Below are 104390 nucleotides of genomic sequence, written 5' to 3'. Positions count from 1 at the left end.
TTTCCGACTTTTGGGATGGCTGTGTGGTAAATGTTCCTCAATTGTAAACGTGTGCCCGGGTGCCCCCTTCAGTACAGCTCCCACTTCTGTAACAGGCGGAGGGCAGACGGGAGTTAAGGGACTAGTTAACAACAACAACTTTAGTTTTGAATGGTTCTTCAGTGAATTTTTTTATCCAAACAAATAAGAGTCAGTAGGAAGATAATTAGATTAGAGATAATCATATTATGAGAGATTATAAAGATAAAAAATGATCAATCTTTCTTTTTTTTTTTTTGTCTGAGGTCAGTAAATTTTATCAAAAGTGACAGTAAAGAATTTACATTGTTACAAAAAATATATTTCAAATTGTAATAATATTTCACAATATTACTGTTTTTACTGCATTTTTTATCAAATAAATGCAACCTTGGTGAGACTTTAACATCTGACTGGCATCACAAAAAGAAAGTGTCATGTATGTCATTGAGCAATAAATAAAGAAATGCTACATATTTGAAATGCAAACATTTTGCAATATATGTATAAACTTTTTTACAATTGTATAATAAAAGCATTCAGTGAGGATTTTGGGAAGATCTGATTAAAGCCACATAAAGATAACTATAAAGATATTTGAGAAGCAGGTTGCTCTGAATAAGGTTGTAAAGTTTAAAGGTCCTCTGGTTATGTTCTTTTGAGATCTGTCTAAGAGAGATAGAGAAAGAGGGGAGAGAAGCAGTACACTACTGACTTTCACTAAATGTCTTTTGAGCTAAGGAGACCTTTTAAAAAAAATATACCTCAGCACAACTACAGTGACCAACTTCAAATACATGTGTGTCCTCTGTAGGAAACACACTGTAATTCCCTCCAAAACAAATGTTTCAAAATGTCCTTAGAACATGAGTGGTTGGGCGTTTCTGCGATTGATTAATGATCTACAACAAAATAGAGAGAGCGTTTGTGGTAACTAAGAGAATGTTTAATTACTTCAATAGTAATTTCTCACAAGAAATGACATAAAAAGTGGAAAATGTTCAAACAGTTGACGAACGATAGCCATTGACTTAGTAGGAAATAATACAATGGAAGTAAATTGCTACCATCAACTATCTGGTTACTGAGTGGGATTTGAACTGTGGTCTCCAGCGTGGGAGGCAGGCGGTCTAACGAGGGGGCTAACATCAGCTTCTAACATAAATTGCTAGAGCGCCTCTTGACATCAGGGGAGTGAGGTTTACACACACAGCTTATACTGGCCTACGACAGTTACACCAACATTCCTTAAAATATATTCTTTTGTGTTCAACAGATGAAAGAAACTCACACAGATTTGGATCAACATAAGGGTGAGTAAATGATGATCGAAATCAAAATAATTTTTTGTCAACTATTCCTTTAATAATTTTTTGCCATTAGCATCATGGGTCCAGCTCCAGGGCCTGATACAAACATTTGTTAACCCAACCCCAGCCCCTGTTCAGGGAGGGGCAAGAGAAGGAGGAGAGATGTAATTTCTCCTAATGATTCGAGATCGTTTAGACCACTTTCTCTGAATCACCTCCCCTTAGATCTAGTTTGACCCTCCTTGAGTCGCATTTCTCTGCAACCTACTCAGATGAGAAGGCGGATCACGAGTGGTGACGCTCTGGCTCCAGTCCTCGGACCTGGGCGGGCCAGGCCCATCAGAGGGTTTAGGAGCGGATCTGGACTCAACGGATTTGTTGGGAAGCTTGGAATGCGAAAATAGCACAAGGACAAACTTTTTCTCTTTCTCCCCGATGTCAGCCACATAGGTTCACCTATAGGTTCTCTCCGTGGCCACCATTGCCACCATCGATGGACCAATTGCAGCAGCAGTTTGCTTGGTAGCCCGAGTCAGATCTGTGGTCGAGCTCAGCTCTGCCACCGGTTCAGGGTTCAGCGGATCAGCCTGGTATGCCTGCAGCACAGCCATTGTGTACAGGGCACCCCCGGCCTGACCCACTGCCGCATATGCCCTGCCATTCAAACGAAATGTGGCATGCAGACATGGATGACAGGGTTGGAGACTTCAATATGATGCCTCCCCCACTGAGAGTTAGTTGGCTAGTGTCTCTTCAACGGAAGGCATCATCACATATACATGCTTGCGTAATTAGAATGATGAAAGAAATGAATGCGGGCCGAATATGGTTTCTTCCATGATCTCACAACCTCAGCATGGAGATCCAGGAGAAACGGAAGGCTCACAGGAGCTGAACTGTTATGTCTGGAAAGAAAACACTCGTCCAACCTGGTCTCTCTGTGGAACATGCCAAAAGCTCCTCATATGAAGGGCAGGCAGGCTGCCAGCTTCTTCGCCTTCAGCTACATCCTGTTCTTCCTGGCTGGAAGCAGCAGAGCGCTATCTGCTGGATCGGATGATGCAAGTGATAGCACGTTCTGATCCAGCAATTCGCTCGAGTCTCGGCTGAAGAGTGAGAAAGATCCATACCTTTCTCAAACTTTTCAGCCAGCTCGACCTGCGATCCCCACGATAACATTCTCCACTTCACCTCTGCGTTTACGGGTCCTGAGCCAAGTGCAGACGCTTGTCTCATTTCCCTCGAGAAAAATGTGACAAACGTGAAATGGGCTTCTTCATTGGAATGCTCCTCGCCCAAGTAGTGATGTTACGTCTGACACCGACGCTCCGAAGCTTGCTTCAAACGGTCCTTGCAATGAACCACTGCTTCGGAGCTTGTATCATTACGTCACTAGTCACGTGAAAATGACTTCTGAAGCAAACACACTGGTTCACTCCTGTAGTGAACCACCTGACTGCTTTGACAGCCCAATCCAGTGTTGACAGGTTTGAAACCTGGCGGCTGTATTTCTTATAAAAGTGAAGCCAAACCATGGCAACACCGTGGGTTGTAGTAGTCGGTGTTTGGATTGGCGTTATTGTTGAGGAGAGTGGATTGAGTTTATTTCAGTGTTGTGATGGAGCCAGCGAGAAAGAGAAGTTGTTCCCAAGTTTGGGAACACTTTAAACTTATTTCCCCGAATAAGGTTAGTTCTTTGACATTTCTGCATACAAATATTTTTACATATGTAGTGAATGATATGGACCACTACAGTACAATGGATTGCTTTTACGTCATATGTGCTAACATCTGCACACATCTGTTTAACTCTGCATTTACTGAATGAGCACTGTGCTGCTTCACACTGACTACAATTTTAACAATTTTAACTTAAGGCAGTTTTATTTCTGTGTGAATGTTTTTAAACACATACATTTTTTTTTTTTTAAAAAGCACAATTATTTTCTTTTAATTGTTATTTAAAATTCTCATTCATTTTTATGATTTGTGATTTTAAGGGCTTTTTTCTCTTAGATTGTTTTCTCATTTCTGTGAATTTCTGTGTATGAAATGTGATATAAATAAACTTGCCTTGCCTACATGTAATTGCATAGATCCTCACACAGATAAACATTGTTGTTACAGGTTCAGTGCTTGGTGTGTGATCAGCAGTTGGCGTATAATAATAATATGTCTTCCATGCTGAGGCATTATAGGGCTAAGCATGAGCAGTCTGGAGGGTCAATGGAAATCTTCAACTGTCAAGGTAACTCATTTATGGAAGTTTTCGACTGTTACAGTATGAATAAACTTTACTTAAAGTTTTACATGTATTTGCACATTTTCTGTCCGGTGAACCGCAAACAACAGCTTGATGAAGCTCTAGTGGACATGATTGTGGAGGATTCACAGCCTTTCTCTATTGTGGATGACAGTGGCTTTAAAGCATTTGTGGCTAAGCTTGACCCCACTTATGTACTACCATCCAGGCAGGCTCTGAAGATCATGGTGGACCACAAATATGAGGAGCAGAAGCAGAAGGCCATGGCTGAGCTACAGAAAACTGAGGGTGTGAGCCTAACTGCAGATATGTGGACCTCTATTAATATGGAAGCATATCTGGCCGTTACATGCCATTATGTAGACGACAAGGATAAGCTTGCCACAGTACTTCTGGGGGTACGGTCATTTCCAAAAGCTCACACTGCGGAGAACCTTGCAGAGGCCAAGAGGTTGCTCTTTGAAGAATGGGGTATCCAGAGCAAAATAAAATCCCTGGTGACTGATGCTGCTTCAAATATGATAGCCACTGCCAACAACTTAAAGATTAGGTATGTTATATGCATTGCGCATGCCTTGAATTTGGTGGTCAAGAAGTCCCTTGATGCAACTCCTGGTCTGGAAGATGTCAGAACAAGAGCACGAAGGATGGTGACTTACTTTAAGACCAGTACCACAGCAAAAGAGAGGCTTAGAGAGAAACAGGAACAAATGGGACGTCCTGTGAAGAAGCTGATTCTGGAGGTTGATACAGCGTATATATGAAGAGAGAGAACCAGTGGGTGCGGCACTGGCTACACTGAGAACTGATGTGGCTCCTCTGACATCAGAAGAATATCAGGCAATATCTGAGTGCATGAAAGTGCTAGCCCCATTCCAGGTGGCCACCGTTGAACTTTCTGAGGAGAAGAGAGTATCTGGCTCTAAGGTCATTCCCATGATGAAAATGTTGCGATACACAATTAATGAAACCCTCAAAAACATTACCAACGACATTGCAATCCAGCTGGGACAGAATCTGTCAAGAAGATTAGCAGATACATTTTCAGCTCTTGAATCGACAAGTGTTTTGACATTAGCTACACTACTAGATCCACGATTTAAAACATTTGGGTTTCATAATCATATACAGGCCCAGACGGCAATTGGACGACTAACATCTGAATGCACAGCGTTAATCAAAGATACAGCTCATCAAACACCCAGCCACTCAGCACAGCCAGATACAGCACAAAATCTTGAAACTACAGGTCAAGGTAAAGTAAAAATCCTAGAAGGTTACTTAAAACTATTCATTACTCATAACATGGTTTTGCTTATCATTTCCCTTGCAGAGGAGGTGAATCTTTGGGAGCTGCTGGACAACGATGCAAGTAATGCAAGGAGGAACAAAAGTGCAACATCAGATGCAACCATAGAGGTCCAGCGCTACATGACCGATCCCCCACTGCAGCGTTCTGCTGACCCTCTTGCCTACTGGTCCACCCACAAAGCAATATATCCTCATTTATACCAGCTTTCTAAACTGTTTTTTGTGTACTCCTGCATCATCTGTTCCATGCGAGAGGATATTCTCTAAAGCTGGTGAAATTGTTTCAATAAAAAGAAATCGCCTTTCACCAAAGACTGTGGAGAAAATAATATTTCTGAATAAAAACCATACCATTTAATGAACACTTTGTCTAAGCCTTCTGCATGTACCCAAAGCACACCCTCTGCCACATTTATTTTTATTTTTTATTATTAATTAGAGAACATATGAACATTGTTACATAAAAACATGCATCAAAGACAGAAACTTCAAAAACCCTCTGCTACATTATACAAGTACAACCAGTTACACAAGCACATCCTTTTCAACATACAAAAATATCAGTCCCACCAGTTAACAAGTTATAGAGTTCTGCTTCCCACAGCTAAACAAGATAAAGCTTTCACACATGATACTGCCCTGCTAAAAAAAACTATAGAAACCATTACAGAAATTATATTGGATTTAATGGTTTTCATGGGAATTGTATTGGTTGTTATGGGAATTATAGTGGCCTCTGTGGGTCTCTACTGATATGTGTTGGGTTCTATTGGTGGGGGCATTAAATCCTAATGGAATATGTCCCAAACACACTGCAAAAAATAATTCTGTAGTGGTTTAAATGGTAAAAGCCAATGGTTCCTATTGGTATTTTAATAGAAACCATTAGAATTTCTGTGATGGTTTCCAACTTTTTTTAAGCTGGTCTGATCTTCTGTCCTTGTCTAAAGAAATAATTACACACACACATCATGCTTAATGTTTTATTATCAAGGTGAACACATGAAATTCATCAGTATCTGTAAAATTCACCTACATAAATGAGTTTCACAGCACTAACACTGTTTCAGCTTTGATCGCCTCGGTAAACACGTAATAAACGGGGCATTAACATATAAGCCTACTTGCATTTTATGGTTGTCAGCTTTGTTGCATTACATTTACTTCACCAGGAGATGGTGCTGCAATTTCTATCTGAATGAAGCTTCGAGTAATGAACCATTTTCGACACAATTGTATCAGAAAGCAATAATGCTTCGAAACGCTTCATTTGGCCATCACTACGCCCAAGCACATAATGCAGAAGTCATGTGAATCCTCAGGTCAGATACCTCTTACACAGATACACACACTTCCTGAAACGTTTGGTAGTGGACATTTTGAAAAATACACCTAAACACACTGCAAACAAACGGAAGACGAAGAAGAGGATGACGTGTACCACTGTCACGATTCATGTCTGTGTTCCCCTGTCTCATTCTATGTTTAGCAGTTCCCCGTTATGTTGATTAGTTTTCCCAGGTGTTTTTCATTAGCCACGCCCCCTTGTTATCTTGTTTAGCTGGTCTGTCTGTGTATTTAAGCCCTGTGTCTTGTTTCAGTCTTTGTGAGTTCTTAATGTTGTATGTTGGTTGTTCCTGTGTTGCTGTCTGAGTTTATTATCTTTTGAGTTTGTGTAATAAAACCTGCTGCAATTGGATCCTGCATCTGCTTCAGCCGTCAGCGTAACAGAAGAACTCACCATTTATGGATCCAGCAGTACGCATCCTTCAAGATGTATTGGGATCGGCTCACAGCGATAGTGAGGGAAAGCCACGATCTGTTTGAGTTTACTGAGAAATTTTGTGAGCTAGCTACAAACTGTGATCTGAGTGATAACTTTAAAAACAGGTTATATAATCGGAGCCGGATGCGTCGATTTCTCGGGGCTGGACTGAAGAGAATCAGTTGCAATCTGCTGGGAGAGTTTTACTCCAAAGTACGCCCTACATTCACCCAGCCCAGCCAAACCTGCTCACACTGTCAGTCCAGGCAAACCCACATTACCACTCCCTGCTGAGCACCGTATCCGTTTCGGACCAGTGCCTGAGATCACATGGCCCAGAGCACGAACACTTTTTTCAGACAGTGCTGATCTGGCGTCTAAAGTGTTTGACCCCGCTTGGATATCCGTCCGGGGAGCTCGCAGGTCTGCTCCACGTTCCACCAAAACCACCGAACCAGTCATTTGCCCACTCGAGCCTGCACTTCACGCCAGTCCAACCGAGCCTGCACTTCACGTCAGCCCTGCTGAGTCTGAGCCGCTTCACGTCAGTCCTGCCGAGCCAGAGCTTCACGTCACGTCTGCCGATCCAGAGACTGTTCACGTCACGTCTGCCGATCCAGAGACTGTTCACGTCACGCCCACCGAGCCAGTGTCTCCGGACAAGATGGCCGCCACCGCCGAGCCAGTGTCTCCGGAAAAGATGGCCACCGAGACAATGTCTCCGGACAAGATGGCCGCCGCCGAGCCAGTGTCTCTGGACAAGATGGCTGCCGCCGAGCCAGAGTCTGTGATGGTCCTGTCCAGCTCAAAGCCCTCTTCGCCGCTGGTCCTGTCCAGCCCAGAGCTTCCTTCGCCGCTGGTCCCGTCCAGCCCAGAGCTTCCTTCGCCGCTGGTCCCGTCCAGCCCAGAGCTTCCTTCGCCGCTGGTCCCGTCCAGCCCAGAGCTTCCTTCGCCGCTGGTCCCATCCAGCCCAGAGCTTCCTTCGCCGCTGGTCCCGTCCAGCACAGAGACTTCCGCCGGTGTCTGTTCCTCTGCCTGAGCTGGTGTCTGTTCCTGTTCCTGTCCCTGTCCCTGAGCCGGTGTCTGTTCCTGTCCCTGAGCCGGTGTCTGTTCCTGTGCCCTGGCCGCCTGAAGGGTCGTCTCCTCCCTGGCCGCCTGAAGGGTCGTCTCCGCCCTGGTCGCCTGCACTGCCCGCTCCGCCTTGGTTGCCTGCACAGCCTGATCTGCCCTGGCCTCCCGTCCTGCCGCAGTCTCCAGGCCCTCTGCCGCTCCACGGGCCTGGCCCTCCATCCCGCCCCCGGGTCCGCCTCCTTTCCACCACCCTCCTGAACTATTATTTTGTTTTGAGGGGCGTCAGGAGCCGCCCATAGAGGGGGGGCTATGTCATGATTCATGTCTGTGTTCCCCTGTCTCATTCTATGTTTAGCAGTTCCCCGTTATGTTGATTAGTTTTCCCAGGTGTTTTTCATTAGCCACGCCCCCTTGTTATCTTGTTTAGCTGGTCTGTCTGTGTATTTAAGCCCTGTGTCTTGTTTCAGTCTTTGTGAATTCTTAATGTTGTATGTTGGTTGTTCCTGTTCAGTCTCTGTCTGAGTTTATTATCTTTTGAGTTTGTTTAATAAAACCTGCTGCAATTGGATCCTGCTTCTGCATCTGCTTCAGCCGTCAGCGTAACGACTACAAGGAAACAATATGCAATATAAATTTAATAAAAGTGTTTATTGTATTATACATTTTTCTAATAAAATTTGAATTCTCACTAAATTTATCTTAATTTTCTTATATAAATTATTATTTTCTTATAGAATTTGTTTCAAATATTCTTACAAATAAATTATACATTTTCTTATAAAGGTATTTTTAAAATAAAAATAAAAGTACTATGTAAAAACACGTATTTACACAATAAGTGCATTGTATCTAATGATTAATTTAAATGTTAGTACATAGTAGTTGACTCTCCAATTCACCTAGCCTGCGTGTCTGAATGAAACCGGAGTACCCGGAGGAAACCCACGCTGACACTAATAATCTGATAATGGTATTGTGTTGTGGGCTGGTAAGCCATAATATGTTTATAGACAGTAGAGCAAAGGGCTCAACACACAGCCTTGTGGAGCTCCTATGCTGAGTGACAGAGTGGAGGAGCGGTAGGTGCCCATCCTGACTGACTGTGTCCTGTATCAGGCAGATGTAATAAAAAAATTCCTTGGGATGGAAAGGCCACTCGTGTCAATCCGCCAGACGCAAAGCTGAAGACAGAAATAAAATGGTGGACGTTTGCACGTGTCCTTCATGTCGTTTTTATGCTTGTAGCTGCGTGTGTTTGTCAGGCTGCACTGAGCGCGTGCCGTTATGAGTGGGAAGAGCACCGCACATGAAGTCAATCAATTTGACTTCCAAAGTGTTTTGATTTATCAGCAGGTTCTCCAGTTTTATGTCTTGATGGAAGACGCCACGCTCACAGCAAATGTTAGCAGCGTGAACGAACCTGCTGCATAATCTGCCGTGCTGTCCCCTCATCGAGACTTCCTCCTTGGAGCTTCATGAACCGAAACATGTTCATGTAAGGCAAAGGGCGCTCCAAGACCATGGTGTAGTGGTCCGGGTCGTCCTGCCAGTCCAGCAGTATAATTATCTGCGGAACGCTGGGGCCTTTATTGGCCATGAATGTCAGGCCGATCTCCATGGGGAGGCGTTTGGGATGGCCAGGCTAATATAAAGAACATACGATGGTTAGATGGACGTGCTTTCCCAGATTAACATGAACATAAGATGTTATAAATAGAAAACAGTGACTGAGAAGCAATGATATAGAGAGTACAGCCTACTCACAACTCTGATATATGTTCTGACGTCAACCCAACTTTCATTTCCAACCAAAATCCAATGTCTATCCGACGTCAGATGTTGACGTCAGTCTGACGTTGGGTTTTGACATCAACCCAACTTTCGGCACTGATACCTAGAGTGCCCCTCCCCCCCAATAACCGCTGAGAATAAATAAATAAAATATGTTTCATGTGAAAATTTACATTCAGTTATTATTATTATTATTATTATTTTGCTATACTCAAAAGTAATTCATATTAATAAACTTATCTGACAACAGAAGGTTACATCAATGTTAGCTCAAGTAGAAATAATTCTTAGAAAATCAGGTTACCACTTTTAGCAATGTTCTCTATAAATGATAACTTGTGAACCCAAATGTTAAAGATAACCTGCTGCAAGTATGCAACATTAAACATTTTAGGACTAGTGAACCCAACTGTTACAGGCATAATATAATACACATCTGTTTCACTTTAAGGTATGATATAAACAAAGCATGCTGCAAAATATAAATAAAAAAATAAAAAAACTGAACTAAATCTAGACAGTTGAAAAATGAAATGCAAACATGCCAAGGTTTTAGACTGGTCTTGCAATAACATCTCTATAGCTACATGGTTTTGTGAGTTTTTTTTTTTTTTTTTTACTCACTCACTCACTCACTCACTCACTCACTCGATTTTTACGAAAGGTACCTACAAAGTACCACAAAAGAAAGGTACTTTGGTTACTCTCCAAAGTACCATTTCTGCTACTTTTTTGCAAAGTAGGGGAGTGCGGGGCACAACATAACACATTTGGGTTTTGGCTCAATAATTAAAATAATTAAGTTAGATTAATCTTTTTTTTTACACAAGCAACATACACATCTCTGCTACAAATGAACACTTAAAATTTTTTCTAGGACCTACCATTTTCGTACAGTTGCACTGAAAGTGACAGAAGTGCAAATGTTACAACTTACCCCATATGCAGGTTTAATTGTAACAGACAGAGGGGTTAGTTGTAACACTTGTGTGTAACACATAATTCAGTACTATTTTATCTGTATAGTTTTATATTGTTTGTACATAGATAGATATCCATACATCCCATCCTTCTATTATGGATCAATATCATGGATAGAGATATGAAAGGGCTGCACAGTTTTGCAATAAATAAATAAATAAATAAAGTCATCAAATATTGTAATTGCAATTGAATTATATTTGTGTGTGGCAGCTGCATGCAAAATTATTATTATTAATAATAACAGTAATAATAATAATAAAAATGAGCTCAAAATCACATTTTAAAGGGTTTATTGCATGAAAAACAGGCTTTTTAATATATAAACAAGTGATCAATGCATAGTTAACAAATGTGAAAAAATCATACTTTGACATTTAAATTTCAGCATTGTTTGTGAAAGTCCAACAAAGTTAAATGTGGCAAAATAAATAAATAAATACTCAAACCTGAAAAGTTGTGTGGTTTTCATTTTCTTATTGTTGTACACTTGGCGGCTTAGTTGTAACACTGTGCTACAAAAAAAAAAAAAAAGTTTAAGCCTAGCTAACAGTTGCTAGGAGTTGCTGATATGTTTCAAAATGGTGCTATGTTTTAGCCAACAAGACAGTGATTAAGGTAAAATAAAGTTAGATTTGGTGACACCCAACTCAGAATCCGAAAAAAACGTATGATGAAAAAAATTACTTGCATGGTGTCAAAACAGATCTTTGTCTAGAATCTTCACGAAATCTTATCAAAACTTTCCACAAATCCGCGGGAGACCGTCTTCTGGCAGCGAAAGAAAAAGAGCGGAAACACAACCTGCTTGACCCTGACTACTATGTTAAAGTCGTTTTTTTTTTTTTTACTCCCCCCAAAAATATACTCTCAACATGATAAATGTATGAAAGAGTTATGGCTATCAAGCGGTATTTCGTCCAATCTAACACTAGAGGGCATCCTGGGATTTGTATTTGGCTGTGCAATCTGACAAACAGCAAATAACCAGTGTAATGTGACAGCACTGGAAATATCTATTAAAAAAAGGAAAAAAATGTCCAGTTTGATTTTTAGTTTGTTTCCCTTGTTTAACCACCATTTCGCACCAGTCCAACAGTAAAGAGGAATTTTATCTCGATCTATATGTTATTGAAATGTGTTCTGCACTGATCAGGGTCAGAAAAGGATCAGAGATCACAGGAAAATGACAGAATGTGGTGAAATGCCTTAAAAATAACTATTTAAAATTATTACATATTTTAAAGCATTATTTATTGTTTTGTGGTACAATACTTACATATAGAATGTAAGTGTTGTGATTTATTTTTATTTCATTGTTCATTTTTCATTTCGTTTCAGTTAATTCAAATTAATTTCATTTCATTTCAATTAATTTCATTTCATTTCATTTCATATTGAAACAAAAGTTGATTTCTCTCAGAGCAAAGCTTGTTTTGGCTGCTTGCCTCATGCTCACTCTGATCGGCTATTACATCTTCTCAGTCCATGACTCCTGGGTCATTAAAGACCTCAAAATGGCCACACTGGCCCTCAGCCCATCTCATGCTGTTTATTTGTCTACGAAATGACTATATTTAACAATAGAAGAAGCTGCCAAATTCAACAGACATAATTCAAAAACTGTTTGAAATTGTTATTTACTGATGGTTTTATCTTTCTACCTTCATGTGAAATGCTTATTATTTCAAGGAAAGCGATCAGACTTAGTAAAGTGTTACAAAGAGAAACAGTGAACTGTTCGTCATCTGAAAAACATTTGAGAATAACTGGAGATTTCCACAATAACACTGATATACTTTGGAACAATGCATTGCATTGCACGCACGCACAAAATTCTTGTACAATCTAAAAAATGCTGGATTATTATGTTTTAACCCAAATGCTGGATTCAGCCTAGTTGGGTCATTTCATTCAAGAAGTTTCTCCTCAGGAAGTTATAATATATATATATATATAGAGAGAGAGAGAGAAATGCCACCATAGGCTGCCATTCAAATTCAATTGTTGATATCAACAATTGATTTCTTACTAGTTGAAATTCCAATTTCACATATCAGAAATACAATTCTTACTAGTAAATCCTTTATTTTCGATATCAAGAATTAAATTGTCACTAGTTGATGGTGGTGTCCGTTCCGGAGACATTGGTGTCCTTTCCGGAGACGGTGGTGTCTGTGTCGGAGACTTTGGTGTCCATGCCGGAGACGGTGGTGTCCATGCCGGTGTCCGTGCCGGACTCGTTGGTATCCATTCCGGAGTCGGTGGTGTCCGTTCCGGAGACGTTGCTGTCCGTTCCAGAGGTATCCGTGCCGGACTCGTTGGTGTCCGTTCTGGAGACGGTGGTGTCCGTGCCGGAGTGTCCTTTCCAGAGATCGTGGTGTCCGTGCCGGAGACGTTGGTGTCCGTTCCGGAGATGTTGCTGTCCATTCCGGAGATGATGGTGTCCGTGCCGGAGACGGTGGTGTACGTGCCGGAGACGTTGGTGTCCATTCCGGAGACTTTGGTGTCTGTGCCAGAGACGTTGGTGTTCGTGCACTTGTCCGTGCCGGAGACGTTGGTGTCCATTCCAGAGACATTGGTGTCCGTGCTTTGGTGTCCATGCCGGAGACAGTGGTGTCCTTTCCGGAGACGTTGGTGTCTATTCCGGAGACGGTGGTGTCTGTGCCGGAGATGGCGGAGACTTGCCGGAGATGGTGGTGTCCGTGCCGGAGTCGTCAGTGTCTGTTCCGGAGACTTTGGTGTCCGTGCCGGAGACGTTGGTGTCCGTGCTGGAGTCACTGGTGTCTGTTCATGAGATGGTGGTGTCCGTGCCATAGACGTTGGTGTCCGTGCCAGAGATGGTGGCTGGTGTCCGTGCCGGAGACGTTGGTGTCCATGCCGGAGACAGCGGAGACGTGCCAGAGACGTTGGTGTCCGTGCCGGAGTCATTGGTGTCTGTTCCAGAGATGTTGGTGTCCGTGCCGGAGAAGTTGGTTTCTGTGTCTGAGACTTTGGTGTCTGATCCGGAGATGGTGGTGTCTGTGTCAGAGACTTTGGTGTCCATGCCGGAGACGGTGCTGTCCGTGCCGTTGGTATCCATTCCAGAGACTTTGTTGTCCGTGCCGGAGGCGTTGGTGTCCGTTCCGGAGACGTTGCTGTCCGTTCCAGAGGTTTCCGTGCTGGACTCGTTGGTATCTGTTCCGGAATCGTTGACTCCTGGGTCATTAGACTTTGGTCTGTGTCAGAGACTTTGGTGTCCGTGCCGGAGACGGTGCTGTCCGTGCCGGTGGTGTCCGTGCCGGACTCGTTGGTATCCGTTCCGGAGTCGTTGGTGTCCGTTCCGGGGACGTTGCTGTCCATTCCGGAGATGGTGGTGTCCGTGCCGAAGACGGTGGTGTCCGTGCACTTGTCCGTGCCGGAGACGTTGGTGTCCATTCCAGAGACTTTGTTGTCCGTGCCGGAGACGTTGGTGTCCTTGCCGGAGACAGTGGTGTTCTTTCCGGAGACGGCGGAGATGTGCCAGAGACGTTGGTGTCCGTGCCGGAGACGGTGGGTGGTGTCTGTGCCAGAGACGTTGGTGTCCGTTCCAGAGACGGTGGTGTCCGTGCCGGTGGTGTATGTGCCGGAGACTTTGGTATCTTCCAAAGATTAGAATTTTGGCGCAATTTTTTCTCTATAGAGTGTTGATATGGCATCTAGTAAATACACCAAGATTCGTCATTCTAGCATGTGTGGAAGTATTTAAAACAAGGTTTTTTTTACAACTAGCCCTGCGTTAGGTTGTGCCCCGCTCTACAACAGTTCAGCAAACGAAAGTATTAATATTAATATTAATTGATGTTAACTTAGTTAGAACAAAGTATAAATATATACTGACACAGTATTGTCAGTATTTGTTTCAACAAAACAGTAGCTCCATGAAAGCCACAGCAGAACAGCAGCACACAGCAGTGTCTGTAAATGAATCTGCGGCTTTGAACAAATTGTGAGAGTCAATACTTCAATGATTCATTCATAATTACAGCCAATTGCTTTGTTAATGAATGAATCAATGACTTGATGACTTCGTTTTTTACCATCATTGCATATTTCTCTATTGAATTTTTATTTTATTTAAAGCGTTATTTATATTATAAAGAAATTTGTAAAGGTAAAATATGCACTGGAAAAATCGATTAAAGGGATAGTTCACTTTGAAATAAAATTTTGGTATGTTTTAGCTTACCTCAAGGGCATCCAAGATGTAGGTGTCTTTTTTTCCGCAGTAGTTTCAATTTTGATATTTTTAGGTCAAACCGTTCTTGTCTGTCAGTCATATAATGCAGGTCGATGGTCACTGTCTCAAAGAGCATGCACAGAATCCAAATTAAAACAATTCCCCGTCGTCCAAATTAAACAATTCCCCATCGTAAGTACACATTGATGGCCTAAGACACGAAACGAGCGGTTTGTGTGAGAAAACGAACAGTATATACATCGTTTTTACCTCTTGTACACAGCCACGTCCAAGTGATCTGAGAGCGCGGGCGGGTATAGATATATACACTAGATGTCGCCTTGGCTACGGTTCGTTCCAATGAACTGTGAAGTCTGATTTAAAAACTGACCACTGAGATGAACCTGTCTTGCAAAGTGCACAGTGCCTGAAAACATAACATTTCTAGACTTCTGGAAATAAAAGAAATACATAAATAAACAAATAATCTGGCACAGTCCCAGAAAACATAACATTTCTGGACTTCTGGAAATAACAGAAATACATAAATAAACAAATAATGAATGCGATAAATAAATAAATATATTTCAGTTCTTAACAAAGAAGTTCACTCTCTGCAGCAGCTCAGGCGACAACAGCACCTCTAAGGTCATCATGGCCAAATTCGTGCTCTTTTGTCCATTCCGGATTAAATGAGGTCTGATGTTTCGGCCAGCTCAGCCAAGGTGTGTCGACTCCTGTGTTCCACCTCAGACCTCCAGGCCCATAGCTCCAACTTACCCTGTTGAGCAGTCGACTCCGCCTTGGCTCCAACTGGGACCGTCGTCCCCTCGGCTTCACCATGCTTCCTCGTCCCACCGGCTCTGCCTTGGTTGGGCGTCGCCCTGCCTGCGCCGCAGACTTTCGAGCCCTCCGCTGCACTTCAACTCTCCACCCCTTCGGCTCCATCTGGCTTCCCTGTGGCTTCAGCAGGGTCCTCAGTCACTCCGCCTCAATCCTCCGGCGCCCAGGTTCCACCTCGGCAGCTCATCGCTGCGGCACCGCACTGCCCTCCAGGACCTCCGTTGTTGCCTGGGTCCCTTCAGTCTCTCTGCTCCACCAGGGTCTCTAGACCTCTCGGCCCACTGGTCGTCGTACCACTAACTGTGCCTTGGCTCCTCCCACCATCAATTCCGCCTAGGGCCCACGTATCACCTGTGCTCTGGGCGTCCACCTTTTCCATCCTGCCATTGCCTCCTCCTGGTTCCTTCCACCATCAGATCCTCCATGGCGGTGTCCATCATCAACTCCTCCAGGGGTCCTTCCGCCGTCTGTTCCACCCTGGTTTCTCCTGCCTAGTTCTGGTTTTTCGCCAGGCCCTAGTCCGCCTCCAGAGCCCCCACCCTCCCTATCCCTTTGTCGATCCGTTATGGCACGATCCGTTATCCGTTCAGTGGGTGGGATTATAGACTGATCGTTATAGTTGCACCGCCTCTACTGCCGTGATATAATCATAAACTCGCCATGAACAAATGCACGACACAAACAAATGCACAATACAGGAGCAATGAAGCATATGGATTGAATGGTGTTCTTGATTCTCGGCATGTGGATGTTTTTCACTGCAAGACGAAGAAGTTTGTTTATTCAGGTTTGGTGTCTCGTGTCGCAAATACAATGACGCTGGTAGTGACGATTCTCTCTGACCAATCAGTGATCTACAGTGTTTACACGTCACATTTTAGTATCGGTACGGCTCGCTTGGAACCTTAACTGAGGTGGTACTATTTATGTGAGTCGTACCATGCAGTGGAAAAGCGCTATATGTGGAGTTTACTTTGTTTTAATAAACACGCTTCAAGTTGAATCTTTTTCACCATCATTGGACTAAAATGTGAGACTTGCACATGCCTGAGGGGACAATTGGTTACACGTGGTTTGGCACTGCAAGGATGATCAGCTGTCCTTTTTCCCTGTAGCTCTGTCTTAGGCATCTTACATCAATGGAAATTACAGTTTATTGATATGTTCACATCTGCAGTCCTCATTCTTCCCTGCAGCAGGACTATGGCATGTTCTCACAGGGGATCAGGGACCCTGGGCATCTTTCGCCATGGTGTTTTTCAGAGTAAGTGGAAAGGTTATTGTAACCATGACATTAATTGTCTCCTGCATGTCAACTATTTGTGTCTTAAGGACTTTTCACATTGTGCATGTGCAATAATTGTTTATGGTTCACTGAAAAAGCATGTCATTTTTTTTTAAAACCCTTTCCGATAAAGATCTTTAAAACTTATTTGGATAAGGTTTTTTCCATTATGGTTTATTTGTAATTATATATTATTATCTCAAACAAATAAATAGCCTAAGCAATTTTAACAGTGGCTTTTAGTCAGTCATAACCTTTGTTAATTTTAATACAATAAAATATGAATATGCCACCAGGGACTGAAGCCTTTTTCTCTGATCTAGGCATTTCTCAGATTTTTAAACTTCTGTTGAATCACTTTTAAAAAGAAAGCCTAATTTCTTATGACCCCCACCCTTGTTTTTCAAAGATCTTTTCCTCTTTACTGGCTCTGGACAAGAGAATATTTCGCCCCCCAGAGATCCTGTTCAAACACTATACTTAAAAAAAATTAAAATAAAAAGGGTTTCCAAGATCTCAGCACACTAATGATCATACTCTCCCTCTTCAGGCTGTGGATTAAGTCCAGGGTGAACTGTGAGGAAAGAGTTGGCTGTGGAATGATGGATATCAGATGGACTAGGGTAATAGCCATCTGGAACTTTATAAGTGTGATATGATGATCAGAAAATGAAATGATCATTATAATTGACATTGAACAATGACATTAATATTAACATTGAAATGGTGACCCTTGTTATGAGATATCATCAGATTCAGGTACAATGACCTGATCATGGGCGTATCCATCATTTCAGAAGGGAGGGGGACAGAAATGTCAAGTGTTAGGGTTGGTTCAGAACGCGTTTTTGCTTTGAAAAACGATAGACACGGGCAAAAACCGCAAGGTCTCGCGGTGATTCTTTCAAAAACTTATTTTAACTTGAGGGCCATATTTTTAGAGCACTGTGCCTTGCGCATGATGCTGCAAAAGACACAAGGCGTGAATGCAATGGTCAAACACATCCGTCTAGCGCTTGTTTACATAGAATAAATTTGGGAAAAGTAGCGCAGTGGAATGGAAAAACGCGTTCTGTGTGAACAGCCCCTAATAGATTTTGTCTAATTGACAGATTGAATTTTTTCTTATCTCTTGCTGCTAAATGCCTAAGAATACACTGCTGACCAATAACCAATAATTTGTGTTCTATAAAATTATAATAATTATAATAATATTTCCTGTATTTTCCTAATGACAATTTTATGATTGATGTATGCAGGCTAAACTTATGTACAGGTTTATATGCAATATCCATATTTTATCACAGAATAAGGCAGAAAACAGGCTATATTGTATAGTTTCTATACTGTAATAAAGTCTGTCAATTAGCACTGCATTATTTGTATACTTTATTGTTATGAAAATACCCTTAGATGGGTTGAAAAACACACTTAAACCATAAATTGTCGCAATCATCTGTTTATTGCATTGCCTAGTTTTTTTTAATAAAAATAAAATGTAAATCCAGTGAAATTTTTACACATTAATCAAATCTTCAACTAGGCCCATCTCTGCACTAGTACAAAATACACTGTGGTGACAATAAACAATAGTTGTTTTGTTCTTTATTCAATTTGTTTTAGAACTGCTGTCTAAACTGTCTCAGGGTAATATATGATATCTATGAGACTACTCTGGGTTAATTTTGCTTCAGTTTTATATTTTACTTATTTATTAAATAGGCAACACTTTATTATTTTTTGTGTTGTGACTAAATTTGAGCTGTTTTGCTCCAACTGCAACAGCACAATCACATGTCCGACATTTTGCCTCGAAAACGAACAAAATCTTAACCCAAACAAATTGAATTCTGTTCTACAGGTGTGAGTAAATGTGATACTTACCTACAGAGTCTATTCTCAAAACATTACTACATTTGTTTCTCAGTCAAAGCATTAATGTTGTAAATGTATTCATATCGCAGGCTCTATTTGGTATCAAAGTAAGTTGTTTGCGCTCAAAAAAGAACACTAGTAGTTTTTCAGGTTATGAATTGTTTAATTTGATAGGTTTTGCCATTAAGAAATGCAATCTTTACATGGGAAATTCCCCTGGGAATCGTTGAGGGTCCTAGAGATAGGGATGAAGGTATCTGCATGAATACATTTATGACTCCATTTTGGATTCCTAGAGTAAACAAATTTTTGGTCTGAATATTTTTTTTTTTTTAAGTGTGCGGACAACTTCTGTTTAGCAAGTTTTACCTTTCTTAATCTTCAAGATATATTTAGCCTTTTCACTAAAGAGATGCTACACTGACATTATGACAAGTACAGAGTTGAATGGATGTTTATTAAATAAAAAGTACTTTTGTTAGCAGGCCTAAAATAGTCAACAGATCTCACTTTCCTAGTGCAGTGCTCGGTGCTTAAAGTCACAGATCAAAGTGAGGAGCTCTTATTGTTCAGCTCACACTACACACAATGTCACCATTCATGCATGGATGTCTTTTAAGCCAAAAGCCTCTCATAACCCAAAGCATTGCTGGGTAAGGAGAGGAGGGTGCACTTGCGCCCCAAACCCTGACCCGGTCAGACGTCTTTGATCCCGAAGCCTGTGTTCTTCGCGAGCGTCCTTTGATGGAAAGTATTATTAACCAACACAATGAAAGTACAGAGGACAGGCCGCAGTAAAGTGGATTAGTTTAATGTGATGACCTTCTCCTGAGGTCAAATTGAGACCATTTTTTAATGCACTGAAACAGCACTTGAAGCCTTTATGATGCAGGGATATATGATGAAATGATATATCATAAAAGCTGGTACAGGTGGCAAGTTATTCCTAGAATAAATATATGTTTTGCATATTTTGTCCGTCCCTGAAATACCTTTTCGTCTTGGCCTAAAAATGAAACCCCTTAACCGGGCAACTGACCTTTTCTCAGCAGTTCGATGTCTTCCTAAGATGGGACCACTGCACAATGTCCATGGGACTTTTCAAAAGTTTGAGGTCAGTAAGATTTAAAAAAAAGAAAATAAATGAATACTTCTATTCAGCAAGGGTGCATTAAATTGATTAAAAGTGACAGTTAAGATTTTTACAATATTAAAAAAGATTTTGATTGCAAATTAACACTAGCTGTTTTTTGTTTTTTTTCTATAAAGAATATCATGGTTTCCACAAAAATATTACAAATGCAGTTTTGGTGAGCATATAACATTACACGTGAGCGTTCCAAAAACATGAAAAAAAAACCTTACCAACCCCAAACTTTGGAAACATGTACCAATACAGTACTGTTGGACAAACTTTTCTGGAATCATCAGTGTGGTTCCTTATCATCAGTTGCTAGTCAACTCCACTTTCATGCTATCCTCCTGTTCTTCATGCTTCAGAGATTTACCCTGGGGCTATTTTTCCTCCATCATTTCTCTGAGAGAATAAAGAATTACAAGGCAAGAGAAATTATTTGGATGTGGATCAAATAAATCCTCAACAACATTTTTCTGTAAGGCTGGAATTATATAATTCGCTCCCTATGCATATCAGCGTACCAGTCTCCACGATTCGCAGCTATTCAACTAAAATCAATAATTCAAACTATAGGAAGTGCTCAGTATGCATTTAGTTTTTGTTCATTTTCAAACTAGGTTGTCATACAAATTTAGAAATAAATGCTGTTACACAATGCACACAACTACTTCCGCGTTCTAGTTAGTACATATCGGGGGTTTCCGGTTAGAGCGTTCAGTGAACCTACATACATGAGAATGCAGATTATCACTATGTTTTATGGCTGCCAATTGATTAAAACAATGAATAATGTTCTCTGTATTAATTATCTTGCCTGCTGAAATGTTCCTATAAATATATTTTCTTTCCAACTGTGCATTCTGAATAATAAATAGGCTAAATATATATTTATCCACTAAGCTGCAGCAGTCCTATGTTCGTCTTCTCATTAACAGTTTTTTTCTTCTCTTTCTGACATTTCATACCTGTTGGGTTTACATTTTTAAATGAAATTGACTATTAAAAGGATTGCTTGTGTGCGCTGGTGTTTATTCCAGTCTTTTAAAATAGTTGAATGAATGAATGCTCGCGAGGTGCCTGTAACAATGTTAAATAGGCTAGGCTATTTAATCAATAATGTAAGCTTAGAGGAGAATGACAGTCAACTACTTTGAATATTATAGCATTTTGGGCATAAACATGTAAATAGTGAAAAGATTGACATTGAAAAATGACACAGAATGATTCAAATATTTAATCCAAATAAATAAATGTTCATGGTTCGAACTGATGTTATTCATCTGTTCTCATCAGGGGGCCAATCCATCACCCGGAAAGTGTACCACCCCTGGGGGCCGCCATTGGCTAACAAGCCATCACCTGCTGTTAGCATTCCATTGACTCGCATTCATTTTGGCGTCACTTTGACAGTGAATAACTTTACATCTGAGGCGTTTAAAGACTCTATTTGTCCATTGTTTATTTCTAAAGAAACACGACAATGTATAAAAGGCTCCATTACCTTGTATCTTACGTTATGGCCCCGTAGATGCAGTTTTTGTAAAAATAGGCTAACGATTGCGTCATAACCACGTGACTCTCTGGAAATTACCGTATAGACAGGAAGAGAAGCTCGCAGTCAATCGGGGGACGTGGAGGCATAAAGTCCGATAAAGTCAAGGGAGAAGCCCATAGAGAGTCATAAAGTTGCTCCTGCTCCTAGCTCATGGACAGCTCTTACTCACGCTCTCCGTCTCTGCAAGATTCGGAAGGGAGTGATTCAGATTTCTCTTGGCACAGCTACTAGAAGACTTACAACTGCCAGATAGGTTGCTCACGTCACATCCACGTCGTCAAGCTCAGTTTGAGTCTGCGCAGTACGCTCAGCCATCAGGAAGTGAGTGCTTCTAATGGGCTTCACTTTTCTCCGTTGAAATCTATGGGGTCGCTGTGTCCATTTCTTTTACTGTCTATGGTTCTCATACACTTCAGTGTCGTGGTCACTATAGTTTAGACCAGTGGTTCTCAACCTTTTTTGGGCCAGCCCCCCCTATCCATTATCCAGGTCCCTGTAATTTATGATTACAACAAAAATGCCTGACCAGTAAATTACTTGGTGAACAAAGAAAACATTTTGGCATTAGGCATTGGCAATAGTTAAGTTAAATAAAGTTTTATCGTATAAATAGAATTTAGTTTAATTTTAAAATTCATCGCCGGAGTGAATGGGAACATGATTTATTGAAAATATTTGAAAATATATAAGTGGTTCTAAAGTCAATAATTTTTTAATGGCTTGTCAACTTTCCATTCTTCCGCGCGAAACATATTTTTGAGCACGTGAATGCTGATTCTTGTCAGCGCTGGATTCTAGTCAGTGCTTGAGCGCTGGTCTATGACTGGAAATATAATAAAGTCGTTGCAAAAGAAACAATACATAGCTTACATGTTGCATTAAACTGGCAGATTGTAGAATGTTGTAGGCAATTATTCTACAAGTAATTACATGTTTAATCTTGTCTTGCCTGGATCTTTGGTGTAAACTCGTGAACACCTGAACGCCCCCCTTTCAAAGATCTTGCTTCCCCGTTGTTCTCTGAACCGCCCCCATTGAGAACCACTAGTTTAGATGAACACTGACCCTGTGGTGAAATAATCACCTCACTGCAGTACACGAGATCCAGGGGGCGGAGTTGAATCCAGATCTAAGGGGTGGAGATTGGTAGGTTTAGGGGTGGGTTTAGGGATCAGGGGGTGGAGATGGGTAGGTTTAGGGATCAGCGGGTGGAGATGGGTAGGTTTAGGTATATGTAAGGTGGGAGGAGTTGGATCCAGATCCAACTCCTACCCCTGGATTTCGTGTTCTGCAGTGAGGACCATCTCGAAATAATGGTGCATTTTTAATACCCTAGAAAATTCTGCTCACAGTAAACATCAGAATATACCTTCTCCTGTCAATAAAAATTGCCACATTTTTAAATCTTATTGAGGACACTCATTTTAGGTGGAGTTTGTTCAACTCATTGACCACAGTATTGAAAGTAAACATAACCGGAAATAAGTGAGGTGTACTATTTCCAAACGGAAGTGCATCACAAAGCTCAGTGCATATGGTCCATTAAAGGAACACGCCAACTTTTTGGGACTTTAGCTTATTCACCGTATCCCCCAGAGTTAGATAAGTCCATATACCCTTTTCATCTGCGGAGTGATTTACTCCAACTCTGAGCGAACTCTCTGCTCCTCACCACGGGGCTTCTCAGGTGCTGCGAGCAAATCACTCCGCCCAAGTAGCAGTGCTTCGCCTTCTGAGAATATAGTTCCCAGTATATACGGTTAGAAGATGGCTGTCTCTCATGTGACCTTGTTATTTGTACACGCTGTGACTATACAAATCACAACATGTAAATAGGAAAATGTTGGCATTATTTTGTCACTTATGGGGAGCAGTATGCTAGCTGGAGCCGTTTACCTCCAGTCTTTGTGCTAAGCTAGGCTAGCGGTGGGTGCGTCAGACAGAGTTACGGCACGCACAGAGATGAAAAGGGTATGTATGGATTTGTCTAACTCTGAGGGATACGGTGAATAAGCTAAAGTCCCATAAAGTCGCCGTGTTCCTTTAAGGCAGTTAACAGAGTGCAATGCCCTCTTACAGTACACATCCACAAAATACCTAAACCTATACAAATGAACAGATATATATCTGTGCTATGACAAGCTCATGGTGATATTATTACCTTTTGCTACTGCATTTTAATGAACTTTAAAAAATTTAAAACACTTTGCACTTTTTCCACACTTATTTCTTAAATTCAAAAGAGTGCGATAGAGATCTTCTGAAACAATACCTGCTCCACAAGGAGCAGACAGAAGAAGATACTAAACAAACCCAGTAAACAGAAAAGTTAAGATGCTTTATTGAAAATGTACAAAAGCTATACATATGCTGAGTTCTGCAAATGGCATTACAAAATACCAACCAACGCCGATAGTTTAGACTTTCAGAATCGCTCTGTCCTTGGTGGGAATTTCTTGTAACGGTCCTAAATCAAAGGCAGAAGTCATTTTAGTATGTGCCTGTGGTTTATCACAAGCTCAAGAGGGTGATGGACCTGTTAATTGGGATGCGATGTCCGCTGAGAGCATACAGAGTACTTGCATATTCCTTTAAAGACATCTCAAATGGACACACGGGTTGCAGTCCATGGACGCAATGCTGCCCTTCAACATCACACAGCCAGATGAGAAGGAACTACAGAGATCTGAAACTCCTGGAGCATGCTTTGAGGGAATCTGTCAATACAGATGAAATTGACCTGCTCCAAGGAAATGTGCAGACATTTATGTCCATCAGTTTCTTATAATTCCCCTTAGGAGTGACAAGGGGGTATATCAGAGCATTGTGCACATTATGAAGAAGCATGTGCAGTTAATATGCAGTACACATAATTTAAAGCATGAAGGATATGGAATAACTATAAACAAAACAGCAAAATGCAATAAAAATATCCATAACTCTATTAGTTTAGCTACATACCAGATTACATAGCATTATATGAGTTTAAATCTTATTACTTCTTTTATGTGAGGCACTTAGTGAATTTCAGTGCACTGTTGAGAAAGGGAAAATCAGACTTATACAAGTCCAATAACCATTACCCTGATGTACACTAATAAGCATTAACAAACAAACTTACATAAAACATATATGGCTTTGTGAAACATCATCTTGAGGTTTTTGCCAGCCTGGTTGCATACAACAGTTGTGTTAGCAAATGTCTGATAATGTAATTGACAGTGTCCACCTGAATGCTGCAAGTTTAACTTTTGCAAGATACTGTACTTCAGTGCCTTTGCTCATGAAATAATGCATAAACATGTTTTTCTCCCCTTTAGAGAACAAATTAGAGTTCATTTTTATTCTTTGTCACTTTATTGTTCAATGTCTTTACATTTAAAGAACATTAAAAGCCACCCCTGATTTTTGAATAAATTCTTTAATTCTCAAGCCATCATGTTTAAGAATTTGCTTTCCTCTGCAAGGGCCGTTAACATTGAGCTCATGTCACCAATGGCCATGTTGCCAATACCTGCCGGTATCGAGGCTAAAGTAACAGAGTTGCGAGGGGTGGTGAGCCGTGAGGAATTCTGCGAAAGACTCTGCAGAATACCCGGACTTAATGTGCCAGACATTAGGCTTGAATGGTCTCCATCATCCAAAATGGCATCGAAGTCTATTTGAGTGTGCTCAAGGGTTTGAGTGGAGTCTACTGTGCTGGTGACCTGATTAACCCCAGGAGACGCCATCGTAGACACTGAAGCAACAGGGGCTTGGTTTGCGCACGGGGACATGGGTGAACCGTAATCCACACTGGGGTCCAACATATGGATCTCTCCTGAATAATACACAGTGCCGTTCCCATTGCTGTGTTGACCAAAGTCACCTGGTCTCTTTGGGATAGCTTCTGAGGAGTTGGCGTTAGACAGGGAGCAACCATTCTGCTGAACCATACCTGACCCTGAGTGTTGCCTATTCAAAGGTTTGGGCTCGGATGGAGGTCTGGGTTGTATCAGTCCTCTGCCTGCATTTTGACTGGCAGTCTGAGTAAGGGGAACATAACTTTGCTGGTTGGCGTTATTCATATGTGTAAAGTTTGATCTGAAATTCTGCATCTGTTGGTTTTGCACCGCTCTTCCATTGGGCGGACCCATGCTGTTGCATGTTAGGTGTTGACTGGAGTTGAAATTGAGGTCCTGCCGATATACCGGTTGAGGGTTTACTTGCTCGGCGAGATTCTGACATGGATTGGTAATAGACTGCCGACACAGCTGGACAGAGTTCATCCTCTGGATGGTCCTCTGTGGATAACCCTGTTGCATGCTAGCCAGATTCTGGCTCATTGATACAATCTGTTGATTAGAGCCAAAGCCCTGGTAAGGGCCAAAATTCTGCTTCTGCTGAACAACTGCCAAGTTCCCTCTGAGTTGTTGCTGCTTTGGAAGCCTTGCATTTGTTTCTACAGAACCAGAACTGACCTCGTTCCATTGCACAGGCATGTTGTTCTTGTTCATGTCTTGCGTATTGGCCATTTGCTCTGGATGTGAGCAAATAGGCTCTACATGGCTTCCATTGTTGCTTGTCATGCTAATTCGCCGTTGCCCGTAGAACTGTTGTTGTTGAGAGGTCATATTACCATGGAAGTCTAGTGCATGACCACCATTGAAAGAAATACCTGGGTCCTGATTTGAGCTACCATTCTGGGACCTGAGGTACTGTACCATGTCATCGGGAAGCACCAAATCATCCTCTTGCTGATCACCTCCATCACTGGCCATATTCTCCATTAAAACGTTCTCTGAAATACTAGGAGGCCTTTGGCTGAAGGAATGACGGTGCAAGCTGCCATCAGAACAAGCGTTGCCCTGCAAGTTGAAAGCACGTCGATCTAATGCAGGCAGACGAGAAAAGTTCATGTTGCTGATGCTGTTGAATCGCTGAACCCTTGGCAAGGAGAGCGGGTCGAAAGTTGTTCGACGAACAGGATCACTTGCTCGTCGCAGAAGATTAGCCTGAACTTCATGAGGCATCATGCCAGGGGCACTGTAGCCGGTGTCACTGCAGCGTCTTGAGTTGACTACACCCTGGGAATGGTGCAAATGTGTTGAACTTTCTTGCGAGTCGTTGTACAGGGCCATTCTAGTTCTAAGACTCATGCGATCCATGTTCGGTAGAGGTGTTGGTGGCGCACCCCCTGTGGCTGCAGCGTATTTTGCCTTGAGACGGTAGTGTTGTGCCGGCGTGAGATTTAGTAAACTTGGGAGTCCACCTGCACCACCGCAGTGGCTAGCTTCACTGGAGCGCCGTGACATATCTGTGGAGATGGGGTCATAGGAATCTGCTGAGCTGATGTTGTTGTTGCGGATTCCAAATTGCGAAGTATCGCTAGAGCGACGACTGGAGTAGCAGGGTGAAATACCAGAGGACCGACGACTTAGCGTGTATGCTGAGCTCATCGTGCTGGTGGAGCTGTCTCTGCGCTCATGCAGCTGATTTAGAATTGTCATCTCATACGAAGACAAATCTCCTGAACGTTGGGTTGGAGGTCCAGGCATCTGAGTGCCCATATTTGAAGTCTCCAGCAATGAGTCTAAAAAACATTAATGAGAGTAATGTTACTTTCTCACAAAGCATGAGAATGCAAACATGGAACTCAATTTCCAAAGTAATAAAATCACCCATTTTTTGGCTGCAGGACTCACCAATAGTGGGCATTGGAGGCAGCTTGGTATTTCGGACTTGAGGTGAAGCATTCGCCCAGGAGCAGGAGTCTCTTACAGTTTTTAGTTTTTCCTTCTTGATGTGATCAAGATGTAGTAGTCCTCCCCTGTTTTTACGCAGCAGAAGACCTACTCCTGCAGAAGAACCCGGAGAACCGGTAGAATCTACAACAGGCATGTCATCTAAAGCATTCAGGTCCCCCAAACTGCCTCCACTGTGCATGGCCATCTCTACTCCACTGTCATTGTTGGTGGCACTGCCAAGTGGCGATGGCTCACTGCTACATGATGACTGACCACCAGGGCTGGACTGGTACATCTACAGAAGGACAGTAATAAGCAAAGGTCAGTTCCACAGTTCCATTTAAATCACAGAATCAGTGACATTTGTGGAATTAAGGAAAAAATGGTCATGTGAAATGGAAACATTCAGATGTTTGCTGCCTCGTATTTATTATCTGGTTAATGAAATCTTGAAATAAAACTAATACTAAATATTTGTATTAGCATTAAGATTAGTTCTTCATTAATGTTAGATACAAACTTGTGTAAGGGCAAGTTCCTTTGGGTTTCTCCTTGTGAAATGTACAGCTTACTTGCATATAAGGGAAAATGTTTAAATATTCTTTTTTCTTTTTAAAATGTTTCTACTGATAGTCTACAATAAACTGAATTGATAGTTATTTAATAGTTCTACAGAGAATTAACTTTTTACACTAAAAGCAGGATGTGACAAGGGCAAAAGTGTTGGCCTCTATCATAGCACGCAATGAAGTTAACATCAAATCACTTCTTTTACAACTTTTATTTAGTTTCGGTTACAAAGATTTTCACAGTACAACTAAATCAAACATTATTGAAATTGTTTTTTTTTAAAGTATTGACTTTGCCATGCATTAAAAAGAGATTTCTCCAGTGCTCACCTTAGTACAGTCTGTCCATTATTTTCAAAGAGAAGCAAGTTAGTTAAGAAGAAAGGACAGTGTTAGTATATTAGTAGAGGAAATGGTTAGTACATTAGTTTGAATTCTGCATTAAGAGCATTCCACACAGTACACGATAAACAGCAAGCTCTGCACATGCTGCATTTCTGCATGAGGTGATTTCTGTAAATACTGCGTATCTTACATGCAAAAAACTAATATCTTAGTAAACAAAAATAAGTAGTTATAGCATTTATCCCTCCATAAAATAGATTAGACACAATTTTAAATTTTAACTAGCAGCATCATGGAGCAGCAACAATGGGCATTGTTTTCTCTTCCGTGTTATTTGACCAGATAAAAGTTAAATAATTAATTGATTGTACTGGTTGTGAATAACATCAACTTCGATTGTTCAATAACATACCACAGTAATTAATCTTTTACTGCCTCTCTCCCATTGGAAAATGATCTGGGACCTTGTGCTTACCATGCACCGTGTAAAACTGCTTTTAGTCAAAAACTTTGACAGAACCTCTCATCAGAGATGTAATCATTTGTTAAGAACGAAACTGACTATTCTTACCACTGTGTTTTCCGTCTTGATAGACTTGACATGTTGGCAATCCTCCACTCCTCGGGTGGTGCTGTTGGCCTCCCCTAACCCGTCTGCTCTTCCCCTTGCATGCTTTGTGTGGGCCTCATTTTCTCCATTGCCTTTAGGGGGATGAGGTTTAGGTGGTACATCACCACGTTGCTTCTTAGTGACATGTGCTTCTGGACCATGAACAGTCTTCACATGTTTCCTGAGAGAACTGGGGTCTGTATAGCGTTTTGTGCAACCTGGGATCTTACACACATATGGTTTCTGCAAAGGAATGACAGATAGCTTTCAGAGTGCAATCAAATCTGACTTAAATCAAATCTCTTGGTCTCAATGAGATGGGAAACAAGATGCACATAATGAAACCAATGTTGAATGCTCAAACCTCATTTGAGTGTGTGCGGTTCTGGTGCTTGGCTCGGTCTGAAGCATTGGAAAACGCCTTGTTGCAACCCTCATGCTCGCATACATAAGGTTTCTCCCCTGTGTGGGACCTCAAGTGAGTTTTGAGGTTTTCCAGTCGAGAATAAGCTTTCGAACAACCTTCAAACTAGACAGAGAAAGTAAGAGAAAGAGAAAAGCAAGTCATTACATCAGCCCTCTTCAGTCTGAACCCAAAATCAAACAGCTTTATGAGTGAATCTCATAAAACCTGTCAAGAACATGTCTGGGTTATATTGCACCCCTAAATCAAAAATCAAATAAGAAATTATATTTTTCTTAAAAGACATTGTAGTCTATTGGACAATGAAACATATTTGCTATACAATTATCATTACCATAATGAAACAATTTGTTTTTGTTAAAATGTGACCTGGATATGTTTTCACCCTCAAAGAAACATTTTTTATTGTGACATCTTTGATAATTTTGCTTGTTCAGACCATGCCATCCTCAGTTATTATGATAAATCTATTGGGCTTTATAACTTCAGTCAAATTTAATAAAGAACCATGGCACCTTCCTCTCCTCAGACTTTAATTATGTCTTCAACCTGTCAATCAGCACGCTCAGAAGTTCACTTTTTAATAGGATCTCAAGCCACTAAAATTGGCTGGAAACGCAAGACAGCAGAGCAGAGTGCCTTCATGATGTTTTAGGAAAATAAAAGTAGCCAAGATGAAAATGTGTCCTGTTTAAAATCATATGTTTTGCTGAAATAAGAAACAATACTATTTCTGTAAAGCAATAGCTTGCTCTACTTGTGAGTCCAGAAATAGATGTGTGTATTCTTGCAATTAAAGTTAAAGGCGGTATAGATTTTTAAATAGTGAGGGGGAGGTAGTAAGTGTGGTTACACTTTATTTCGATAGTCCACTTTAGACATTCTCCTAACTATAAGTAACTTCGCAACTATGTGTCAACTAAATCTCATTAATTTGCAATCTCATTAATTTGCAACTACATATCAACTAACTCTCTTTAGAGCAGTGATTGTTAAGTCTGACGTCACGCGTGACGTTTAGCCTTTTCCGGGTCCAAGCGCTCCTCTCGTCCAGAAATAACAATGGTGGAACCTGTAAATTTATTTACGATCACGTCCTTCTTAGTGAGGCACCCTTAGCGGTCAAAAAGGGTTTAAATTCCTTTAACACCAACAGAGTGGTTAGTGAAGCTCATCACTCAGGTGGCATAATTAAGGGTAGAGTCCAGGCATCAATGAAAAAGAAGATTTACGAGGTTGAAGTGAGTTAGCTCGGGACACGGGACACAGCACTGCGGCATTGTAAAAACACTCAATAATAACCAAAACACTAGCGAAAGACGGACGAGCTCAGCGCTGTCATAAATCACAACTATGCAGTGTTTTCAACCTAATAATGTTTATTTTAGGTTTCAGCCATTTAAATACACATAAGCACGAGTAAAACAATACATTTGGAGTTTGTCAAATACACACTGATGTCTGTAAGGAAATTAAGGATATCTGTCATACAGTGTTATTGTGGCTGCGGTGTGTCACGTGACAAATATGACGCGTCGCCATGGAAACATTAAGGGGGAACGTTCTAAAATAACAGTCGCCTTGAAAAAAAAACAATACAAAACATGGATAAATTTCTATTTTTGAAATTAGTAAAAAAAAATTGACAGCTGCACTTTTATTTTCTCTATTTTTTTATTTCATGCAAGTTATTACGACACAGCTGCACTTTTATTTTCTTTATTTTTTAACTTTCTGTTATTTGATGTATATAGTTTGTATTTTAGATACAACTTGTTACTCTGATACTACTTGTTAGTTCAATAAATTGGAACATGTTAAGCGTGTTGGGGCGATGGGGCTTGAAAATTCCTCCTTGTCTAAAGTGGGGAATGACCAAAAAAGTTTGAGAACCACTGCTTTAGAGTATTAATAGACTGTTAGTTTAGAATTAGGGTTAAGGTTAGTAGAAATAAGTTGACAAGTACTTGCAAAGATACTTATAATCAGTAGAGTGTCTGTAGGGGACCATCAATGAAATGAAGGCCCGATTAACAGGGCTGCATCACTTACTGTGCACTTATGGGGCTTCTCCCCAGTGTGTCGACGCATGTGAACCACAAGCATGTACTGGGCCTTAAAAGGCTTCTCTTCTCGCGAGCACTCCTCCCATCGGCACACAAACTCCTTCTTCTCTCCATGGATGTGGTCATTGTTGATATGCTGCAGGTAGAGAAAAGTGACAACATGAATGTCAACAATGGCCTTAATTCCTTAACTCTGCAATAAACGGCCGATGATATATATTTCTTTTCATGGTAATGGATATTACAACGTTAATATATTTGGTCTTGGCGGAACAGATCTGCTAAATGTGTTTTTGCTGAATAACATTAAGTGATAATAAAAAAATGAATACTGACCCCAAACTTTTGAACGGTGTGTATATGTACACATAAAAAAAACAAACAGCTACACTGTATTCTGTGTAGCTTGAACAGTACTTGCTTTGTATTCTTCTAACAGCACCTAACCTATCCTAACCCTGAATGAAGTTCTTAAGGGAAGGATTGCATGAAATAAAATCAAACCATGCCATTATTTTGTTTCTTGAGGTGTATAATTTAGATCGCAAGCAGAGAGCACAGACTTTAGCCTTAGGACTAAAAAGGGTGTGTAGGAAGGAAGTCCAGGCTCTCAGTTTTGCTCTGGTCTCTAAACATTCCTTTGTTTCCACTTCTGATTCCTCTTCCTTGTCTTCTCTGGCTGTAATTATACCTTACACTTGGTCTCGCTTTTCAAAACCATTTTATCGTATTTCTTTGAAATCCGAATAATGACGGACAGCAATCTTGTAATCCCCAACAACAATTCACTTGCAACTACTTAAGACCATATGTTTATTTGTGCCTTTATATTAGTCTAGTGTGGGTTTTAGAAAAAAAACAAAAAAAAACACACACACACTAGGCTCAGCTTAGACTGGTTTGGGCTTGTTCTGGAATTGGAGAATGGCAGGAACCTAATTCCACTGATCCAGAACCCCAGAGAATTCCAAAGCTCCAGGTCCAGGTCTCATGAGGAGCCAGACTGGCTCGGTGTGTTCCTGTCTAAGTAGTGAGTCTGACTCTGGGCCCAAGTGTATCTGTCACATCGTGGCTTTCAGATTGTTAATAACGCCCAGCAGAGGGGCTGAGGTGTCAGAGGTGGAAAGGGCCACTCCAGAGCTGCTGGCATGATGACGGATTTACTATATGGCCTCAGGGAAGTTTAAAGGTCAGAGGGTGCACAGAGACAGGAGCCATACATACGAGAGCATGTGTGTGTAAGTGAATGTGTTCTGCACCTCTGCGGGTATCAACATGCTCATTAACCTTACACGTGTCAGTGACAGGAAAGGATCAGTAACAGCTCTGGCTGTAGTGTTTCTAATTATTTACAGTTGTTTCTGCTTTAAAAAGGCAGATAAGATGTTTGCAATTTGTGTTTGTTTTGGTTAGTCACAATGACCATTATAAGAAAATAGCTCTGTTCCAAAACTTAATAAGCTGTCTAGCTTGACAGCATTTAAGACATCATATGCACACCCCTAACATGAAGGCTCTTTTTTATTTTTTATTAAGATGCTTTAGAAGATTATTCTTCTAACATAGATGCATTAAATTGCTCAACCGTGATAGTAAAGACATTATACAATTTTACAAAAGAGTTGTATTTAAATTAATTGCTGTTCTTTTGACTTTTCATTTCATCAAATAATCCTTTAAAAAATATCTATAAAAAAGCCCTGACACCAAGAATCAGGGTTCCAAAGGTCTTGAGAAACCTGGAAATTTCAATTTATAATATGTACTACTGTTTACAAGTTTGGGGTCAGTAAGTTTTTTTTGTTGTTGTTGAAAGAAATTAACACTTTTATTCTGCAATTATGCATTCAATTGATTAAAAGTGAGAGTAATCCTTAAAAAAATAAAATAAAATATTGCACACCTGCTCAACATTGATAATAATAAGAAAAGTTTTTTGAGCAGCAAATCAGCATATTAGAATGATTTCTGATGGATCATGTTACACTGAAGACTAGAGTAATGATGCTTAAAATTAATCTTTACCATTAAAGGATTAAATTACAATACATTTTTTAAACACTTAAAAAAACATAAAAATCTTCTCAATTGATAGTGAAACTAATGAAGTTCCATAACAGTTAGGATGCTGCTACAGAATGTAGGCAGGAGACAGCAAAGGCAGCTCACTAGGTTTTGAAAAAGAGCCCTTGTGCTGTGGAAATTAATAGTGCTTAGAGTTAGAATACATTTCAAAATCAAAGGAGTTTAATAGAACAGTGTGACTAACATGAACTAGCTGGTCCTGGGTGTCGTACTCCTTAGAACATCCTTCCCAGTGGCAGTTGGTCTCATACACAGCCTCAGGTTCTTGCTTGCATTCGTCTTTATCAAGTTCCTCCCGTAACTCCATATGATCCTGTTGAGGAGACAACACTGGTAAACTTTATTTGTATACTTTATTTTATTAAGCCTATCATACGTCAGTCAAGAGAAAATGTTGCTGCTCAGTGTTTGCTTTTTAGCTTGTGAGACTGAATGTTATATATAGTTGATATATTGTAAAAGCATAGAGCTATAAGATATAAGCCATTGACTGATATGGATAGTGTAGCTTTGATTATTTGGTCTTGGAAGAATTTGATGAGAACTGTTTGAGTTCAAATTGTGATCTCTGACTTCTGATTCCAGACTTTGTTATCATGGGAAATCCAGGCAAAGCCTGAGATATGCTTGTCTGATACTCTAGAAGAGACATGATAAGTTAATAGGCTGTTTTTCTCAGAAGAAAAATATGACAAGCAGGGTACCTAAGGAACCATTTGGTCTCACTGTGGTCTAGAAAAAAAGAAGAAGAGGAGATATTAAAGAGATCTCATTAGTGTTTTATATTTCTTATGGGAACTGATCCAGGTCTTGAGTTATTGAGAATCAGATGGGAACTATTGTTGGTGGTCATGTCGATTTTGCAATCCTCGTTTCTCTTAAGGTTTGGGAATGTTAAGAATGCTTTTGAGATTTAATGAAGTTTAAAGCTAAATGGTTTGAAACCTCTATAATGTGGTGAGAGAACGGAATGCTTCATGGCCACATCAAATGTCACTATTTGTGTGATATCCAGTCAAAAGTCAAGGGTATGTCTACCAGTGAGTGCTATGTTGTTTAGAGCACTAAAGCAACAACTGATAATGGTTCCTTTGAAACTATCCAGAGTTTGGTTTCTTTCATTCCAAGTGTTGAAACCTCAAATATGAAGGGTTTTGAAAGAGGTCCATGCTGACTACAGCATGTTTATATTTGGCCCACTATTGTGTGCTCATCAATTCACATCTGTCCTGATCACACTCCACACCCCTCCTCATGTATCTTACCAGCACACTGTCACAGAACTGGAAATGAGCCGAGAATTCCTCAAAAGAGTAAGATACAAGAGAGACTTAAAAGAGGTGAGCAGAGATGAACAGAGAGATACATATAAAGCGGTCTGGGCCATTTTTGTGAAGTGGATCAATAATTTATTGAAAAGAGTAGAAAAAAATCTTTTTTTTTACTAAATTTTTTAACTTAAATTTAGGGCTGTTTGTCACACAAAGCCATTGTTTAGCTTCAGAAGACTTGGAATATAGAGCAAAAATCATATGGACTATTTAATGAAACTTTAATAGTTATTTTGAGTACATTTTGAAGCTTAAGATGACCTAAAGTGATAATGAACATGATCCCACAAACCTGAGAACCAGGTGAGATGGGGTGGGGTCCATCTGCTTCAGTCTTCACCTTTGACCTCTTGAATATCATAGGGTTGACAGTGCTGCTGACAGCAGGATCTCCACCAGCATTCTGCAAGAGAGCAAGGAAAGAGTCATTGGAGACACCATGTCGACGGTTTGGCTTCTGGCATGAGTGGTGATTTCACGCCTACAAAGGCACCATGCTCCAGATGCCATATTTCACAAAGCAACTTGCCGCAGAGACTAAACAGTTTAGACTGCACTATGAGCATCTGTCAGATGGAAATATGAAAAGGAAGAAATTATTACGCCCAGAGAGCGACTACAGACTTTGATCCTCAGATGGATTCATAATTCAACAGACAGTCTCTGTGAACATGCAGGCTCTCCGTTGAAGTGGGGGTGCCTTTTCTTCCAACCACTATAGTATGGCAGAGGCCCATGTTTTCTATTAACTCAATAACCCTGACACGGTTTGCTCAAAAGTGAGGGAAATGTGTTTCTCATAACTATAGTGTGTGTATGTGGTTTGGAGATCAGCAATAAAGCAGGAATGAAAACTGATTTAGTGAGTTTCTGGATAGAGTGAGAGAAGGTTAGAGGAAGTTTATATTCTGGATGGCCACAGTGTTTACATGGGAGTGGATCCTTGGATCCTTGGTCGATGAGTATTACACAGCCTTCTATAGAAGCTGATGAATGAAAAAATGGGGATGAATGAAAAGATTAGATCAGATTAGCCTGAATTCCCTGGTTTGTTTATGTTGGGTAGTGATGGTGTAGCACTACAGCAATGCTATTCACCTTTGCCATTATTTAACGCTTAAAGTTAATCTTTAAACACTAACAATTAAATCTTACATAATAACCAAAATTAATATCCATTTTTCATGCAGTACATTATAATATCGTTATACCTTACTTCACTTGTAGCGTTTGATGATTTATTTTTGTTGTTAGTTCATGTTTTTAATTTACTTAAAAACAACAGTATTGAATTTCAACATCTGCAATTATTGATTATTGGTCATAATATGAAAGCAATTATTGGCCTATCTGTATCGGAAATAATAATTTTTTGGTGCATCCTTAAACTATACACTACTTTTCAAAAGTTTGGGGTCAGTCGGATTTTTTAAATATTTTTTAATACAAGTCTCTTATGCTCACCAAGGTGGCATTTATTTGATCAAAAATAGTCAAAACAGCAATATTGGGAAATATTACAATTTAAATCTATTTAACAATTTAATTAATTCCTATGATGGCAAAGCTAAATTTGCAGCAGCCAGTTTTCAGTAACATGATCCTTCAGAAATCATTCTAATATGCTGATTTGCTGCTCAAGAAACATTTCTTCTTATTATCAATGTTGAACAGTCTTGTAGCTTCATATTTTTGTGTAAACTGTGATTACGTTTTTTCAGGATTACGATAACTTTTAATCAATTTAAGGCTTCCATGCTAAAACAAAAGTATTTCTTTCTTAAAAAAAAAAAGAAATGACCCCAAACTTTTGAATAGTAGTGCATATTATAAACATGAAATTTCCAGGTTTCTCAAGTCAAGACCTTTGGAACCCTGAAAACACATATGGAAACCTCTGTAAAATCACCTGGCTGGACTCTGTGTTGGTGTCGACGCTGTTGTTGTTGGTCAGTACAGCAGCTGCCACCAGCGTCTGCTGCCTGGAACTGAGGGAAGGAGAAGGCTGTAGGAGGGGGGGAGTGTGTCCAAATGCATTCAGACTTCTCTGTTGGGACAGCAGCTGGTGGTATGCAACTGGTGTGATAGGATGTGGGAATGTGAAGGACGGACTGAGATGTGAGAAAAAGGAATTAGTCACATTTAGTGTGAGTTCAAACAATGGGCAACCTGCAAAAACATTTACAAGGAGAAATCAACACAGATGGGAGAATGGTCATTCCTGTACCTGATGGCCCCGACGGAGAGGTGGCCGTAAGAGCTGCTGGCAGCCGAGCTGGAGCGGGAGTTATTGATGTAGGCCACCAGAGAGTTGGGCGAGGTGCGGATCATGGTCTGCAGGTCGATGCTGGCATCCGAGACTGGAGAGATGGACAGCGCTCGCTTCCTGCTCACCCTCGGCGTCAGTCTGGGACTGGGGAAACGGGACACTGGAGAGAAAAGACACTTTTTTCACTCTAACCTTAAAGAGATCTGTTCAATTCTCTTTATCTCCAGAATCACTCCTATGTTGGCTTGCATACAACTCACTATGCATAATTTAACAGTCTAATCATACCAATCTCACCCAATGAGGTGTTCTGCAGAATGCCAAACAGATGCTATTTAATTAACAACATTGATCAGAGAGTAAAATTAGGCAAACAAGCAAGCAAATAATTTTTGGAATGCTGAACTGTCTATTTTTAACTTAGAGGAGATTTGAGTACGATTATTTAGGAGTGCCTTTCCGTTGATAATTATCTCCAAGAATATATATATCCGTGTATGTTAATCATCTTCAAAAAATAGCAAAGTTAGATTTGTTTACAATTCCTAGGTTGGTAAGATAAATATATAAATATATATATATATATATATATATATATATATATATATATATATATATATACAAAAAATACTTATTTAAAAATTACTTAAAAAAACATAGAATGTAAATTATTCCTGTGATGGCAAAGCTGAATTTTCAGCATCATTACTCCAGTCTTCAGTGTCACGTGATCCTTCAGAAATCATTCTAATATGCTGATTTGGAGCTCAAGAAACATTTCTTAGTATTATTAATGTCACAAGCAGTTGTTCTGCTTAATATTCTTGTGGAAACTGATGAAAAAGACCAGAACTTACAGTATTTAAAATTACAGTATTTTTTTATATTCTGTACTGTACTTTACAAATACCCTTACTGAATACAAATATTAATTTCCTTAAAAAAATATTTCCCTAAAAAAAAAAGTAAACAAAAGAGCAAATGCTGATGTCAAAAGTTATGTAACAAGCATATCCACATTCACACTTGTGAAGGGCAAAAAAGGGTGGAAAATTACAAAAGTACCCTTCCACAAAAAAAACTGTATAACTTGCATTTCCATTTGCATTCCAATTGCTGAGTGAGTGTTGACTTAAAGGCCACGTTTCTGTGTGCATGTGCTCTGAACTGTAGTAAACAGGTGCTGTGCATTAAGCACTGGTGTAAGCGGACAGAGAACAGCAGTCGGGCACGGAGGCTTTTTTGCCTTCCAGGGGGGCATCAGCAAAGGTGCTACAACAGGAAACATGTAATGGGTCCATTAAACTACACACAAACATGAGCACCTCACAAAAAACCTTCAACTGACATTTCAAACAGACGCCTGTCAAACTCTCACAAATCCACAGCCTCCAACCAGTTAATTACTCCCCTGCCATTCTTTAAGCAACAGTTTTGATGTGCACTGCAAACAGCAACTATTATTGTTACGCTAAATATAAAAGAATGAGATTTTGACATTTGATCCCTGAATGCTTAATTTAAAGGTAAAGTGTGTCATTCTGCATCATTACATTTACATCAAACGGAAATTTTATAATTTTAGATACTTCAACAAAAACTAATACTAACTAATATTAGAAAATGGTCCTCAAAACAAATTAACAGTCAGCAATACAATAAAAAATAATTACAAACAAAATGGAAAAATAAATACAACTGAACGAAAATACAAATTAAATAAACAGTTTTTTAAAAGTTTTTCAGGGAGATGTACTAACAGTGGTATTCAGACAAGTAAATAGCCTACAACAAAAAAAGTAATAATCAATTGTAAAACAACACTGCATTGAACACTGCATAGTCTTACTGTACACATTAAATATAGATTAATCCTTATTAAAGCTACAAAAGTTATTCAGTCAAGATCAGTGAGTGATTTTCCATTGACATTTGTTTTTTGATTATCATTAATGACAGACTGCTACAGGTTTATTAGGCTGCTGTCACTTTAAGAGCTAATGCACGGATCCAATATACAGTACTGTTACATGTGTTTTCTTTTTTTAACTGTGTACGTTTACATCAGACAAAACCCACTGTTTACATGAACACTCTCCAAATAGGCATTTTGACATTTTTGTGTGTACTTGTTTATGTGGGTATCCGAAGTACATTTGCTGATTCGTGTTTAGCTCCCATCTAGCGGTGAAATTGTATATGACTACTAACTGAACATTACTTTCTAGCCCCTCCCATTCCGAGGGCGTTTTAACTCTTACGGTGGCCGTATTATTTCAAATCTGCCGGCAGTCGCGAGTAATCTCCCCCTTGCATTTGTCACGGTGCCACTGAGTGTAAAAACGTCAAAGGCAAAGCTTGAATTTCCAGGTATGTCCCTCTTTGGCTAATGTATTTTCAAGATGGAGGCGCAACATGGCTTCCGCCATTCGAGCGACTAGCTCATATGTATTCTAAATGGCAGATTCAACGCAGATTAGTTGGTAGAAGTAATTACACATTAATGAGCACATATCATTTTGAAAGAACAAAGCGTTTTTTGCTAAGAATCAACTTAAACAAGTACAATTACACAAGTGTAGCTTTAAGTTTGGGCTTTTACGGAGGAACAAAAGCGCACCACTGTGAAGGAAAGGAATGTGCGCTTGACGGAATGCGGCAGTGGCACAATAATCATTTTATCTCGATCATCTGGTTTTCAGAATCGTTGGAATTCAGAATCAAAAATCAATTACGATTAAATCGCACAGCCCTAGAGGTAAGTTTTTTTTATTTTATTTTTTCTTAGGAAGGTTAAATAAATGTGTAATTTCATTCAAAGTTGGCTTTGGTTGGACAGGAGCAGCAATAGTTTGCGAGTCTGGGGTCAGATGGCAAACCACTGGATGACAAAAACAAGAAACTTGAAATTAGTTTTTCATTTAGTTGTATAAAAAAAATAAAATAATAATCAATGTCTCTCGATTTAATTATACCAAAATAAACTAAAAATATACCTAAACCCCCTAATAGATTCTGTCTAAGAACTTTTCCAGTTTGCTGTGCGACTGCCACGTTGATAGGACGGTGTGTGGCAGCACTTAGCAGGCCGCTGCCCACAGAGTGAAGAGAACAGCAGGGGGTATCAGCGCCTGGCCTGCCCTCAGCTGCCGAGTCCCACACACTCTGCAATGGTCTGTTTTTATAGGCAGTGTCTCTAATTTAGGGGTGCACAGGTTCCTGGGAGAGAGCTAAACCAGATGTGCAGTGCTGTGTGAGGCGGTGGTGGCAGAGGCTGGCTCAGGCAGTCCTGTCGACCCTGTGGGATGGGGAATGGTGGGTAGGAGGAGGTGCTTCTAATTGAGGATCTGGCCTGATATATAGCTTTATAATTACAGGCGCTCTCTGCACGTATACGAAAGAGGCAATTATATTAGGCATCTGCTCTGATGTTTTTATTGGGATGCCAGAAAAATGTATTTGAAGGTGTTATTCCTATGTTCCTTCTCTGCTTTAATTTCCTTTCGGGGATCAATGACAATCTATCATCTAACCATTATCAAATAATAAAAATCAACTCATCGTATAAATCATAAATACTTGAATATAAAAATTAAAAAATTATGCAATCAGTACCGATTTTGTTTTTGTTTTTGAAAGAAATCCAAATCTGCATTTATTTGATAAAAAAAATGGTAAAAACAGTATTATTGTTTACAATTTAAATAACTGTGTCTATTTGATTATATTTTACATTTTAATTTATTCCTGTAATGGCAAAGCTGAATTTTCAGCAGAAATGACTTCAGTCTTCAGTCACATGATCCTTCAGAAATCTTTCTAATATGCAGATTTCTCAGTGCTCAAGAAATATTTGTTATTATTATCAATCTAGAAAACAGTTGTGTTGTTTAATATTTCTGTGGAAACCGTGATAAATATATACAGTACAATCTTTTCAGGATAAAAAAAACAACTTTTGAACAAGTGTACATTACAAGAAAAAAAAAAAAAGAAAAAGAAAAGAAAGTTGAAGTGCAAAATGGGAGCGTCTTGTGTTAGTGTCTGTTGTGCAGGCATATGTATGTGTGAGTATGTTGGACTGAGCTGCAGTGGTGACAAGACTCCATTCCTATACACCCAAAAACCTCCGTTCCAAAACACCAGAGTCCTGCCTGTAGCCGGACAGCAGACATTTGCTTTGGCAGTAGCTATTATCACGGGACCTTAAACTGTTCCCTCTGGCTATGCCATACAAATGAGTTCAGCACTTGTTTCCCCCCTCTTTCCATTCATAATCTTGAAGCATTCCTGTGTAAGCAACTCAATTAGAGGCTGCAAACCCCTTCACTTCAACGTAGAGTTAAGAAGCAGAGCTTGAATTGAGCCATCGATAAAACGGAGGTCTGTTCAACCTATTATCCTGCTGTTTTGGGCATCAGGCAGAGTCTGACTGTGAGCCGGAGGCTGTGGTGATTTATTTATTCACTTTCATCCATCCAGAGGGCGTAAGGCCAGCATTTCCCATCTCACCCATTGAGAAGCATAGACTGAGAATTCTCATAACATTGCATGCGCAATAGATTCACTGAAAGTACACAAAAAGGGCCTATGGAACGTTCCCATTGAGTAAAAACCCGTCTGGGTGTGATGGGGAAATGCGGCTGTGTTGTTTTTAGTGGCGACTGTGCTTTCAATCGGCGTGTCGCCCTGTCAGACGCAGACCATAATTAACATGTAAAGTGCACGCCAATGGCATGCACATGCACTTGGCTCAGCAATGGAGCATTTCAGCAAGACGTGCACTCATAGCCGACGCCGTCTCCTTTCATTGTTTTCCTCTATTTGTTATTTTGGGGCCTGTTGGGGCAAATGCGTTTGGCATTCACATCGCTGGCAGGAGGAAAGTGATCTGCAGGAGTGAGCTACATGTATTCAAAGCTTTTTGGGTTTAAATTCAAGAGGGGGTGATGATCCATCATTCTTGCGTCTTAAGAGTTTACTCTTACCTTTATAAGTCATGGATGACTGATGTGGGGTTACGTACTAATCATATTTAAAGACGAGAGATTTGTTTTAAATACTACTCTCGGCACCAAAGTCTGTGCATGTGAGCCACTGCATGAGTGAAAAATAGCAGTATTCACTGCACGATAGCATATTTATTTAAATTTGCTTGTTAAAATAATAAATAATATAACAAATGAATTAAAATGCAAAAATAGTTAACTAAATAAATAACTAAAAAATTTTTTTTTTTTTTTTTTTTGCATTTCAGTTTTTCAACTCATCATGTATTGTAATGGGGTCTTATAGGTGGATTTTATCCAAAGTGGAGTTGGTAGAAAATACAGCTTTACAGTGAGGTTTACAGCTATATGAAATGTCAAAATGCTTATTTTGCCGTACAGTGAAGTCTATAACAACCTATTCAACGCAGCATGACTCCAGTTAGTGTCTTGGTTTGACCCAGTAGTGCGTGTAAAACTGCCGAATGTCCAAATAAATTTACAGTGCTGCACATGTTGGCTCTAAATGACAGGCTGGACAGATTTTCCATGTGCACAGTTTTCATTTTTTACAACAACGATCACCATTTACAGGAAAACCTGAACATTCTCTCTCCAAGTCAGCTAATGGGCAAATGGGAATCATGAAGGGAAAAACAAGAGGGCCACTTTGTGCATGCTGAACACTCACTCTAGTGGTGGGTCTGCTGAATTTATTAGAACATAAATTGATTTTTAAATACGCATACGAATTTTATCTGCACACCATTCCAAGACAAACGCTAGGCTCTGCAATGCATATTTATCAGGACTTTGCTCTACTGAAGGGCTTGCTTTATGCCACCACGCCATGAGCTGACATCGGCCTTCAATGAAAGCCCTGTGTCTGTGGGTTGGTGTGGAGAGCCGTGAACACCTGAGTGCCCAGAGTGAGACCACATCAAGCCAGGCGGACGAGAAGGCCAAAGACACAAGCCGGGAAGGGGAAAACCCCATGATGTGTTGAGCTAACAAGCCTCACTAAACAAACTGTGGGCAGTCAGCTCCGCGGCGGCCAGTGTTAGCAGTCAGAGATGCAGGAACTCTCATGACCGACTCATTACAGTCATAAAAACGCAAAGGTCCGTGTTTGATTTGTGATTGGAAGTAATTGGGGCATGTGATGTGAGAGGGTACGTGGATTTGTGCCACTAAAAGTTACTGTGGGTGGCTGGACTGTTCTATACACAGGTGAAGATTGAAAGACTTGTGCAGTAAATTTTGCAGAAAAAGATTTCGCTATGTGCAGTAAATTAGTAAGCTATTTGTACTTGCCTGGGTTATTAACATTAGCTAAAACTAAAAACATTTCTGTTACATGCAATAAAATATATGTAAACTGAAATAAAATAAAACATGAAAAATTTGGAAAACCGTGGATTTGTGGCACAATGGCCGCAATATATTCATAGTTCTTTTTTTGTTCTTTGGGGAAAAAATAAGTTCAAAATACCACACTGTTTGGAGCAGTGTTTAAATTAACATGTAAAGATGTGCTGCGCACTTTCCTTAAAAAAAAAAAAAAAAAAAAAAAAAAAAAATTACAATAGTGAGAAAACAGCAGTTAAGAAAGCATCTGGTCATAGCGATGTGGATATGTTTGCATGAGCTCTGCAATTCGGCACTCTAGCCAAGTCACGTCACGTTTATTTATGAAGCACTTTATACAATAGATTGCTTCAAATCAAGCAGCTTTACAGTATTAAACATGAAAAAACAGTGTCAGTGTCACTTTCAGTTTTAATTACAATTTCAGTTTCTACAATAAAGCAGCTCTCCGGTGTGTTCATGTTTTTACCTGCGTATTACACCTACCTATTACGTAATAGGCACGGACCAATAATAGCTTGAAGGTGTTCATCAGCCAGAACTTTTCCATAAAGTTCACTTTGGGAAGCTGTTTTGAACTCCAGAAAACAAACTCCAAACTAACTTCACTTTGGCCTGATTTTGTTTGAAATGATGTCACACCAGTTCGCTCTTTGATTTCACTTGTAGTATATAGGGGCCTTAAGAGTTACTGTGTGTGGCTGGACTGGATCATAGCAAGAGTGAGTGCCAGCCTGATTACTTTCAAATTAGCTATTTGTACTGGCCAGGGTAATTACAGTTAACTAAAATTAAAACCATAAAAAATAAAATTTGTTACTTGAAATAAAATAAATGTACATTGATATAAAATATTGAAAACTTGAAAAAGTGTGGATTTGTGGCACTAAGAGTTACTGTGGGTGGCTGGACTGGATCAAGGCAAGAGTGCGTGCCAGCTTGATTATTTACAATCTCAAGTTTCCTGAGCAGACACCCTACACTGACTTCCCCCTCATCCTCTCTCACAGAGTTACCCATTCACAACACTGTATTTCTCGCCTAAACTCTGGATGAGAGCCGAAAACCTGCTTGGCACCGTGAGACCTGCAACCTACTCGCCCTGGTTCACCCCTAAAGATTACGCAACGACATGAAATCGTGATCCTCTGGGCATCTTTTAACAATGGTACATTATTGAGCCAGGAGTAATCAGTACCTTACAAGATCAAGAACATACACCCGTCCATTACATGACTAATTGGATCACATTACAAAGAAGCAGAAGGGGGTACATAGTTGCCATAACACATCCTTGAAAACAAAAAGCAGAGATGAAAGCCCTGGCATTACAGCCACAGCAAAAAAATATGTCTCCTCCAAACACTGTATTTCCCTTTTAAGGTGAGGTTGGAGGGAAGTCGAATGTTACTTATAATAACACATCACACCTGCAGCCCAATCTGAATTAGAGGCCGTAACAGAAACGCCTCGTAAATTTTTGAGATGGCTCATGTTTACTGCCAATTGCCACGTGAATCATGTTTTATACACAGGTGAAGATCGAAAGACTTATTCTTTGATGTGGAAAGCTTCTGATCTATTATTTTTTACACCATTTTTTGCAGAGTGTAGCAAATTAGTAAGATATTCGTACTGGGCAGGGTTATTATCGTTAACTGAACCTAAAACCATTTAAAGAAAAACATTTATTGTTATTTAAAATAAAATGATTTAAATGTTGACTGAAATAATAATAATTATTATTATTATAATTATTAACTATATATATAAAACTTAAAATTATTTTATTTCAGCTAGTTGCCAAGGAAATTTTTTATCCATTTTTGTTTAGTCTAACTTGAAGTATTAACAATTACAAAAACACACAGCAAAATTACTAAAACCTGGGGGAAAAAAACCATGAAAAAGGTAAAAAAAACAAACCAAAAAAAAACTATAATAGTATATCAATTATACTAAAATAACACTGGTACTGATTGCATCTAATTTTGGTCCTGTAAGTAAGACAGATTTTTTGTTGTTGTTGATGTCGTCTAAAGTTTCAGCGCTAGTAGTGGCATTAATCAGAATTGGAAAAATAAAGATTATCTCCAAACAGGTATTCCATACTCCCCCTGTTTGTCCCGCTCGATATACAAAAGTCAAAATCACCATTGGTTGAGTTAGAAATGGACATGTCGGCCCATTTAAACCTACAGAACAATATTTTGAAAGCACCACAAAGCCACAGTGTTTACACTCTTGGAGAAGCAGGGGTCCAAAAAAAAAAAAAAACCCGAGGTTTGGATTAATTTTTACTTTTAGGAGCCAAATGACTTTGTTTATTTTACAAAACTGCAATTGCTTTTTTCCTTACTTATTTTAAATTGTTAAAATATTAGAATATATTTACAGTGTAAAAAAATTGCTGTTTAAATGGCAGCAACATGCAGTTAAAGATGCATGAGTTGGTAATCAGATTGATTTAAAGGCCACAAAATATTCAACAAAAGTATGTGAATGCAAACACTTCTGGCTACACTAACACATTTTTGTGCATTGTTGCATTCCGAAATGTCTCAGACAGCCATTCAAGGGTCGCTATAATAGATATTGGAATAAGCCTTGCATTAATTAGTTGAATTAATGTAAACTGATGACTGCTAATCAGATGAAATCTGACAAGGCCACAAATTGACAAAGTTTTCATTCTTTCATTTTAATATTAGATCTGACATTATTGTCGCAAATGTACATTTTGTCACATTTGCGACTTTTTTAAGTGGCACCCTGGGAACCCAATGCTTACTTCTAGCTCTCTTCACATGAAACAAAGTATTGCAGCACAAATTCTTTAAAGGGGTGGTATAATGACCTTTTCACAAGATGCTAAATATGTCCCCAGAGTGTGTATGTGAAGTTTTAGCTCAAACTATCCCACAGATATTATTATATTATATTATATAGCATGTTAAAATTGTTACTTTTTGAGGGTGAGCAAAAATGCACTGTTTTTGTGTGCGTCTCTTTAAATGCAAATGAGCTGCTGCTCCCGGCACAGAGGGCGGAGCTTCAAGAGCTAGTGTGTTAGCAGCTACGATTACCTCACTTTTAGCCTTTTATGTTCAAACCGGAGTTGGAAAAAGATGGAGAGACTCAAGAAGAAGTGACAACATGTAGACTACATTTCTGAATGGTTAGTAGATGAATTTATGTAGCTTATGTGTAGTTATCTTCTAATCATTGATTAGCATATTGTGTCACGATAATCTATAAATCGCGATCCTGGGGGCGGGGTTTATGTAAATTTTAGGGTTCACGATGTCACTAACCAGGATGGAATGTCGTGTAGTCCCTTGTAGTCCTTAAAAAGCAATTTCTTCAAAAGAAAATATCTCCCTTTGCTTTGAACTTTGAGCTTTGTAACTTTGCAGATGTTGTAATGTTGACAGCAACATTACAAACTAACTAAAGTTAGAAAAATGAAATCAACCACCCCTTTAAGGTGATAGAATGGATGTAGTATATTGGTTAGTGCTGTACTCGTGGAGAATAACTCACTGTCCACTGGGCTCATGTAGTCAGGGAGATGAGCAGCCGCGGCCCCCGTCTGCATGAGCAGGTCTCCGTAAGGGCTGCGGTGACTGGTGATGAGGTGATAGTACTCTGAGGGGTTGGCCCCAGGGGGGGGAGGGGGCAGGCCAAACAAGCTCCGCTCCTTCAGGTGTTCATGGGTCACTGCTAAGACAGAAAAGAGTTTAGTATTTCAGGAGTCACACAAACACATAGGTGGGGAAAAGTGAGGTTGGACGTATAGTTCCCTGCACAATGTTTGTCACATGACCTTATACAGTATTTAAATACAATATACTGCTGCTTATGAGAGATGTACATGAGAAAAGTTGTACTTTTTTTTTTTTTTTTTGTCAAAAAATGCTTACCAGTTTTTAATTATAAAAACACAAAATGTAAATTATCTAGCCATGAATTATTCAATAAAGCATTTTGTGAACCAGATGATTTGGGGCAAGTTGTGCCAGTGGCTTAACTAATATTGATAGTAAGCTTTCAAATATTAAATATTACAAATGCTGAGTAATGAACTGTTTAATAACATTGAAAGTAAAAAATCTGTATTTAATTGATCAAAAATACAGTAAAAACTGCAATTTAAAATAACGGTTTTCTATTTAATATATTGTTTATAGTAGACATCTTGAAATATGCCTAAAAGTAAAAAGTGGCACAGCTTACTTTGCTCTCCCCTTCCCCTTAAGCCCCTTGCCTAAACTTTAACACCTGCACCTAGTAAACGCTAATCTAAAGGTGTCAAAGGCAATACATGCAAGTGATATATTTATTTTTCTGTCTGCTGAGGTCAGATAACCATTAGTGCCTCCAACGTTATTTCCGTAACACTCGCCTACGACGAAGAAATAACAGCAATTCACGCCCATGCTGCTTAAGTTATGGGACGCTCAGGATGGGGGGAGGGTTCCACCCCATTCTTGCTTGCTTGGCCATTCATACCATAACAGCTCTATCAGGAACAATTAGGCCCGAGCGAGGTTAAAAAAGAACAGGCGTGTGTTTGTGCTGGATTCATGGCAGAACAAGGCCGTTTATTTTCTCCACGCTCGCCGGATCGTATAACTGCGTCCCTAGAGGGGCTCAGAAACGGTGTAAGGAGGGGTGCAGCAGAGGCTGGGGCTAAAAAAGCCCTGAGGCAGTCGACCAATGAAGGCAGATCAGCAGTCAGAACACTGCTTTGGGGCTTGGGACATCTTCAGTGATCTTAATCAGCAATTCTTTAAGGACCGTCTGTTAAACAGAGAACATGATTGACTTCTGCAAGACTGAAGCTCTATCACAAAGTTAGTTGACTGTATAATGTGCGGACACAATGGATGTAGAGCTAAAAAAAAAATCCAGTTTAGACTAGGATTAGCGTGGCATTTTATGCAAATCATTGAATTAATCACCTATAATTATTTTATGTGAGACCTTTTAAAGTGTAGGTGAACTGTTGGGAACACGGTGTATATGAGACAGTCAAAAAAGGCTTTTTAGGTTTTATTTGGATTCATTCAAGCTCAATTCCTTCCATTATCTCTGCCGCCATTTAATCACCAACACAATCTTTTCCACATTGCTTATTTAAGTGTGAAAGCAGAGCCATTACTGGAAGGAGAATGTGCTTGGTGACTTATCTCTGGTTTGGGGTGCTCGTCCCAACCTGTTATAGTAACAGGGCAGAGAGGACCATGCTTTATGGCAAGGGAGATAATGTCTGGGAAATTGTTTCTTTCTCAATAATATTCAGGCTTACATGCCGGTCTACACAGTAATGTTTTTAGCATTCCAAATGTCCAAGTCATTGACACAATAAAGGAGATAAACAATGGTAGAGAGCTTCTGTGGTGTTTGAGTTTGTGGAGGAGCAGAACCATTAACTTCTTTCCTCCTTAACCAATGTTTGTATTCTTCCTCCTAGACATACTCCCATAAACACACAATCCATTTTTAGGTGGTACAATGGGTGATTTGAAAGTGCTCTTGGATTTTTACTGGCACATATTAGCATTTTTACACGCACACACAAATACACACACACTAATGTCATTCCAAACCTGTTAGACTTTTTAATGTTTTAAGCGAAGTTAATGTACCTGGGTGGCTCTCTTTCTTTTTGAATCACACATGAATCACATTAATTTTATGGTGGTTTTATTCATTTTTGAAGCTTTGTCACAATTCACTTCCATTGTACAGAAACAAGCAATGTGAACATTTTGCTAAACATCTCTTTTTGTTTTTAACAAAAGAAAAAGTCATATGGAGTATAGAAATACATAAGGGTGAATAAATGAAAATTTGAATTTACAGCTGACTTTACAGTACAGTTCAAAAGTTTGGGGTTGGAAAGAGGTTTAAATGTTTTTGAAAGAAATCTCTTATGCTAAACATAACAAGGCTGCATTTTTATTTATTTATATAAAAGCAGTAATATTGTGAAATATGATTGCAATTTAAAAGAACGGTTTACTATTTTAATATGTAACTTATTCCAGTGACGTCAAAGCTAAATTTCATCCCTTCAGTCTTCAGTGTCACATTATCCTTCAGAAATCATTCTAATATGATGATTTGCTGCTCAAGAAACATTCGTTATTATTATTAATGTTAAAAACAGTTGTGCTGCTTAATATTTTTGTGGAAGCCATGAATACATTTTTTTTGATGAATAGTTAGTTCAAAAGAGCAGCATATATGTGGATTAGAAATCTTTTGTAACACTATACAAATCTATGTCTCTTTTGATCAATTTAAAGTGTCCTTGCTGAATAAAAGTATTAATTTCTTACTGAACGGTAGTGTATTTGTCAGCGACAACAGCACACTGGTACATGGAGAACAATATGCCACTCACCGTCAGCAGGGCTCAGTCCTCGTGCTGCGGAGATCATGGAGAGAGTGGGGCTGCTGTGGACTGAGCGCAGGTAGTGCTCCATGTGTGGGTTGACATACGGGTGTGGTGGATTGAAGGGGGATTCTCCGGTAGTTGCAGCGTGAGGCGATAGTCGGATGAGAGAGATATCAGAGATAACTGGACTGCCAGCTAATCCATGAGGTCTAGCAAAAGACAAAGAAAAAGAAGACCACAATTAGTTTCTTACACAAAGACAGGCTGCCACATAGTTTAAGTGCTTAAGTGTAGCGTAATTAGGAAACCTCTGTGTAAATCCATGTCTTAAAGTCACGTGAAAATACTTTTTACCATCCCTATCTTTATCACTGTGTCAGTGACAGACCTTAATTATTTCCACTTAAAACAAGCTCGGAACTCATCAGGAAATTACCATTTACTTCCTTAATGCATATTCCTGATTGTATGGAGCACGGTTCATTGACTTTCCCTTTTAGATGACATCACAAATCCATTTGGCTCCTTTCTGGTATGTAACGCTCACTTTTCACAATTCAACACATTTCTGATGGATACAATTAAATCTCATCCAATCTTTTTTTCTCCTTGAATATCCAGTTTCACTTTGAAATATGTTGCATATTAAAGTAAAGTAAAGAAATAAAATGGTTCATGAACAGTGTGATTCGACAATCTAGACTTTAAAACTTTGTCTTGTCTTCCATTCAAAATGTCTAAACATTCTCAAAAGTTTGCCTGAGAAGCTAAATGATAAATATTCAGATTTTTTTTTAAATCAAAAAACATATCTTCAATTATAGAGCTGATCTAACTAACGGTTTATTTTTCTTACCTTATTGGCAAATTGTTGTTTTTCTTGTTTTAATGTTACAATGATGTTTCAAGATTTAAAAAAAATATATATGTTTATATATGTTTATATATATATATATATAAATAAAAGATACAACCAAGCGGCAACCTTCCGATTTCTCTCTTGAATCCAACACGGAAGTGACTTAAACTGCAATTCATTGCCTGGCAACAAGAGACAGGTTCCAAAAGGAAGTCAGTCCCCTAGACCCCCATGTTAATATGCCCAACTTTACAGCAGAATTTTTTTTTTACAGCCTGGTACAAAAAGTGGTTTTGGTCTATATAGCTAATTTTGCCCTTCATGACAACTATGAGGGGGGTGAATTTTTTCTTTTTTATAACTCATCCATTTAAAATTATATTAAGCCTTAAAAAGTTATGCATAATTAATGGCATGGCCACTTGAGTGACAGATGGATTGCGCTGTTGCCACTCTTAGCCGTTTGTCTGCTGTCTGTTTGCCAACACGTCACCTCAGCTAATCCCACCTTTTTGCCCATTTTCGATTATCCCGGAGCGACGGCCGGCTCAGCCCACTTAGGGCTTTAAAAAATGCTCCAGGTCCAGATGTAACATCTGAAAGCACCAATTGGGTCAAAAAGGATCTTGGACTTCAAACCTTGGGTTTGGGCTTCAGACCTTTACTGTCAAACTGGTCATATTTTTTTTTTTTTCACAACTCCCAAACATAGACAAGCTACTCCTCCCTTTACGCCTGAGGTATTGAACAAGTAGAAACTGAGAGAGCTGTAGTACATGGTTGGTTGTAATGTTTGCGTGGGATTGATGCCTCTGAAGACACACGCCTGAAGTGTTATGATGAGACTGCTTAATTCTCCCTCCCCATTTCTCAGTCACTGTTTGAAGAGGCTGGTGTGTAGAACAAGATAATGGGGCAGAAGTTCACAGATAGCCCACAGGGTCAAGGTGAGGATATAAATGTGTCACGTCTTGGCAGGTATATCGTGCCAGTCCAAAGAACACCAGCCAGGAGGCAGCTGTAACTCTTACATTTCCTTAAAGTAGAGCACACATCTCTGATCTTCAGTAGCAAGAGGACTTTGAAGAGATGTGTGCGTGTGGTTCCCTTAATGACATAGTATACAGTGGTTAAACACTTGGAGGAGAGCAAGATCAGAACCTGATGTCCCACATTTACATTTATGCATTTGGCAAACACTTTTATTCAAAGTGAACCCATGACCTTGCCGTTGCTATACTGCAATGATCTACTCTTTGAGATACAGAAAGGTCATAAAAAAAAAAACAGCTGGTCATTATTGCACAATAAACCCAATTATATGATCTGGAACCTAATGTAAATCTGATTCTGACTGGCTAATGCTGTGTTTGACCAATCAGAATGAAGTATTCGAGAGAGCTCTGTTACAGTTGAGTCCCTAAATGGAGCGTTCTTGAACACAGAGGGAATGTCAGACAGTGTTAAATAAAGCAGACCTGTCTATGTCCCCATACTACTTCACTTTCCACTGGGAGAGGAAATGACCATGCGTATGAATCAGAGCCTGCGTTCCACAAGGGTGTGTTCTGCACTCGGGCTGCAAATTATGGGGGGATGGTCGGTTCTTCTGGGGATTTGATGGCAAGCAGGCTACAACTATAGCTACACATTCATTTTGTATCGAGGAAAATTAGACCATACTCAATGGGGGAGAAAAAAAAGCCTTTGCCTGAATGAAAGGGGAATATTTCTTTTATGAAAGTGTGCGTTGTTTACATTTGTTTGACACGTGAATGAAGAGGATTACAGATTGCCTCCATCAAAATGCATTTAGTTATGTGCCAAATCTTTAAAGTAACAGTTCTGTCATCATCTACTCACTGTTTTCAAACCAAGGAGAAAGTTCAGTCCTGCTCTTTTGCATACAATGAAAGTGAATGGTGAACATGGCCTGTCAAGTTGCAAAAAATGACCAAAAGCACTTTAAAAGTATCATAGGCCCTTTTTCCAGAGGTTCAACTACCTCTGGAAGTGGTCGAAAGTGGACAAGCTCAAAACGTTTTAGACCCCGTTTACACCTGTATTTAGTGTCTTCCAAATGTGATCTGATCGACCAAAACGCATCTTAATACCAGGGCTATTCAGGGTAAACAGGTGTAAACAGGGCCAAACATGTAAAATGATTATATTTTACATTTTCTTAAGCTTTATGTGAGGCACAAACTGAAATTTAATTAGCTAATTATTTAAAGCCCCCCTGGAGTCAATCATTTTATCCCTTAAAACTAATCTTTGATTACCAAAATGACATTTTTAGTATACAAGGTTCTATGAAAATGCAAATTAGCCCTGCCTCCACTCACTCACACCATCTCAGAGATCCACTCGTTGACGATCACACATTGACGCAATTGGTTACAAGGTAGTTTGTGATGTCAGAAACACCAGCGATTTCAAACCACGTTTTTGAGACTCTCTTTGGTTCACTGCAGTTTTAAGAAGAAAATACTCAGCAATGGTGTTGACTTATGAATTTGCACATGGTTTGTCTTAAACATATTAAAAACACCATATAGATTGATTTTTGACATGGGACTTAAACAGTCTCCCAATATAACATCAAGACATGTAACAGTATGTTGATATTGATGATGCCAAAAGCCATTGGTTATTGTGTGGTTAGTAATTGATTATGATGCATATGTGCATATTCAGATTGCACAAACAACATTTGAGAACCGAGGGGAGGAATAATTAATTAATTATTATAACTTGAATTTTGGTCTATCACACAAAACTAATCTATGACTTCATAAGAAGTTATTGCACTTATGATGTATTTTTGTAGTTTGACAGACCCCGATTACAATTCACTTTCATTGTATGCAGCAGTGTGAACATTCTGCTTAACATCTCCTTCTACAGTGACCTAAAGAAAGACTACAGGTTTAAAACGACATGAGGGTGAGTAAATGATGACAGAATTTGAAACCATTGCTTTAATACATGCATTTTTCAAAAAGGGATAAACCGTTTTTTGTACCTTTAATGAGATGTGAGCAAGGCCTACAGTGACTATCTGAATGGCAGGTATCAGATGCATTATGCTTGGCACAGTCTGGCTTCATCTCAGTCTCTCATTTATACCATCTCTGTTCGGAGGCCAACTTGCACCCAGCCGGAGTCGTGCTCAGTTTCCAGTAAACGCCTGCAGACTACCAGGCTTGTCCTGTTGCCAACTTTCTGCCATAAGCCTCCTTGAAAGGATAGCCATAAAGACGTCTCTGTTCTTGAGGAGCTGAAAGAAAACAGACTCGCCATACACAAACCACCAAACCCTCCCCCCATTTGTAGAGGGGGGTGGGGGTGAAGCAAGTGCTCAAAATTAATATTCGCCTGCAATAGTGCTATGATTTTGCAAACTGCCAGCAAAGGTGTGTTATCTGTATGTGGCCATAAGCACGTTTTGGTTGTCATCTTGATCACTGACAACAGTATGACAACAGATGGCATCACCACAGAAAATGTCATGATGGTTGTATTGTAAATATTGTGACCATTGGTTTCAGTGACCCAAACTGAACATCAAAAGATGTCAATTAAAATGGTTAATTAAAAACACACAAATATATTTGATGCAGAAGACAGCTTGACAGAAATTGCCTTCTTTACATTGACAAACTCTATTGTTAGTAGGGGAGTATTCTTTCTTAATGTACTGATTCTTTACACACTTTTTTTTTTTTTTTACCCCCGACTAAATCTTAAAGCCAACATGAAACACCAATTGCAACCCTCTTTACTTCTGTAAAACAAATCATGCACAAGAAGTCCAGCAATATGCATTAAAAAAGTAAACAGGATTAATTTTGATTTCATGCTGACTTGAAGCATAATGTCATTATGAATTCTCAGCCTTACTGGCACATAATTAAAGATTTGGAGTAATATTTACAGTGGTTTTGAAGTCTTGCCTGCCATAATTGAACTACTATGAGAAAGTATGTCAACAACAGTGAGAGACAACCCTTAAATATACATAAACACATATTAACCCAGTTTTGGGTACATTCCCACATTTCTCAGTGTTCGCCAGACAGTCAAAATCGACAAGACAACATGTCAACGCATTAATAAATCAGGAAAACTGCTCTGGGTGTTTGAACCTTCAATAATAAGCCATTATTTACAACTTTACCTGTCAGGGGATAAGAAAAAGTGGGCCCCTACTGACAAGAATGATAGCCATGGTCTTGTTGTTACGCCCTCTCTCTGACAAGATGGTACTTGAAAAGTTGAGGAGACCTTAGTCATAGACAGGGTATGTCATGGTGCATTTAGAGAGCTTCTTCTTAATAGCTACCTGTCATTTTTAGCAGTCTTCCATCGTAGCACCATGGGTGGTACCAGCCCATAGTAACAAAACACAATAACTGTCTCCATTTGACAATCTTTTTAGTGTCTCTATTACCACACACAATAAAAAAAAGGCAGTGACTGATGCAACAATATCGTGAAGGTACTGTTACCATCTTACAGCAGTCATTAGCAATGTTCCTCGTGACCTAACTGCTGTAGAAAACCTTTGAAAAAACCACCGACTTGATATGTAACTTGAAACGGTCATGACAAGTTATAAAATATAATATAATATAATATAATATAATATAATATAATATATATATATATATATATATATGCTTCTGTGAACTTTAGAAATGCTCATATTTTGACAATGTGTTATTTCATTCCGCAGGCACTGTGGAAATATTCAGAATATGCCTATTCCCTGCTGACACCAGAGAGAATATCTGTATGCCACATCTCTGGTCAGGTGCTCTGATTTAGATAAATCACATCTTATCCCACAGAGACTGCAGTCAACTGCCACTGTGGCGGCCGTGGGAACCTTTTCCAAACTCAATGCTTGCTCTCCAGTCACTCTCTTTCTCTGCAGTATTACTGTATGTCCAAAACTTACAAACATGCATTATCTACCATCACATTTACCAAAAGATATGTGCAAAATGTCCCTTCACTATATAAAAAGACTTATTAGTTTAGACAACTTCTTTTTAGTACATTCATTGGTTTGAAAAAAATGTTGGGTGGTGCTTGATACCACTGCAATCTGAAAATGTTTTCCAAAAGAAAAATTCTTTTGAGAAAAACACATCATTTGCTCATTCAATCTGCTGTCATTGAGGTTTGGGGGAAGGATTCTGGATGCTAATTGCTTTGTTTAAATGTTGAAATACTCTACAAACATTTAGACATTCATCTTGAAGACTTGTCAACTATTCCTATTTATGCGTGTGGGGAGAGATTTGATTGCTTTGGAAGATTTTTTGGCAAACACATATCAGCAGCATATCTGAATAGACACAAACCACTATTTTAAACTGCAGCTCACAAGCCAAAATATCACGATTGCCAGTGTTACATGACAATAAATGAAGATGTTAATATTGAGTAACTTACAACCGCTGCATCCCGGAATGAATCAGTGTTTGCATGAATCATTTAAAGGACAAGTTCGGTATTTTACACTTAAAGCCCTGTTTACAGATCGTATCTGATGAAATAGAACGGTTAAGATAAAAATTTGGACACATGCTCCTGTCCCGAGAATTTTAGGTTTATTTCGCTTTTGTGGACCTATTTTGCCAAACGCGTCACACCCGTGATTCTTCTGTTGAGAGCTTGAATAATAGACACTCCAGCCCAGTTGGTGGCGATAATGCACCTTTGCCAATTGCAAGCAAACCACGGGCATTTCATTGAATACACAGAAGAAGCAGAAGAAGAAGCGGCGGAGTAATACTGTAAAGGTGCTGCAGTCTCACAGCACGTCCTATTAAGTCAATGGAGTTGGACAAAAACTACGATAAAACCTGTTGGAATGCATATTTTCAGCGATTTTTGAGTGAACATATCAGTGAACACCCCTGACCACTCGGTGAGTTTCACGTCTTTGTAAACGAAAGTTTAATGTGTTTTTAGGACGGAATCTTCCAGTGCATATAGACAACCATTGTGGGGGTGGGGGGGGGGGAAGCGAAATAAACCAAAAATTCTCGGGACAGCAGCATGTGTCCAAATTTTAATCTTAACCGTTGTATTTCTTCAGATACGATCTGTAAACAGGGCTTTAAGTGTAAAATACCGAACTTGTCCTTTAAGAGAGCAAATCAATTAAATCACTTTTTAAGACAGTCACTAGTTTCATTAATAAATTAATCAGTATGTTTGAACAAATTAGTTGAATTAATGACTCAGTGACTCCTATTACCTATTGGTGTAAGATACAGAAAGAGACATTGAAAAATCCCTACCACCAATGCACAGATCTAATTGTATTTATTCATTTCGCAAATGTTTGTGTAAGTGTGTCAATGTTTGGTTGCCACGTGTGAATGCTTTGAATAAGTGAGTCGCGATGTTGCCCGTTACAGTTCGTTACAGATGTCTCCTCGCAAAAGATCTTCGTTTGTGTGTGTGACGGAGGGATTCCTGCCGTTTTTTCGACTACTTTACACATTTTATAAGCTCTTAAGTTCTTATCAGGGCAAAATACCATCATACACAGTACATAAAACGAGTGACTTTATCCCAGTACACAGCATTGTTTTGGATGTTCGATAAGTTCTGAAGTGAAGTCTACGTAATAAAAGCTGACCAATCAGATTGTGAACATATCCCTCCCTATGCCTTTAGGTTCAGTGCTAAAATGCCAACGTGAACCAGGACTAAATGTTTTTTTTTGTGGTCCGGACCAAACAAACCAAGCGAACCAAACTATAAGTGTGAACACACCCTAAATGTTCCTCTAACAACGACTTTAACATATGGCAACGATGTATACCTTAAGGGTGAGCATAAAACCTATGTATCATGAATCTTTCTATAGGATCCGATCACTAAATCAGACCCTTGCCACTACTACTCCAAAAGATAACATTGTGCTTAATTTGCTGTGCAATACATGTAATTAGGTGAATTGGGCACAGGCAGTGAAAAGGACAGCTAAATCAAGGTCTTGATGAATTAGGGGGCCTCTGTCAAGGCCAAGTCACATTAATCAAAGAAGCCAGAGCACAGAAAGAGAGAGGCCAGGAATTCTCTTTCTCTGGCTGTTCTATCCTGTGATTAATTGTTCTAGTGTCGCTGGGCTCACAGTATGTACCGCTATCAAATCTGGGATTTTTAATGCAAATGCACCGATGGTTTCTCAGGTTAGTCTTCATATATGTGAAAATGCTCCTATTTTGTATTTTATGATTTTTAATTATGATTTTTATCATAACTTGAGGGAATGCTTATCCTGATTAAAAAAATACTTAATGTCTTATTTGTTTTTTCTCATTTGTTTTTAATATATTTAAACCCAAGACTTTCTTATTATTCCCAGGTTTAAACGTCAAAACCGTCCAAAATGGTTTCAGTAAATGCCGGACTCAGATGCTGTCCAAAACAATGAAATATTACAAGGATGAGACATGCTAATATTCTGTCAGTGAAATGAAACTGCTTGAAACGTTGGCATTTTTTTCTCACTACTTGGACATTTGTTCTCCATGTGTTGCACATCTCCGACTAAAGCTGAACAATCTTTCACGCAGAAGACAAACTGCTGTACTGGGTGTGACCTGACCACAGCAAGTTCTGAATCTGTGTGTTTTATACGGAAGATGACTCAACAGGTTATTTTTTTTCTTTGAGACTTGATTAATGATGATTCCATCAGTGCAGACAGAGGAAAATTAATGTCGAAGTGCAAAGCAAACTTACCCATGCATGGAGTGCAGAGGGTGTGGCTCGTAATGGTACCTCCCCTCATGGTGTCGCATGTCGATCGGAATCGGCGTGTGGAAGGTTGAGAATAAATGAGGAGCTATGGAGTCAAGGACAGAAGAGAAAAAAGACAAATAAGACAGAGGCTAAAATACAAGATGGGTGTTTTGTGCATATATATATTTATTTATATCTCACACACAATTCAATCCAGTGTTATTATAGTATCATTGCGATAGTATTAGAGTTTTTATTAACAGCTTAAATTATTATTATTATTATTTTATTTATTTAGTTAAAGTTTTGGTAATTTTGCTGTGTGTTTTGTCATTTTTATTCGTTTTTTAACGTCTATATGGGTTTCATTTATTTTTTATTTCAGTTTTAGTTATTTTAGTATATCTAGTTAAACTAAAATCAGATTTTGGAAACTAGCTGAAATTAAATCAATTCCATTTATTTAAATATATATACATGTATATATATATATATATATTTTTTTTTTATGGTTTTAGTTTTACAATACAATACAATAACCCTGATTCAAACCACATTAAACTCAAACACGTTATGCATAACACCATAGAAACAAGAAGAAAAGGAGAAACATTTATTCAAAATGTATTTGTTCACAAAGTGCTATGTAGCCTATTTGTAAACCTATTGAAGCCTAAGTATGGTGTTGTTAGCTTAGCAACATGCTAATTCCAAACTATGTTTGATTTTAAAACTGAGCTTGAAAACTTAGACGATTTCGTCAATATTAGTGGTCTTACATGTGCAATGAGTGAATTACAGTTTCTCATGATGAGTTTTTATTTGTCTGGACTAGAAAAAGAGAGGACTGAAACATGCTCTTCCTGTCATAAAAAGGTTGATTGCTTTTAAGGGGGTCTTGTTAAAAACCAACATGCTTTCATTAATGACTGGAACTTACTTGAGGTGGTGGTTATAGATCTTTGAGTAAGCACTAAATAGAGTATACTGTCTGCGTCTTAAATGTGTGTTTGTCATTACTATTTGCTCTTAATGAGCTCCTGAAGCTATTTTTGGATCGACTCATCATCTCATCTCCTGTGCGCGTCTGTCTGTGCCCATTCCTCGCCTGTATTAAAATTCTTGGGCATAACATGCACCGGTGAGTCAGACTTGACCTGAGAACGGAGAACATGGGGGTAAAGTCTTCAGATCATTATCTTCTCCTGTGAGGAGATCAGGGTAGATCAAGGTGGGGAAGGGCCACAGGAGCCTCTCAGGGGCCCATCAGGAGGAGACCTATATGAGTCAGCATTCCAGAGCTGCTGCTTTCACTCCAATCATCATGGTGACTCTCAAGCATGCATTATCCTGATTCAAGACTATAAAGAATGTGTCCAACAACCCGGGGCGAATTCACTAAAAAGTTTTCTGCACAATTTTTCAGGGGCCAAAAGTGATGTCTAGAGGGGTTATGTGTTTTTAATGACCTTATAAGTTTGATTAAACCAAAATATGAGGATTTTTTTTCTTTTTCTTTTTTCAAATAGTTTAAGTATGAGCAAAAACATTGCCAAACTTTGCAAAAACATTGCAAAGAAAAACTAAAAGCTCACAGGAAAATGCATACATTGATTAACATAATCAGTTAATTTTTTGTTGGTTCTCTCTTGTTTTTGCAAGTGTTTATAATTTCTTCATCCAAACATAATGTCTGCTCAATTCAAAGATTGTGAGCTGTAATAATAGTCACATTTTTGAAACCAAAGCTTTACAAAAAACAGCGTATGGTAATGTACTTTGTGAGCTTGCATTAGATTTAAATGTTGGTATTTCCAGTGGAATTTGTCCTGGAGAAATGATCAACTCTTCAACCCCTTCATCACTGTCAAAAGCGGAAATACAACTGACAGGTAAGCAGCCTACTTCACAACTGCAGGGAGGGATGATGGTGTGATGGCTTAAATCCATCTCAAAAGCTCAAAATGACTGCATACTTTCAGGCTGTAGTAGAGCATTTTTCCTTGCCAATTAGGTGGACTCCCTTTCCTTGGTGAGTTGGATATAGAGAGGCATTACTCAAATCCTGGTGTAGAGGCCAACGTAATGAGGGCTTGCGTGTATGAGAATAAGCATGCATATACATAACATATTCATTGATGCTTTGGCCAAGTGTGCAGCATGTCAGCGCTTGAGTAAGCCGTTGGAAACTCATGGGATTCCTGTGTGTTTAAGAATGATGGGAACTGGTGCTGTAAAGCGTGGAGGATCATATATGAGCTAAAACGTTTAGAAAGCTACGCTTAGTGTTCATTACTAAGAGCAGTTTTTCATTTCTTCTCTCACTGAGCTAATGCAATGCTTCACATTAAACATCATAAATTCACTGCAAAAAAGACCAAACATCATATAATAGTCATTCTCTGGATGGCAACCACTGAATGACCTAATCTTGGATGCACTAACTCTGACCAGAGATAGGGCAAATACTTATGAGGCAGGGATGGCCTGAGAAGGGCTTATTTCATCATCATCCATCGGTTTTGGAGCAAAAAAAGGACCAAAGTACACCGCTCGTGAAGATACACAGGTGTGATCTTATGGTTTGACCCACTTTCTTCTCTACTTTCTCCTACCAAAGGCAAGAGGTTTGAGCATAAAAATTCTCCCTAAAACAGACTGTGGCCAGGTTCGTGAAAATTAAAATAATAATAATAATAATACAGAACATTTGAGATTAAAAGTTCGCAAGACTGTTTTTAAGAATGCTCTAAATCTTTCGATGGTTTCTTAAATTTATTTTTAAGAACATCTTAATTTTATTCTTATGAATAAAATGACAGATTTTGACATTTTCTGATTGAATATTCCATAAAAAATAGGAATGGTCAATTTTGAATTCATGATGACTTTAAAGTACATTTCAATTATTTTAATATATAAATATTCTGTTATGCACATTCTAGGGTTAAAAATATTACATTAAAATTCACCAAAATACTTACGAAATGTATGATTTTTTTGCTGCAATCCAATCATAATGCATCTAAATGAATGCATCTAAACTTTAAAGTAAAATGTTTAGGGGTGACCCCGAATAGTCGAAGATTCGATGCTTCGATAGGAGGAGCCTGATTCGACTACCAATCTCACGGTCGAATCTTCGCAGAGGTGTTATGAAACGAGGATCATGCCACTTTGGCTATATGAGGGCGCTCAATGTCTGATTTCACATAAAACTAGCTTTTATGTCAATACGTTAATATTCAGCCTATTATGATAATGCTGTATATAAAAATGTGCAAAGAAAGAAGCTTTTAATAAATATTTTTTAACGTGCGTGAATAAATCCAAACACCCCGTGACAGATTTAAGTTTCACTTTCAATCCGTGACCGACAGAGGAGCGTCTTCGCGGCAAGGATTTAAATCTTTAACAATGTCTGGGATAAGAAAATCTAAAGTGTGGATGTACACCATCAGGATATTCTCCAAGGCTGGATTTAGCATCAGGAAAACCATGATCGCACTTCTGCCGGCCAACGTTAACATGTTTCACGCATAGACTGTGTTTCACGTTAGAATGTATTTTATCCGCGCACAATTTGAAAAGACTCCAACGGACAGACAGAGTGACAGACTTTCAGGATTTGTTCTCTCGATCAGGTAGGCCTACAAGTGATTTCAAAACTTTTCAGCCGGTTCTAATTTTATTTTTGGATGCTGTGAACATTTTTAGCTAAAAAGACTGCCTCTCCAGTTTAGCATTTATTGTTGTTTCAGTTAAAAAGACAAAGTTGAAAATTCTGGCTACTATCGTTATTTTAATAATTTCTTTATTTTTATTTTATTTATTAATCTGTCAGGGTTATCTAATCTAACTATTTGTGGCTTGTGTTTTGAATATATGTTCCCCTGCACTTTAGGCATTTTGCACACATTTGCTCCTCATCTTGTGACTTGATTCTGATTTATTTCGTTTTGTATTTTTATTTATTAGAAAGGTATATTCTGTTCTAATTTAATTTAGTAAATTAATTGTTTATTTTTTCGGTGCATCAATGTTGTGCTGTAGGCTGGCCTGCTCGCATAGGTAATTTAGCCGATTTAATTTGATTTGCATGTGAAATGCAAATCTGCAGTGTGGCCTTTCTGGAGTTATTTATGTTATTTCTTAGTTTTATTGATCAAAAATGTTTTTATACATTTTCTTCTATATCTTTGTGTGATTTTCTGTACATCGCGGCTTTGAAACGTTAAAGCCCCGCCCCCAGCCCCACCCCCATACACATGATTCGACTATTAGTCGACTATAGGCAAGACATGACGATTCTGATTCGACTATGAAAATCCATAGTCGGGGACAGCCCTAAAAATGTTATTATTTTATTCTATACCCCCCCCCCCCCCCCCCAATTAATTTATATATTAAAAAAATAAAAAATTATTCATACATAAATGTAAAAAATGTAATTAGCACAATGTTTAGGTAACAAAAAGTAGTATTGTTTCAGTCCCCCATTATCTTTTTTAAAATGTGCAAAACATCCTGTCAAGACCTGGTGAGAACCAGGCATCCACGTTCTGTTGCAGGATTAGCTTGTGGTTTTATATCCTTTTAAAGACAATAGCAGGTGGTAGACATTATCAACGGGTACTCAAAGTAGAGGAAAAACATTCACTTTTCATGTCCGAACGGAGCCGAGAGACAGGCTGCTTTGTACTGAGAGTAGCTCATCTTTAGAGGAAGCACTCAAGAACAATAATAATATCCTGAGAGGCCAGGCAGCAGCGGTGTAATTAAAAAGGCTTTTCTGTCTCGCTCCAGGAACGAGGAGGGAGTCGATTCAGACAGGAAATTCCAGCAGAATGGCCTGGCAAGGGGCCTAACTACACAGCACCATGCAAACCGCTCCACACCAGATACCTAAGCTGCCTTGAACCCTGGGAAGCCGCAGGCCGAGTGGTAGCCACCAGTGGAGTCAGACGATCATGGTAGCATGCAATTTGTTCCCATTTTTGAACAACCTAGTGAGGCCTTTTTTTGACATAATGGCACACATCGGTGTGCAGCAGTACGCAACATTTAAATTCTCAGGGGGAAAAAGGAGGCTTGTCTTCTCTATCCATCCTGCACCTGGGAAATGTCACACTGTATAACATCACTATTTAGCCTGTGTTGATGGTTTTTTCCCAAGGCGTTAGTTGTGGCGGCAGAAGGATTAGGGGTTTAGGGAAGAGCACGAAAACTGCTTCCAGCACTGAAAGGAAGTATTAAGTGAATGACTCTTCTTTTAACACCCCAGGGGCTTTGTAAAACGATACATTTCTTATTAATAGAGGATTTCTGGCAAAGGCCAAGTAGATTAAGTTATGGCATCCATACCACAGCCATAACTGATATACCTCTTGTTAACTGTAGATCCTTTAAGATGTGTCAAATTAGAATATTGTGAGAGTTGCTTGTTTGCCTCTATACATTGAAAAGGAAATTTGTCCAATTTTTATTTAAAAAAAATAATAAAATATTGGTCATTGCCAGAGTGTTGCTATGCTAAAGCTCAGAGTATACTTCGGGGTCCGCGCACTGTAATTTTCATCATCAGGAGGGTTCGTGGACGGTGCGCTTACAACAGTGCATGTGCGAATGACTTGAACTCTTGAAAACAAAGTCCACTCGTGTCTTCCCGCATTCACGGCTAACGGAGTATACTTTGAAAGGGTCGCATGCTCAACTGTGCAAGAGACGGAGCAGGACGTGGAAAATGAAGTACACCCGGGCCTTTAGGTGTTCTGAGTAGTTTTAGTGCATTGCTTTGTTGTTGCTTACCAGCCTAAACAAAACCTTTGAAGCATTTCATACAATTTTAAACGTATACTACTGGACAAAAGTGAGATTTTTTTTAATGTTTATGAAATTGTGATCATTTATTTGTGTACAGTAAAAGTACAGTAAAAATAGTAATATTGTGAAATATTATTATAATTTAAATTAGCTGTTTTCTATTTTATTAGATTTAAAAATGTAATTTATTCCTGTGATGGCAAAGGTGATTTTTTTAAAGGCCATAATTTTACAGCCATAGTGTCACACGATCCTTCAGAAATCATTCTAATATGCTGATTTGTTGCTCAGAAAATAATCCAATGTGAAATCCAAATTTTTTTCTATGATTTTTTGATGAAAACAAAAAAACTTTTTATTTTATTATTTGAAATAGAAATCTTTTGTAACATTAAAAATGTCTTTACTGTCACTTTTCATCAATATAATACTTGATGAATAAGTGCTTATGAATAAAAGTATTAAAAAACCGAACAAAAGAATCTAACCCAAACTTTTTAAATGGTAGTGATACCAGTTAGTGACCTGTCATGTGTTATATAATGTTTGTCGACTTAGTCATAAAGCAATTACATTTCATTCAAATGTATTAACAAGACACAAGGTATCATATTAATGTTTGAAGTTTTTTTTTGACTAATGTTTTCCTAATGTCATTAATGACAGAGGTTTAGTTCATAGCAGGTCTTAGGTTTACAAAACCCTGTCATAAATACAGTAGCTCCAGATCCTCAGCAGGCCTTATGTGCCTTTCCTGTTAATGTTTACAATCGCTGGCTTCTCTCCGGCAGTCTAAGGCCATGTCAAACAACTGGCAAAATCCATCCAATCACTCACAAAATTTCCAGCATGCTGCTGGCCCTTATAAGCCCTGAGAGCTGAATGTGATTTATTAAGCCTCTCTGAGGCGCTGGACTAGTTACCTTAATTGTCTCGATACTTCCACAATGTCTCAGACCTTGGACAAAAGCTATCAGGGCAGTGGGGTCACCAGCAAATAACCCCAATGTATCACAGCACAAGGTATAGAGCTGGCACTATGTGAGTGTGTGTTTTGCAACACATTAACATGCTTTTGGTGTAACAGTTTCACTTAGATGATGATAAAAGTCTCAGCAAGACTACTTACACGTAAAGCTAATCACCCACCTGATTTATCATTAAAGTTGCTAATCTTGTCATCAAAATTACTGATGAAACAATTATTGTTTTATAAATAAATACTCACCAAGGCTCCATTTATTGGATCAAAATACACTAAAACAGTATTATTGAGAAATATAATTACAATGTATATTATTACATTTAAATGTTATACAATTATCAACAGAAATTACTCCAGTCTTCAGTGTCAAATGATCCTTCAGAAATAATTTTAATATGCTGATGTTAAATAGAAATCTTTGTAACATAACTGTTTTACTGACTTGACTTTTGATCAATTAATGCATCCTTGCTTAATACTAGCGCACACACACACACACACACACACACACACACACACACACACACACACACACACACACACACACACACACACACACACACACACACACACACACACACACACACACACACACACACACACACACACACACACACACACACACACACACACACACACACACACACAACAATGGACTGAAATGAACTAATATGAAATGACAAAATATGAACTATACTTAAAGGATATTTGAATCAATAAAATGAACACTGAACACATGTGTTTTGTCAAGATTAAGTACATACTTTTGCACCAAGATGTCTATTATCTGCAGTGCTGTAGATATTATGAGGTTGCAGAATGCCAAAGCCCTCGAAACCAAAGTTAGTCATTTAAAATGGGTGGATTAAAACAATCACACTAAAGATCTGACATCCATATAGCATGCCTCAAAATCTCATTGGATGACTGGTTGCAGGGTCACAGCACTGATATTTGTGGTTTTGAAAATGGCACTTAGACATCCTCTTAAGAGCTACTTTGTGCCTTTGGTGCTTGCTTGAATCAGTGATTTACTGCTCTTAGAGTACACACTATCGTTCCTTACCCATGAAAACCCAGAAAACATCAGCTTAGCGTGATTGAGGGTTTCCAATACAGGCTCATGGTTATACACTCCCTTAAGCTCTACAAATCTAAAAACGGAAAAGGGAGTTCATTTTCTTCATCTTCTCTTGGGAACGCTGGTCTCTATGGTGTTCCACGAGGCCCTTTGGCCTCTGCACTGCGGCTGATACAAAGGATGTCCATTAACACAATGGATGCACTAACAGTGGTCAGTGCTGCTTCAGCACTACTGGTCCACCAAAAGATCTTTTACAACAGGAACTATGGCTGTGAAGGAAGTATTCTCACATCAAGACAAAGCAAGAGCTCAAGAGCCAAAGTGATTCATTTGAGGGAATCCCTGCTTGGGTTCACATGGGGGTGAGACCTTGTTATCTGAGTGGACTAGAAAATGTCAACACTCAAAATTGTGAGATGATATTTTCCCCAGTGTTGCATAAGGCAGTGGTTTCCAAAAGTTTTCATGCTAAGGCCCACTGTGAGACCTACAGTACCAAAAACTTTACTACCAAAACATTGTTTTTTCATACACTTGTCAAATTGTGAGATTTTGGGCTAATTGTCTTCTTTCAGACTAGTGTAATGAAAACACCCCAAAATACACATTTAAGTGTTCATTTTATCATACTTTTTCTATTTGGTCTGTAGATATACAGATCTATAAAGGCCGTTTTCTCAAAAATACATATTTTTTTCTATGCAATGAGCCAGAAATCTCCACTGTAATACTTACATATACCAAACTTTACAGTTTTATTTTTTTCGTTTTGTTTTTATCATTAATTTCTGATTTATGGAGTGATAAAACGAGAAATCCCCTATAATTTCTAATATATAAACAAAAATGCCTGTATGACTTTCTTTATTCAGTGAAACAGTGTTGCCATTCATACAATGAAAGCCATCAGGGTCCAATGTTGTTTTGGACCCCACTGACTTTCATTGTATAGACAACAACAGTTGTTTAAAATATCATCTTTTGTGTTATGCAGAAGAAAGAAAGTCATACAGGTTTGGAACAACATGAGGGCGAGTTAATCATTATTGGGTGAACGATGCTTTAAAACATGACTTTCAAGCTCAGAGAGAGGTTTCCAGGTGCGATAAGATACAGTTAAGCTAATAGTCCATTTACATAAAACAGGATCCTGACTTTCTAGCCAAATGTTGGCTCTGATTGCAACATGCTCTGGGGAATTATGTGAAAGAATTTGTTGTAAACCCTTTAAACTGAAAACATCTGTGAAGGCACACTGTTATTGGTCTTGTGGATGCCTCAGTTGGGGGTCAGACAGGCTGGTTGCGGTACCTCTTCTTTGCCCTCTCTAGGGGGGCCCTCCATTTTCTGTTTGTATTCCTACTTCAGATGCCTCTGGCCACAAACGCTAAGCAATTCTGTGCTTTTCATAAAATAAAGCTTTGGTTCATTCTCCATTTCGGCCTCTTTGTTATTCTCCTACACCCAGGCAGTGGTCTTCCTGGCAGGTTGGAATGAAGTAAGTTATCGCAGCAAAGCACTCATTCCTGTTACTCAGCATTTAACATCCTTTTTGTGCAATTCCAGGTCACAAATGCTTTGCCTCAATGCCACAGACAATAAGACCCCTCATTAAAATTCTTTTCCATTGTGAATGCATCACTTCCCGTGGATGAAACTTCCCCTCTTGCTGCCATATCCCCGTGGCTCATGCCTTTCATTGCCATCCATTACTTTTTACTCAGCCGTTTGGACCCTACATGCTTCAAAGAGTCCTGTCATTACCACCAGTGCCGAAATTGGCAGCATTCTTTACTTTAACCAGAAGCGTCTTGGCTCACGATAGCCATCTCATGCCATCACGCTGAGAAAGTGAGATGATTTACAGACGGCTGCAATTTTTTTACAGCATTTACGACCAGGAGAGGCACTGCCAGCATCAGCGCCATTGGACACATAGATAATGAACTGCAAGGAAACGTTTCCCGTCAGCCCTCCTCTTTTCTGCGGATGAGAGGATTAGGACTCTTAATTAGTGCCTCCAAAGGGAGAGCTCAATTTACGGGATAGCAACAGAGTGCTGGGGGTGGGTGGGTGCAGGAAAATGTCTAACAGGCCGGAATGGGGGCCTCCCATTAGAGAGGGGAAAGGGGGATGGGAGGATGAGAGCTTCTTTCTCCCAGACAAAAGGGGTGCATTCCGCCTGTACCATGATTCACAAAGTTTTAGAAAGGAGTGTGCACAAGAGTCTCAAATTCTGGATGACCCATGATTATGGGAGGTCATGGAGGTAATGAGCATATATAAATCAAATTTTAAACAAAATGTACAAATATTTCTCATTTTATGTATTTTGAACTTGATGAATGTATATCAAAACAATTATTCATGAGAAATAAGTTTGGCATCTATACAAAAGATTTACATTATGTCATACTTGAGGTAAAAAATCGTAAAATAAGGCTTAAAAAGTAAATATGTATAACATTTTGTCTGAGACATGGACATGGTATATGCACATAACTTATACATGCACAGTTGCTCACCTGTAATAGTAGCTGCATTTACATAGACCCTAATAATCTGATTGTAATCGGACTAGTAGCACAGTCGGAATAAAAGAAGACACACGTCAATCGGAATGAATTGGCCAAATCCAATTGAAATTTAATCCGGATTGTAAGGGGTGGTTTAAATTTTTTCCAGTCCGATCGAGAGAACATGTAAACACATTATCGGATTGAAAACCAAAACTGGAGAGTTCTGTGCATGTGCAATGACGCAGAAATGGCGTAATAGTGTATTACGTGTGGAACAAGCGGTTGTTGTTGAATCAAGTGTCATAAATGACTGTTGTGTCATTCTAAAAGTTTCCTTTGACTCATCATCTGTGAAGTGGAGTAGGACAACTGTTCCACCAGTCCTTGTTTCGGACTCTAATCCACAGACGCCTTGTTTTACTGGTTGATAAATATAAGCAGCATGGCACAACGGTTCATGTGCTCATTGTCTCCTAGTGTGGTCTGCTCTCAAAGAAAAGAAGCAATGTAGGAGAATAGCATGCGTAAACAAACAGCGGGAAACTCAGTATATTCCTGCAGTGTGCGCATTTCAAAAAATCAATTCTGATTTGAAGTTTGTGACATATAAACAAGCACATCAACCCAATCACTTTATTTAGCATTCATGTAAACAATACAATTCATCAATCAGAATTAATTCATTCCGATTGAAACAAAAGGCGTCCATGTAAACGTAGCTAGTGACCACATAACAGTTTAATTCTATATTCACATGCAAAGTTGCAATGTTGCTTGGGAACCATTCAACCTTTAGTTACACCGTATGGTTTTTAAGAACATACAACAGCATTTCTATTGGTTGACGCATTTTTACCATCAAATCATTAATAAATGACAAATGTCATACTGCCCAGCTCTACTTCATAAATGTTGGCTCTAGTAGTGGTAAAAACAGGGCTGAGTGGGGAAGTAAAGAAGAGCAGACCTGTTCCTTTCCGGTGATGAGTAAGACTTAAGGAACTTACATGTTTCTTTGTGCCATGCCGCCTGGTGCCCATAAATCATTGTGGTAGTCCTGTGCTATCCAGTGAATGTCCTTTCTTGTGGGAAACCTTTCAGTCAAGTCATGCTTTTCCCACCATTGTTTCCAATTTGGGAGCCCACCTGTTTACTACTTTTAGTGCTCTAAATGTTTACACAGGACCTTATCCTGTAAGCGTATTTTTTCAGTTGGCTTCACCAAGCCTGACCAAGATGTTTTGAATGCTGAACATGTAATTTAAGTGGTTGGTGTGAGCTTTACGTTAATATCCACGTACAGAATGAATATGATTCCAGCTGAAATTTTAATTAATGTTTAAACGTGTCAGCTTTAAATCCTGTTCGTTTTCAGTCAAAAATCTCCCTGTAAATAAACTAATCCTATGTTTTGGTGGTTGCTGAGGTGAACCCAGGTAAAGAGGCACTAGAGACCAGCTCTAATGTAAGGGTCTTCTGAATGCAGCACACAGAGTAATCTGCTATCCTGCCCCATACCTCTGAAACCACAATTTGCAAAACTGACTTTCTAACAGACTGCAACTGAAATGTTTACTCGGCCGCAATGAAAGCATAAAACTAAATAAACAAGAACCCTTGAGTAACACGTGTAGATTTTTTTCCCCCCTACCCACACTGGAAGGGAGGTCAGAGAGGGGAGACGTGGGCAAATGTTAGTTTATATGTCTCTCTTCATTCAAGTCCAAATGAAAGAACACAAACAAGACAAATTAATGAGAGCGCCTCATCATTGTGAACAACCAATAATATTTGCCTGGACAGACCCATGCTACATGTTGCTACTGTGTGGGGCACTGTTTTTTAAAGCATTTCCCGATAGGATAGGATAGGATAGGATATAGGAGATGGGAAAGGAAATAAAAATAAAAAAGATAAAAAACTTGATTAAAAAACTGATTTGAAACAATGACTTTCATTGTCAGTGGGGTCCAAAACTACATTTGCGGTCAGACCGCAACAAGGGCTCCTCTCTGGGAATGAGTGAAAATAGTGTGTAGAATTGTCACAGTTTCATTATATTATTGCTACTGTATCATATATAATGTTTTGGAGCAAACTTGCTCTTAATTTTTTTGTGCACACGCCTGAGCCATTTTTAGTGGTGTCTTGAATCAAAGCTAAAAGTTCAAAACATCCTCATCTTTAACGTCGGGACAAAAGTCAACTGTGAGTCTACTACGTTTTGTTCACACACTCGTTTAACTCCTCTTAGAGCTCTTGTAAATATTGTCAGACGAGCAGAAGCTTGCCTCTGTCTGCCTCTCAGAGAGCTCTCTACACAGGGCAATATTTATCTTAGTGCGGGCCGCAGGGAGGGCTAAAGCTGAAGAAAGGGGTCTAGGTAAACACTTCAGAGGGGTCTGAGACAGCCCTCCAACACTTTACTGAAAAGTGCCAGTGACTGACCTCACAGCTCAATGGCACAGTGCTAACTAGGACAGAGACAAAGCGGGCAAACAGCCAATTGTTTGAAGATAGAGCCTGCAGTGCTAAATAGGGGACGGGAGGATGGGGGCAGGGGGAAATGCCAAAACTCCACTGCAGCTGTAATTTACAGCATTAGTGAGCAGCATCAAGACAACTTGTGCTTCTTCTAATGCAGTGGTTATAGTCTTAACATGTCCAGGTCATATTTCAGCCCACGGAACTACTAAACAGCTCTCTGAAATACTTCATTCTGATTTGTCAATTGTGGCATTATGTATTCAAACATGTTTGCATTATAACTAATCAAAAAATATTTCACACTTATTTATTTCATTATTTATGTATCCATCTAATAATCTAATCCATCTAATGGTTGCTTCATGACTTCAATTAACTACATCATTTACCCATTACCATGGTGCTAAAAAACAACAAAACCCAATGATATCATATTTAACAAAATATTCATATAGCGGTTTTGTTATTGTTAAAACTAACTGTTAAAACTAAAAATTGTTTTTGATTATTAAAGTAGTTGAAATACAATAAAACATACATATTTGATTAAAAAATAAAACATACATATTTGATTAAAAACATGAAGTACTAAAAGTTTAATTTTAGTACTGAGAATTTTTGATTTTAGTAGGTAAACTAAAATTAAGTTTAGTAAAATTGTAATATTTAAACTGAAGCTAAATAGAAATATCCAAAACAAAATTACAAGAACAAATATATATATATATATATGTGTGTGTGTGTGTGTGTGTGTGTGTGTGTGTGTGTGTGTGTGTGTGTGTGTGTGTGTGTGTGTGTGTGTGTGTGTATGTGTGTATATGTGTACACTGAAAAACATTTAAATTTAAGCTAATACAAATATTAATAATTACTATAATACTAACAAATTAATACTTGCAGTATTTTTGTACTGGCTTTAATTTCTGAAGTTTTTAAAAACTGAGAAGTAAAATGCCTAGATGAATCGTGTTTATTTGTCATAAAAATCTAAATGTAAAAAAAGTGCAGTGGTCCTTTCAATAGGCTTCATGCACAAAATGTATGTAAAAAAAACATATTTCTTATTTTGTGGTAAATTTGGTTGTGATCTGTTGCAGGTTTGCATGAGATTCACCTGTATACTGTTCAGCCGAATAGGAGAAAGGAGACTACAAAGATAAGATAGCTTTGAATTTTATATAAGTGTCTTTTCATTCTTTACAGTCAAACCTTATACCTGGAGGAAAAACTGACAATAAAGACCATCAGAACATCTTTGTGCTAAAGTTTCTTTTAACTGTTAAAGTCTGCACCCACTCAAGACTGACCTGTCTGAATTAGTCTGTTCTCATTACTTGTGGTAACAGAAATGACGATAGAGTAAAATTAGGACTGATAATTGTCAGCAATTAGCTCAAGGCAAAGAAAGAGAAGACGACAAGCTTCAAGATATGTGTTGTGAATACTTAAAACAAGTGGAGACTTAAGTGCCACTGTGGCTAACTGGTCACATCCTGACAGCCAAGACGAGCAATACAATACACCCTGTCTGAGCTAAGAGGCAGGTCATTAACACATAATAGAGAGGGGTGTCACTTTAGACACCTTAATTTAATAATTACTGACAGGTAAAATTACACTATTGAATGATGACAGACTATGGGAATAGAAAAGTTTGCTGTGCCTTCAGCCAGTAAGGTACAATGAAACAGTTCAGCCAGTCTGTTCTACAGTATCTAAACCACAAAACAACACCAGGTGATTTTCCAGAATAAAGTGACTCACATGGAGACTGTGGATTTATCCTGCGGGGCAGCACATGAGTCTCAATATTTTTGAATGCGTCTTAAAACATGGAACCCAAATTTTGCATTTATCGCTCATGATGCCTTTGATGAAGCTTTTGTTCTGAATCAGTTTTTGTCACTAGGCCAAAAATCTAAATGACTGCCAGAAGTTTTCTCTTACAAAGATATTTAGACAGTAATCAAAGCACCTCAAAATGTTCCTGTTTTCCATTTAGAGTTTGCTAAGGAGGGTGTGTTGACTCTAGTTTTCTTTATCTTTTGTATCTTAACAGGACAGCTCACCCAAAACGTATAAATTATCCACCCTCGGTAGAAAACCAAAAAAATTGTTCTTAAAAATGTTTTTTGTCCATCCAATTCAAATCATTGGGGTACGGTGATGTTTTGGACCCCATTGACTTTCATTGTTTGAACAAAAACATTCCTCAAAATATCTTCTTTCATGTCCCGCAAAAGAAATTAAATGCAATTGCATGTTTACAAATGTAAACAGAAACGGCAATTAGAGTAGCACATCCACGCACACAAAATAAACATCTGGTTTTCTAACGTCTGTCGCGATAGAAACGGTGGCGTAAAACAGAACCATGCTTTACCGAGAAATCTGATTAAAAAGCAGTTATCCTCTCTCGCAAAGTAATCTCAAAGTGCATTGAAGTTTAACAGTTGCCGCCGTCTTGATGAAGATACACATGTGCCACAGATGTATTAACATCCACGAGCTGATCCTTCAATGGGTATCAGATGCTGCCCTGCATCAGCGTTTGGTTTCTGAAAGACTTACTTACAGTGAGCTGACATGACATGGGTACAAAGATATCAAGTTTAGACAGAACGATAGACAGATAGAATGATGGACGGATAGATTGATAGAATGATAGACAGATAGATTGATAGAAAGATTGATAGAAAGATAGAAGAATTATAGAAAGATAGATAGATAGATAGAAGATAGAATGATAGAACTATAGACAAATAGAATGATAGATAGACAGATAGATAGAATGGGCGAAAGAAAGAAAGATATAGGACGATAGACAGAAAGACAGACAGATAGACAGGGAATGATAGAACGATAGAATGATAAAACGATGGATAGACAGACAGATAGATAGAACAATATATAGACAGAAAGATAGATATAATAACAGACAGACAGATAGAACGATACACAGGGAATGATAGAACGATAGAAAGACAGACAGATAGACAAAACAATATATAGACAGAAAGATAGATAGAATAACAGACAGACAGATAGAACGATACACAGGGAATGATAGAACGATAGAAAGACAGACAGATAGACAAAACAATATATAGACAGAAAGATAGATAGAACGTCAGATAGATAGATAGATACATAGATAGACAGAGAATGATAAAACAATAGATAGTATGACAGACAGACAGACAGATAGATAGAATGACAGACAAACAGATAGACGACAGAGAATGATAGAACGATAAAATGATTGAACGATGGACAGACAGAATGATAAAACGATAGATAGAACGACAGACAGAGAATGATAGAACGATAGACAGACAGAATGATAGATAGAATGACAGACAGACACAGATAGACATAGACAGAACGATAGATAGATAGATAGATAAATGCATAAATATGTCTATAAATATAGTTTGTGTGAACTGAACATGCGAGTGTGTCACACTAAGTATTCTTCAGTTTGAGCACATTATCATTAGCAGTTATATGCCAATTACAGTGTCTCAGAGCATTTGACAACCTGCCAGCTCGAGGTTTCTTGAGGTGTCAGAATTGGGCTACACAAACAGATGAGAACACAAGGTCTATTTAGGGGGATAAGCAGGCTTCATTTCCAGAGTTAGCATGAACCCACCTGCAATAACAGATTTCAGACATGCCTGATTCTGGAAAAAAATATAGCCTCTAATAACAGTAAGCATACTGCTTTCTTTGAATGGAAAGCCTTAAAGGCCAGTAAATATTAAAATAAGTAAATGGCCGAAATGAATCTATACTGCTGTACATTAATAAAAAATAAAAAAAATATATAAAAAAATGTATCAACAATTTAGGCATCACACCATTATGATGTACAGTATGAAAAATGTGTATTCATTAAGCAAAAATGACCTTTGTGTATGTTATTAAATTATTTATTTTTTTAAGGTTCATTTAAAGTGAGGTAATCTAAATGTAAAAATAAGAGTAAATGACCATGCACAATTAAATATCCAATATCACCTGAAATAAATAAACAAATAAATAAACAAACGTGTGTGTGTACATAAGATAACATTCCCTTGGGTGTGAATTTGAAATCAATTCTTGAGAACATACTTCGCTTTGTTAAATCATTTTCCATTGAAATCTATCAGCAAAGTAAAAAGGCAAATCAAAAGACTGCTGGATGATATCTGTGCGCTGACACAGCCGAGGCCTGCTCTGAATGCCTGCGGTATTCGCTGACTACTTGAATTAGATAAGAGAAAGCATATTTACACACTGGCCCAACACTACAATTCAGTCTGTCAGTGACAAGGTCTCAGTCAACATTGCTCTCAATCCATTTAGCTATTCTGTGGTTGCGCAAACAATGGTAATATAAAGGCAATGATGTTTATGCTATTAAGTGGTGGGTTGTGTGGGAGAAACTATGTTCCTTTTTGGCCTCCTGCTCTTGGCAGAGCCGGCACAGCTCCCTCTGGCTCCAGACGCCTCTATGTCGCTGCCAGCAGGGCGAGACTCGCTTGACAGAAGAACACGTTACCTGGAGGAGACTGCTAATTGGCTATGTCCCAAACACCAGTGAAGAGCTAATGAATACATAACAATTTAACAGAATGTTACAGAAACACATGAGGGGAACAAAAAGTTATATTCTTTGTTCTTTCTCTATAATACAAATAGAGTCAACAAAAAAACACTATGAAATAAGAATTTAAGGGATGATTTAAAAATGCAAAATGCAGGATTACAAGAACTAATCAATCAAATTAATTAAAACAAATTCTAAATAAATTAATGTTGTAATCAAGCAACATTAAGCAGCAAGTTTGAAGTTTTTTTTAAATGTTTTTTCAAAGAAGTCTCTCATGCTCCCCAAGGCTGCATTTGTTTGTTTAAAAACAGCAATATTATGAAATATTATTACTATTTATAATACATTTTCTATTTTAATACATTTTAAAAATGTAATTTATTCCAGTGGTGGCAAAAAAAATTCAGTATCATTACTCCAGTCGTCAGTATCACATGATCCTTCAGAAATCATTCTCCTGATTTTCTGCTCAAGAAAAATTTCTTATTTTTTATAAATGTTGATAACTGTTGTTCTGCTAAATATTTTGTGGAAACCGTTACCATTTTTTGATGAATAGAAAGTTCAAATGAACATTTATTTGAAATTGAACAAAAAAATTATTAAAAAAAAAACGTACTGACACCAAACTTTTGAATGGTAGTGTATTTTCGATGTGGTGTCACTTAAAAATGGCAGCGACCACTGTAATTAAATACTATTACGTTTGATTTCTCCGTAAAGAAATGTATCTTCTACTAGCCTTTAAATCCCATAATTCACTGTACATTATCAGAACATTGTGATTGAGCACAAATACATGCTGAACCGTTTGAGATTTTACTCTGATTCCTGTTACTTTTTGATCTTTCAAACCTTTGTTGATACCTTCATGGCTCCATGCCACAACATGTCAAGTGCATGTCTTGTTTATTCCATCGGTCTCATGCCGTGTGAGTCAAAGATAAGATACTATCCTACTGGATCCAGGTTAAACCGCTCGGCTCCAGGAGGAGGAGGGTTAGAAGGAACGCTGGGGCCGGGAACAAGTCCGTATCTGCTGGTGCCATGCAATGACCTTTTTTTTCTTCTTTGAAGCACAGACCAAGAATGCATAGTTTACACTGTGGGAAATTACCTGAGCCACAACAGAGTTTAAATTCACACCAATTTATACCTGAAGAATCAGACGGACCTTGAACTTGGACTTTGCATGACCAAAAACCTGCTTTCTGAACCGTTTGGGTGTGTAGGCGGTGGTTCCAGCCGAATAAGTATTCCGATGGCATGGATTTCATTTGGAAATGATGTCCATTTTCCTGAAAGCTACACTTTTTTTTTTTTTATACTTCTCTTAACATAAGCCAGACTTATTTTGGGAAAATTGTTTTAAGAATGATTAAGACTGTAAGCTGCTGCCAGCAGTGTGAGCTGGCTTTTACAAGCAGCAAATGAGTAAGGAAACATTTTGATTCCATTTCCCATGTACAAGCTTTCAAAATTCCAAAAGATTTTGGTCTCTGGCAGCTTTTCCCTGCTGCCCACAGGCCACACAGAAGGAGAGGAGTGAGCAGTACATATGATACTGTACATCCGGACGCTTCCTCTTGAGGCCAATGCTTCAGCAAATCTGAGCAAATAGCTATCCATGTATTATTTTCTTAACGCTGTTTTCTCTGACATTTCAACCAGCAGGTTTACGGGCACTTGTTCTGCGAATCAATCAAATCTGCAAGGCGGAAATTCAAAGAGCCAGCTAGCTAACATGGCAAGCCCCACATAAGGCTTCAAATTTCTCTTTACAAATGAAGAAAAGTGCACAGCAGACATTTCTGATGATTTTTTCCCCCTACCACTTTAGACAATCTCCTCTCTGAATGATTTTTGGTTTCATTAGAGCCTTAGCTGAAAACCAAGTTTCAGAGAAATAGTTAAGTCATCATTTATTCACCATTATGTCATTCCAAACCTGTATTTTTTTTTTTTCTGTTAAACACAAGATATGTTTTCAAGACTGTACTTGTTGCCCTTTTCCATGCAATTACAATGAACCGTTCTTCAAAAATGGTGCAAAATCACCTTAGAAATGTAATAAATGTGTTTATATTGAATGTCTTCTGATACCAGACTGAATTTTATGTCATTATTTACAAATGTTTTCACATTCATCCCAGCTCTCATTGACTCGTTCACTGAGAGTTTACAAGTTCACGACAGAAGTCGCTATTTGGTTTGTGAACCAATCTTTCTTTTTAGTCAGATATTTGGTTCACAAATCCAGTATGAGTGATTAATTCATGAATCAAACTGATTTTGTTCTCAAGTTCAAATCACTGACTCATTCATTTAGTCGCAGTGGCTCTCGAGTTAACAGCTCATTGGAGGGAAAAATGATAACTGAATAATGACTTAAATTTCAGTCTGTTTCTCACCAAAAGCTAAAGTATAATTTCAGAACATCTGGAATACAGCATACAAATAGTACTTGTTACTTGCAAGCATCCATATTTTACCCAAAGTGACTAGATTAATAACAGAAACAGTCTCCCCTTTGCAATCTTGGATTCAGTGCTTTGGTTGAGTTATCATGGGTTACTACTATCTGGATTTATTCCTGCAACTGTTACGTTAGTAGCCCAGATCCATCACTAGGTCACTGCCATCCTATCAAGGGCACAAAGATAACAGGACAGGATTGTGTTGATGTGGTTAATTTGCCAATCTATCTATGATACTGTGCAACAAAAAGTGTATGACAGAGCTACTACAGCACTGGCCACTGACATTCAGTACTTGAATGAATGGCCAAAGGAGCCAACCGCATGCTTCTGTGCGTCTGTCTGTCCACCCGCGGTCGGAGGATTCCTCTGTTTGTTATCACTTGACAGACTGCATTTACACAATCAACCCCCTCTGCTTATTTTGCTGGTCGCACAGTTTACTATAGCGCATCTAGGCCCTGTCCTTGGAGCGTGTCCAAAAATGACTACTGCTGTCGGCCCCCCTCCGCCTGTCTTCAACGCAGGACAACCTGCTGACACACCAACCGCCAATCTGTGGGAAAATTTCCCTGGAAAGCAGCATATTCTAGACCCTCTGCAGCTGTGCATTTGATAAATGTGCTTCGAGATATTGTATTTAACATACATTTCTGTGCAGACCTCCTGCAATGGACCTCCTCCCCCATATTCTGAAAAAACTGACCATTTGCTAGACTCCGCCCCTCTTGGTTTACAGTTTCTAACGCCGTTCACAGTCAACTAAAAAAAAAGAAGTTAAAAAAAGAGTTATAACATTAGTGTAAGAGAAAATAAAATTCAAATGGTTTTTTTGTACAGTATACTCACTATGAGTTACTTTTGCCTATAGACCTTATGTAGCCCCGCCCCTTTTCAGCACTGCGCTCGTTGTCTTTTGACTTCCGGTCCGTAATTTCACAGCGATCTTGCGTATTTATGAATGAACGGCTCGTTTTAAAATCTTCCCGGTCTACTGACATTTGTTAAGACATCTGCTTTAAACATTACAATCCTCGTGATAACTTTCGTTAACTTTATATTAAGTAAATCCACTTCAAAAGCTAATTACTCCTGGACAGCAATGCCATAGAAATATACAGAGCGACTGCAAAAACTGAAGTTCAAAGACAATATTGTAAAGATGGCGGCGCCCTCGTTTCTCTGGCGCATAAGGTCTATAGGGATGCACCGATTTTGACGAATCACGAATTTATGCCAGTACTATTAGCTGTTTTTATGTTATGGGCAATATCCAATAAATGTCCGATATTAAATTGTTATATAAATGAAAATTAAGAAACCAAAAACTAAAATCATCTTTAAAAACGACTTTTAAATGCTACAAGTGCATTCTATAAAAACTAAAATCCATTTTTAGTCACATTTAGTCATTGCAACATTATAATGTACAGAATGAAAAATGTATATTCATTTTGATTAGCTAAAAATTACATTTAACAATGTAATTAAATTGTTAATGTTGTTAAAGATGAACTCTAAATGAGCCAATATAAATGTAGAAATAGATCAAATTAGCAATTAAATATCCAATATTGACTGACAGCAATAAATAGAAACTAAACATCTTTAATATGGTCCCAAATATTTTTGTGCATCCCTAAATGCCTGTACTATGACCTGAATTAATACATACATGAAAAGAGTGCATTCATTACAAAGTCTTAAAAAGAGTTTTTTTCTGTTTGTATTGTAATGAAGCAAAGTTACAAATTTAGTCTTTGTTTATCCTCTGTAAATGTCTGGAAGACTTCAGACATTCTCTTCCTGTCATGCTTCACTGGGATGCGGGTCTGGCTCAGGACCGTGTGTGGGTAGAGGTTCACACCCTGTTTTCATTAACGACAGTACAGACGTGTTAGGTGCAGACCTAATTTCACCGTATGCTGCCTGAGCCCAAGCCTTATACATGTATTCTAATCTTTCATTCTCAATAAAGTAAAAATGACAGTAAAGGGGCCACCAAAAACACCTGTGCGTGAGCGAGTCTCCAAAGCCTTTGAATACACACTAGGAAACATAAAATGGATGGAATTATCTCAGAGTTTGAAGTCAGGACTAAACGGTTCATGCTGGGAATGGCACGCTGTTAAAAAAAAAAAAAGGAGAAAAAAGGAGGCAGAGAAGAACAGGGAAGGAGAAGGGGAGTGGGCTAATCCCCCGGAGCATCCATATATTGCTCCTTACTCCTCTCCCACTGCTTGTAAACGCCCTGGAATGTAACATGTTGTCTTTGGACCCTGTGTGTGTGGATGTCTCCAGTATGGAGAGATTTATGTGCGCAGACGTTGCCTAAAGCTCCCTCTTTTTGACTTTTAACAAGGGGCTTTGAAGCAAGGAGCCTTTCAGCATTAAAGTAATATCAGAGGCACATTCTTTCATTTCTCAGTCAGTTATGCATTGTATCTTTGTGTGGTGGGTGTATCATTGTCAACGCGTTATGTCTGGCAGATACAACATATGAGAAATGGGTCAAAACGAGTTTGTCTTCCCTTGTAATAGCGAATCTTCTCAAAGTTTGCAATGCACAGGGCTGTTAAAAAAAAAAAAAGTACTTTCAGAGCACTTTAAATATTCCTCAGAACTCAGATGTTAACAGTGTACATATATTATTCTTTATTTTCAAGCACACTAATGTTCGAAATACACCAGACATTTTTTTTTTAACATCAAACTGTCGAAAAGTAAAAAGACTTAAACCCATGTGACCGAATCCAAGCAAACTTGAAGGAAAAGCGCACTGGACTTCCTTTTTCCAGTCTCATTCCGTATGTAGGGCACCACTTCTCTGACTTTTACTTTCTTTAATGAGTGTGGAAGGGAGAGGAGCTACTTCTTCAACTTCTTGATCAGAATCTCATGTTTTTCAAGTAGACTTTATGCCACAATCAAATGCCTGTGGACTCTTCGAAAAAACAAAAATCAAGACATCCCCCTGCTTTCACTTACCATATCTAATCTTTAAATCCCCTTTTGGGGCTGGTCAGTCCCCCATGTGAAATTTAAGATGAGGAGAGCAGGGGGATCTTGGAAAGCCATTTACTTAACTGTTTATAAAAGCCACATGAAGGAAACTTTGCACAAATCCCTTTAACCGCTGGTGAAAGAGCTTGTTTCCACACAGAGAGAACAAGCAGCACAAAATAACAAAATGGGAAGAAAATTTAAGCACATTATGCGCCGACAGCAATAAAATTATCCTTTAGTTTTTCTTGTCGAGGAAGGATCAAGGCAAGGTGCTTTTACACAGTCTTGGTCACCTTTTGGGAAGCCAAAATGAAAGTATTTCCCACTCTAAAACGATATCAATCTTCTGCAAAGACTGCAGCCTGTTCCAGATAGTGGGCGGTCACACATCTGACAGGAACAAAAAAAAATAATAATCAGACTCAGTCAATAGGCCTTCCTGTAAGCTGCCAGCATGACTTCTCGGGTGTCGGGCAATGGTGGGGTCAGTATTGACTGAGGTAGTTTCGAAAGCAAGAGATAAAGTAACTATTCGTTTCATGCCCTAAATTTGTAGGGTTTGCGCTAGTTTAGCCAAATCACATCGCCAATGGTAACAACGCCAATGGTTCTAGCATATAGACTAAAACCGGTTACACAAGACAGCAGTCCAAAAAAGTGAATCTAATCACTGTACACGCCAAAGTTCACTTAAAGAATGAACAAAGTGCCATTCATGTAAAAGGAAAGCAAAAGGGTGATCTATATTACGATATTTCTCTATACAAAGCATAGACTTTATTCAAGCCACAAAAAGACAAACTTATTACTGAAACACTAATAGAAAACAAAGTGTTGGAAGACATAGTACTGCACTTGTCACCCAATGTGAGACCCACATTAAAGATGCCATAGATTCATCACAAAAACTATAGTACAGCTAAAAACAATTGGAACAAAGCACTTAGTTGTATAGACTACTATTTATGACAGTTTTATGGTGCTTTTTACCATTTTGGAGAATGTTACAAAAAAAAAAGATCACTTTTTGTTTTCCACAGCAAAAATAAAAGTCATATGTGCATACAACTTGTAATAGTTCTAAGACATGACAAACTGGTAAACATAAGAAAAAGAAAAAAACCTACAACTCCAGTATAGGCTAAATGCAGCCTGCTCATGCTATCCTGTCAGAGATCCTCTTTCTCTGGACCAGAAAACCCACTGCAGCGGAAGGGCCTCATTTAGAGAAACAGAAAGGAAAGGCGGAGGAAAAAAAAGAGAATAAATCCCTTTCTCAGGAAGATTAGTGGCTGTCCCTTTAGAGTGGGCTGTGTGTGGATAGAGCGGCTTTTTAAGCCACATTTTTCTCTGCCAGTGGCTTGACCCCTGGTGGACTGCCTCTCTCCCCTGGGCTGCCCGCCGTACTGCTCTCTGCTCCTCCCACCCAGCCTCCTCACCCATTCTTCACCGTCTCTACAGAGAACTATTTAGAAGGGATAAAGAAATACCTCTTTTTCTCTGACATGGTGTCTGTGACCAATCTAGAACCGCTCGGTGTGCTTCCACAAATGAAAAAGGCCTGGAAAAATTATCTCCACCACCTGTCATCAATCTGCTGATATTATACCAGGCAGGGGCGGGATAATATCCTCACCACATACAGGTATCCAAACAAAACTAATTGGCACCAAACTTGATAATTAAGCCTGCCTGAAGTGGTGCAGCCACAATTTTTACATTGTAAAATGTAATAAATTACATAAAAGATTTGAATACAGTTATTTTAAATCAGTAATATTAATGTTTTAACTGTATTTTTTGATTAAATAAATGTAGCCTTACTGAGAACGAGAGACTTCAAAAAATCTTCCCAACCCCAAACTTTTGAGCGGTCGTGTGTTATTAAAGCATAAGCTTTGCAAACAGTTTTCGGTCTTTGCCGTTCATACAGCAGTAGCTGTGCTTGCATCATTAGAAGTTACTGCCCAAGGGTGTTACCAAGATGGCCGCCAACTGGACTGACTTTGGTCGGGATCATGTCAGGACACATTAAATTTGAGAACACCGGTTTAAAATTTGGCCTGAACTGGTGGGAAAGAATGTGTTGTGGTCGGAGAATTTTCTTTGCAGATTTTCCTTTGAAACATTGACACCTTTCCTTGTTCCTGCTTCGTATCATGTACCTACACTGAGCACACATTGTCTCGAGGTACTGAACAAAAGTTGGACCGAGCAGCTAATAAATCCTGCAGATCCCCTGTAACCACTAAACGGATCTCAATAAAACAAATTCTGCACCATAAAAGCTGTAAATAGACATAAAAGTGAGATGAAACAAAAGGTATTGAATCGCTCAGAAATGCTTTAAATAAGTTCAGTCCTGCTCCAGGAGATCTATATCGCCCTGCAGGGTTCAGATCCTCTAACTCTAGTCAAACACACTTCAACCAGCAAATCCAAGTCTTCAGGTTCATTGGCAATTGCAGGCAGGGTTTGAAATAAACCATACAGGGAGGCAGATTTCCAGGGACAGGAATGAGTATATGTAACTTTCCAAACATTTTTATAGAAAAATACCCTTTTCAAAGTTTTAAAGGGATAGTTTCTGTCTGTTCGTTCCAAACCTGTATGACTTTCTTTCTTCTGTTGAACACAAAATGATAGCCTACTGGTTGTTTTTTCCCCCAGTGAATGGGGTAGGGAGCTTTCAAGCTTAAAAAATAAATAAAAAATGACACAAAAGCACCAAGTTATTCATATTGTGCACTATATTTTAAATTAATTCAAAATGAAATTGAAGTACAGTAAGTACTTAGTAACTTGAAAACTGTTAAAAATGATTTGTGAACGTACCATTCAGACCAATGTTGTGAACTGGATCAGTGATTCATTGAAAAGATCCGACTCATAAGAATCATTTGTTTATGAATTGGGCATTGCTACTTCTCTTATAAACAACCTAATTTTCAGTCATATGGACCACTTGAATGATACATTTTGAAAGCTTCACCCATTTATTGTTTTATTTATTTATTAATTTATGATTTAACGCCGTATATGCAGCAATGGCTATATTCATGGCAATCAACAGTATTTCAATTTTACAAATATTTATGATTAAAAACAAATCAAAACATTGTTTACAATAACAATTTTCTTAAAACAATCAATATACAAAATCAGACTTATATACCAATAGTAACAACAGTAATAATCACCCATTTATTGTAATTGCATATAAAGAAAATGACCAGGACATTCTTTAAAATGTTTCCTTATGATTCACAGAAGAAATAAAAAAGTCATACAGGTTAGGAATGACGTAAGAGTGAGTAATTTTTGAGAGAATCATTCCAGTGTAACACTAAATTGAATGAAAAATTCATGAAAAGATCCCAACTTCCTTGTCTACATCTTTCTATACACACTTGTAAAACTTCTGGTCTCTAGTGGTGAGAGCAAGGTCCTTCACCATCACTGAGGTTTGTATTCAAAAGCCTTTTCAGCAGGCAACTAATGAAATGAAGTACTATTCCTTGAGCATTTCCTATAATCATATTTTTTCCGTTTTAAATATGAATTTTCACATTCAAAATAACCCACAACATCATACACTTTGAGACAAAAAATAACACCCTTCTGAAGAGCGGGTACACCGATGCCCTATTTCTACTTTTGTCTTAAACAATTTATGATCAATGCTTTCTTATGGCAGGCCACCAAACCCCTCATTAAACAGTACGATGCCATAATATGAGCAGGTCATTAGCATTTCAAAGGTCTTTCTCCATCTTCATGTTTGTCAGATGGACAGCGCAGTCCACTGCTCTCCCTGAAGCTTTAAGAAATTTATAACATTTATACTCTGGAGGTAAGAACAAGGTCTTTCAACCTAGTTAGAGAAGGGTTTTCATCACACATTCGCTGACATCTTTTAAACATGTACAGCCTCTCGTCCATTCTCTTCACTCTTTCCTTTGCATCTTTGAGTCAACAAGTGATACACGAGCAAACCGGTCAGATACACAATGTCTCAGCCGATATATGAACACGTCTTTTCTAGTATGGCGTATTCTAGGGCCTTAATGATAATTTAAAACTAATATTTTTAACAAAATGTCAAAATTATTTTCAATAATAATTTTAAATATTTTTTTATTAAATAATTGAACAAACTACTAAGCATACCAAATTTAACTTAAAATAATAATAATAATAATAGTAACAGCCAAACCATAAAAAACTGTTTTTTTAATAACTGAAATAAAACTGAAACGAAATTTAAATATTAAATGAAAAACTTGTTGTTCAATGTTGCCATCATATCTAACTGATTGGTACTAATCGAAGTACCAGAATTACTAAAAATAAAACAAATAAAAATAAGTTAAAGCCAAGTTGAAATATAACAAAAAAATTACGATGAAAACTGAAAATATTAAAATAAAAGCTTATTAAAAATATTAATAAATTAATAAATACTATAATAGCATATAAATAATACTAAAATAACACTGTTCTAAACTGGTTTCCCAAACACTCCTGGTCATCAATGGAGTTTCAGCATTTACCACCAGGGGCAAACTGAGCCATGCTAACCAGCTAACTGTAACCCTTTGGTAGTAGGACAACAAAAACAAATAAAGAAAAAGTTTTGAAAAGCGCCAGAGTCACACTTCGCAAGTCAAGCTACGAATTGCCTCTACACAATTTACTGGGATAGGAAAGAAAGTAGTTAAACATCAGACAAATAAGACAATGCACCTTTTCCATTTGAGAGCACAGTACCTCGAGACGCTGTGGTCGGTGAGGGCTTTTTGGGAAGGTCTGAGAAACTACTGCCATCCAGGCCTGACCCCTTGCATTCCTTCTTTTCTGTGGTGCTGGGACTTGTGGTCTCCATGATGAGCCTGAAAGAGAAAAAAAATGATTTTTACTGTCTTCTGAGTCACACAAATAGATGACCTGAAACATGCTACAAAGTAGCTTAGCGGACAAAAAGAGGTGTCGCAACCTGTCATCGATAGGTTTTTAAAAACATACGACTGATGCAAAATTGAATATCATCACTTCCCTCGAAAGACCTACAAATGCATGGTAGTGACTGAAATGTTTCCATTATATAAACTACAATTCTACAGAAAAATCCTTCACTTCCCTCTGCCCTGTCTCATGACTTGTCTGTTTGTTTTGAGAGCTTAGAGGAGCCGTTATAGAAATGCCATGTTACCAGAAGAGACAAAGCAGAGAGCGTGCAGAGTACCTCCTCTATGGCAGCTCTGTCAGAGCGCTCAAGTGCCTGTGCTGAAGGCAGATGACTTGGCAGCACGCCGCTTGTTTAACTTTGTGTAACCTACAAGATTATCCTTGGTTCAGAGCAAACAGCGAGCGGTTTAGGACTTGAAAAGAGGTCCAAACTGAGGCCATTCAGTCTCTGATTGAGGCTGCCCATGTTGTTTGTTCTTCAGCAAATTAACAAGTATGTTTATACTTTATTCCATACGTTTATAAGCAAGGCTTAAAGTTCAATAAATGCATGAAGTCAGTGAGTAATTATGTTAAATAATCCTGATCTCAATACTGGCCAAAATAATAATTTATTTGTATTAATTATAATAATGATTTAAATTTGTCATAATCAAGAAGCCCTGCCCTAGTGAAAAAAATCTATATCAAAATGTATTTAAAATACATTTATTTCACATTCTACATATTTACTGACATATCGCTTGAGAATTACTGACATTAATATTATAGTTCAACTTTATTTGGAGCACTTCTTTATTGCACAATGCACATTTATTAATATTAAGCCTAAAATGTGTTTTAATATCACTATTAGTAAGGATAGTATGATCTATAATATCAGTTTTTAAATGCAAGATATTTAAAGTGCATCAATAGTTCCACTTTAGCACAATAAAATATACTTAAGTATATTGTTAGTAGGACCTTAGCACTATTTTCGGATAACTAAAGTTGTTTTAAGTACAAAATTAGTGGTTCCAATTTAGCAGACTTTAAATACCAATTTAGTATACCAAAAGTCCAATTGCATTGTATTTATATTAAGTACATACATATGTGAATGTATTTGTAGTATACTTATACTCAAATGTATTTGAAATACATTTATTTTATGCTATTTATTTTTCACTTGGGTATAGACTGTGGTATTTGGAAGCCTGTAAAAAAATAAAAAAATAAATCTAATTGTAATATAAAGTCATAATTGTGAGACAAGTCACATTGTGATACACTTTATATTTTCCTTCTACCAAAACAAACAAATGTTTTTTTTTTTGTGTAATCATATAACAATAGCCCATTAGAGAAAATAACTAGCATATTATTTGCAGTGTGCTCCAAAAGGAAAATGATGCATGCAAACTAAATGATGCTTTCCTTTTGACCTTTTGAATGTTGTTTCTACATGCTAATTCAAAATGTAATTTTCTTATGTTCAGTATCCTGTAAGAGTACCTGTGGCCACATTCATCAGCCTTTTCTCGTGCCAGTCAAACATCCCTTTGCCAAGATAAGCCGATTAGAGGTGGACTGTTGGAGTTGGCCAGCATCTGTCTCACTACTTGTTAGCCAAGAGGGTACATTTGCCATCCTGTCTCACTGACACCTCTTCATAGATGTAACTAAACATTGTAGCTGTCAAAGGATTCATTTATACATTAATAATGAGGCCTCCTAATGCTGCTTGGGAACTCTGTGTTGTCATCAAATGTACACAGGCCAATTATAACAACTGGGACATTTCTAATATACGTCTCTTATGGAAACCACCTTCCAGGACTCAAAGTTTTTCTTGTTCCATATCATTACCACGATTGTTAAAAGAGAATGTTAAATGAAATGAATCCCTGTTTGAGGACATTAGTCAAACACAAACATGCTATTACTGGCGCTGGTCACCTTTATTTGCCAGAAACACCTATTACTGCAGCCAAAGCTGCCCTGGAATACACGCACAGCAACAATGACTCATAAACACATGTCAAAGATGATCAATCATTAGAATTTCAATAACATCCATCATACAAGGAGTCCTTTCAATACTTCAACGATTAAAGATAAAAAAAATTACTGACCCCAAAATTTTAAACAGTAGTGTATAGTGTTACAAAAGATTTCTATTTTAAATAAATGCTGTTCTTTTTTTTTCTTTTTTTATCAAAGAATCCTGAAAAAAGTATAATAGGTTATAAAAAAAAAATAGTAAGCAGCACAACAGTTTCCAACATTGATAATAAATCAGCATATTAGAATGATTTCTGAAGGACCATGTGACACCGAAGACTGGAGTAATGGCGGATGAAAATTAAACTTTGCATCACAAAAATAAATGATATTTTAAAGTATATTCAAATAGAAAAGCATTATTTTTAATTGTAATAATATTTCACAATATTATTATTTTTTATCAAATAAATCAGGCTTGATGAGTATAAGAGACTTCTTTCAAAAACATTTGACCGGTACTGTGTGTGTGTGTACACATGTGACCATGGACCACACGACCAGTCACATGGGTACATTTTTTGAAAGGACAATATTTGCCAGAGATAAAACTATTTGAAAATTTGGAATCTGAGGGTGCAAAAAAAAATCTAAACATTGAGAAAATGGCCTTTAAAGTTGTCCATTTATGTTCGCGATTGTGCAGCATTCACTCACAAAAATAAATGTTTTATATATTTACGGAAGGAAATTTACTAAATATCTTCATGGAACATGATCTTTACTTAATATCCTAATGATTTTTGGCATAAAAGAAAAATCGATAATTTTGAATTTAGAATATTATTTAATAATGTGTGTGTGTGTATTTGTGTATGAAAAAAAAAATTCTTATTCAATTTAAAAATTCACAAAAAATATTTGAAATTCTCACATCATTCAAATGGCAGGGTTGTTAGCTATTGGTACAAAAGTTAAGGCTAAAAGGCTAACCTGGTATGGCTAATCATCCCAAAATGGCCCAAATTCTACCGTTTGATTTGCATAGCCAATATATCAGTACCCCATATTGCCATTTTCTTGTCACGGTCTGTAGTCTAAACCGAACTCTGACCCTTTGATGAAAAGATCTGACAGTACAGGTGTACATGACCGAGTGGACAGGTGGCGGTGAGGGGGGAAAAACGACAAGAAAGCAACTCTGTTCTTCTGCGTGGCTGCTTTGACAAATGCAGCGTGCGAAAAGGATCAGAATCTCAGGTCCGCATGACAGAGGGGTGTGAGATCACGCAGGCCTGCAGGCTAATCCTCCATAGCCGCCCCCTACCGCATTACCCCACCTACTGCTGGGCCAGAAAGTTCAGCCGTGACCGCTCACAAAAATCCCCCCTTTGAACGCTCCGTGTAGACCACCTTCACAAATCCACAATCACACATAAATGATTAGAACTGATTGCGTTTCCACGAAAAGTGAGCTGGAAGGGAAGAGCAGAAGGAGGACATTTCATTAACTTTATACTTCTTGTAAATTTGATTTCCCTTCCAGCCAATAGTTTGACAAAGACGAGTGAAGTCAAGCAATAAAGCTGGACACAATCCACTTTATCTTCACACAACTTTCCCTCCATTTTTAGGAAAGCAATTACACCGACTACTTAACACCAGCAATTATATGGACTCCAAAAGTGTCAAAAGTGTTTTTCTTCCAGGAAGCTCCATGAACTTTTCTTCATTTTCCCTGAATACATGACAGGCAGCTTTGACTGCTTCTTTCTGTGCCTGTCATCAGTCTGAAAGGAAGCAACAGGTGTGAAAAAGACACCCCAAAGGACTGGGAGGGTGAAAAAAGGACAAAAATGAGAGATAATGGGAGAGAAAACCATGTGGCCCTTTCTGAACAATCAAACTGATGCTGAAGAAACACCTTGTACCATCTTATAGAGCTGACCATTTTTTTTTTTTTATCAATAAATGATGACTGCAATTCTAGAAGCCCACGCTTCTGTTCAACACTCCAATAGCATCATAAGCTCTTAGCAGAAAAACAATCCAAAGGATAAACAGATAAATAAACAGCTCAATTAACTATTGTTGTATGCTAATGACATGAACATGCTTGACTTGGAGCATCATTTATTTTCAACAGTGTTACAGCTCGCCTCTCACACAACACAAACTTCCTCTTATTTGAGGATCTCTCTAGTCTTCTGTGGCATCGTGTCTTTTGCACAGAACCATGGTGAGGACATAAATCACTGCTTCTTCATCTGTACAGTTATAAATGCAAATGAGAGTTATATTCAAAAGACAAATTCTAGTGTAATAGTAGAGCAAAGTGATTAGACAAGATTATTTCTTTACACTTAACCTTAATCTTGTAATCCAGGAACATGGATAACATTACAAGCATGAAGTGCATCTAATGTCACCAAGTCAGCAGGGTCAGGGAAGTTACTCCAAAATGGTTATTGATAATTAACTCTACATTCTTTCTCTACATTATAATGTTGCCACTTTTCTAATGACTTCAATTGAGATAAAATTACAACACTTTTTAGTGATAATACACTATAACATTATCGTATGCCATCTTTTTTTTTTCTTTTTTTTTAAGAAATGTATCATTTTATTCCGCAAGGATGCATTCAATTGATCAAAAGTGACAGTAAAGGCATTTATAATGTTAAAAGTTTTCTATTTAAATAAATGCTGTTCTTTTGAACTTTATATTCATCAAAGAATCCTGGAAATAAAGTATCACGGTTTCCACTTTCATAATTTTTTTTTCATTTTGGGGTGAACCAACTTTTTAAAATCTCCTCAACTCAAGGGACCCACCCCAAAAGAATACAGTTCAACAAATGTCTACCTACAGTAGATCTTGATCATTTGAAGTCAAGATTTTATGTTATTCTTCTAAAACAAATGCACTATTTTTAATCTTTTTCAACTTTTTAATTCCGCTTGAAATGTTGTTCTCAACTAATGCTTACTACCAGACAAAAATATCCTTCTTAATTTGTCTTTGATGTTTATTGTTCGTGAGCACTTCAGCTCCAAGATCTCGCCAAATATCAACCGGCATTAAATATAACAAGCTTGTTATATTCCGGAATATGACAATGCTGCACACAGTCAATGTTGGAATCAGAATATTGACTTCCATAACAAACCTGATGCAGAGATCAATATGAATGAGCATGGAGATTACATTCATAGCGAAGCAGCAGAACTATAACATCCTCCTCTCAACACTGACAGCAGGGAAAAGACCAGATGATGACCTTACCCATCCCCCCCAACCCTAAACCCCTGCATATGTGCAATATCCTGTGCTTGATCTCTTTGTCCTCCGAAAAATCTGAAACAGATGTTTACTTTACAACCAAGTCTATCGTTTAAGAAACTGTCCCAGCGAGGGTCTCGGCGAAGCTCCGTTGAGTGCGCTGAGAATGCCGTTGTATATGTTTGTGCACCTAATTAAATCGTTATGAGAGCTGTGTTTACACTACAAGTGTTTATAAATAAGGTGAGGCTTACTGAGAGGATACTTTAACAGAGCGTAGTGCAGCTGTTGCGTGTCACATCACAGATCTCATGAAAGAATTTGCTCTCTCTGCACACCATTTGCTCGGGTCACTAAACCAAATGGGTAGTTAGCGCTCTCTCGCTACAGGCCCAGCTGTCATCCCTCCGTCTGTCCTCCCAGAAAGAAACAGACACAAATGTTAATTACATGCTTGTGAAAGAAATTATAGTTGCGGTGTAATGTAGTTTCAACGTAATTAGCAGCTAACTTACTGAATGGGACGTATTTTATTGTACAGTTTGGCTCGGCAGCTTGAGGGTGTACGGTAAATATCATTTAGGGCTAAGGAAACATTATGAATGCCGACCGCATAAACAGCACATGACTGTTTTTGGGATTATGCATGTTCTAAAACATCCGTATTTTAACAATTGTTTTTTCTCTTTTTGTAATAATTAAATTACTCAAAATTAAAAATACATACGTAAATAGGAACATCACTATACACTGCAAAATATTTTATATGATCAATGTTATAACATGTTTTTACATTACTTTTTAATTTTTTTAAGTCAGTTTAATGTAATTTAAGTTGAAATGCATTAAACATACAAGTTGACTGTACTTAAATTTAAGGCAGAAACTTTTTATTTTACAGTGTAGAAAAGTATTAAACGTTGTTTTTAATATAGTTGTTGTATAAGTGTTTTTGCATTCATAAAACGTCGGAAAAGGCAATATTAAATTTTTTTCCTATTGTTTAAATGCATTTACTGTTGAATATTCATTAATAATCATAATAAACAAAAGCAAGTAATGTAGTTCATTAGCTAACTGACTATTTATGAATGGAGTGAACACAATTTATCAGCAAAGAACGCATCTCATCCAATCAGAATTTAGAGTCATAGGATCCATTTCATAATATCATTTCACAGTTTGGTTTATACATGCACAAACTTGAAAATATCGGTCCATCATCATGGTCACATATAAAGTCATTCTAAACCTGAACCCTTAGGTATGCTCATCATCTTAGTTCAAAGTTTAGATCTTCTGTTATCTAGATCTCTCTGATGATTTCTTCATGGTGTCGGCATGTGTGATCTTATTTTACAGCTTTTTTTGTTGTCTGTTTTGCAAGTCAGGGGTCTGTCAGCTGTGCAGGGGTGCGGAGGGTGGAGAAACACTGGTATCTGTAACGTGTGATGGTGTCTGTGTGGTATCCCAACTCTACCAGCTGCTTTACACCCTGACACTTACCCGTCTGTATGTTGGACAATTAGAAACATTCAGATTATCGGTCAGCACTAATGAGACTATGAATTTGTTTCAAAGAAATCAGCCAAAAATACATATTCAGTCATTATTTACTCACCCGCATGTTGTTCACAACCTTTTTTGGTAAATTATTATCTAGTTCTTGCCAAACAACAACAGTTAAACACTGCTAAAATATCTTTTCAAGAAATTGCAGTAGACAAAAACCTCCAAACAAAATGAACAGTGGAAAATTATAAGTGATCTAGGAGCTTTTTACAGCAGATGCCATTGAAAACACAGCAAGTCTATCCCTCACAGCCTCGCTTTCATGACACTGCTTTGAATAAGGTCTATATAGTGAGTGACCAGGGGCTGTAAAGCTCCAAAAAGTACAAAATGGACCATAAAAGCATCATAAAAATGGTCCAAACTAAAGTTTTCTGAAGTTATACAATAGACTGCTGCAGGGATGAGATAGTTTTGTAGGACAAACCATCAGTTTGCTTCACCCTGGTTCCCTCGACAAAAAGCCAATAGGCTTTTGGATTATAGAAAATACCAACAAAAGTTTATGATTCTTACATACTTATCAATATAATATTCATATACCAAAACAAATGATATGAATTTTGAATTCAAAATACAAAGATCTTCACAAGTATAAACAAATAAGTTAGTCATGGTCACATGACTTCAACATTAACACCGGTAAACTTCAGACAAATCTTTTAATCATTATTTCAAATCTTCAAGTTGAAAAGTTTGAATTAGAATAGTTTGCAGGAGTATAAACACAAGGCTGTAAAAGCAGACTAATAAGTCGATGATTTACTGTTCGGTGTGTGATGTTTAATGTCCCCAACAACCTCCCATTTAGCCACTTGCTAGCAAGTCTTCTTCAAGACATATAAAAGCTTAAAAAACATGGAGTAGGTTATTACTGATGTATTTTATGTCATAGAATAAAACAATAAAAATATCCTGAACTTTCCACAGACCTCATTTCAGCCATTTAACCAAAAAAAGAATAAAGAAAAAAAAAGAAAATCCATTAGAAAACGATGGACGATGGAACCAGAAGTTTTAAAATGCTAACTCGCTTCCGGGTTTTAGGATGAATTGTTTTCCAGCACTCTATTGTTTTGAGTAGAGAATAGACTAAAACTGAACTTGGTTATCCTTGCGTCTAGCCTGCGTTGAGAGTGCCTCCGTTTAAAAAAAATACTTTTATGGTACTTTTTTCATCAGCACCTATATGAACTTTGGTTTGTATGGCAAGGGCTGTGTAAAGGTTCTTTCAAAAAAAATTGTGGTAGAATGAAAAAACTATTTTCCCATTCCTTTTCATGAATGTTTCTAGTCTTTGAGATGCACACTGTTCTAACTACCCCAATGTGGGGAGTCATATATTTAAGCTACACCGGGAATACACTGCGAGATGATGACAGGGACACACATGATCCTTATCCAGCATAACGTAGTGAGAGAATTCCACAGTGAGCCTGGCCGTGATCCAGCGCGGCGTTCAGGGAGAGGCCACGAGCGGGAGTGGACATGTGTGACGGGGGAACAAGCGGGCTGATTGCTAAAGATTACCACATGGCTTCTCCTTGCTCAACACATCCAGCTCGTCTTCCAGTCTGTTGGAGGAGTCTGTGGCCTGGCAGGAATTCAGCGCTCCTCTTTGGATCTCCCTGCTCATCCTATGGAACGCAATGAGACTGATCTATCTACCCACTCCATTCCTTGCAAGTCTGGTCAGGAGCTGGGAGGCCGCCTGATAAATCACAACTCCCTTGCATCGACTTCTCCGTTTCCAATAACTCCGGAAACAGAAGACTACCCTGCCGAACCGCTGGTGGCCTCTGTGCAGTTCAGACTCGGTTTCTGCATCCGATTAGCTTTGACAACAAACACTTGGAACAGGGTGCTATTGTTTGAGCGTGCAACAGTGAGAGGGTAAACTGCGACTCACAGGCTGTGAAGATGATACAATAACTGTAATAACGATACAGACAGCCACTGTGAAGAGGTTTCCATAATGAAGAACTGGATAGCCCGTCAGCAGCCCTTCAGGAATTAATTAACTAGCACATCAAAGCTAACCCTCAGAGGCCACAGTGTCACACAGTACTTTGATTTAACGCTGGCTGTTGACTTGATAGTAAGCTGCACATAATGCCTATCCTGACATTCACTGGTTTATATTCTGTCCTCTCACATTAAGATGGTTCTTACGTAAAACTTCGACTAACTTTTCTCACAAACTTTTCAGGATAAGTACCACCTTTGATCAAAACACTCAAGTCAAGGAGGGGAATTGTAAAGAATTTATCGATTCCTGTTTGGATTCATCTTAACAACTCCGGTTCCTTAACAGCTTCATCAATGATTCTTTTAGTAGTGTCAAAGGATATTTGAAAAAATAAATAAAAAATACACTCAATTCCACTGCCAAAATGGTGAGATCATTTCAGTAATAAATGAATTAAACACACTCTTTGTATTGAGTTGTCACTGACTTTTTAGAGACAGCATAAATGCAATCCAATAACTGGCCTTAATATTTAACAACAGCACTAAACAAACAAGTAATGCAGAAGCATACTTCATTCATTCATTAAAGAGTCATTTGTTTCAGGAATCAGTCTACGCTGATTGCACTGTTTTTGATCCACTAATAAAATTACTTATTGGAATCATTTGGTTGTAAATCAATCTACGCTGCACTGGTTGCGCTATATGTTTTTTAGTCACTAAGAAGAATCGATTCAGAGTCATTCGTTTGGGAATCAATACACTGGTTGTTCTATTCATTTTTGATTCACTAACAAGAATCGACTCATTACAGTCATTCGTTGGGAATCAATACACTGGTTGTGCTATTTGTTTTTGATTCACTAACAAGAATCGACTCAATAGAGTCATTCGTTTGGGAATCAATCTACACTGGTTACATTGTAAGTTCTTGATTCCCTAAAAAAAAGGACAAATTCAGAGTCATATTTTCAAAAATTAAACTGAACTGGTCATGTATAACAATTGTATTCACGTTCAGTGGACTTTTTCTGGTTCAAGAATATAAATGTGGTGGATGGACTTTAATTGCTCCTGTATAAAGGTGTATACAGATCATAAATTAGAAATAAAACACTGAACATATTTAAATAAACTAAAATAAATAAAGTAAAAAAAAAAAGCTATATTGAGTTGTGACGTCTACCAGCCGGGGAAACTCCCATGCAGTTTGAGAACCACTGAACTCATTCAGACAGTAATCTACATATAATTCCCAGCACCACAGCTTGTTTTCATGTTCTCTGGATATTCCAAAAGACTCAGCTGTCACTACACCTCATCTAAAATTCAAATACAGACTTGTAATTTTGGTCTAGTAAGATGTTTATTCATGGTCAGCTAATAAAATAAATTTAGGTCCGTCCTCCGCATACTGTGTCTGGAGGTTTGCATGAATCACAGGTGGACGTGTGGTTTGGGAAATGTTAGCCATTCACTGTGTATAGAGTCACAGCAATGGTAAGTCAAATATAACTTAATGTAAACAGTATACATTTCAACTGTTCATTTTCCAGCTGTCTTTAAATGGTGGCCCGCCAGCCCACAGCACAAAAGAAATGAGAGAGTTAAGAGCAAAAAAAAAGAATAATAATAAAATAAAACTTTGTGAAAGAGAACAAAGCAGAAGGCTTACAGCTTAACAGGCCTTTGAGGAAGGTGAACAGCGTTCCTGTGTATTTTCTTTACCCGCACACATGCGCATGCATTAAACCAACAACTTTTACCCAATGCACTGGGATCTGGAATTCATATAAAACTGCACTGCTGCATTATTACACACAAAAAAAAACATATGGTGAGTCTCCATTATGTAAAAGATCAAGCAGTCCCTCAAAATGAAAACTTGCCATTTCATCTAAGGCACTAGGACTCCATGTAATGGACCTTATTTCCTTTAGGCTTGGCAACAGTTGATGATGACTAATAAGGTCAATCAATCAAATTCTGGTCTTTCACTTATTTGCTGTATGCTATTTAATGGCATATTAAAGTATTTTTATATACATTTGCGTGTGTGTGTGTGGTTTATGTGATGATATCTGTACAGACTTAAAGGGATAGTTCAGCCAAAATTGAAAATTCTGTCATTAATTACTCACCCTCTTGTCCTCTCATACTCCAAACCCGTAAGACTTCTTTTTATCTTCGGAACACAAATGAAGATATTTTAATAAAACTTGAGAGCTTTCTGTCGCTCCATTGACAGCTACGCAACTACTTTGACGCTTCAAAAAGGGATCGAAAAAACTAATCCATATGAATTGAGCGGTGTAGTCCTGAAGAGACAAGATCGCTTTATATTATGAACATATTAAATTGATCAATTTTTTCAAACATTCATCAACTCACACATCAGTTGTGGTTAATGGAGGCTCAAGCATGTTCGCTTTACGTGCGAGAACTAATCATTTGAGCTTCCGCAAGAACCGATGAGGTTTGTTCTTACGCGTCAAGCAGGTTCGGTTGAGCTTCGGTTTATATTCGCTGATCCATGTTTATATGTGAATAAAAGCCTAAATTCAATCTGTTCATCATATAAAGCAATCGAGTCTCCTCAAAAATTTGGACTAAACCGCTCAATTCATATGGATTAGTTTTACGATCGCTTTATTAACTTTCGGAAGTGGTATTTTTTCATCAAAAAGATCTTAATTTGTGTTCCAAAGATAAACGAAACTATTACGGGTTTGGAACGACATGAGGGTGAGTAATTAATGATAGAATTTTCATTTTTGGGTGAACTAACCCTTTAACAATGCCCTGATAGTTGCATGAGAGAATGAGGGAGGAAAAAGCTGTGAAGGACCCCATCCACACTCATAAACCGGATGTGATGTGATCCTCATTAACCCCAGACACTTGTTAGAGAATGAGGCGGATGTCTGGAGGGGTGTCCGACACAAACTACTAAAATGCAGGGATTGTCCCGTGTCCTACGGGCCAAAGCTGAGGAGATGGGTTTCAAAGAACAGCCTTTGAGAGGGCAAATGAATGTAAGCAGCTACCACTTCTCACATCTCTGTTTTCTCACCACACTGCCCTCATCTTCAATTCAGTCCGACACTAGAGACGCAGCACACAAACTTGAAACACAGCTGTCTTTCACAGCACTTTAAACGGCCATTAAAGTCTCATCAATTCACTTTGAGGCACAAGTGTACTTCAGGCACTCCTCAAAGCTTTTTCTTACCGATAAAGAGATTCAAGGTCTTGCCCGGCACACAACACTGACCAATATACAAAGTCTAGTTCTAGTTCATCTCTTTTCAGAAATCACATTATGAAATAAATGTTTTTCTCCAAAACACATTGGGAACAATTATTTGCTCTCTTTTATTAAATACTTTTTGCAACCTCCTTTTTCCAAGATAACAGCTCTGAGTCTTTTCCTATAATGCCCGATGAGTTTGGAGAATACCTGACAAGAGATCAGAGACCATTCCTCCATACAGGATCTCTCCAGATCCTTCAGATTCCCAGATTTATGTTGGTGCTTTTCATCTCTTCAGTTCAGCCCACTCATTTTCTATAGGGTTCAGGTCAGGGACTGGGGAAGTCCCTTCTCCAAATAGGAGAAGACTCAGAGCTGTTATATTGGGGGGAAAAAAGGCTGCAAAAAGTATTTAATAAAAGGGGGCAAAATAATTGTTCCCAACGTGTTTTGGAGAAAAACATTTATTTAATAATGTGATTTCCCCCCCACTTTCAATTCTTATAGTTCAATGAAAGGTTAGATTTTTGATAATATCACAAGGATTAACAATGCAGATTTCTTTTTTACAGCCATCTTTGATCATATTTACCAAGGGGGGAAATAATTCTGACCAGCACTGTACATGGACAATTCATTTATAATAAATACTGCAATATTTCATAAAAACAAAGAGTTTTCACTTTTGATTTAACAGTGACTAAACATTTATAATACATACTATTTTCTTTATAGAAAATTCAATGATGTTTTACATCCTAACAGTAGTTACTCTTAAAACTTTTTCTTTGATTGTCATTGCATTGTCTTGTCTCGCCCTTGTGCGGTGCATGTGCAATGTCATTCAAGGTCCCCCTTTTTATGAGCGTTTGTTAAAATCTCCCGCGGAATTCCAAGGCTGAACAGCCCTGATTTAGGCAGCAGGACAAGAGGGAAATGTGTGAAAATGTGCAGAGCAGCAGGAAAGGAAGATGAAAGTGACACGGTCGACCCATGTTTAAGAAGCTGATGACCATAGCCCAAACCAGGCTGAATAATCTGAATGGGCCATCATTTTTTCCCCCCTTTTTGAATCCTTTCACTCGCTCTGCCTCTGACTGCTGGCGCTTCTCATTCTACACAATGGGAAATTCACTAAGACCTTTTATTCTTATGCTAATGCTCTCAACTGGGCATCACATTAAATTTAACACATGCACACACTTTTCTGTTTTTCAGGAAAACAAGGCACTCTCTTGCCACTCTTTTTGCCAATCCTTTAAACACAAAAATTACATTTACATAATACATTAAATTCTTTGCAATATTTTTGTAGAGAGTTACTGGCAACTATAGTAACATGAGTTTGTGAACATAAAAACCAAAGAAAAGCCCATAGTAGCCTACATAGCCTATAGGATTGCCTGTAGGCTACTGATGATGTTGCTCTTGGTAGCTAAATTATAGACATACATAGCCTACCGTATTTAAAAAATCTTCTGAAACTTTTCAGTTTACAACCCTAACTATGAACTATGATACAGACAATATTTTGAAGGAACTGAGAACCAGTTTTTTATTTAGAAACGTTTAAAAAATATTGCAAGAAGAACTGAATGATTTTCTTGACATTCGGTTCACCAACACTGTTCTGTCAACTTCTTGTTCAGAGTACTTTCACTGAATCTTAAACATGCTTCCTACCAGTATAGTAGGCTACGATTACCAACGACTCTTATCAATCGGTTCTTTTAGGTGAATCACAAACAAACAGCGTGAATAGTGTAGACCAACTCATGAAGGGATGACATGATTCTGATTCTGAACGAATGACTCTTGTGAGCCGGTTCTTTTAGTGATTCAAAAACTACAACGCGATAAGTGAATATATTTATTGTATTTGCTGTTCTCTGCAGTTTGTTGCCCAATTACGAGATAATTTCAGATTTGAGCAGTCTACAACATAGCCTATATGAGAAAGCAGATGTCTGTATGATCCTACAGACTTTTAGACATGTTTATAGGCTTTTGTGCAATACCAATATATTATTGACAACAAAACGCAGTGTGTATTTACATTAACGTTGTCAAACGAGCAGTCACTCAGTAACTACTTTTAAGTTTCCAAAACCTTAAATACAACCCTATCATTTTCTAAGCATGATCAAAGTAATAGCTAACTTGTAGTTCAGTAAGTGAATCAGATTTATTCAGTAATCGACTCATTTATAAACCCATAACAGCTATTCGTTCGGGAATCAAACCAAACATTACTTAATTAAAATACGAAACGAATCTTTAATAGAACCATTAAAGAACCGGAATCGCTTAGAGGAATACGAATCGGAAACGCTAAATTCGATTCCCATCCCTACCTGGGACACAAGTTGACAAAAGTTTGAGCTTGCAAAAGTCACAATATATGCCTATAAGTAACAAAATGTAAAGCGCCAAAACTCTCTTCTCGTCAGCATAGCAATAATATAGTTTATATGACACATTTCAATAGCTACAGCGAGTTAATGTCGCGACACTTGTAACAACTGAAAGATGTAGCCTAATGAATTGAAAACACATTCAAGCTGCGTACACATTGTGATCAGTAACCTTAAGAGTAAATCATCATAACGAAATACATATTTACCTCCTTTGATGTTGTAAAGTTCGTCAGTTGCTCAGTTGTCCAGCGTGCATCCGAAAAACAACGCAATTGTACTTAAAACAATAATGTTAAAAGTGATTCTGTCACGAAACTCCATCAGCGGTTTATTTTGTTTTGCAAGAGCAAATGTTTTAGCAAAACTAACGTTACATCATTCGGGGACGACGAAGCGCTACAGTTGCACCTCGCAAACTTTGACGATCCATCACACACGCGTCTTCAAAAGACTGTACTTAGCCTACTCGAACATTAGAAAGTAATTTAGCCCTCAACACGGCAGAAATGTACCCCAAGCAAGTTTGTTGAGTCGTCGGTTGTGATGTGCGGTGGAAGATCTGTTGGCGTGATTTGTTTTCAATCCGATCTGCCCTCCTCTATCTCCACTTCTCCCCCCAGTTCTTTGAGTTTTGGGCCACTCACTCTCTTCACCAGATGGGCCGGGTTACATCAAACCAAAGGTAGTTGCATGAGGCTTAAGAGGAGTTTGCTTTCAAGTTTCACTGGAGATTTGCAAAACCTTTGCATAAGAATATTTTACTTGCTTTAAAGTAAATCGATGAGCAGTTTACGTTTGGTTGATATTTGTCAAACTGGAATTTTGCAACTTCAATATAGGCTATGCATAGCCTATCTCTATTAACCCATACAAATCAAAAAGTAATCATGTCGTGATTTTCCTAATCATTTGTTAAATTAAAAGTGTGTTGAACCGTAAATTGTAACGGATTTTTTTCAGAGGTTAGGCTAAGTTGCATTAAGTTTTTAGACTTTAAGTTTTGTGTGTGTGTGTGTCTGGTTGAGATCTCTTCAGTTCGATTATCAATTAAAACATGACATAAAAATAAAAATCTTAATGTTTTTGTGGTTGATGCACTCCACATTGCAGATGATCACAGCCTGTGATACCAGCTGAAAGAAGGGGAAAAAATAGCTTGAACCAGCCTAAACTAGTTTGTTGGTCTTAGCTGGTTCAAGATGGTCTCCCAGCATGGCTAAGCTGGCCTTCAACTGGTTTACAACCACTATAAATCCATCATTCTAGATTTTTTTTAAAGCAAGGACGTAGCCTATAGGCTACTATTTTACCATACGGTAAACATAATACAACGCCACCTAGTGGAGAAGTAGGGGACGTTTATGTTGGCTATTGGAATGGTGCTATTAGTGTTGGGATTGAAGTAGCCTATACTTGCAACTAATTAAAGATGATTCAGACATTATTACACTTTCCAAATAATCTGTACAATATGGATTATAAACAATTCTGTTTTAATGTATCCAAACATTTACTTATGTCTTAAGACATTATATAAAAACTAAAAGAATAAAGAAAATAAAAGCGAAATCAACCCATTAATTCGTTCATTCATATGATAGGCCTACATAAAGTAAGCAAATCTTTTTTTTCCGAAATACATTATGTTTTTCAAACAGTGCATTACATAGCCTACTACTAAAAGACATTGAATAAGACATTTGTTCAAGGCTATGCTGGGTAGACAGACAAAAGTGTGTCTTTGAAAAAGCCTACACATTTTAAATTGATTAACTAACATAAAATGATCCCCTTTACATCAAACAAGGGTTTCCAATTCACACAGACTATCTAAAGCTTCCACGATAACCCTAACCCTAACCCTATGTCTCATAAAACTTATCAAGAAATTGACAAAGGCCTTTTGTACTAAAATGCATGCAGGCTGGCTTTCTCCTGACTCACATTACATGTCATAGTCTACATCAAATACTGCAAAGACAGTCGTTGTACGTTATCTCAGAAGCTTTGAATGAGTGTTAGAAAAAAAAGAAAAAAAAAAAGAAAAAAAAACTAAGGCCGAGACACTCCATCTGGACGATTGCAATTGATTCACACCCGTAGAACCACATTCACCTTTTCTCAGTCGTGTCTGTAGAGAAAGCAATGGAGATACCGCCATCTAGTGGTGCACACTCTGACACAAATTCAGTCCAACTGTCTGCCAGTTGCATAAACTGCTTAGAACTAGTCTTAAAACATTTTAATCGAGTTTTTTTCTTCAAGACGAGTCATAACTTTTAAATCATTTAGATCGGTATCATTTGATTTGGAAAAGTAAGACGGTTTACTCCTTGGTTAATGGTAGGCTAGTCGTTGTGTAGTCTTCTTAAGACACTAGTGGTGGCTGTTTATGCAACTGGAACAAGTTGTTCTTACAAGAACAGACGATAAGGACTCTTTTTAATTAATAATTGTATTAGTGCCATATTCAGTTTATTGTGACGTTAGTACGCTGAAATACGAGAAGGTCCGTCAACTTTTCAAGATTACTTCGTCAGTTCATCTCCTTGTCGCTGGGTGGCGCCAAATATAAGATAGGCTACTGTCCTAGCTCAGGTTTTAAATACCTCCAGATTTAGATTTAAAACTAAAGTCTTAAAATACTATCCAACACATAGTTTCAGTTTTAACTGTATTATTTTATTCTGAAGCACTGTTGTTGTCAACTGTGCAATTTAAGATACAGTTTTGAAACTCCATATGCCACATGAAAAGGTATGTTTTTGTTATACTCTTTTTCCCCCCCTATTTTCTTTACAGTCTATGGTTCTACTAGTTTCACAAAAGTTTCAAATGCTCTCCAGTGTCATAGTTCGAAATATACTTGTGGAAAATTTTGAATTACAAACTGGGACAATTGAAAATAGTGAATGGTTGTGTTGTCAGTCTGTGTTTAAGATAAATAATGATTGTTGATGACTATTTAGGGTTCTTTGTATTTGAAAGCTCTTGGTCAAGACCAAGCATTATTGTCAAACCAAGAACACTGTGATCAGAACTCATGTTTATCCTTTTGGTTGGGCCTAACCAGATGCTATTTACTTTCCTTTGTCTTTTCAGGGGCATCGTTTAAATATTTACATGAAAATTAGACTGCTTCATATAACAAATGCTATATTGCTTTTTTGAACTATTTGTCTTTTATCTGGTTTTTTATTTATTTTTACCATTTATTTGGAGAATTAGTGCTTTAGTTTATCCCAAATTAGCTTTATGTTAGAAATAGCATTGTTTGCTTTTTAATGTAAATAAGTAAGTGGATGAAAGCATGTTGAGGTTGGTCATGCTGGTGGACTGAGATAGAGGCCCATCATGTCTAGACTTTCATTGAACCCCAAATGAATACCCATCGTTTAACTGCCCTATCGATGTTATCACAAAGCAAGTCTAACGTTTTCATGCTAAAGTTTCCATGAAACTAACGGAAAGGCCATTCAGGAGGTGGTTATTGAGCTGGTTTGTCGTGGGATTTTATTTTGTTTTGACCAGTGTTGCCACTTCAAAGAACAGGAAAGTTGGTGGTGGTGGTGGGGGGATACTGTGCCCTCCACTGACTCATGCCCATGGTTTAGATTGTGGCTTACCCATTTATTTTAGGCAGATTATATGTCGCCGTCTATATACATGTCAAAAGATGGTTCAATAGTTTTATTTAAAGGAATAGTTCACCCAAAACTTAAATAATTCAGTC

General features: G+C 38.3%; 1 protein-coding gene across 3 annotated transcripts; it reads right to left on the bottom strand.

Annotated features, from left to right (window-relative positions):
* Positions 1 to 23721: 23721 nt before the first annotated feature.
* On the bottom strand, positions 23722 to 101298 carry gli2a (GLI family zinc finger 2a). 3 transcript variants are annotated; one of them, XM_082175933.1, is made up of 14 exons: positions 100864 to 101298; positions 85975 to 86096; positions 58224 to 58326; positions 49598 to 49800; positions 46729 to 46908; positions 36788 to 36989; positions 36470 to 36671; positions 34853 to 34963; positions 33414 to 33542; positions 31131 to 31280; positions 29019 to 29183; positions 28616 to 28897; positions 27089 to 27425; positions 23722 to 26976 (listed from the first exon to the last, which is right to left on the bottom strand). In XM_082175933.1, the coding sequence occupies exons 2-14, from the start codon at positions 86087 to 86089 to the stop codon at positions 24833 to 24835; spliced, it is 4323 nt and encodes a 1440-aa protein (XP_082032059.1). In that variant the 5' UTR covers positions 86090 to 86096; positions 100864 to 101298; the 3' UTR covers positions 23722 to 24832. The 3 variants fall into 3 exon arrangements, with proteins under 3 accessions (XP_082032059.1, XP_082032060.1, XP_082032061.1); XM_082175934.1 differs by having other exon boundaries at positions 46729 to 46905; positions 100864 to 101297; XM_082175935.1 differs by lacking the exons at positions 58224 to 58326; positions 85975 to 86096; positions 100864 to 101298 and adding an exon at positions 53476 to 55095.
* Between the last annotated feature and the right edge of the window lie 3092 nt (positions 101299 to 104390).

This window comes from Leuciscus leuciscus, assembly GCF_965113295.1.
Source record: "Leuciscus leuciscus genome assembly, chromosome: 7".
In the NCBI taxonomy this organism is placed as follows: domain Eukaryota; kingdom Metazoa; phylum Chordata; class Actinopteri; order Cypriniformes; family Leuciscidae; genus Leuciscus; species Leuciscus leuciscus.
Note: the sequence above shows the minus strand (reverse complement) of the source record. Positions and strands in the feature narration are given on the sequence as shown.

What these genes read in the sequence shown, in the direction of transcription:
- gli2a (XM_082175933.1), bottom strand. Translation starts at nt 86,089, where the DNA reads ATGGAGACCACAAGTCCCAGCACCACAGAAAAGAAGGAATGCAAGGGG. An exon ending in ACCGCACACACTCAAATGAG is followed by an intron (nt 28,898 to 29,018) that starts GTTTGAGCATTC and finishes ATTCCTTTGCAG; the next exon opens with AAACCATATGTGTGTAAGAT. An exon ending in TCAAGACGGAAAACACAGTG is followed by an intron (nt 27,426 to 28,615) that starts GTAAGAATAGTC and finishes GTCCTTCTGTAG; the next exon opens with ATGTACCAGTCCAGCCCTGG.